A 144,179-nucleotide genomic window follows, 5' to 3' on the forward strand; every position below is an offset into this window, starting at 1 on the left:
ATATATAGATATGGTATACAGAGACATATTCAATATGTCAATCGTGGAAACCCCAAATGTTGTAGTGGGATTTGCTAATCAGGAGATAAAGAACAAGTTCTTGTGCCATAAGAGGGAGAATAGGCTGAGAACTGTAGAGATGCAACCCACATATCAGCTTTACCATCAGCATATTGGAATTGATGTTTTTTAAGGCTATGTAACTTTAGTTACGAGACCATCTCACCGTTTTGACCTAACAAGGATGAGACTTGGCCTCCTTCATCACCTAGTAAAATTCCCCATTATGAAACAGAGATCAGCCTCCCCGTGCCCTTGTGACGGGCACATTAAACAGAGCACATTGCACTTTTTACTTTTATGCGATTTGTTTTGGAACGTGAGAATTTGCTACCTCAAACCACTGTTTAAGAAATATAATGTAGTAGGTATTAATGCTGCTATGGGTCTATTGTTTACTTTAAGAGAGCCCGAGATCTGTTTTTATACTGCTACTTACATTCTAAAATCAATTACGCCCGGAAAAGTATGTTGTTTTAATGATATTATAATGTGATTGAATGTTCGATATTTTGTTGTGATTAACTTTCTAAGATCAATTTGTGCTCGAATTTATACATTGTTTTAATGTCAATATGTTTTGTGACTGTATTTTATGGTTTCTTCATTTGATTTTAACAATTGTGTATGTGTACCTGCTTTTATGGTGAACATTTCTTAACCGAATAAAGCTTATTGAACTGAATTGATATGCTGAAAATTGTTAGAAATGTAACCTTAAAATATAATCATAGACGTCAGTTTGTTCTGCTAGTTTTACCGTGGCATTTAAAACGGGGCTAACGAAAGAACGCAATGATACACCTCCTATAAGATTGTTTATAATTGTTAAATTCGTGTTTATTGTGGCCTTGTGACGTATGCAGCTTAGTGCAACAAAGACATTTTAGTTATTCAAACGAGCCTGCCTGTAGAGGGCTGTGCTTTTATTTTAGTGGCGCGCATCTGACACCGGTGCATTAAAGCGCTTTATAAGAGACCCGGACGCTACACCAAAGGCGCAATGAGAAGTGATTTGCGAACGTGGAGTGGAGGCCGGGATTCGAACCCGTCCCCTAGAGCCACAGTCTGTAATGGTAGCCGTCCTCATATAGGCAGTGGAGACACAGGAACCACGGCACCCAAGTGCATTTAGCCTTAATGTTTCAGTTACAAATGTAAAATAACGAAGTTTTACCTGCAACATTTTTTTCAAATATGACACACTACAAAGTATCCCAATTTAAAGAAACCTCTAATTCACTTTCCTTACATAGTTGCATTGTTTTGGTAGTTTCAGATAGCGCGAACTCAACACGAAGGTATCGGATCGCTTTAGATGAGCACTAGTCACATTACAATACGTCACATTTCACAAGGACACTTTATTTTTGTAAGGACGGGGAGATTAAGCGATGTGCCCAGAATCACAGTATATTGAGCCGGCGCCGAGACTAGGGCCCGGTTCCCCAGCTCCGACGTCTGCCGCTCTTTTAATATTTTAAAATAGACAGTTCACTGAACATGCGGCTAAATGTATGTGATAAAAAGCAGCGTTTCCTCGAGTGCTTGTGCGTGATCTGCCCACTCCGGGTGCTAAGTGATTCGTGCTCTGCGCATGCGCAGAGGGTTGACAGGGACAATACTGCTCCACTTCCGCCTCTGCCCAGGGAGTGGACTGTGTGATGTCCGGGCCCGGTGTCCGTGTTCTCCACAGCCCACCCGTGGGAGCAGCGTTCGGAGAAGCAAGGATGGCTTGGCCCTCCACCGAGGAGGTGAGTGTGACGCTGCCTGCCTTAGAATTCTTCCAAGTGGCCTCTCGTAGCCGGCCTTTATTTTCCGGTCATTATGGGGTTGCATTCTGGGATTTGTAGTCCGTGTTTCCCTACTAAAAGTATGAATTTAGCTGTCCCCGTGTGCAAAATCAGGTCGGTAAATAAGTCACCCATAGCAGGTGGTGTGGCTGACCGCGCTGTCCTTGTACGAGATGTGAATAAATGCATTAATGAAGGTGCCATTCTCTGTTATCGTGGCTCAATGTGTTTGATTCTGCCCTATTGACCCGTTGGGCCCATCTGCAGAGCCCTCAAGTGGCTCCATCTCTTCCGGTATCTTCAGCCAGTGGTGGCCTTTTATCCAGCATCATTAGGCATGCTGGGTTCCTGAGGCCCATTGTACAGTGTCAAGTTCCACAATGCAGTCATTTTTTGGAGAAAAAAAAGCTAGGCGTAAGGGAAGAGGCCACACATGCGTTGACACCTTGGGGCTTATTTACAAGCCTCTTGCGCCACCCGCACATCACTTTTTTCATGTTAAAAATGACCCAAAGTGGCGCAAGCCACTTGTAAATAATCCCCCTTGTCTTTGTCAGGGTCAGCCCACACGTGTATAATTCTAAGGCTGCTAAAATGACTAGCGTTGGAGCCAGCACCTGTGACGGACGCAAGACCATGAAGAGTTTGGGGCAGATTTACAAGAAGGTGCCGCAGTGAGGCACCGCAACCCCTTTGGCTTTTCCTCGCTATGGCACTTTCAAAGCACAGGAATGTGACATATTTACAATAATATGTTGCATCTCTGTGCTTCCCCCTGCGCTGGCACACAAACTGCAGCCATGCGCCGGCACAGGCACTCGTGCAACATGGTGCAAGGATGCCTGCGTCATTGTAGTGGTCACTTTAAGTAGCTTGTGCTATTCGCGCGGTGAGTCGCGCGAATAGCTAGTTCTTTTATTGTCATGTTTTGAATGCATGACCACGTGTGTTCTGGTCACGTGTCTTGTTATGTTTCGATATGGCATCCTCGTGCGATGCGGCCGTTCAGGTGGTTACTCTTAACGTGTGTCCAGTCACCGTTGGAGTCTGCTGCTGAACGGAGGCATCGCGCATAGGGTGGAGTTTACTTTGCATTAATCAAATAAACCAAATGCAATTACATCCTGCTTCGAGTGGATTATTCAACCTTTTAACAGTCGTGGGGAGATTGTTTTTGTGCAGGAAGGGGCACCTTCAGGCACGAAACCAATCACTACAGGCATTTTCCTCTTTCAATGCGTGCTGTAGAATGCAACATGCATTGAAAGAGGAAAAAACGAGGATAAATGAAAATATTTCTCCTCGCTACGCCACCCCTGGGGTGGGATAGTCTTCTAACGCATTTCCAGGTCTACGATTCCTTGTGAATCTGGGAATGTGTCTGGTTCCATGGGTGTTGCGTGGGAACACCCATGGAACGCACCTTTCACACAAAGGCGTGCGTGTAAAGGGGCCAAATTTACAAGGGCAGGGAAAGTCCTGCAGGGTGGCTTTTCCTGTCCTTGTAAATATGGGGCAGTTAAACGCGCCACCAGTGCATCACAAAAAGTGATGCACCGGTGGCGCGCGGGGTGTGTGTAAATCTGCCCCTTTGAGTGTGCCTTGTGCTGTCCTATATACTATGTGAGAAGACATGATCCTGTGACGTACATTATAAGGATATAGCAAGACGTTAAAGAATGCTTTCCTTTTTAGGTCATAGAACTTGAGGTAACTTGTAATATTCGGTAAGGTGAGGTGGCAGTATTTTATTTATTGTACCACAGTGTCACCCCTTCACTCAGACCCCCTTTGCCCTATGCGTTCCTTGGCCTCTTTAACTTCCCATGTTGAGAGCAGTTCCGGTTGCAGATAACCTGTAATGCACTTGTTGGATGTACTGTGGATATAAGCACACCAACTAGTAACGTGCTAGTTACTGTAAACACGTGTAAGCTGTCCAGTTCACTCAATAAAATGTCCTACTGGGAGCAGGTTCCTCTCTGTCCGCTGGCTCTGTGTGTATGTGGGATTGTAAAGCGCAGACCTAGACAGAGGGCATTATAGCGCTGCACAGAGTTAAAGGTGAAGATGCCACGAGCTGGTAAATGGAAGGGTAACTGGACTCAGGGGGTGGAAGTGACTACTGTACCCTGATATTGTCCTTTATAGAAGTGCGCCTCCAGGACTTTCCTGAAATGGAGCAAGGCGGAGACCGGTCTGATGGATACAGTTTGACCCTTCGGATCCCGGCTGCACTGACGGACACAGCCTCTTGTCTTGTGTGTTTTTAGTTCCTTATTTATTTATTTATTTATTTATGAGATTTGTAAAGTGCACAAATACACGTGGGTGTCTCGGCGCTGGGGACAACAGGCATATACCAAATAACAGAGGAACTTATTGGTTAAACAGCCAGGTTTTTGTCATTTTTTCTAAAAGCTAATAAAGACTGTCTGGCTCTGATCTCAATTGGAAGTTCCTTGCACTTGTTCTTCTCTGCTTGGTATGCACCGACTCTGCCGAGAGGCGCTTGTCAGATGGATAGTCAAGGGTGCAGTGCCTGATGGCCTTGTAGGTGACGCAGCTGGTTTTGAAGCTGGTGTGCGTCACCAGGAGTTCCGCTGAAGGGTGGGTGAGGTGCTCTGATGTCTTCTGTCTATGGCGCAGGCAGTATCTCTGTGTTTGTTAGTTACAGCTTGTGTGACATCACAGCACCTTGCTGTCAGATGTTGCAGTAAAGTATTACGGTGCAGTAGTCATGTCCTTTTCTTATTACAGATGACAAGGGATGTCACAGCTGCACTACCATGAACATTAGAGACTGTGGGGCTTATGTACAAGCTCCTTGCGCCGCCGGTGCGTCACTTTTAATATGGGAAAACGTGTAGGGTGATCAGAATTTTAAAGCCAAAAACCGGGACATTTCACAAAAATGGGAAAAGGGCTACAATTGTACTTCAAGACGGTGCACAGAATGACGGCGCTCATCAGCAGGAAATTATAGAACAGGCAGGAAGAACATGCATAAAATGCAATTTTAAGCCCAGTAGCTTGCCTGTTAATGAAATTGCTTTCTTGAAACAACTGCTAACTATCCCTGCTTTGTAAAACATCAAAAAGCACCTCATGCGATTTTCCGTCGTCCCACTTTAAAAACCGGCACATGAGCTAAATGTCTTGAAATCTGCAGGGACAGCTGGTGAAAAACAGGGACCGTCCTTGCAAATCTGGGACACCTGGCCGCTCTAAATAAGCGGCGTAAGGTGCTTGTAAATAAGCCCCAGTATTTTATAGGATTTGCAAGCCTAGCATCCATTGTTACTAAACATGATAAAAAATCATTATGCTGCAACTGTATCAATCAGCAGCCATTTGCAACTGGTGGGCTGGAATGTCCACCAATGTGTAATGGCATTAACCTTTTTAATGTGTTGATGTGTCTCTGTGACCCCTGACCTCTTTCTCCAGTCATCCTAAATACTCACTCCTATTTATTCTGAGGCGGTGGCTGTTCCGGTGCCAGGCCGCCCTCTTACCTGGTGCCCTGTGGGAAGTTGGGGTACATTAACATAAAATGGTGGACATCAAACTCAGTCACTCTGACAGAACATGCATTGTAGCTAAAGGACAGCGATGCTCACCAACTGGGAGCTGCAATGCTCACCATCACATCTCAGCCGGGTCAGGGGGCAAGTTGGGTTTGAAATCGTTTTATCCTACCTGTATTTATGGAAGCCATTTAAGAGGACCTCATACTCGGTCCCGCTTGGTTTTGGAGAAAGAGAAGGGACAGTAAGGAATACATTGTCTCTTCCTATTGACTGAATCCACCTGCCATGTGTCCACTGAATGAATGTTTCATTCTGAACTTCGATGACTTTATCATGGGCCTCTTCGTCTTCTAGGCACTAGCTCCGTTCCATGACGCCGCGCCCTATTCCTTTGAAGAAGAGACACAGCTTCTACATGAGTGGCAGAAGGAACTCTACAAGACCTTGATGAATGAAATCCACCTGGCCTTGGTCTCACTGGGTGAGTGTGCACTCTCTGGATCTGATGCTGTTGACAAACTGTAGTCCCAAACCATGACCACTGTACTTGATGTTATCGCTTTCGATCTCCACACCTGTATATGGTGTACCTGGAGACTCATGGTTGCGACCTGGCTCAATAACTTCTTATCTTATTTACCGGTGACTTGACTTCTTGATTTGTCTCATCCAGATATATTCCCTTTCAGTGCTGCAGGCTCTCTACTGAAGTCCTTATTTTCCTGGATTCTGTTACCATCTCTGCTTTTTTAATGCCATGTCTATTTATTACACCACCACACGTACAATTTTCAGTTCTTGTACATTCCCCTAAATTCATCATTCATGACCTGGTGTTGCCTGTTGTGGATCTGAGGGCTCTGGTGGTGATTCAAGTAATTGGACATGCATGTCTGCTCATGCCTGCTTTGAAATGACTTCCCAAATGAAGTGTGAGTTGATCTGAGATAGGACCGGAGTGCAATCCATGTGGAATATTCCTCCGAAGCGGAAGGAAATTAGTAGGTTCTACAGTGGCTGGTGATGTTCACTGGCTGCAGCCTGGGTTGTGTGGGGTGGAGCTATACTGTAAATCAGAGAGGTGGATGGTAATAAGACTGTGTCTGTAACTATGGTCGTGTTGTGTCCACGTTTTTTTTGTTTGATGGGAACGCTAGGTACAAGGCCGGCCATTTTAAGTGCATTGGGCGTGCACCACCTGGGTGAATCCTACACATACATTTTCTCGATAAGATTTGATGCTTGACTTTCCTCAGGCCTCCCAGCCCTACAGACGCCCAAGAGCCAGGGATCATGAGGGCAAAACAGAACTAGGAGACCACCAATGGGAGAAAGCATGTTTTTTACATTGCTTGTCCAGACATTTCTAGTTCTCGGTTGCGGGCAGTGTGTGTGTATGTGTAAATGTATATGTCCAAGTGTGCAGGTCTGGGTGTGTCCATTTCTATTGCTTTAACTACACAATCTAAATTTCATTTTGTTTCTATTCTTAAAACAGGCTGTAAGATTCAGAATGCCTTACTCCAAATAGACAAGGAGAAAGAGCCCCATGTCCCACAGACTTATGTTTCTGAGACTACCACCTACGAAGATGACTTCACCTCAAGTAAGTTGAGCTTTTTAGTTGTTCACTGTTACAGAGAAGACATCAGCAACACAGATCTTTTTAAAGTAAAGTAACTTATCTCAAACCTTGTAATCCACGTCTTTGAATGATTGTTGTGAAAGTATTCAACTAACTTTCTTGATAAACACTCATCAAACATTCTGATTTAGATGTAATGGGCATAATCCACCTAGACACAGTTTTCTGCTGTTGAAAAGCACCCCCTTCCCCTTTCTAAGCTTATTTACCAGGCAGACATTTCTGTCCATGTTGGCAGTCCTTTTCCCCATCATCAAATTAAATCTCTCTAGGCTGACAAATCAGCTTTTCATCCCCTGTGGCTTGCAGGGATATGTGGATTCATAAACCGAGCCAACGAGCATGGCGCGTGGGACTGACATTTTCGGAACATGCATTCACCCTAGTCCTTTACCTTAATGATGCACTGCACTTGTACTGCCCTGTGACCTACACATTTTACTGTACTTCAGGCAGATGCTGTCAGACGAATAACGTTTAACATGGCATAGACATTATACGTCATGGTCATTCCCTCCAGAACAAAACTCCAAGACTCCGATGAATCATTAGCTACCACTTACCTCTTAGTGATCAATTCCCACTGTCTCCCTGAACAAAACTCCTGAATGTCCTTATCTATTCCTATGACTATACTCTTGTCTTCTTGACTGTGACTCAACAGATCTTCCTCTCATGTTACTCCATATTCCTTCACCCCACCTCTGTCTGCTTCTCTTTCAGCCCTCCAGAATTGGGTGGCTTTAACTTTCTATCAGGCGACCCACTCAAATCAGACATGTGACCCATCTCCCTTCTAAGGGGTCTTCTCCCTACTTCCAAGCTAGTTTTTCAACCACCAACTATGATAAGCACTCCGAAACGTATTTCGAATATTTCACAGTACTTCTAAATGTATCCATGATCTTGATCTGTCATATCTTTCCCTCACCCCATGTTGAATCACACGAAGGCCGATAAGTATACATAGTGAGCTTCAAAACAGTTGGGGGACCTTGTTTCATTGTGACTGAGTCATTAGGCTTGCAAGTATCGCAAGTTAATGAATGTTACCATCAATGTGGCAAGTGGTGTGGGAGCCTGGGCCGCTCGCGTGTTCAGAGAAGTTGCTTCACCGCTTCTCTGACACGTCAATGGAGCCAATGATGCTCCTCGGATACGTCACTGGAGCCAATGATGCTCCTCGGATACGTCACTGGAGCCAATGATGCTCCTCGGATACGTCACTGGAGCCAATGATGCTCCTCGGATACGTCACTGGAGCCAATGATGCTCCTCTGACACGTCAATGGAGCCAATGATGCTCCTCTGACACGTCAATGGAGCCAATGATGCTCCTCGGATACGTCACTGGAGCCAATGATGCTCCTCGGATACGTCACTGGAGCGAATGATGCTTCTCTGACATGTCACTGGAGACAATGATGCTCCTCAGGCATGTCACTGGAGACAATGATGCTCCTCAGATACGTCACTGGAGCCAATGATGCTCCTCAGATATGTCACTGGAGCCAATGATGCTCCTCAGATATGTCACTAGAGCCAATGATGCTCCTCAGATATGTCACTGGAGCCAATGATGCTCCTCAGGCATGTCACTGGAGCCAATGATGCTCCTCAGGCATGTCACTGGAGACAATGATGCTCCTCAGGCATGTCACTGGAGCCAATGATGCTCCTCAGATATGTCACTGGAGCCAATGATGCTCCTCAGATATGTCATTGGAGCCAATGATGCTTCTCTGACACGTCACTGGAGCCAATGATGCTCCTCAGATACGTCACTGGAGACAATGATGCTCCTCAGGCATGTCACTGGAGACAATGATGCTCCTCAGGCATGTCACTGGAGCCAATGATGCTCCTCAGATATGTCACTGGAGCCAATGATGCTCCTCAGATACGTCACTGGAGCCAACGATGCTCCTCAGATACGTCACTGGAGCCAATGATGCTCCTCAGATATGTCACTGGAGCCAATGATGCTTCTCTGACACGTCACTGGAGCCAATGATGCTCCTCAGGCATGTCACTGGAGCCAATGATGCTCCTCAGGCATGTCACTGGAGCCAATGATGCTCCTCAGGCATGTCAATGGAGCCAATGATGCTCCTCAGATACGTCACTGGAGCCAATGATGCTCTTCAGGCATCTCACTGGAGCCAATGATGCTCCTCAGGCACGTCACTGGAGCCAATGATGCTCCTCAGATAAGTCACTGGAGCCAATGATGCTCCTCAGATACGTCGCTGGAGCCGATGATGCTTCTCTGACACGTCACTGGAGACAATGATGCTCCTCAGATACGTCACTGGAGCCAATAAAGCTTCTTCGGAAAAATAGTTATGTTTTTTGCTGGTGTTCATGGTCCAGATCATGGCGTGAGTTTGGGGAATGTCAAAGCAATTATACCGGTGTAAATCAGTTCATAAGGATAATTGCAGTCTGGCATAGGATTTGTATGTTTTCATTTCTTCCTTTCTTGTGACACATGCAACCAGCTATATAACTTTTTTAATTGATTTTGTTCTCTGTATGGATTGTTTGTTAAATTGGGTGAGATAATATGGTGTGTTGTAGTCCTGTCTTGTTGTTTCCTTTAAACCCTATTAAAAACAATAATATATATAGTGTTTTCCCATCATTATAAAAAAATACAGGTTAAAAAATGTTTGCAGCAGTTCAGATTTTGAACTATGGTTGAATATATATTTTTATTTGTGAGCTCCAGTCTGACTGTCAACAAATAAAACGTCTGCTGTTTGTCTTCTAATAGTGTTTGTGATACCTTGTTAAGGATATTAGAAAGTAAGCAAAACAGTGATAATTAGTTGAGATATCACTTAAAGTGCATTATTCATCTTAATGTGCAATGAACTGTGCCAGCTCACCTTTAAGGAGCTCACCTATAAGGAGCTCACCTCTGTTTAAAAGACAAAACATTCAAACAGCTATATAAAGCAGTGTCATACGCGATCGGGCTGCTTTGCGTTGACTCCTGTAATCCTGCATCACAAGTTTGAACAGAGAACCTCTGTCCCATTTACTGCTCCAAGAGAGAAGGTCTTCTCTGCTGCTTACAGGTCAGTGCCTGAAGCTGTTGTAGATTCACCTGACCCAAGGAAACTCTGAGAAGCATCAATGTCGTTTTTTTTTTAATGTGTGTCGCTGCGACTTCGGACTGCGCTTTCTGCGTTGTTTCTGGGTCAGGAGTCCCTTGATGTAGTTCTGCGTGGAGCTGTAGGGGGGTGCTGGATAGAATGTGGATGTCCGTGGGCGATGTTTGTTTTCTGCTCCATGTGTCTGTGAATGGACCTCCATGTTGTTGTTATGATACCACAGAATGTTTGTACTCTCCAATATTTAAAGACAAACTATGCCAAGTATAACTCTGTTTCCCCCTCTCAGCTGTCCAGCCAGCTGTCAGCCCAGTCGTCCTGGTGAGGATCAAGCATGAAGAAGATGTCTACTGTGATGATCAGGATGCCTCGGATCCTTTGGGACCTGGTATCAGTCCCAGCGAAGGTGAGCTGGACGTGCCCTGGATCAGGGCAACAGATATTCTTCTATTTTAACCTGAAGCATCTACACCACAGATTAAACAAGGTTCACTTGATGTAAAGAGCAGCAGATGATAGTCTGATCTTGTTAGGTCCAATTTTGCTGGCCGAGGATCTCTGCTAACCCAGTCTAACCCAGTCTTTCATCTTGGAGAGTATATAGTATACCAGGTATGCCCAGATGTGGGTTCTGGGCTCACTGTGCCACTGGAATCAAGCTATCCTGGCTGAAGAGGGGTGAAATCCCGAGACCGCTCCTAGGATGATTGTTTCCGGTCCAGGGAGGACTCGGCTTGGCTGTTCGGGCTGGACTGATTTCCATATGGCCAGGTCTAAACTGGGGTAGCATGGTGAGCAAAAGAATGATGGATTTAACCCAGATCTCTTGACTGGGGGGTTAATGTTTTGATTTGTTTTGCATTCCGTCCATTAATTGTGTATCTTTTGCCCCCTTATACACCAGCACTGCTGTCAGTGGTCATGTTTGTTAAAGAAGTGAATGTAAAAAAATCATTCATATCTTTTCCTTTCTTTGGTGACCCGACCATCGTACACTGCTTGGGCAGGTATGATGCAAAGATTTTCAGGGTCTTGGCCGGGAGAAGAGTATCAGTTGTCCAAAATATGGTAGGAATATTAAAGCCTTTGGAAAGGTCTTTCAGGAATAAGCAAATGAAGTGGAGTGAATATACACCATGTCAGTTGTGGTGCTCCAAGTACATGTACTACAGGAAGGGGGAATCACCCTGCCCCCTCAAAATGGGATCATCAAGATCAAGACAAAATCAATACCCAAAGCACACAGCATTCTATCACAAAATTACTATAAACAGTAAGTGCACAATGGTTCTCTTGTTCTTTGCGTGGTTTTTATTGAGTGGGGCTCGACGATTAGCCTTGTGACACTCCACATCTGAGCTGATCGACCTCCTACAGACAAGGCCCTTCCTTGACCTGAAAGCTTCTATTGTCCAGAAACTAGGTCAGCCATTTTAGTGCCCTTCCAGTGTACTTACAGCCTCCAGCCCATGTTAGAGGGTGGCACGGGAGACCGCATCGAAGGCTGCCTCAAATCAAGAAGAATGAGCGCAGCTGTCTCTCCCTGATCTGATGTTTTTAGATCCTCCGAAGCCAATAAAGGGCTGTCTCTGTACTGCACTCGGGTCGAAAGTCCATTTGCGTCTGACGCAGGAGATTGTGTGTGTCCAGGGAATCCGTTAAATAAACCTTTTCCATGTTTTCTATGATCTTGCTAATGCTTGGGAGCAATGATATTTCTCTGTAGTTCTCAATCTTATCAGGGTCCAGGGAGGATTTTTTTCAGCAACAGACTAATGACTGCATGCTTCCTGCGATCAAGGACCTCTTCACTTTTTGTAGATAGTTGTCAAGGCAGATATGATGCTGTCACCTCCTTGCAGCAATGTATCTGTAGGAGCCAGATCCAAAGGAGAGCAGACTCAACCGTGTTCGCTGCGGCCCCAATGATATTATTGTTCAGTTGAGGGAAGGTTGAAAAGTCAGTTGACCCCTTTTTAGCCAGACCGATCTCTTTAACCCCTTCTGTGCTGCGCAAATTTTGCTGCGGTGCTGAACGTTCCATTGGGCCTATGGAACCATGACGGAACGGTTCCGTCATAAGCACAGGCCAACCGACGCTCATGACGGAACCGTTCCGTCATGAGCCTGGAAGGGGTTAATATTAGGATGTAGATCTGAATCGCCTGACAAGGAGTCATATATGAGACAAACCTTTCTAACTAAGAAGTTAGCAAACTGCTCTCATCGTTCCTCAGAGGGAGAGGGACTGACTCCTTCAAGTTTAGGTTTTGGAAAGGAATTCACGATTGCGTAGAACTCCTAAGAGGGCTGCAGGGACTGAGTTATGTTCTCTGCAAAATCCACTAATTTGTCCTTATGAATTGCATGCTGGTATGTTTGCAAGATTTTGTCATGAGTAGCTTTCCCATGATCATCATATTGAAGTCTCCATTTTTTCCCACTTGATTTACATTCCTTCTTTAGCTAATCCCTGGAGAATTTCCTAATTTTCTTTGAATGAGTACCGCGATACAAAAGGGGATGATGGAGGGAGCGTTTGAGCAAATCAAACACTCACCCCCGGTCAGCTGATCTGGGTTTAATCCATCACCATTCTTTAGCTCACTCAGCCACCCGAGTTCAGACATGGCCACATGCAAATCAGTCTGACCCTGTGCCTGGCTGATGAGGATTATGACTTGGGGTGAGTGTTTGATTTGCTCAAACGCTCCTTCCATCATCCCCTTTTGTTTCGCTTTGAATGTGTACCTCCAGAGTCGACTCAATCCAGTCCCCAAAGGCCATATGGGCAGTGACAACCTCCCCATCCAGGCTCAGGACTGTGTCCTGCAGAGCATCTTTCCAATGTATGACGTCAAGTTTAGACCAATGTCTTGAAGGTTTTGTAAGGGGGACGCTGGAATAGGATGAGTCTGCTCTGGTGATTGAAAACTCCATTAGTAGGTGGTCTGACCATAAAACAGGTTGTGGGACATATGGCCCTCTGCATGCATAGGAAGCGTAACCAGTTGGGAAAATTGAATCGCTGATAAGTTTTGAATGAGATTTAGAGCCTGTGTGCAGGAGTTATCATCCAACTGCATGTTTAAGTGCCACAGTAGCATAAGATTGGCTGACAGGAGGCTATGTAGGTCAATAATCTCCGGAATGACCTGTACAATGTCTGAGGCAGGCCCTGATGGTTGGTACAGAAGCAAACCTGAGAATGTATATGTGTGCGAGAGTATTATTGAGAACAGCAGGTTTTCACAGCCTGCGGTATCCACTGAAGAGGATTTACATTCAAGATTGTTTTTTTTAAAAACAATTGCCATTCTTCTTACTTTCTTTCCGACCCGATCGTTTCTCGTGATCGCGTAACCTGGTGGAAGGGCCGTAGTAATATCTGGCCAGCTGTCTTCATTCAGCCACGCTGGCTGTAGGTTACCGGTCTTCCAACAGGATAAAACCGGTCCAGGGTGTGCTTGGGTAGTGACCTACAGTTCAAAAGGAGCACCTGCCAGGAGACAAATGGGTGATTGGGGGCTGCCCTGACCCCAGAATTTGCTGAGGTTTGAACCCTATTGGCGGTTATGAGCTCATGAGTGAAATTGTCATCCGGGATTTGTCAGATACTAGGGATAATATCCTTGTCCATAGAATGATAGCAAGCTTTCCTAAGAAATTGATTAAAGGTATTTTAAGGCCCCTGAAGTATATCAAATTCAGTCTGGATCAAAAGGACAAGGGCTCTGGCCCTGGATGGCCGTGGATGGCGCGACTGCTGCTTGTCCGCCCACCATGGCTCATTCAATGGAGAGGGTGTGAAAAAGCTGGCCCGCCAACCACCAACATGGCGACTGCTCCTGTGCTGTTAGGTCTGGCACTGAACATGGCCTGGAGAACCTATCTCTACCAGGGCCTCACAACAGCACCTAAAATGTGCGCTATGGCATAGAAATGCACCCGGGCAATGGGCAAATGCGCAAAATAGGCCAAGTAACATAAAACAACATTTTTATAACAGTTAAAATGATTCAGTTAGCCCTTCCCACCCCCCCCTATCATTCTCCCGCACTTGATTTATTAAAATCCTACGGTTCTGTGAATAAAAGCAACTCCCGCAGGTGAAATAAAATAGTTTCAGAGAAAATAAGTGCTACTCACTTCCCTGTATACAATACACATTACAATTTAATGCTAAAGAAAATGTAAAAATCTTAAATCTTGGCTGAATAAATCACTTTTATTTTGACAGGTGTTTCAGATGTCATATACACGATTAAAGGAGACGAACAGCAGAATTTGAAGAGCTCTACAGAGATAAACAGCACAACATGCACAAAGCCTTCAAATACAGGTAAGATGGAAATAATCCAATCTCTCCAAAATAAAAACCTACATAATGTAAATGTGGGTGTACTTGTAAAGCGCACTGCGACTCCATGGAGTATCCTGGCGCTGAAGACCCCTGGGGAACCCGTGCTGGTTTTCCCTGTGAGATGGTCCCTTTCTGGGTATCTCCAACGTGAAACCAGGCATCCCCGGCGTCAGTGGGGGGCCGTTGTAGAGATGAGGCCAGCTTAATGCCCAGAGTTGCCGAGTGTGTTCCCTGGTTAGAGTAGGCACCGAGGCGAGAATTATCGAGTCCATTTTGACCCTGGTCCACGACCCTGCCGCGTCGGGAATTGAATCCTGGTCCCGAGCCGTTCTTTGTAAAAATAAATAGTTGTTTTGAATACAGCAAAAACAACTTGCTTAAAGAATCGCAACATATTAATTTTTTTAATATTTCTTTTTTGGTTTCTCCACTTTTTAAACACAATTTTTTCGTGCATGGAAATACAAACAGTTTTTTTATGTACAAAATATATACAACAACTATTAACACAATAGAAAATGGCATTTACACACTTCTGGCATTCTTGGCCGTTCATTCATCCAAAAACCATTCACACAAACAAACAAACAAAAATTGACAAACAATAATTGGTCTCAATATCAGTGGAACTTTAGTTGTGAACTCAGGGAGGAAATCCTTTTGCGTTTTTTCAATGTCAAAGTCTTTGCAGTGAGCAAATCAAGAGTGTCCACATCTCTTACTATTCACTAACATCCGTTGTGAAAAAAGAGTTTTTAACAAGATACGAGACCAAATTGGTTACCAGTGAGCCACACACCACTCCACATACGATATAAACCCCCCAACCTTTAATTCTACCTCTATGATATTGTTTGTAAGTGAATTTTGAAAGGTGAAAGTATGCTCTCTTCTAAGTAGAAAGCTTAATGCCAGATAAATAGGCTTTTTATGCACTGTGCAAATAAATTGCAGCTATGGTAGTGAAATTGAGGTCTTAATTCACAGAATTAGAATTTGTGGTATTTTACGATCTTATGTTACACTTACCATGGTTGAAAAATCGATGGATATGGTAGATTTGCTACCATCAGAAATGTCTGGTTAGGGTAGGAAAGGCGGCATTACAGGCAGAACATTGACAAAAATGTTTAAGGGGGTTGTTATTCACAAACATTGTTTTCAAGTAAGCCTCCGATAATTTCAATACAAGTAAAATTTCTCCTGAGAAGCAGAAGTGAGGGTATTGTCAGAGTGGGAGATGGAAGTTCAAGTTAACTCTTACTCAGCACATATTTTACCTACTGAGAAAACGAGTAAAAAGTAAAATGTACCTGAGGCACGTTTGCTCCTGTCTTTCTCCTGCAGATTTGACTAAACATCGAAAAATGTCATAGAGTATCGAAGAACGTACAGGTTTATGTGATTAATGTCGTCCAAATGTAACCGTATGACAGTAGATTTACAAATTTGACAGCCCTGCTCTGGGAGTCAAGCTTTTGTATCATTTTTTGGATAGAGAGGTTAGCAATGACACAAACATGGCGACCTCCAGTCTGAGGAAGCAAATGAAATTAGGCTTCAGTTCAGATTTACAGTCGGGTTTTTTTTCTCTCTTCTTTTGAATGAAGGGAATGGGTGGCAGTTTGGTAGTACACCCCACACATTCTTTCATATAGAAAACACACGCATGCACACACACACACGTGTGCACGCTCTCTCCCTCTTCAATTTATACATTGCTGCACCTGCTAGTTATCGAGAGGGTTGGGGATTTGTGGATATTACTCTTTACCTACTTTATACCAAGCTGGAGCCAATTTGGGGCTTGTTGTAGTACCTAGGGACACTTTAACTTCCCCATTGCCATTGGATGCCAAAGAAAACATCTCTTTGCAGAATTTGATCTTTTATGTATGAGTTTGTGTGGTTTTATGATTTCTGTATTTTTTAACAGGTCACCCGGTGGTTGCATACTCTGTAGAAAAGGACACTATTGCCTATCAGAACTCTGGGAGAAGAGACACCATTAGTAGCACCACATGTGAGTACTGAGAGCTGTCTGAAACTGTGAGATTAGTGCATCAGTGAAAAGCTAACTGCAATATGATTCTTTACAGATAAAACCACTGCACTTTGATCATCTGTGGTGAATTGTTTCCTGTGTTTCACACTTATATCTTAGTTATATTTGTTATAAATGGTGTAGGAAGCTTACTCTTTATATAGTGGACGGATAAGAGGTAAACTGTGTAAAGAGTCCAGGCAAACCCCAGTTGGTTCACAAGGGCACACATGATAACCCAAATGCTCTCTCTTGTGGTGGAGTGGGTGAGCAGTTAGGCTTATCAGAGGGTAGTGCTAAGCATTTGTTGACACACACAGAGGCAATAAATGACACACACACACCCAAGAATAAATCTTAGACTAATTTAGAAAAAGAAGTAGTATTTTATATACATTTTGATACCAAGAACTTCATTATCAACTAAGTTTTTTTTATTTTTAAATATGGATTTTAAAGTGTTTACTCAAATGCATCTTTAATGCGTTGCTATGAGAGAAAAGGCATGTATATCATACCATTATTGGCGTTTGGTTTCTCTTCGGACTCCTTTGGGACTTAGGGTCGTAGGAGGCCAAGGTCCGAAGTACCACCAGCAGTTAGTCCTTACCTACCCTAGGGTGTCCGGTTGCTGAGGTGCTGGCCGGATGGGTAGCTGTGCACACTACACCTGTATAAAGAAGGGGCGAACCTAGAAACATGATGCAGAGGGGGATTTGGGGACGAGTTCAGGAGCTCCCAATAGGGGGCTCAGATAACAACGGTCTGGGGATCAAGGAAGCACAGTTGATTCGTCGGTACCCAGGCTAGGCCTCTGCAGTACAAAGTAGAAAGGTTGGTCCTAGAACCTTGTTGGCGTCGATCTTGCTGGTTGAGGATGCAAAAATCAGGACAACTGCACACACTGGAGGTGGGTATTTGTGCTGCAGATGTTCCTTGATGGCTGCTTCATCTCGGAGTCCCGACTGGACTCTCACAGTCTTGGTTTGCTGCAAGGAGTCTGGTACCCTGGGTATTGGTCCTGTGCGGCTCTATTTTTTCTGGTATCCCCTCAATAGGTGAGGGACAGCTTTGACTTTCAGGAGCACAGGTTCCTCTTCCTGTGTGGTTGCCGCGTCGGGCTGGCCAGGGAGCTGCCACTCAGTAGCCTGGACTTAGCAGTTTGGTACCTGTAGACTGCAGGGGAGTAGCTCCTCTACACCAAAGAAAATTTGCTGGAATTCTACAAAGTGCTGGCAGCCCACAAGAGTTCTTGGCAGGAGTTCAGCTGCAGGACGAGTCACTGGGGCGCAATTTCGAGACTTAGTGCGGCAGGCAGGGTTTGGTTCCAAAAGTCCACAGCAGTCATCAATTCTCACTTTTTCTTTTGGCTCTGGGTTTCCTCTTCTTCTTGATCCATTGAAACTAAGTTCCTGGTGTCAGGGATGCCACCTAAATACTCAATTTATGGGTGTTACAGGGAGCGACACGTAGAAGCCAATGGGCTACTTACCTTTAGGGTATCTCCACCCTATATAGGACCACTTCCTATTGGAAGTGGGCCTAACCCTGAACAACAGAGTCTAATTCTGCCAAAACTAAGGTGGTGGGATTCAGAAAATCTTAGGGGTGGTGCTAGCCTAGGAAGGGACTGAGCCTCCTGACTAGCTAATTTTCACACACGTTCCAGTACCAAAAGGGCCCAGGGAAGGGGGTGGCATTTACCCTGTCTGGGGAAGTCTTGGGTTGTATATCAAAGGCAGCAGAGGCCTTTGCAGCGTCCTGTCTTGATATGCTGATCACTTAGCCATCCTGCTTGAAGAAGGTGACAACACATCTGGCCAGAGGGGGCATTGTTTTTGCCCCCTGATATTGCGGGCTCCCACCTGCAGAGGGTCTGTGGTGGTAGGCAGGTCGACAGGTTCTCAGGGAGCACCTCTAGATGCCCTCTGGGGACATGTATTAATGAATCCATCACTGGAATCAGGGTGGGCTTATTAATACGAGATGTTTGATACCAAACCTCTCTAGTTTTGGTGAAGCCATTGTGTAGCTGGGGAACTCGTTTTCACCAGTGTCCAGAATATGTACTTGAAACGGTTTACATGTTCACTTGTAATATCCATGAACAACTTGGATATCACTGGGACATATCTGCTCATGCAGATATGTTAGGGCTGTAAGGCCTGCTGTACGGGTGTCTTGCCTACACTGCACGGGTGTCTTGCCTACACTGCATGCAGTGTCTGCAGGCATGGGTTTGCCATGTTGTGTCGTCACCTTTCTCTGCACCATGGCACGCAGCCTGCAGCGGGAGTTTGCATGGTGCTGCTTGGGGGTTCCTTAAGGCGGCACATTGCAAGTTGCAGTCCTTAGGGACTCTCTTTAGCCTCCTTTCTCAGGATTCCTGGGGTACCATTTACTAGGGACTTACAAGGGGTGCTAATGGTATTGCCAATTGGGGGAACAATTGTACAGTTCCGGGAAAAAATCTGTCACTAAGGACCTGGAAATCAGGAACCCAGTGCACTTTATTTCAAAATTGCATCAGATACCAGGACACATGTGGGTGTATGTAGGAGAGTAAGATCTGCTCTTATGGTTACCTCCACTTTTTGCTGATGTTTCAATGTTTTTCGACTTTAGTCTATCTGGGGCCCTGCTATCCAGGACCCCAGCCTAGCCGCACCCTCTCTAAATTGATTCCAAGTATTTTAGGTACACTCCAGTTTCGTTACTGGGGTACCCTTATGAGTCCCTAATATATGGTACCTAGGCCATAGGTATCCGAGAGGCCTACCAGGGGCTGCAGCATGTATTATGCCACCCCTGGAAAGCCTTCCAAAATGACACCACATGACCGCTACTGCAGCCTGGGTAAGGTGGTGCATGCACCCCTTACTTAGATATAGGTCACCGATATCTACCTTAAACCACTACACATATAAACCTCTCAGTCACCCCTATGGCAGGCCTTATCAATTCTGAAGGCAGGGTGCTGGGTTTTGTGTGAGAGGGTGCCCATGTATGAGCAGGGCCCCTCTGCAGCCTTCAGAACCTATTCTCTGGGGCTGTTCTGTGATGCAGCCAGACCATATACTCTTAAGTGCATTAGAACCTTGTGGTAAATGCTAACTTAGGAATGGCTGCACAGAAACATGTTGTGTTTGCTGTCAAACACTTTGGAATCATATCCCCCCGCCAGTCCTGGTGGCAGGGGTATGAATCCACCCTTCTAGAGGGAGAGACATGTCCACACCGGTACACGCGGTACCAGTTTAAAAGAGCCCTGGCATCACAAAATGGATGCTGCAGCCACAGACACGAGTCTGGCCTTCTGCTGCTGGACGAAACTCTGGCAGGGGAGACCTTGACAATAGGTTTCCTGTCACAGGTAGGTGTAACCACTACCCAGACAGGCTTTATTGTATTGGGGCCGGGTGGGGGCACTCCAAGAGTGCTTTAAAGTCTGCACTGGGGGCACATTTGGTGTCCTTGTGTATAGCCCAGTTCAAACCAGTTGCAGGGGCTACCCGCCCCTGCTCTGGCATGAAACTGGACATAAGAAATGGGTGTAACCACCCCTCTTTCCAAACCCTCCCATAGATGGGTCCTCAGAATATGGCCAACCCCTTTCTAGGGTATAAGAAAGAAACCCCTGGCTACAGGACTTTAGATTACACCCGAACGAAACTCTGATACTGAATCCTGGAACTTCGACGATCTGCACGATGCTGGATGACTGAAGAATCTCCCTTGGAGTATAGGAGTTAGTCCCTGCTTGGCACGCACCAAAAACGCATCTGACCGGTTTGCGTCTCCGAAGCTCCCGCCGTACTCCAAAGTATTTGCAACACAGGGGGTGAATTTCCATACTTCCCCGAGGCCAACCATGAGTCCTCAGCAAAGCTGAGACCCGTAGCCTTCGTGGGTAACGTAGAACCGGAACCCCTGGACAACCTGCACATTTGCAAGTGCATTAGCTTCTCAATGTACCTTGAGGCTGTGCATTGGGGTACTTGTAGCCCAGACACTGAGCACCTTTTCCACTGAAGATTGCTGGCCTACATTCCACACGTGTTCCGTGAGCCGGCCCTTTGTGTTTTCGCTTGAGGTACCTTCACGATCCCTGGTCCGTCGACTGGTGGGTCCCTGAGAAGGCAACTTTGACTTTCGTTGGGTTTCCCTGGTTGCTCGAGATGTGCCCTGACTCTCCACTACTTGGTGAGTCCCTCGGAACTTGCTGATCCGCATCAAAGCATTTCTTAACTTTCTGCGTGGGTTGCTATTGCCAAGGCTTTTTGGGTCCAATCCGGTCAACGACGCCGCATCACTCTACATCCTTAGGGGGACAGCTTGGATCTAGTTCCTGGTCATAGTCGACACCTCCTGGTCCTCGTGGCTGCAGAGTCTAGCTTCACCTCTTCAAACTGAAATTACCCGACATCGGTGGGCATTCGTCTATCGTGCCCCTGGTCACTGGCTTGTGACCCAGACTCTGTCCCCTCTGCTCTCATGTTCTTCTCATCTTTGACCCAGGCTTGGATCAACCTGGACACTTTCCACTTCGGCAGCAGCACTTTGCAGCAGATCACCATTGAAATCAATGACGATTCCCAACACCAAAAGACACCTATGCACCCAGCTTCACCCGGCTTGGGTGAGGTAACTCGAGTACTCCGGTGCTCCCGTGGGTGTTGGCCCTAGACCCCCTTAAGTCTGAAGGAGTTTGATCAAAGTCCTCTCCTAAGTGTCCTTAATCTTTAAATTTCCAACAACGACTTTCCCCATAGAAGCTAACGGTGATTTGCGGCTGTGTTCTCACACTGCACGCGTCCCCCATGAACTCCCTGTGTCACTACCTTGGGTGGTTCCTTGTGGTCCCAGTGATTCTACAGGCTCTAGGCCTTGTGTCTAGTCAAGTCGTTGTTCTTATACCACTTTCTTAATATATGGTTTGGTAGGCCCCTAGGGCTCAACATATATTGTGCTAATTTACTGTGATATATTAAGTGTAACATATGTGCTTTGACCTCTAGCCTCATAACGTCGGTTGTGTTTAGAATAAATACATATATTTTATATATTTACCTGTGTGGTTGTCCTTTCATTTAGCCATTCAAGAGATTTTAGACTGGTAAAACAAGCTGCTTTCCATTCCTTCAAGACTTAGCCTGAAGGCTGCTCTGCATAGCTACCACTAGGATAGGTTAAAGACAACCTTATTTGAAAGCTATCACCTCCAAGGGGTTGTTTGGACTGGTGCAAGGTGCCCACTATAACTAGTGGACAGCATACACAAGGCCAACTTCTCACAGGGTGACAATGTCAAAAAAGTCACTTTCCTACCAATGGTGTCTATTAATTACTTTTATCGCTCCTGCCATATCGATACACCTCGTCAACTCAGTCACTTTGTCTCTTATTTACAGCACCCGAAGGCCCCCCACTAAAAATATCTTATCAATATTTTTTTATTTCAATTCCTTATAGATCTGTAAATAATTCACTGTTGCATAACTATCTTCCCTCCCCGGGTTGCCTAATCTGTACTATCGGGTGTTCTAACCTTTCCAGATAAAATCACAAAACCGATTGCAGGTAGGAGGGTCACAGTGCGAAAACATTTATCAGACATTTCTAAGCACAACTAACCTGGGGCACCTCTACCGGTCTGTCACAAATGACCTGTAGAGCCCAGCGTTACCCTAAAGGGGCCTTCAGTCCAAGCTGCATTTTCAATCTAGGGCACAGAGGAGAGGTCATTAGTCCCATTATGAATGTTAGGTTGTATCCTGGGTTGTGAATAATTAGCACTCCACAGTATGGCTAAATAACCGCTTGCAGACAAATGTTAACACATTAATATTATTATTTCCATTTAGCTTACCTGTTTTTGAGCATCCCATCTCTTCCTAACTATCACATGATGTTTGCAGGGGTGTGCTTTTAAAAAATATATAATGTCCTATCTTCAGAAAGATTTCAGAGGAACTCTAGCCGTTTTTGGAAGGTTAAACAAATATACAAAGGACATCATCAAACTCACATTTTCTGTAATCTAGCATTTGTTGTGGTGCTATTGTAGTGGTCGGGAATAGATGTTATGTGGAGTGTTTTGTATTCTGGTGCGTGCTGACTAGAAAAAGCAGTGTAATGAGGTGTTGTGATGACCTGTATTTTTGTTATTAGGCATGGCAAGATGAGATTGTGTGCATGGTTTGGTATTTGGACATCTTGATCTGGAGAATGCCAGAGCATCTGGCAAGGTGCGCTTGTTGTTTGATACGGAGGGGCAGAGGGGTAGCACTTGACTCTTGATGCTACCGGCAAACAGTTTAAAACCAAATAAGTCAGTAAGGCAGAGGAGGTTAGCTCTCTTGGTTGGATGTGTAGTACCGGCCTGACTGTAGCATTTCTGGCCCTTTGGAGTTTTACTGTTAGAGGAGAGAAGATAAGAAGGGAGGAGAGAAGACTGGAGAAAGTAGGCAGGGGAGAGAGAAGATGTAGGAAAGGATATGATTGAAAATGAGACTAGAGGAAGAAGGGGAAAGGAGGGTGGGGAGAGTCTCAGAGAAAGGCAAGAGGGCAAGAAGGTAAAGAGTAAGAAGGAGTAAGAAGACTAGACATAGAGGAAAGAAGACATGCAAGATCAGGGAGACAAGAGAGTGGGTGAAGGGGCATTAGTGTGGTATAGGAGCTAATAATGGTGGGGAGCTTTAAGCTTTAGGAAGCTGTCAGCAGCAGCTGTTGAATCCAGATACTAAAACGTCACTACGGGGAAAGTGTCTCTATGGCTTACATTTTCAGAAGTATCTTCCAATAACCAAAGCCGGATGGAAACCCAGATGTAGGATCTGTTTGATTTAAATATCCTGTGATGGGGCTAACGAGGGTCCAAGATGGCTATTGATCTTGTCAGCTTTGCCATACCTCTATCCTAGGAGGTGCACCTGAATGGTGAGACTAAGAACTGCATCTAAGATGGGGGTCTCTGAGGGTGCCAAAGGATCAGTGTCCTGGTAAGGTGATCCTGTGGAGCCCAGGGAGGCCGGCATTCCTCTTTAAGACAATGTGAATACTCCCTCTAGATCAGCAGGATAGCAGAGCCTGTTTCAGTCAGCCTGTAATTCTGAGCCTGTGGCATGCATTTCAAAAATAGAAGAGGACATGGAACAACCGGTCCACAGGAACGTTGGAACAAAGAAGATGCTGAAGGAGAGTAAAGTGAAAGCCCAAAGAAGCCAACAATTCAAGAACTGTTGTATGGCCAAGATCCCCCCCTTAATATGAATGTAGAACAACATGAGAATAGGGCAAGGGGTACTAGAATCCTAATCCTGGCAGTTGAAACTGCTGAAAATGAGGTCTTCCTGACCGAGGAGCAGCTCTTTCTCCATATAATGATCTTGAGAGCATTGCTCCTAACTTCCAGAGGTTCCCTTTAGGAATGGCAGTAATGTAGGTTCTGTGCAGGCAGAACCTGAGTGATTCTCTGAAAGAGCAGATGAGTGAAGTTGGTACCCATGAAAAGGGACATGATGGTAGTTGTGATCCATTCAGTATTGGCACAAAGACAAGATGTGCAATTCCTGAAAAAAAAAATCTGGCTTTATTTTTCTGTACGGCTTCCTTTCCTTGATGGTGAGAAGATGTACATGTTTTTGAGTCCTGGTCCCGCCAGGAAATGCTTAGACTATAAAAGAAAGCTGAGGTCTGCACATCCGGTCTAGTTTGGCTGTAACAAATGCAAAGCTTGTATTCTTTGCTTTTATGCACGGATTTGAGGATGCTTCCCATTAAAAGATCCAAGAAAATGTAATATTTAAGCAGATTGTTTGGGCTGTGATTTCTTTTGCTTTGAATGAGTACCAAGCATGGAGGTTCCTTGATGAAAGCAATGCCCCCGATTTTGTTTGTTTAAAATTGGAGCACTCTCTCACTGAAGCTACAGTTTATTCATTGTGCTCCTGAGTGTGCACAAATCAAATGTTCAGTTTGTGGTATTTATTCAATTAAGGGGTTTTGTACATTAATAAAACTCCTCATCTCTTTTCAGCGCCTTCAGAGCATGTTGGTGAGAATTAAATATATATATATATATATATTTTCCCAATATTCTATTTCCTAACTATAACGTCCTCGTAACCATTGTTTTTTCCAGTGGAAAAAAAAAAAGATTACAGGGACGTTATAGTTAGGAAATAGAATTTTAGAAAAACAAAGGTTACAGGGACAAAATAGTTGGGCTCAGATTTCAAATCCATAGATATTCAGCAGTTCTAGTTGCCTGAGCTAACTATAACTTATGCCCCTGCAATGCTCTGCTTATGACCTCACATATTACATCATTCATGACAGGCTCAGTGACATCACTGATGCATCTCAAATTACATCACTGTTGACATCATCCAGTGAGTGTGTTTTTTACAAGTTTGAGTGTTAAACATATATACCAAGGTACTACCTAAGTTAAAATAATCTAATTTATGCACTACTAATGAATGATACTATTTCTAACATATATTGTGTGAGTGGGTATGTGTATCCATGTATGAGTGGCTGTGTGAGAGACTGTATTGCCAGTGAGTGGGCGAGTAAGTGGCTATATGGGGTTATAAGTAGATATGTGAGTGGGTATGTGAGTGTATTAGAGAGTGAGAGGCTGTGTGGGTGGCTGTATGGGTTTTTAAGTAGGTATGTGAGTAGCTGTATGGGTGAGGTACTGGCTGTGTGAGTGGCTGCATAAATGTGGGGGTGGCTGTATGGGTGGTTAAGTGGCTTTGTGGCTGTGTGAGTGGGTGTATTGAAGATTGAGTGGGTATGACAGTGGCTGTATAGGTGTATAAGTAGGTATGTGAGTAGCTGTGAGAGTGATGGTATTGGACAGTGAGTGAGTGGCTGGATGGGTATATTCATTGGTATGTGAGTAGATGTATGAATAAGTTAGTGGCTGTGTGAGTCGCTGCATAAGTGTGTGAGTAGCTGTATGGGTGACTGAGTGGCTGTGTGAGTGGCTGTATGGGGATGGTCCGAGTATGTGAGTAGCTGAATGGGTGAGTGAGTAGCTGTTTGAGTGTGTGTATAGGTGAGTGGGTGGGTGTGAGTGGCTGTATTGGAGAGTCATTGTCTGTGTGTGTGGCTGTAAGGGTGAGTGAGTTGGTGTGTGAGTGGTTGTATGGATGTGCGAATGGGTATATACGTGGTTCTGTGAGTGGATGTGTGTGGTGGTATGGGTGAATGAGTGGCTGTGTCATTGACTGTATGAGCAAGCAAGCAGGGGTGTGAGTAGCTGTATTGGTGAGTGAGTGGAAGTGTGAGTGGCTGTATGGGTGAGTCAGTGGCTGTGTGAGTTTCTGTATGGTTGCTTAATGGGTGTGTAAATAGCTATATGGGTGTATGAGTGGGTGTGTAAGTGTATGTCTGTTTGACTTGATGTGCGAGTATCTGTATTGGTAAGTGAGTGGGTGCATAAGTGGCTGTATGGGTGAGTTAGTAGGTGTTTGGCTGTCAGTGTGTGTGGATGTGCGAGAGGCTCTATGGATGAGTGATTGGTTGTGTGAGTACTGATATGGGTTGGTGAATGGGTATGTGAGGTTTGTGTGGTAGTGTGTGGTTGAGAGGTTCTATGGGATTTTGAGTGGGTGTATGAGTGGTTCTGTGGATGTCATCAGTGATGCCACTGACCATGTAATGAGTGATGTAATATGTGAGGTCATAAGCAGTGCATTTCAGGGGCATAGGTTTTATAGTAAGCTCATGTAACTATAACTGCTAAATTTCTATGGTTTTGTACGGGTGAAATCTGAGCCTAACTATTTCGTTCCTGTACCCTTTGTTTTATTTCACTAAATTTCTAAGGGGTTTCTAATTCTATTTCCTAACTATAACTTACACCCCCACAATGCACTGCTTCGTTGTCGATCTGTTTTCTCTCTCTCTGCTCGTTGCTGCCAACTATTTTGCCTCTTTCGGCTTGTTTCTGACTTCTATTTAGCCTCTTTCTGCTAGTTGCTGACCTTTATTTTCCCTCTTTCTGCTTGTTTCGGACCTTTATCTTGCCTCATTCTGTTCGGTGCTGATGTTTTTTCTACCTTTTGTTGCTCGTTTCTGACCTTTATTTTGCCTGGTTCCGCTGATTGCTGACCTTTCTTCTGCCGCTTTCAGTTTGTTTCGGACCTTTATTCTGCCTCTTTCTCCTCTTCCCCTGGGAAGGCGGGGTGCCTCAAGGCCCCCGATCCCAGCTGACCCCCAGCTCCTGCGGGAGCTGTCCTGGCATCCACAAGCAGGGAGCTGCTTTAAATAGCAGTTCACTGCTTGTGGGAACAATGTTATCGTCTGTTTCTGAGGCCACTGGGTGGTCTATGTTTCTGAGGCCACAAGGTAGTATCATTCTAATTGGATCTCCAGGTGGGTTCTCAATTTTTGGCCTTTAGCAGTTCTTCAAATACGTTGGCGAGAGCTGCTTGAAGGCATCAACAATCGTTTAACTGACTTAGAGGGTGCATCTTGAGTATAGAGAGAAGAGAGGTTGTTTACAAGGACTTTTGAGGCAAAGTGGTTGGCACAACATGTTTTGCTTATAGTTAGGAAAGGAGTCCTCTGGTTCTAAATGTTGTCACTTATTAATAGTTTTTTTTATATGAGGCAATATAACTGTGCTTTTTCACTAATGTAAGGTGCTTGTATTTCAGGTGTTGTCATAGTTCTGTTTTGTATATTTATTTTTCTTAGTCTACAATAGAAAGCAACATTATACTTAAGTACTTTTCAATATAGCCTTATAGTCCTCCAGAGCGGGCTATACCGGCTATTAAAGGCCGGCTGCAGCGATAAAGGCCCGAGCTAAAGGCGAGGGACTTTAACAAAGCAGGGGACTTTAATATACCCTTATAGCCCGCCGTAGCGGGCTATACCAGCTATTAAAGGCCTGCAGGCAGGGGACTGTAAAAGCCGCTATAGCCCAGCTGTTAAGGGCCATAAGACCATTAGAACATTCTGCCACTAGAGGGCAGAATGTTCTAACAAATAAAACAAAGCCTTCAGGAAGCATTAGGGGATTGAAATCCCCTCAGGCTCCCTGAAGCCTTAGTTCACAGCTAGAGCTGTGAAAGGAACATTGGAATATTGGAGCTCCGGGCTTATACCAGCCATTATAAGCCCGGAGCTAGTCCATTGTTTTCAATTGATTTTCCAACGTTCTAATGTTCTAATAGCCGGTATAGCCCTGCTACGAAGGGCTATAAGGCTATTATTCTGCCACTAGAGGGCAGAATGTTCTAACAAATAAAACAAAGCCTTTAGGGAGCGCGAGGGGATTGAAATTCCCTCAGGCTCACTGAAGCCTTTGTTCACAGCTCTGGCTGTGAACAAAGAAACATTGGAATGTTGGAGCTCAAGGCTTATACCAGCCATTTTAAGCCCGGAGCACTCCATTGTTGTCAATGGAGCTCCCAACATTCCAATGTTCTAATAGCTCCTTTTGAATTTGCCATTCATTTAAAAACAGCCACTTTTGTTATTATCTCACTGGATGATCTTATAATCTTGTTTTTGTAGATGTTCCAGCTCCTATACCAATATGCTCACTCAGCCCTGAGCTGCATACTGAAGCACAACCACAGGAGAGGCGTGAGGAAAGAAGCACTGGTAAGTAAAACCCCAGTAATCTCTAAAGAGCCAATATTAGTCTCCCTAATCAGAATAATAGAGTTTTGTTTTAGTTTTGTATATTTTTAGTTTTCATTTAGTTTTAGGAAATCAGTGAGTTCCTCAAGTCAGAGCACAAGTACATTTGAGAAAACATATTTTAAATGAAAAGTACCCAGACAAATGTTTCTGTGTTCTTTCTCAGGTTTAACAGGTTTTTTTTTCTCATGCACTTTTTTTGGAGCATTAGTGAGTTTTATGATCCGCCCTACTCGTGAACGATGTAATAATAACATTGTGTGTGAAACTGTTTTCATTAGGCATTTAGAAGTGTGTTTATTAACGTATTATAGTCGTGCCACATTATATGGACCTTCTATGTTAATTAATATGGTTGCTGATGGGATGTATTCTTCATCCTGCTCCTGCTTATTTTCCAATCACTGGCCTCCTGCATGCCTTCTCTGCCCACAGTCTTCAAAGAGCACAACACGCTGTGGCGCAGCTGGTTATGTGCCTTTGAGATTGTGTTTTATCAATAGAGCTTTCTTTATGTCCCAGACATTGCAAAGTGTCCTAGGACACTTTTGATTTAGTTCCACTGTAGACCTGGCAGAACTTACTAGTGTGTGTATTAACTGTTTGAAATTGTTTCCGTGGACAGAAACTCAGCAGAAGATGCTGGAGTCTTGCATGGAAAGGGGTTAGGAGCACTACCTTAAAAATTGGGATTTGGTAATTTGTAACTTGATAATGCTATGCTATCTGTGATCATTGTGTGCTGCATTTGTCATCTTAGCTCATTATCAATGCCTGAAATGTGTATACACCCCCCTTATTTTTGGGGTGAGTCAGAACTTTACCTTTTCCTTCAGGGGCTCTGTCCATTTCCCTTTCCTACTAGAAATGCCTTCTGCTTCCTTTCTCCTTTATGATTTCGCTATTCATTTGGGGATTAGAATTATTCCGATTTGACGATGTACTCCTCACATCTTTATTGACTCCTCATATGTTAGACATTTCATATCTATTCTGTACCGCTTAGTATTGACATTTTGTATAAAAACCCGTTAACTTTCCTCTGATCTGGAACTCAGTTATTGAGTGGTCCCAGTTACTTTTATAACGCTGCTCAATTTATGTTGGGCATGATGTCGAGGAATGTGGTGTTGCTATTGCAAGATCAAGGGTGCAGGACCAGAATTGACAAAGGTAATTTTGAGGTGATATAAATGTTGGGGTGCATTAATAATTTGGGCTTCAGCTCCTACACAGTCAATCAATCAAAGCATTTATATAGCGCACTACTCACCCGGAGGGTCTCAAGGCGCTAGGGGAGGGGGGGGGGGGGTCCGCTACTGCTCGAACAGCCAGGTCTTGAGCTGCTTCCTGAAGGCGAGGTGGTCCTGGGTCAGGCGGAGGTGGGTCGGGAGGGAGTTCCAAGTCTTGGCGGCCAGGTAGGAGAAGGACCTTCCCCCTCCGGTGGCTCTTCGGAAGCGGGGGCGGCGGCAAGGGCGTGGCCGGTCATCGAAGCTGGCGTGTGGGAGCGTAGAATTTGAGGCGGCTGTTGAGGTATCCTGGGCCTAGGTTGTGTAGGGCTTTGTGTGCGTGGGTGAGGAGACGGAAGGTGATTCTCTTGTTGACCGGGAGCTAGCGCAGGTCTCTCAGGTGTCCGGAGATGTGGCTGCGACGGGGGATGTCCAGGATGAGTCGTGCTGAGGCGTTCTGGATCCGTGGAGTCTCTTCTGGAGTTTGGCGATGGTACCGGCGTAGAGGGAGTTGCCGTAGTCCAGACGGCTGGTGACGAGGGCCTGGGTGACCGTCTTCCTGGTCTCGGTGGGGATTCACCAGAAGATCTTACGTAGCATGCGCAGGATGTTGAAGCACGACGAGGAGACGGCGTTGATTTGTGTGGTCATGGAGAGGGAGGAGTCCAGGATGAAGCCCAGGTTGCGTGCGTGGTCTGTTTGTTTGGGTGCGCTGCCCAGGGCGGGGGGCCACCAGGAGTCGTCCCAGGCGGAGGGTGAAGATCACAGGATGAGGACTTCGTCTTGTCCGAGTTCAGTTTCAGGCGGCTGTTCATCATCCACTTGGCTACGTCTGTCATCCCTTCGTGCAGGTTGGCTCTTGCGGTGGCAGGGTCGTTGGTGAGGGAGAGGATCAGCTGGGTGTCGTCGGCGTAGGAGATGATGTTGAGGTTGTGTTGGCGTGTGATGGCTGCGAGGGGGCTCATGTAGACGTTGAAGAGAGTTGGGCTGAGCGAGGAGCCTTGAGGAACGCCGCAGATGACTTCGGTGGCTTCTGATCTGAACGGGGGGAGGCGGACTCTCTGTGTCCTTCCGGCGAGGAAGGAGATGATCCATTCCAGTGCCTTCTCCTGGATTCCGACGTTGCTGAGGCGCTGCACTAGGGTAACGTGGCAGACAGTGTCGAAAGCCGCGGAGAGGTCTAGGAGGATGAGGGCCGCTGTTTCTCCGTTGTCGAGCAGGGCTCGGATGTCATCGGTGGCTGCGATCAGGGCGGTCTCGGTGCTGTGGTTGGCCCAGAAGCCAGACTGCGAGAGGTCGAGGGATCTGTTCGTCTCGAGGAACGTGGCCAGCTGCTTGTTGACGGTCTTCTCGATGACTTTTGCAGGAAACGGGAGCAGCGAGATGGGGCGGTAGTTCTTGCGGTCGGTGGGGTTGGCTGATGGCTTCTTTAGTAGAGCGCTGAGTTCGGCGTGCTTCCAGCTCTCCGGGAAGGTAGCGGTGTCGAAGGAGGTGTTGATTATGTCCCACAGGTGGGGTGCGATGACAGCGTCGGCCTTGTTGAAGACGTGGTGAGGGCAGGGGTCAGTCGGAGATCCGGAGTGGATGGAGTTCATCGTGCGGACGGTGTCTTCGGTGCTGATCGGGGCCCAGGCGCGGAGGGTGGTGGTGGGGGGCGGTGGTTCGGTCGTGGCGTGCGTCGGTTGAGTGCTGAAGCTGTTGTGTATGTCCGCGATCTTGTTGTAGAAGTAGGAGGCGAGGGAGTTGCAGAGGTCTTGTGAAGGGGTGATGTCGTTGTTTCCGGCGTTGGGGTTGGAGATCTCTTTAACGATGTTGAAGAGTTCCTTGCTGTTGTGTGCGTTGTTGTCCAGTCGTTCCTTGAATGCAGTTTTCTTGGTGGCGTGAATCAGTTGGTGGTGTTTTCGGGTGGCGAGCTTGAGGGCAGTCATGTTGTCCGGTGTTGGGTCTCTGCGCCAGGCTTTCTCGAGGGCTCGGCAGTTCCTCTTGAAGCTCTTGAGTTCGTCGGTGAACCATGGGGCTTTCTTGCTGCCGGGTCTGCTAGGCGGGGTCCTCAGAGGGGCGAGGTGGTCTGCGCAGTTTTTGATCCACTTTGTGAGGTTGGTGGCCGCCTGGCTGGGGTTCGTTGCGCCGGTGGGAGGGTTCTTGCTCAGGGAAGTCGCGAGCTGGTCGGCTGTGATCTTGTACCAGCTTCTGCGTGCAGCCTATTGCTGGTGGTGGTGGATCGTGGTCCTTCTGAAGCTGAAGTGGACGCAGCTGTGGTCCGTCCAGTGGAGTCCGGTGGCGTGGCTGAAGGTGATGTCTTTGCTGGATGAGAACACGGGGTCGAGTGTGTGTCCGGCGTAGTGGGTGGGGATGGTCACCAGCTGCTTGAGTCCGAGGTTTGCGAGGTTGTCCAGCAGGGTGGTGGTGTTGCGGTCGTTGTTGTTCTCCAGGTGGAAGTTGAGGTCCCCGAGGAGGATGTAGTCAGCGGAGGGGAGGGCGTGCGGGCTGATGAAGTCGGCGATGTCTTTGCTGAATTGTGTGCGTGGTCCCGGGGGTCTGTAGAAGAGGGTGCATCTGAGCGTGGTCTTGGGGTTGATGTGGATCTGGAAGTGCAGGTGTTCGGCGGGTGCGAGGGTGTCGTCGGTGTTGGTCGTGATGCGGATGGTGTTCCTGTGGATGATGGCGATGCCTCCTCCTGTCTGGTTGACGCGGTCCCTCCGGATGATCTCGTAGCCGTCCGGGATGGCGATGGCGATGTCGGGCGCTGAGGAGGCGTTCATCCAGGTTTCCGTGAGGAAGGTGACGTCAGGGGCTGTGGTATCGAGCAGGTTCCAGAGCTCGACGGCGTGTCTGTGGACGGAGCGGGTGTTGAGCAGGATGCACTTCAGGTGGCTGCTGCTCGTCTTGGTCGGTGCTGGTGTAGTGCAGGTCCGGATGCAGGTGAACTTGCACGAGTGGCAGCAGAAAGGTCCATGGGTGCGTCTCGGGGTGTCTCGGTAGCACCCCGGGATCCGGCCGGCGTGTAGTGCGTTGAGCTCGGTGGCGTCGTAGGTCCGGCGGGTGGGCTGGTGTCTGCAGGGGCCAGGGGTCCTGGCACTGGGCGCGGTCCAGGCGCGGACGGGTGCAGTCCTTTGTGCTAAGATGAATAGACAACGTGTGATTTTAGAATCTGTTAGCATTTCACAGAGCAGTCAGGCTACATTTTTTGAGGCAATTTATAAAGTATTTGTGCAACGCTTCATTACATTAACTCAGTGAAAATACCAAAAAAGACTCCACACCAGTTTAGAACAATAGAGAATAATTATCAGAGTAAAATAAGATCAAAACGACAAAAATCTAGGAAGTAGAGAGATAACATTTTGAACAATAGATGTGAAAACAGTGCTTAGAAATCACAAGCGGTGAAAAAGTTACTTGAGGTTGCGAGGTACCTCTGCAAATCCAAAGTTGAGGCGGACAGTGATCGAGGGCAGGCTGGCTACTGATCCCACACAGGTCCACTGAAAAATTACCTTGTATGGAGCAAATCTTCGAAGACTCAATGCATGGGTTCCGATTTACACAGTCGGGCCAAAGCGTTGTCATCGAGCCTCTCAGACTGTGTTGAATGTTCGGTGCTGCGTTGTCATTGAACTACGCAGGAATTTCCTCCGTTAGGAGGGGGCACTTCAGGCAAGGGTAAACACCCATATGGCAGAGTACAGCAGCCTCAGCAGAGTTGCAAGAAGTCATTTGCGTCCCTGAGACTTCAGAAAACCGGAGGCACGCCAGAAAACCCTTGGAGAATCTTGGGTTCATGGATGTAGAGAGCAGGTCCAGTTCTTGCCAGGCAAGAAGCAGCAGGCCAATTTAGCAAAGCATGTTGCAAAGTCGCAGTCCCACCTGTAGCATCAATCAGCAGGCAGCATGCTAATACAGTAGAGCAAATAGCAAAGTGGCAGTTCCTCCGACAGCAAAGCAGCTCTTCTTCCAGGTAGAATGCCCTTGCTTCCTGTAGAGTTACGATTTGGTGGTGTGTATGTGGGATTCTTGTAAAGCGCACTGTTACTCTACCCGAGTGTCCTGGCGCTGTAGACCGCTGGGGAACCCGTCCTGGTTTTCCCTGTGAGATGGTCCCTTTCTGGGTATCTCCAGGGTGAAACCAGGCATCCCCAGTGTCTGTGGGGGGCCGTTGTAGAGATGAGGCAAGCTTAATGCCCAGAGTTACCGAGTGTGTTCCCTGATTAGACTAGGCACTAAGGCGAGAATTATCGAGACCGTTGACCCCTGGTCCACGACCCTGCCGCGTTGGGAATTGAACCCTGGTCCTGGGCTGTTCTCTGCTTACAGGTCTGCCGCCTCTAACCAGTGAGCCACACCACTCTACGCAGGGTCAGCAGTCCAATACTTATACCCAAATGCGCCTTTGAAGTGGGCGAGACATCAGAGGCCTTTGAAGATCACAAAGTCCCTTCCTTTCCTGCCCTGGCTTTAGGCACACTCCACGGGGGGTAAGCAGCCCTTTGTGTGGGGATAGGCACAGCCCTATTCAAGTGCAAGTGTCAGCTCCTTCCTCCCAATCTACCTCAGGAAGGCCCATCAGCATGGTGATGGGGTACCAGGATGCCCAAGTGTTTCAGGCAATCCCAAAGTTAACTTATGGGAGAGATAGGTCTTTCAGTACTGACTAACAAATGTAAGAGACTTTCACAACCAGGGCATGTAAAACTTAAAAGTGCATGTCCTACTTTTTAAATGCACCTCACTCTGCCCGTGGGGCCATCTAGGGCCTACATTTGGAGTGACTTATAAGTATTAAAAAAGAAGGTTTGGGTCTGGCAAGTAGGTGCACTTGCCAGGTCAAAATGGGTTTAAAACTGCACACACAGGCTCTGCAGTGGCAGGCCTGAGCCATGTTTTAAGGGCTGTTGAGTGGGTGGCTCAATCAGTGCTGCAGGCCCACTAGTAGCATTTTATTTACAGGCCCTGGGCACATATAGTGCACGTTGCTAGGAACTTCTAAGTAATTAAATATTTGGATAAGACGATGTTACAATGTTAGAGTACAGAGCATATGCACTTTCGCACTGGTTAGCAGTGATAAGGTTCCCAGAATCCTAAAGACAGCAAAAAAGAAGTCAGCAGAACAGATGGTCAGAAGGCAAAAAGTCAGGGAAACGATGCCAGGTCTAACATGTGCCCCCCCTGCTGAAGGTGGGGAGAGCTACCCAACCCCTTGGGAGTTCTCGTCACTAAGGCAAAACAACTTGGAGAGACCATCAGCATTGGCGTTGTTTGTGCCAGGACGATGTTCCATCATAAAGTCCATTCCATGTAGGGAGATTGACCACCTCAACAGTTTGGGATTCTTACCCGGAAGTGAGTGGCAGACAGGTATGGCCTTAGCTTCTTCAACACCCAGACTACAGCAAAGACTTTCCTTTCAATGGTGCTCCACCTCTGTTCCCTGGGAAGTAGTCTCCTATAAATGAAGGCTAGAGGCTGAACCCGGCCCTCTTTATTTAGCTGTGAGAGGATGGCCCCTATGCCATGCTCTGAGGCGTCTGTCTGGACAACAAACTCTTGGGAGAAATGGGAGGCATTGAGCACTGGTGATGTGAACATGGGTTATTTCAGGGCATCAACACCTTTCTGGCAAGCTTCTGTCCAGCTCACCTGATGTGTCTGCTTCTTGGATCTGCCATGGACCATGTAGTCGGGCACAACCATTTGGGTGGCCTGAGCTCCACCTCCTTCCAGATGGTGTGCTTCAATTCATTAGCCAGTAGACAATCCACAGGCATGGACAGACTCACAGTTACCTTCAGCAGACTGAGACCCGCACACTACACTCAAAGGGAATTATAGCCACAGGGTAGTGGCTGTCACGGTTGTCTGCGTCAACAACTTGTGGACCGTGTTCGAGACTACCTTCTCTGAAGAAACCAGATGACACTTGACGGTAGTTATGCAACCTTCTGTTGATTGATTAATTTATTTATTTGTGCTCAGTGCTCCTGCATAGTGGTAAAATAATTTATTAATTTGCGCTTGTACTTTAGTTAGGCATTTTTGAAGGACGACTGTGCCCCTGCTTTGGCTCGCGCTACCCTACCGCCATTTTGCTGTTGTTGTTGTTTACCTTGTCCCCGTGTCTCCTCCCCGCTCCCGCCTCCCAGCTGACCCTCCCACGCTCCGCCCCCCTCCACTATCCATTTATGGACAGATGGACCTACGCGCAGCGTCCACGTCGAAGGTGCGCCAAAGGTAAGCCCGTCTACGCCTGGACCGCGCCCAGCGCCAGACCCCCTTGTCCCCGCCGCTCCCAACCCTCTAGAGTCACATATGATGCCGCTACTCTCCTCGCCCTCAACCCGGACGTACTCCACTATGCTGCGAAGCTACTCCAGGACGTATCCACGGCCCATTCGCCTGCCTCTCCTGCAAATTCAACTGCTTCAGAACCCTCACCAAATCCACGTCCTCCAAACACAACTCCGACTCTAACCGCCTAAATTGCATCCTGCTCAACACCCGCTCGGTCCACAGACACGCAACAGAACTCTGGGACCTAATCGACACTGCGTCACCTGACATCGCCTTCCTTACTGAAACATGGATGAACACATCATCTGCTCCCGGCATCGCCATAGCCATACCGGACGCTTACAAGATTATCCGAAAAGACCGCACCAATCAAACAGGAGGAGGCATCGCCATCGTCCACAGAAACACCATCAAAATCACAACCAGCTCCGACGACAATCTTGCAACCGCCGAACATCTCCACTTTCAGATCCACACCGACCCCAGGACCACACTTAGAGGCACCCTCATTTACAGGCCTCCAGGCACCCGCACTCAATTCAGCGATGACATCACGGACTTCGTCAGCCCACACGCCCTAGCCTCCGAGAACTACATTCTTCTAGGAGACCTCAACTACCACCTTGAAAACAAACACGACAGCCACACCAACTCCCTTCCGGACAACCTGGCCAATCTCGGACTCAAACAACTTGTTGACACCCCCACTCACACAGCCGGACACACCCTATCTTCACCTCCAGCAAGCACATCTCCTTCGATCGCACTACAGCTATCCACTGGACGGATCATAGTTGTGTTCACTTCAGCTACAAAACCATCATGACCCACAACCGTCCACAACCTATTCCTCGGAGAAACACGCCGAACTCAGCGCCCTCCTGAAGAAACCAACAGCAGACCCCTCAGAACTGAAAAACTACCGACCCATATCCCTCCTCCCTTTCCCGGCCAAAGTCATCGAGAAAGCCGTCAACAGCCAGCTCGCCGCCTTCATTGAATCCAACAACTCCCTTGATCCATCTCAATCCGGGTTTCGAGCCAAACACAGCACCGAAACCGCCCTCATTGCAGCGACCGACGACATCCGAGCACTCCTGGACAACGGAGAAACAGTGGCCCTCATCCTACTCGACCTTTCTGCCGCTTTCGACACAGTCTGCCACAGCACCCTTATACATCGCCTCAGCAACATTGGCATACAAGGAAAAGCCTTGGACTGGATCATCTCATTCCTCGCTGGGAGAACTCAGAGTCCGACTTCCCCCATTCTACTCAGAGGCCACCGAAGTCATCTGCGGCATACCTCAAGGATCCTCACTCAGTCCCACCCTCTTCAACGTCTACATGAGTCCTCTCGCCTCCATCGTGCGTCAACACAACCTCAACATCATCTCTTACGCCGACGACACCCAGCTAATCCTTTCCCTCACCAAAGACCCCAACACCGCCAAAACCAATCTTCACGAAGGCATGAAAGAAGTAGCCGAATGGATGAAACAGAGCCGCCTAAAACTCAACTCAGACAAAACGGAGGTGCTCATCCTAGGATCTTCCCCCTCAGCTTGGGACGACTCTTGGTGGCCTTCAGCTCTGGGCACAGCACCCACACCCACGGACCATGCACGCAACATTGGCTTCATCCTAGACTCCTCTCTCTCGATGTCCAGACAAGTCAACGCCGTCTCGTCCTCCTGCTTCAACGTACTTTGCATCCTCAAAAAGATCTTCCGCTGGATCCCCCTCGAGACAAGAAAGACTGTCACCCATGCACTGGTCACGAGTCGACTGGATTATGGTAACACACTTAAAGCCGGAATCACAACAAAATTACAGAAAAAACTCCAGCGCATCCAAAACGCGTCAGCGAGACTCATACTAGACATCCCGCGCCAAGATCACATCACCGGACATCTAAAAGACCTCCACTGGCTTCCCGTCAACAAAAGAATTACTTTCCGCCTCCTCACCCACGCACACAAGGCCCTCTACAATCTAGGACCCGAATGCCTCAACACTCGACTGTCCTTCTACAAACCCACCCGCCAACTAAGATTGTCCGATCAAGCCCTCGCCGCATTCCCGCGCATCCGGAAATCCACCATGGGTGGCAGATCCTTCTCATTCCTGGCTGCCAAGACCTGGAACTCACTCCCCACCCACCTCTGCCTTACTCAGAACCACATCTCCTTCAGAAAAGAACTGAAAACCTGGCTATTCGACAAATAATTGAACCCCTTCCCTAGCGCCTTGAGACCCTCTGGGTGAGTAGTGCGCTATATAAATGCCCGAACTTGAACTTCTCTCAGAGCCTCCACCTTCTGCCCATTAATGGATACCCACCGACTGTTTAGGGACACTAGGGTTAAATGTACACTCTCCCAAGCACAATCTCCTCCCCAAGCGCTACACTAGCCAAACACAGTGACTGCCTAACGGTGGGGGACTGTGCCCACTTGGGACACTTACCATCCCCTTTGTAGTGCCTCCCCTATCAAAATGGTGTTGGTGCAGATTTGGAAATCAAAGACTAAACACATACTCTGTTAAAAACAAATTATACAGCCTCTGATAATCGTTTGCCTCACTGACCTTCAGACAACCAGCCAGTGCCTTGCAAAAAGAATCCACACAATCCACCCAGGTCTGTTCGGAAATCTTCTGACTATACCTGCATTTCTGCCTATATTTCTCTGGGGTCAGACCAAACTTTCTGATTAGGACCTCCTTCATGAGAGGGATACCTCAGCCTGCTACTCTTTCGAGGGCCAGTAGTGTCCCTCCCCTCACTAGGGAAATGTCTCAAAAGACTAGCCCCCAATCTGCCTGAGGGAACTTGTGCATTTGGAGTGCAATTTCATAGGTCTCAAACCATCTGTCTATCTCTTCTCCCACCACAAAATCAGACACCAGACCTTTGGATGTCAGAGGGCATGGAAGAATTGCTGCCACCATCACTGCTGGACACCACCTGTCTGCTAATAATGCCCAGCTCTCTCAGGCTCATCTCCTGAGCCAACATGGTCTTCTTTTTCTCAATTACCAATCTTTTTCTCTTTCCCTCCCTCTCTATAGCCAGCCTTCTTTCTTCTAAGGCTCTCCCTTTTTCTAATATGAGCTTAGCCAGCTTCAATTTCTTCCCCTCACTCATGTCCACCAGCTCCTCTGGGGTCAGCCCTTTAGAGGACACACTGTTCCCTGGCACAGGAGGCACCACTGCTCCTTGCAAGGTGTTAGCCCCCTGGCCCACATGCAGTACCAAATTCTCCACTGAATCCTGGTCCTCATGACCATCATCCTCTTATCTCCTCATCGTCCTCCTCCTCAAAGTTCTTATGTGCTTAATCCCTAGCTTCTACCAAGGCACTCCGCACCTTTTGCAGCTCTACCTTTATTTATTTATTTGTGGATTTGTAGAGCGCAAGCGAATCATCCCCGAAAGGATCTCTCGGCGCTATGCAGGAGAAAGGTCAGGAGGGGGTGAGTTTAAAAGAGCCATGTCTTCAACAATTTTTTTAAATTGGTTAGGTCCCTGCAGGACCTGAGATTTTGTGGGAGAGTGATCCAGTAGTTGGCTGCCAGGTAGAAGGCCCTGCCTCCCATACGTGCCTTCCGTATTTTCTGGGTACACAGAAAGTTGGAGTTGCTGGATCTCAATTGTCTGACTGGCCTATACCATCTGATTTTGTTCCTGAAGTAGGCCGGTCCCTTTCCCAGTAAAGATCTGAAGGTTACGCACAGCATCTTAAAGATAGCTCTCTTCCTCACCGGGAGCCAGTGTAGCTGGTGCAACAGAGGAGCTGACGGAGTTCTTGCCGGTTTGTTGAGAGCAAGCGGGGCCGCGGTGTTCTGCACTACCTGGAGTCGAGATAGAAGGTCCTCCCTTACTCCTACCAGCAGCGAGTTCCATAATCCAGCCGGCTCACCAGGAGTGACTGGATGAGGGTCTTCCTAGCAGACAAAGGAATCCATGGAAAGACCTTTCTGAGCATTCTCATGGTGCCGAAGCAGGCCCCTGAAACCGACTTGACCTGTTCCTCCATGGATAGTCTATTGTCTATCTTGATGCCCAAGTTCTTCGCACAGCTCCTGGGTGCGGGGGCGTTCCCAAGTTCATTGGGCCACCATTCCGAGGACCAAATGTCCTCCGCCTTACCGAACAGCAGTATTTCGGTTTTAGATGAGTTTAGCAGTAGAAAATGTTTCCTCATCCAGGTTGCAATGCTAGGCATGCAGCTTCTGAACCTGGATTGGGTGGAGAGGACATCCTCCCCAATCGGGACAATTAGCTGCGTGTCGTCCACATATGATATGGTATGAACACCATGGCCCCTGATGATGTCGGCCAGTGGAGTTAAGTATGCATTGAACAGGGTCGGACTGAGCACCGATCCCTGTGGTACACCCTTGTCTACATTGACAGTTTGTGATATGAACGTATCTAGCTGGATGCTCTGGGTACACCCTGCAAGGAAGCTCTGGATCCACTTGAGTGCCCTACCCTGCACTCCTATCCTCCCCAGTCTGCCTAGCAGTGTCGTGTGTGAGATTGTGTCAAACGCTGCTGACAGATCGAGGAGGATTACGATATCTGGGGTCCCACTATCCAGGGTCATTCCGTGCTGTGTGATGCATGAAATCCTGATTGGGAGGGGTCCAGGAGGTTGTGCTGTAACAGATAGTTGGAAAGTTGTTGGTTCACCAGCGTTTCAAGAACCTTCGAGCAGCAAGGGAGGAGAGAGATTGGCCTATAGTTCTGTAGGTCATTTGGGTCTGCTGCCACTTTTTTCAGGAGTGTCTTTACCCGTGCACTCTTCCATTCATTGGGAACGACCGCCACCTCCAGTGAGGTGTTATATATTTTGGCCAGAGCCTCTGCCAGGACCGTACTGAGCGCAGCCATAACGGCTGGGGGGGCCGTATCTAATGGCGAACCCAATTTTGCACGGCTTAATAGGGGCGCCACTTGCTCTCTAGTTACCTTGGTAAAGGCATCCAACCCATAGGGCAGGGCCGGTTCTTGTGATCTATTTCCAGGCAGATATTCCTCCTCTGGGTCATGGGATGTCGTTCCAAAGGATTGGTAAATCAGATCAATCTTACTGGAAAAATACCTGGCAATGTCATCACACCTTTCCTGCCTGGGGGGGGGGGGGGGGGGGGAGGGGGGGAGGGGGGGGGCTTCGTTACTGGCCTTGGGATTTGTGAATTCCTTCAGGATCCTATAGAGTTCCCTGGAGGAGTTGTCCGCCTCCGTTATGCGTGCGCCCAGATATGTCCTTCTTGCTGTATTACAGATCTGTGGGAAGTCCGATATGTTAATCTATCTGACATTTCCTTAGTTTTCCTCCACCTCCTCTCTAAAGCCCTGCATAGAGACTTTTCCTTCCTGAGGGTATCCGAATACCAGGGGGAAGGGGCTGACCTCTCCTGCGTTGTGGCTCTTTTCAGCGGGAGAATCCTAAGTAGGAACCTCAAACTCCTTGCAAAAATCCTTGAGTTGCTGTACTGTGTCCTTCTCTAACTTGGAATATTCCAAATCCATGCTTGCAGGTGCAGGTGCAGTTATGGGACCTCCAGTCAGAGACATGATTTAGATTAAAATGGAAAAAATGCCTATGGAGAAGAAATGAAAAATAAAAAATGCCAATTGAAGAGAGCTGGAAGAAAATGCCAATGGGGATCAGAGACGATTGTTTAAATTGGTCTAGTTCAGAAAAATAGAGTATATTTATTTGAGTAAAAGAAGACCAAAACAACAAAAAGCCACTGAGTAGAAGCCAAGATATTAATTTTTAAAAATTAACTGACCTACATGAATTAAAAAGGAAGGACTGCCTGGCAAATAGGTTAACTTGCCAGTTCAAAATAGTGGTTTAAAACTGCACACACCAGCTCTGAAGTGGCAGGCTTGAGCCATGTTTAAAGGCCACAGAGTAAGTGGCGCAGTCAGTGCTAAAGGCCCACCAGTAGCATTTAATTTGCATGCCCTGGGTACATATTGTGTACTTTACTAGGGACTTACAACTAAATTAAATATGGCAATTGTGGATAAGCAAATGTTGCCATGTTTAGAGAACAGCCATTAACGATAATGGGGTGACACTGTGTCCCTCTGAACCTGGGTAAGTATACACTAGAAACAAAAGTGGTTCTGCCGGGTACGACAAATGATTTGTACATAGTATTCAATACACAGCGGGTGTTTTAAAAGAACACATTTCCATAAAGAATAATCTTTAGAAACTCACCAAGAGAACATTTTTGATTACACAGTAAATGTTATTCTTTACTATTCAATGTATATTGGGTTGGCTGTCGTGCAGTAAAATACACAAACAATAATAACTACATAAGATTCAAGTGTACAGTAAGTGACTAATTGTGATTAGCGACAATAGTGCTGTACAAGGGTGACATGGATGACATATGAATACACAGGGGGGAAAAAACATATATTTATAGTCGTCCCAAATGCTAACATAACCCTCTGACAGGGATTATATTTTCCCATTCGTTACAGGGGGATTGTGATTGTGTGGACTGAATAATGACTGTAAGGTCAACGTTTCGACCCTAGATGATGGAGCGTATTCTTGAGCATCCTGAGCGGGTCTTCTTCAGGACAAGCGTGGGGAGGACAGCCGGTTGGGTGAAAGCCAAACTAAAATCAGGATGGTGTGTACATGGTTTATAAGACGGCATCAAAGCTGGTGGCAGCCATAGGCTTACCGTCGTCAGTGAATCCTAATGAATCAGAATCCAACGGGAATCAAAGGAAAAACATAGGTGTCAGCCGACACCTATGACTCACGCCGGTAGGCCGTGGTCTGGGTAGACAGTCATGGGGGCCACGGAAGCTCGTGGTCTGGACGAGAAAGGAAGGGCAAGTAAGACCTGGGTGGCAAGGGAGGTTCCTATCTATAGAGCCCTAAATTGGTCCATCATACCTTAACTGATGCACACTTCACCGTCCGGTTGAAGTTGAATTAAAGAGACGGCCGCCAAGGCGATCCAATTCTCTAAAGGAGGAGGAGTTTAGAGAACTGAGCATATACACTTTAGCACTGGTTGGTTAGCAGTTGTAAAGTGGCCAGAATCCTAAAGCCAGCAAAAATAAAGTCCGGAAAACAGGAGGTCAGAATGCAAAATGTTTGGGAAAACCACACTAAGGATGCCAGGTCTATCAACTTTAAATAGAAAAAAAGTTGTTTGGATTGTGAGCCTAGCGAAAGTTAAGCATTTTAACCTAAGCCGTATTATCAGGGCATTTGGGTCCCAGCAAACCCTTTCTCATTGCTCAATAGTTTGTGACTGAGCTCAGAATTATAATCATAAGCAGAAGAGATGTAAATGTACTCATTGCCCCCTTTTGTGGTACAGGATCCGGCACAGACGATCACCCCATTACTGGTACCTTCAAAGTTGAGCTCTTGTTTCTTTTAAATGATCTGACATCAGAGCCTCGCAACACGTTAAGTCCAGCTGTAATTTGGGATGGATATAGTAAGGGTGGTGGCATAGTCTTATTAGTGGCATTGTTGCCTAGATTAGGATTAGCAAATAGAAAAAGCGTAGTACGAAGTCCAAATCTATGTGGAACTTGGAATGCCTTACAAAAATATCTTACATACAACTGAATAATTATTTTGCTCATACTGATGCTTATGAGCAACGTACAACATTATGTGGGTTCATTCCTATTCACTTTGAGTAAGCTGATGTATACTATTGAGATGTTTTGATAAGTTAGCCAATTTCTTTTTATGTTTGAAACATATAACTTATGTACTGCATGTGTATGCACTAGAGTACAAGTTTGTTCCACTTAAGCATAGGCTCCAGCCATGCTGAGCTTGTTGATGTGTGATTTTCACTGTTTTCAAATACCGGTTGGTCTCTTAGACAGAGCCATTATGTATATACGGAAGATATTGCAATTTTCATGGTAATAATCAATATTAACTAAAAGAGTAAAAATCAGTACTGTTTTACCTACTCATAGAAACCATTTGTGAATCAGCCCCAAAACATCTGGAATGGGTAGAAATATGAAAATTGAAGTCATATCCCTTTACAGTTATTCCAGATAGAAAGAGCAGCACCCTCTATGCATTTTTACCAGCTGTCGACTCTCCCAAATCTCCCAATCCTGGCATTGCAAATTTTAGAAAGGGACACCTGCTGTGTCAGATGTGCTTCGTGTGGGAGGAAGGATGAAAACTTAAGTCCTAAGTGATAATTGGCCCTGCTTGGGTGCCAGGGTTGATGTGATGTGTCCTTAAAATCTTTCTGTATCTTCCACTAAGGATGCAGAGCCTTGTATCTCTTTCCACCAGTGGCATCACTCAGTGACACCATAGTTAGAGAAGGATAATTGATTTTACTGCTCAAATATTCCTTTTGAACATGCAGAGAATACCTAATCCATGCTCTTTTTTGCTGATGTGCCTCTAACGTTTGATGCTTTGCACTGAACCACCATCTGGTTTGAGTCAAGCACGAAGTTCAAGTTCAGAAATTTATATAGCGCACTACTCACCCAGAGGGTCTCAAGGTGCTAGGGGAGGCGGGTGCTTTTACTTATCGAATATCCAAGTTTTAGTTGCTTTCTGAAGGAGAGGTGGTTCTGAGTAAGGCGGAGGTGGGTGGGGAGAGAATTCCAGGTCTTGGCCGCTAAGTAGGAGAAGGATCTTCCCCCCCCCCCCCCATGGTGGATGTGCGGAATTGCGGCGAGGGCTTGATTAAATGATCGTAGTTTGCGGGTGGGGGTGTAGAAGGACAGTCGCGTGTTGAGGCATTCGAGTCCTAGGTCGTAGAGGGCTTTGTGTGCGTGGGTGAGGAGACGGAACGTTATTCTCTTGTTGACGGGGAGCCAGTGGAGATCTTTCAGGTGACCGGAAATATGGGCTTGACGAGGGATGTCCAATATGAGTCTGGCTGAGGCGTTTTGGATGCGTTGAAGTTTTTTCTGTAATTTGGCTGTGGTTCCAGCGTAAAGGGTGTTTCCGTAATCCAGTCGACTGGTGACCAGTGCGTGGTTGACCGTCTTTCTTGTTTCGGTGGGGATCCAACATAAGACTTTTTTGAGCATGTGTAGGATGTTGAAGCAGGATGATGAGACGGCATTGGCTTGTCTGGTCATCGAGAGGGAGGAGTCCAGGATGAAGCCCAGGTTACGTGCGTGATCCGTAGGTATGGGTGCGGTTCCCAGGGCTGGTGGCCACCAAGAGTCATCCCAGGCAGAGGGGGATGAGCCTAAGATGAGGACTTCCGTTTTGTCAGAGTTCAGTTTTAAACGGCTGTTCTTCATCCACTCGGCTACTTCTTTCATTCCTTCGTGTAGGTTGGTTTTGGCGGTGTTTGGGTCTTTGGTGAGAGAGAGGATCAGCTGGGTGTCGTCTGCGTAGGAGATGATGTTGAGGTTGTGTTGGCGCGCGATGGATGCGAGGGGACTCATGTATACGTTGAAGAGGGTGGGACTGAGTGATGATCCTTGTGGTACGCCGCAGATGACTTCGGTGGCCTCTGATCTAAAAGGGGGGAGGCGGACTCTCTGGGTTCTTCCGGCGAGGAACGAGATGATCCAGTCCAATGCTTTTCCTTGTATTCCGATGTTGCTGAGGCATTGTATGAGGGTGCTATGACAGACTGTGTCGAAGGCTGCGGAGAGGTCGAGTAGGATTAGGGCAACTGTTTCATCATTGTCTAGTAGTGTTCGAATGTCGTCTGTTGCTGCGATGAGCGCGGTTTCGGTGCTGTGTTTGGCTCGGAAGCCGGACTGTGAGGGGTCGAGGGATTTGTTGGATTCAAGGAAGGCGGCGAGCTGGCTGTTGACGGCTTTCTCAATAACTTTGGCAGGGAATGGGAGGAGCGAGATGGGGAGGTAGTTCTTAAGTTCAGTGGGGTCTGCTGTGGGTTTCTTCAGAAGAGCGCTGAGTTCGGCATGTTTCCAGCTTTCCGGGAAGGTAGCGGAGTTGAAGGAACAGTTGATGACATCGCGGAGATGGGGTGCGATGATAGAGTCTGCTTTGTTGAAAATGTGGTGGGGACATGGGTCGGTTGGCGATCCTGAGTGGATGGAGTTGATCAGGCGGATGGTGTCTTCGGTGGTGATTGGGTTCCAGGCGTAAAGGTTGTTAGAGTGCGGTGTTGGTTCGGGGGTGGGTGGGGTGGGTTGGTCTTCGGACTGGTTTTTGAAGCTGTTATGTATGTCGGCAGTTTTGTTGTGGAAGAATGAGGATAGAGAGTCACAGAGGTCTTGGGAGGGAGTGATGTCGTTGGTGCCGGCGGTGGGGTTGGTAAATTCTTTGAATATGTTGAATAGTTCCTTGCTGTTTTGGGCGTTGTTGTCAAGTCGAGCCTTGAATGCTGATTTCTTGGTGGATCGGATGAGTTGGTGGTGTTTGCAGGTGGCGTTCTTGAAGGAGGCCAGGTTGTCAGTTGTTGAGTTTTTTCTCCAGGCTTTCTTGAGGGTACGACAGAGCTTCTTGGATTTCTTAAGGTCGTTGTTGAACCATGGGGCTTTTTTTGCTGCCTTGCTTGATTTGATGGTTTTTCAGTAAAGGTAGAGCGATTTAATAGACTCAGTTTTGAACATTACAAATGATAACACAACAATGTGCTAGACATCTAAGACACACAGCAGCTGTTATCACCCAGAAGTAGCCCTCTTCATAACGTAAACCTTTGATCAGTAGATGTGCATAGAGAATCCCTTCGTTACAGAATCTGTACTGCCCCGGTTTGGGACAGACCAGCATCTTCTATAGTTTCATGGCCAACTCAAACTGTCCTTTTCTGATGTACAAAGATGCTTTTTGCCTGCAGAAGAAAATGGTAGATACATTTTCTCTGCATGGTGCAGCACTGATTCTGAGTCATGTATCTAGTTATAGAGTACGTGCAACATAGATTGCGCTTTAGCCTGGTCAAAATCATTCTGTATTTTGCATTTAGCATCTGAAGCCGGGTGCCTGTTCTATCGCCTCAGGCTATCAATCAAATCCCTGTGACTCCTATTACCATTGTATTAAATTTGGTTAGTTGAGGAATTAAGTACCTACCCCATGTAATAATAACCATTGTCAGGGTGAAGCAATACATTTACTAAATGATCCTCAGCTCAAATCCCTGGTAGCTATGGCACAGAGTAGACATGCTTAACTTAAAGTCAATGTGTAAAGTATATTTGCAGTACTAAAGCAGTATTAAAGTCAACATTCAAAACAATACAAATCCCAAAGGAATTTAAAAAAAAGAATAACATTGAATTAAAAAAGAAATGGTATGAAAATGCAAATAATTTAATGTGAGGAATCGGAGATTGGATTGTTTCTAATGTTTTAAATGGTGCCACAGATAGTTAGTTGTCACTGTAGAAAATAACCTAGGCATAATTAGACACTAACCACGATGGAGCATGGGTCAGATACACCAGCCAGATATGTCCTGTGCAAAAGCTTTTACCTTCTGATATAGTCCTTTAAGTCCCAATCAAACAGTAATACATGTCTAAAGCCCCTATAAATTCAGGGGAGGCACTTAGAGACTCGCTGATGTTCTGAAGTGAGTGCCTGAAGATGCCACATGTATGCATGACACAAGCTAGTTTGTGGGAATGAACTCTGGGGCAACCCTAATCTTTGGGGTGAAGTTTCCAGTGGCTAACCCTAACCACTTTGGGCATTTTGAAGCTTGCGAACGTCTTTGGCCACACTAAAGATGAACTCTTAAGACTGGGAGTGTATGTGGTTAGTATGCTATGTATACTGCCCTCCCACATCTAATATTAACACCAAGTTTGAAGCAGCCACAGCCCCCCCCCCCCCCATGAACCCAGAATGCGAAAGTCTGGTACAAGAAAAAGTAGGGTTTTCAGCAACTAGGCTGTGCATACACGAGAATATATTTGGCATCTTGTTTCTTTCCTTTGAAGTGTACCCCAAGTGTTATATGCAAACCCCAGCAAACCTGCCAAGCAAGTTTTGACACTATAATGTCAAAAAGAGGTGGACTGTGATTGGAACCTCCATGGCAGGAGCGGTAGGCCTGGGTGCTAGCTACATCTGTTGGTGAAAGTGTTGGCCTCTTTGAAGTTAATAAAGTTCTTGGTCCCACCCCCAGAGGCCATCCTGTCAAGTACACAACACATCCCCACACCCAAGGCCTTTGACTCAACTCTGGGAGCAAGTTCACATCTCATCAAGGGGGCTATTAAAATGCTAGTTATTAGATTTCAGATGCGGGAAAGCAAAATGCAAAGTAGCATTAAGGGGTTTCACGCAAGGAAAAGATAACTTTCCAAAAGGTATTTTTTCTTAACATTTAAGAAAAATCTAAGTTAACCATAGAATTGGATTTTAAAACTATTAAATATAGTTGTTTAAATATTTTTCTTACTAGTCCCATTCCCAGTATTAGTATTTGATATCTCACCCCAGTGTTTTCCGTTGGTAAAGACATGTATAAAATTAAACTTTTAAATTTCCTACATTTAAAATACCACGCACGCCGCCTTATATGTAATACGGCCTCCTTAGGGGTGACGACTTAATAAATAAAATGAAGGTTTAGCCTTGTCAAAAAGGACTTATATTGAAAAATTTAATTTGCTAATTTAAAACTGCCCAGCCAGTGTAGGCCTGCATTCAAGTTTACACTGCCACTGTAGTGTGTGGTACAGTGGCTGCTGCAGTCCACTCGTGACAATTAACTTGCAGGCCTTGGGTACAATATAGTACAAAATATTAGGGACTTGTATGTAAGTTAACTGTTCCAATTGGGTGTATACCAATTTCATCATGTCCAAAGGGGGAGCACTGGTGCTTTACCACTGGTTAACAGGGGTAAAGCAGAAGTAAAGCTCACAGAGTTTTACAGCCAGCAAAAATCTGGGGACACACCATGCAAAAGGTGGTCATTTCCAACAACCACGACTAATTGTAATCTCTGATCACTACACAACATCTCTGGTAGAAATTAAATCAGTCTGTCATTTTTTGTGGAGTTTTTAAGCTGTAATATCTTAAATATAGAAGGAGAGCTTTTCCTAAAGAGTGACTCCCAAGTAAAAATGTACTAGATTTGGACATGCAACTCATGGCAGTGGAAGATAAGGATTTGGAGGTGTGAGTCTATGTGTGTGTGTGCGTGTGTGCGCATCATGTGTGTCCATTCTGCACATCAGTCATAGTTTACAAAATCTGACATTAGTCGCAAAACAAACTTCCCTACAGACACATCTTTCCTCTCCAGTTTTCTTTAAATTATGTGTTATTGAGACCTGTGCTCATAACCTCTTAGAGATGTTGGTACACCTTTCAGTACTCCAGGAAAACGGAGGGGGTTCTTGTCAATGAGACCCACCAGAGGCAGTTTTACCTCTTTGAACAGCTTTCTGAGGTTACGCAGAGTTACATCCTTATCCAGAAGTAAAGTAAGAGGCCAGCCATTGTATCATAAAACTACATACTCCCACACTTTTCTTACATGCACTACTTCTTGTTCTGGGTGTTTCTTTGGCAAGATAAATTGTCTCTAATAAGCATTGCTTTGCCCATAAGTAAGTTGCTGGTGTATACAAAATAGTAAACATTTATAAAAAATGGGGTTGAAGGGCTGTGAAAGTTCAAAGAGCTGAATTTTGAAGGTGAAATAGACTCTTCTGGGATACACAGGTCCCTGGAGAATCCAGCTTTCTGCAGACACCAGATTATTCATGAGAAGCAAGTGCACAGTAGACTCTGGAATCAATGTTAACATCTTCATACTTAGCAATACAGACATTGTTACAAGAATTAAAGTTTTATGTACAACACAGTAGACTCCCCTTTTAGTTGAGAGTAAAAATATGTAAGACATTAATGGGGAGACTTTAACCTAGAGGTGAAAGATCTTGGGTACTAATATTTTTTAATTAAATATCACAGTTTGTCAGTTTGAGAATTCCATATTTTATTTTAGAGTTACTTTTGTGTGTCTTTCTCCATTTCAAAATTGGAGGAGAGCTATTCTTGTCCTCTTGGTCCTTTTTCGTTCATTGATTTAACTGAAAACCTAAACCTCACACATTCCTACTCCTCCCTTTTCTGCAACCTTACCCCAAACCTATCTCTATCTTTCTGCCTTTTTGCCATCCTAATCCTACCGCTTAGTTTAAAGATAACCGTTAATTTAATATAACACTGCTACTCTACATCATCAATGTTGTTACTTTAATTATAACACTTTCATTACACCTTATCTAACCTTTAAACTAAATCCCTATTAACATAAACATGTCTCTCACTTGTGACCTTCTCAAAGTTTTTTGTCTATAATATTATTGCTTGGTCATTTTATTTTACTCAAGAATATTCACAATTGAGATGTTTCTTTTATTCTAAGCACTGCTTCCCACTGTCAATGAATGTGCATGTTCCCAAGAGCTTTTTAAGAATCACATTCTTGATGTAAATACTAATACCAAATATGTTGATTAATCTTGCAGGCAGTGGAATCACTACCAAGAAACAGATGGATGGGAATTATGTACAGTGTAATAACGGAGTACCATTCAAATCAATCGCAGGAAAATCTGAAGCCAAGATGCTCCAGTACTCCAAAAAGGCAATGCATATTGAAAGTCGGGTGTGTCCCCAAAGTAACCAGGAACTGGCAGGAAAGAACATTTCTCAAATTGAAGGAGGTTTTAGTAGCTCGATGCAAACGCACCACCGTTTGACAACAACCAGCATAAATCTATCAGACCAAGTCAAAGGATATGGTAGTACAATAAAAAATACTAACCATCCCATTTATCAAACTAACACACTGAAGAACAGTGTACCAAATACATGGACTGGAAGTGAAAAAATAAATTATCCTAAACATGGTGTGATGAGGCAACAAAGATCCCTACCCCAAAAGAGACCATACAGTTGCTTATTCTGTGAAAAAGGCTTTAGAACTAAGTCTGCCCTAATTACACACCAAAGAACCCACACAGGGGAGAAACCTTTTCATTGTACTGAATGTGGGAAAAGCTTCAGTCAAACTGGGGTGCTAATACGGCACAAACGAACACATACAGGAGAGAGACCGTTCCAGTGTGGTAGCTGTGAGAAAAGCTTCAATCGAAAGGAGCACCTTGTTATTCATCAAAGAACACACAAAAGGGAGAGATTTGGTGGAGTTTGTGGTGTCCGATTATTGCCAAGTGCCAACAAGACAAACACACTAGGATCATATCACCCTCCGTAGAAAAGAGCACATCATCACACTCTGAGGTAGGACAGGTGTATGGTGGTTGTAATAGCATCAGAATGCCTCATCACTGCAGTGATGGAAGACTATTTGGATCTCCATTCATGGCCTCGCAACAGTGGCCAAAGGATTGACCTCAAGCTGCAGCCTGCATGAAAGCCCAGTGATCTGCAAAGTCTGTGATCTAACCAATTGAAGACAAATGATATTGTGCGGTCACCAGTGTGTAGTCATAGATAGCACATAGTTTCTAAAGGAAGAACATTATTTGTTAAGCTGTTAACATTGACACCTTTTGACAAACCTTCACAAACTTGAATCATAAATGTTCATTTACATCAGCTCCTTCCTGTAAAGTTTTGTACTCATCTGTTAAATGGGTGGGTGGGGGGCAAAAACTTTGACTTCCTAAATTGCTTCCCATAGGAAATTTCTGTCACAGATAAAGAGAAAATGGCTAAATGGGATTGCAACAAATTTGGCAAAAAATAATTTTGCTTAAAAAATTATTTGGTGTATATCTGGTCAGCAGTTTGAGAATTTCGCATTTGAACATGGCCATGAAGAGTTTAAATAAGTATAGTTGAACTATTGGTGTCCATATATACTCTGATTTGCCTTTTTAAAGTGGACTAGTCAATCATGATTGGCTGTCCACAACATGAACAATGATGCAGCAGACATTACAGGACTCAGGCACACGATCTCTGCTTCTTGAAAATGAATAAATAATATATATATATATATATGGGAGAGGAGTGAACCTACCCAGGTGCCTGTGCTGGTGGGTCCCAAAAGAACCTACCTTTGATTTGATGGCCACAAAATGGACAACATGTTGTGGTAGGAATTATAGAACTCTGGGTCATGAGCCCCATTTAAATGCATTGTAATCAAATACTGTTTTTGTGGTTCTCGTATGAAGGGTGATAAAAAATTTTAGTCGCAATGTCAATCATTTGTTGGTGATGGTATACTTAGTTTAGGAATTTCTGTCAGTTCTCAGGTGATTTTACCTAGGGAAAAATGTTGTACCTCTGCTGGAATTTGATGAACCATGCTTAGGAGAAAACTCTTTCATGTTTTCTCATAGACGATATGTGCTCTAGAAACTGAAATAAGAGCACATTTCTATAAGTTCATGCTATCTTCCTCAGCAATGTGAGAATAATGTCTGATATTCTGCGTAGACATGTACTTCCAACAGCAGCCGCCGGTCAGCTGATTCCCCAGTGTTCTGGTGCAGCGTCCCCAAAATGTCTAACTTCTAATGAATGACTAAAGTGATACATTTCTGTATTTATGGCAGAGGTGTGATACATCTGAATACCGTTTTGATGGAATCAAAGCTGTAAAACTGCAAGCATTTCCTATAGAAATTAAAGATGTGAGGGGGTACATTTTGTCATAGAATTGATGGTTAGTGCTCTAGAAAGCTAAAATGAGGACACACTTTCTATCAGTTCTCAAACATCTTTTATATACATGTCAGAAAAAAACTGACATGATGACTAAAACATGTACTTTTAACAGCCACAGCAACCTTTCAGTTGACTCTTGAGTGTTGTACCGCGACTTCCTCATAGTGTTGGAATGAACAAATAAAGCACTAACATTCTGTACTCATGTCAGAAGTGTGGCACACCACAACTCTTTCTTGATGGAATCTGAGCTGTAAACCTGCATTTCCTACACAGGAAACTGCAGAAAATAACAAACCAAGGGGTTCTTTCTCTCATCGAAATTGTGTAGTCCTCAAGAAAGCTGAAATGGAGAAACATTTCATGAGAGTTCTCAGACATCTTTCTCAATCATGTCAGTAAGCCATTCTGACATGCACAGTTAAACATGTACTTCCAAGTCAGTAGTCCCCAATTAACTCCCTTTACATCAACTTCAGGGTCAACACAGAGTTCTAATGAACAACCAGATCACTAACACAGGCAACGGCGAGGTAGTTTTGAAAGTACATTTATTGGTGGAGGAGCTGTTGAATTTAAAGCCTTTCCTGAAGAGCAGACAGAAGGGAAGCAGCATTGGGATGTTAATGCAAGCATGAAACAAGTTTGTTAGAAATGGGAGGGGTGGCATGGGTGTTTAGTAATTTGAGGCATCACATTTTTAAAGGGGCTAAAAATAGAGAGATGTCTGCATAAGGACAGCACCCCCTTTCTACCTTTTGATTACTCAGCCTAGCCATCTTAGTTGCTTAACAGGGCCTAATTAACTGAATTCTGAAAAATAATCAAAGGTTAAAGTGATGTTATAGTTGGGTTTTGTAAGGAGACATGAGGTACTGCTAAAAGACCCCAAATACAATTAAATAAGCCTGTTATAATTTAATAAACTAACTATAACTTGTTTCTCCATCATACACTGCTTATGACGTTACATTTTACAATACTCATGACATGGCATAATTGATGCTGGTTACATTGTAGTATCTGGGTTGAGATGCTACCAGGATCCTGGTTACGTAGTCATCCAGCTTCAGATGCTACAGTGTAACTAGGATACTCGAACACGTCTACATCTGAGGAGCATCTCTGGTACGCTGTCTTATCACAGCCATGAAGATGATCACGCAATAATTGAATAAAAACGTAAGAATATGCTCCTAAAGAAATGGTTTCTGTTTTGCATATCAGGAAATTAAGCCCTGATGAACAAACAATGAATGCCACCATGTTTTCGTTAATTTTTGGAAGTTATGGGTGTCTTTGCACTTGAAGTCTATGGTGGGGTGGTTGCGACACTGGCAGATGTCTTCAACTTGGCACTAGAATTTTTATGGAAGGGCCTGCTGAAGGTGTTTCAAAGAAAAGAAGCATGCCATGAATTATGGTTGCAGTGTTGGAAACAAAGTGTGCACATTTAAAAACCAACATAAACCGCACATGAACTTATATACTTGAAATATGAGCTAGATAAGTATGTAACAGCATTAATACTTTTCAGTACTTAGAACCATTCACTTTGTGTTTTTGATGTAGATTTTATTTGCACAAAAAAAGAATTTCTTGAAAAATAAGAAATAACCAACATATGGCATTTATATAATTATTTACATCATACTTACAAGAGTTCATCATGTGGAAAGTGATGTTTTTAGTGATTGAAGACTCATTTTCAGAATGAAAAAAATCAAAATAAGGAGAATTCCTTTCTGAGTATTATCACTTTATATTTAACAAAACATTTTTTTAGGCTTCAATACAACAGCAAATACCCCAAGTAGTATAGTTCAACCAACACTAACAACTGTATGTATCAAAATATAGTTTTTATTTTGATATTATCAAAGCAACGAAAGTACCATCATAAAATTTGCTAAACACATTAAAATCCTAATGACATTATCATAGTTACATAGAATCATAAAAATCCTTTCATGTACAATACATTTTGGACAATACATTCAATTCTTAAAAAACCATAATTTTCAAGTATACAAAAAAAAAAAAACAATTAATAGTGCATATTCATTAAAAAGTTTGTCGACGCGTTTCGGTGATGTATTCTTTAGAACACCTTCTTCAGGACTTTCTAAAGGATCTTCTTAATCTAAAAATAGATACATAACAGTTTGTTAGATATTGAACTATCGGGGAGTTGTACCGCATCACTATTGATGAAGTCCTGCTTTATCTTACATTTTCAAGTGATCCTTTTATACATTGCCACATCGGAGTACTGGAATATTATAATTGGTGATGATATAATCCCTCGCGTTGCGTCAGGGAATCTGTGCATAAAAAGTACAGGTTTTATTTCAGACATGAATATATGCTAATAGTCCCTATGTGCAATTTTGCGATAAATTAATACCGGTGATACCATTATTCACCTACTTGTCTTTGCATCAATAGGTCAGCTAGTATAAACAGCTTATCCCGTTCACATTAAGGATCCTTGTATCTCTGTAAATTGATACTCGGGTGAATCTAGACTCTGCACTCCGTGGATCCGTTTGCCTGGCGTATGCACCTCTTTTTGTATTTAGGGTGCTGTCACCAACAATCTAGGTAGATAACATATATGGTATTTACTATCTAGAGTATTTATATAGTTTGTTCATTACACAGATGGTTCTCACTGACAAAAGCTCATTTCTTTCATTATAAGTGTGGATACATACAAGTTAGAAAATCTCTACAGGATGTGCTATGCAGACCCTACATTTTGATATTAATATTAGAGATTTTAAACATGACAGAAACCATCTATGCTGCAAGTAAATAGTGCAGTGTGTTTGGCCATAACACTGAACTATTGTTCTGGCACTCTTTGGGTAGTACAATACCATTTCATATCGGGTATTGCTCTTCATTTAGTGCTGGGTAAAAGGCTATCAATTTGCGCCCCTCTTCTGCACTTCATATTAATCTAGTCCCTAGGGCTTGGCAGCTACCTAAGCAGTATCGTATTATGATCAGGGTTATCTTGCCGCTAAGACTACACCGGCAATAAGAGGCTACCGCCCCTGCTTACCGCATCCTCGTGCTTTAGCCCCTGAGATTACCTAACTTTAAAAAGAGCCTCGACCGTATAAACCTAGTGACGGTCCCTCTTACCTCCTCTCTGGCGTCCAGTCGTCTTGGCCCTTCCGTGTGGTGTACGAGCCTGTACCCAAACAGTGCGTTTATATACACCCACGCGCCCGGTGTTACAAGGCTAATTCAAAACACCTGAGGCTCGGTGGTTACGGTTTTGGCGGCCATGTTGGTAGTTTTTTACCGTGCCATCAAGACGTACACATTCGAAGATGGACACAACAACCAAAGACACTCCTGTCCACTTCATAATGTTATATACGACACTAACAGCGGTTTTTATAGGAAAATCACACTAGTGTGCGAACACTGTTTCTAATGCGCATTGTTGTGAACATTTTAGCGATGTATGAAGAGTATTCACTCTTGTTGTGTTCTTCTATTTTAATAAAGGAATCACGTTGGTGTACAAAACGCTCTTACTGGTGCACATTATTATAGGCTTTTTTAGCGATATCTAAAGAATATTTTGGTGTTTAATGTTCGTGCACTAAGCAAAATGTTGTCGGCCATTTTGGTAGTTTTTAGTGAAAATTTCGTCTCGTGACACCAGTAACCCATTGTAACAAGGAGGTCCTTACACAAATATGGCATATTAATACATTTAGATTTTACACTTATATATACCTTCTGTATTATGAGTATATGTTCAACAAATAACAATACATAGGCTATAACCTGCTAACAATTGCAGAAGTCTTATTGAATTATCCACAAACCACGTTAACATATATCCACTTTTAGGCTCTGCACATGTTCACTCAGCAATGGGGGGTAGTGCTTAATCAGCTGGTCACATAAGGGTCCCCCCACTCCCCAAATGATGAAAAAATCGCAAAGACCCATTTTTTTAAAAACCTACAGGGTTTTACACGCAGAGTGAAGACGTCCATCCCCTTTACAATCCAGATTCATATGCCACTTAATTGGTATATACAGTTGGTTATGATCTTAATCTTACTGTTCTACCTCACTAGTCTTTCCCATTCCTCTCTATTGTTTAACCCTTCTGTATATGATTTAAATTTTGACATGAAGAACTGCTCTCTTTGTTTACGTCTTTTGTCAGTATTACCTCCCCTCACTGATATTTTAATTTTTTCCAGTATGAACCAGCGTAGTTCATCTTCTCTGTGGTTCATAGTAGTCCAGTGTTCAACAAGGGGGGCGTTCTTCTTTTTATTTTTTAAGGCTGATCTGTGTTCAGAAAGGCGCAAGCGCATTTCTCTGCCTGTCTCGCCAATATAGCATTTCCCGCAGGGGCACATAAGGAGATATACAACATTGGACGTTCTACAATTAACATGTTCATTCATCCAATGCGTTATACCTCCTAGGTCGATTTTATCTGATTTTATTATGGTTTTGCAGTGGGAACAGGTTCCACATGGCAGATTGCCACGGGTTGGTGCATTGTGGTCAATACTTAGTTGTTGGCTCTTTTTCGGTTCTCTATACGTTTGTACTAAGCAATTGCGGATGGTTCTGTTCCTTCTATATGCAAAAGTGGGCTTTGGTAGAATAGTCTGGCCCTTTTTATTAAAAATCGACCAATTCTTGGTAATTAGATTCCTCAATTTTATACTCATATTGTTGTAGTCTGAGACCATCACTATGCCATCCTTAGGCTGTAGTGGTGTTTCTTTTGGTTCAAACAGGGAATCTCTGTTTCGATACTTTGCCCTCTTGTAACTTTCCCTGATGAGTCTTTTGGGGGTAACCCCTCTCAGCGAGTTTCTTTTTTAGAATTTCAGCATGTTTTTCAAACATGGACCTATCCGTACAATTACGTCTAATTCTAATAAACTGGCTATATGGTATACCATCCTTTTGACATTTTGGGTGGTAGCTAGTATGGTGGAGCAGTGTATTTCTATCTGAGGGTTTGACATATAGTTCCACCCCTAGTTTACCTTCCTGCGCTTTTATTTTGATGTCCAAGAAGTCAACTGCCACTTGACTCTTGTTTGCAGTGAATCTCAGGTTTGCATCTCCACAGTTGAGCCAGTCCAAGAAAACATTCAGGTCTGACTCACTTCCGTCCCAAATAAAAAACACGTCGTCTATAAACCTAGACCAGTGTTTGATGTTTTCAAAAAAGGGACTAACCTCGTTGTAAATATGGATTTCTTCAAACTTTCCAACATATAAACACGCGAGGCTCGGAGCACATGTAGCTCCCATGCTGGTCCCCTTTATTTGACAGAAGAGGTCCTTATTAAAGAGAAAGATGTTGTTCAGTAGAATAATCTCTATGCAATCGACAATGAAGGTGTTTAATTCGTCCAGTTCTTCCTCTCCCCTGCATAGGATATTCCTCATCATAGTGATGGTATCTGCTTGGGGTATATTAGTATATAAGGACTCAATGTCCAAACATACTAGCCACTGTGCCTCATCATTAAAATCAATACCTTCAACTTTCGAGATCATGTCAGTCGTATCTTTTATGTAAGATGGTAGCATTTCCACAAGTGGACGGATGAAATGATCCACATATTTACTGAGTGGTTCGGTACTAGAATCAATCCCAGACACTATCGGACGCATTGGGGGATCCTTCATGTCCTTGTGGACTTTTGGGAGTCCATAAAGTGCTGGTATTTTTGGGTGCTCATTCACTAGGAACTTAAACTCTTCCTCACAAATTATTGAATCCTCTCTAGCTAAGTTGACTCGGTCTCTTATTTTCTTTTTAACATTATTCCATTCTGTCAAGCTAGAACCCCTGTAGTGTGATTTATTATTGAGGAGGGAATACATCTTGGAGTTGTAGTCTTTAGTGTTGAGAATCACTATACTCCCTCCCTTATCCCCAGGTTTTATTATTATCTGGTCAGACTCAGAGAGGTTTTTTTAAAGCCTCTCTTTCTTTTTTGGAGAAATTACTCTCAGTCCATGTTTTTTCTGACAGCAACTTCTCCATACCTATGGACACTACTTTCTCAAATGTGTCTATCTCCTGGCCAACCATGGTAATGTTAGGGGTCCATGTCAATGGGGGTTTTAAACCTGATTTGTTGTTGCGGGGAGCTGCTTCCTTATCCTCAAAAAATCTTTTCAATCTCACCTTACGGAAAAAATCGCGTACATCTCTTTCCAAAGAGAACCTGCAACCGGAGGTACTGGGTGCAAAGCCTAAACCCTTTTCCAAAACCTCTATTTCAATCCTTGTTAATATTCTATCTGAGAGGTTTATGATTGGTGCTTTTTGTGTCTGATTGTTTAATCCCAGTCCTTCTGACTGCGTGTCCTCATATAGGGTCTTCTCATGATTCCCTCCTTCTGTCTGAAGCCCTGACGGCCCCTCCCCCGCGTTCTGAAACCACGCGTCTGTCTTCTCTGTTGGCCTAAAAAAACCTGATAGTCATGGTAACCATCCATGTTTTCCTCTCTTGTTTCCTGACGCTTGGGATTATCAGGGACTTTCTCAGCTTCAGAATCACTTGTATTATATGAGGTATCCGAAAAAGTTACATTTTTCTTATAGAACTTATTCTTATTGTATTTATATGGACGATTGTTGTATTCAGGGGGAGCTGGTTGATCATAATAATCTTTACGGAGGTATGGGTATACCACCTCCAACTGGAAGTTTGCTATATCCTTCCTCAGTTTGTTACTCTTTTTATTTATCATATATTCCTGATATCCCATAATGTCCTCTTTTATTTCCGCTAGTTTTTTTATAGCGTCCTCCAAGGCAGTAGATTCATTCAGATCTTTTTCAAGTTTTTCTATTTCCTCACGTTCTATTATTAGTAGTCCCTGAGCTGTATCTATGATGAGAAGCATCCAATCGCGGCTGCATCTATTTGCGATTAGTGTCCAATTATCTTTAAACTTCTCATCCTTTACAAACAATCCTGGTTCATTTGTTATTTGTAAACCTTTTGGAATTACCCCTTTTTTGCAGTACTGAATAATAAATTCTGCATGGAGCTCTGTTCGGATCAATTTTTTCTTTAGATTCCATAATTTATTCCACCTATCGTCCTCACTTTTAGATAGGGTTACTGCATTAATGCTTTTTGAAGAACCACCCAATAGTTTTACACATTGATCTTCAGAGAACCCAAAGGTTCGTAATGTATCCATAATGTTAATCAAACACTCTCTGGCTCTAGGAGCCGAGTTACAACTGAAAAAGGGGAGAGCTTTCCCTATACAACCCAGAAAGGACCGGGAAATAAATCAAAAAAAGGAGAATTCCTTTCTGAGTATTATCACTTTATATTTAACAAAACATTTTTTTAGGCTTCAATACAACAGCAAATACCCCAAGTAGTATAGTTCAACCAACACTAACAACTGTATGTATCAAAATATAGTTTTTATTTTGATATTATCAAAGCAACGAAAGTACCATCATAAAATTTGCTAAACACATTAAAATCCTAATGACATTATCATAGTTACATAGAATCATAAAAATCCTTTCATGTACAATACATTTTGGACAATACATTCAATTCTTAAAAAACCATAATTTTCAAGTATACAAAAAAAAAAAAAAAACAATTAATAGTGCATATTCATTAAAAAGTTTGTCGACGCGTTTCGGTGATGTATTCTTTAGAACACCTTCTTCAGGACATTCTAAAGGATCTTCTTAATCTAAAAATAGATACATAACAGTTTGTTAGATATTGAACTATCGGGGAGTTGTACCGCATCACTATTGATGAAGTCCTGCTTTATCTTACATTTTCAAGTGATCCTTTTATACATTGCCACATCGGAGTACTGGAATATTATAATTGGTGATGATATAATTCCTAGCGTTGCGTCAGGGAATCTGTGCATAAAAAGTACAGGTTTTATTTCAGACATGAATATATGCTAATAGTCCCTATGTGCAATTATGTGACCAGCTGATTAAGCACTACCCCCCATTGCTGAGTGAACATGTGCAGAGCCTAAAAGTGGATATATGTTAACGTGGTTTGTGGATAATTCAATAAGACTTCTGCAATTGTTAGCAGGTTATAGCCTATGTATTGTTATTTGTTGAACATATACTCATAATACAGAAGGTATATATAAGTGTAAAATCTAAATGTATTAATATGCCATATTTGTGTAAGGACCTCCTTGTTACAATGGGTTACTGGTGTCACGAGACGAAATTTTCACTAAAAACTACCAAAATGGCCGACAACATTTTGCTTAGTGCACGAACATTAAACACCAAAACATTCTTTAGATATCGCTAAAAAAGCCTATAATAATGTGCACCAGTAAGAGCGTTTTGTACACCAACGTGATTCCTTTATTAAAATAGAAGAACACAACAAGAGTGAATACTCTTCATACATCGCTAAAATGTTCACAACAATGCGCATTAGAAACAGTGTTCGCACACTAGTGTGATTTTCCTATAAAAACCGCTGTTAGTGTCGTATATAACATTATGAAGTGGACAGGAGTGTCTTTGGTTGCTGTGTCCATCTTCGAATGTGTACGTCTTGATGGCACGGTAAAAAACTACCAACATGGCCGCCAAAACCGTAACCACCGAGCCTCAGGTGTTTTGAATTAGCCTTGTAACACCGGGCGCGTGGGTGTATATAAACGCACTGTTTGGGTACAGGCTCGTACACCACACGGAAGGGCCAAGACGACTGGACGCCAGAGAGGAGGTAAGAGGGACCGTCACTAGGTTTATACGGTCGAGGCTCTTTTTAAAGTTAGGTAATCTCAGGGGCTAAAGCACGAGGATGCGGTAAGCAGGGGCGGTAGCCTCTTATTGCCGGTGTAGTCTTAGCGGCAAGATAACCCTGATCATAATACGATACTGCTTAGGTAGCTGCCAAGCCCTAGGGACTAGATTAATATGAAGTGCAGAAGAGGGGCGCAAATTGATAGCCTTTTACCCAGCACTAAATGAAGAGCAATACCCGATATGAAATGGTATTGTACTACCCAAAGAGTGCCAGAACAATAGTTCAGTGTTATGGCCAAACACACTGCACTATTTACTTGCAGCATAGATGGTTTCTGTCATGTTTAAAATCTCTAATATTAATATCAAAATGTAGGGTCTGCATAGCACATCCTGTAGAGATTTTCTAACTTGTATGTATCCACACTTATAATGAAAGAAATGAGCTTTTGTCAGTGAGAACCATCTGTGTAATGAACAAACTATATAAATACTCTAGATAGTAAATACCATATATGTTATCTACCTAGATTGTTGGTGACAGCACCCTAAATACAAAAAGAGGTGCATACGCCAGGCAAACGGATCCACGGAGTGCAGAGTCTAGATTCACCCGAGTATCAATTTACAGAGATACAAGGATCCTTATTGAGTGAAGAATGTATTAAATAAAATGATTTTTTACACATGTATATGTATGATATGCATTTGAATGGATGTTGTGGTTAAGCTTTTAAGGATGATCTTATCCAAATAAACTTTGCTATTGTTGAAAGAATGTAAAGACAAAATAAAACATACAAACTTAAATTAAGATTTAAATGGGACAAATAATTCTTACTCGCCGGGTTAGAACATACTTTCTTCAATAGCATCAGGTAAAAATTGGTTTCACCCCAAATTAATAATTTTCGATATTTACTCCCTGGAAAATCGAGATTTAATTAAGACCTTGGAGGTAGCAGACATTTCTGTTAGGCTTGATTTGGGAATATTAGAGCTTTCTTTTTTTATCACATTGTCGGCAAGTGGACTACTTTGTGAAAAGGGATACAGCTGAAAAGGTTTCCTTTTTTGGACTCTGAATTGTTAATCTAAGTCTGTGTTACTGACGTCACAGGTGTTGCTTGTCTTTCCATTCAGAGGTGATGTGATGGAGCATTCTGAATTGATCTGGCTGGTTTAAAGTGGGTGATTTGCATGTGGTTGGTCCGAGTTGTTTGTGGCACAAATTACCTCAAAGAGCAATGACTCCAGATGTTTTGTAACCAACACTGCTGTATCACTGTTGCCTCTTTGAAATCCACGTCTCTGTTGATGCTAGACGTGGGGGCCCTTGTAACAAAGCTGGGGAACCGGGTTCGAGTCTCGGCAAAGACTCTCAACATCCTGTGATTCTGGGCAAATCACTTAATTGCCCTGTGCCTAACAAAAATGAATGTGTCCTCAGTCCTTCTGTAACGAAACTGGTGGAATGTAAAGCGCTTTAATACCCGATGTATCGGATCTAGTTTGCGCTATATAAAACTCTTAATAAAATAAAAGGGCCTTGTATAAATCGTCTAAGTTGATTTGAGAGCTGACTAATCCTTCACCAACTTTCTGTGAAGCAGTCATCTCCAAAGAGATCCCATGTTTCCCACCTTATTGTCTTGAATAGAAAAAACTAAATTATATGGCCCTAAATGCAAAACGTTTGTGAGTTAACACCGGCTGGTGCTACATGCAGCATCTCAACCATTACCCTTCCAGTGGTAACAGTCCTTTTACCATCTCTCACTTGCTCCTTCACACTTTGTCTAAGAATGATGAGTGACACAGTGATGAATTGTAACGCCTTCAGGGCCAAAGTTATCAAATATTAATGCCGCGCTATGCTGCGTTACAGGGAATGTGCTGCATTTTTTTTTATAATCAATTTTATTGTTTTACAAAAAAGGAAAAACATGCACCAGCAATACGACATTAGGTAGTACCAGTAGTGTTGCGAGACACGTAAAGAGCAAATACATCACTGTTAACCCACCATGCAGCAGTAGATACAAACGTCCTGTACAAAGTGCAAGCTATACCACGGCTCCCTGCCAATTTGCCCCAGACCCTCCGGTACTTCTTAGGGTCCCCCGTGCCTCATACAAGGGTTTCTCCTGCGCCGCACACCAGTCCACCCCCTTCGCCATTTCTCAGAACGTGGTGGTGTGGGAAGCTTCCAGGAGGTGGCTATGTCCCGCTTGGCCACCACCATGGCTGTGGTGTAGAATAATTTCTCATTTCTAGACCCGTCTAGCCCGTCTGTAATCCCGAGAAGTGAGTGACGTGGATCATGAGGGACCTCCCACCCCAGGACCTCGGTCAGCTCACCTTCAATCTCACCCCAGAATTGATCCATGTGCCGTATTTATCACAATATGGTGCATTCCTGCTATTTCCCATTGTTAGTGCACAATGTGCTGTCTCTCACCAATGCAGGCACTCTTGCACGTAGGTGCAACGGTGCCTGTGTTGCAAGCAGGATTGTTTCTGTGCAGGAAGGGGCACCTTCCTGCACAAAAACAATCCTCTGAGGCATATTCTTCTATATATGTGTGCTGCAGTAACAAGGAGAAACCAAGATATTTCTCCTTGTTATTCCTCCCCTGGTAAGTTTTACCAGTTATTGTAAATCTGGGAATGCATCGACATCCATGAGTGTTGCCTGGGAACACCCACACAATACCCACGGCACTCTTCCGTGGGACAGAGTAACGCAATGCAGCGAAGTGTGCTACGATGCGTTTCTCTGGATTTATCAAGCCACTCAGGCCACACAAGGAGGCCTTCCATTGCGTGATAAATCGCATCTTACGGATTGCGTCACTTTTGCACAAAGTTGCATGGTGCAAAAGTAAAGCAATCTCCTTGATAAATATGACCCCATGTTTTTAAACTCGTTGAAGGGGAGTCTGGTTGTATGATGGTTTGTCTCAGTAGAGTAATTTGATTCCTGACTATTGCAGAACATTTTTCTTCTGCATCGATGTATACTTTCCTGGTACCTGAAAAGAAGATGTGTTTCTTTCAGACTGTGGTAAGTGCCCGAATGGGTGAAAACAGTCAAATCTTCCTGGCACAAAAAGTGTCTTATAGAATACAGCTAGATAAAAAACTAATGCTACTCACATGAATGAAGATTGTGGCATACATAGAGTTCTGCTTTTTCTCTTAATCTAAAGAGTGCATTAACGTCACCATTTGAATTACTCTGTATAGGATGGACACCTCATCTAAAGATTGTGATTTACACATGCTGTGTAATGTTAGCCACTTAGGGCCAAAATTATGAGGCCAGTTGCATTGCATTTGCACCACGCAACATGATGTATGTGCGACACAACTCCGAAATGTAATTTATGAAGCCATACAAGGCTACTTTACATGGCCCTGAATAGCTTCATTAATCTGGACTAATGCAACACGCAAATTGCTCCATGCATTACTCTGCCCTGGGAAGGCATTACGTAGGAGTTGTGTGGGTGTTTGCACACAACTCCCACACATTTTTGATGCATTCCTAGATTTACCAAATGTTGTAAACCTGGGAATACATCGCAAAGATGCATCTTCTCAGGGGCGGTGTAACAAGGAGAAATATCTTCTTATTACTTCCTCTTTCTGTGTGTGCAGCAGAAAGAATATGTCTGATGATTATTTTGTGCAGGAAGGTGTCCCTTCCTGCATAAAAACAATCCTGCCTGCAACACAGGCACTCTCGAACCATGGTGCAAGGGTGCCTGCGTTGGCGCTAGGCGCCAAAACCGTGCCAGCGCAGGGTAAAATAAAGGAATGCGTCATATTCTTTTAAATGCGGTGCATTCCTGCTCTTTTCCGGTCACACAGCACAGCAAGGTGACCTGCTGCACTGAGTGACTTCCTCATAAATATGCCCTTTAGTTGAGATGGGCATTTCTGTAGTCATGATATCTATTCCCATAGGGCAGGCCAGTAGTTTGAAACCTTGCTGTGAGATCTCTTCATACCCTGTGGGGCGAGGGATCACAGGTTTAAAACACCTTTTGGCCTCCTCCATCCTTCCTCCATCTGAGATCAAGAAGATGAAGCCTGTTCCTGGTGATTTGTAAAAGGATTAAGAGATGGATGGTCATATCTTGGACATACATTTAACATGTTCTTCCTTCTCAGAGTTGGGGCCTTACACACCTCATAGGATGCTATGATGAGAAAAAAACCAACTGTTACATGAACAATTATGAGCTATTTCAGACATGTTTCAATGTGGTCTCCCTGGCAGATTACTTACAAACCTCACGCATGCAATGATTTCAGATTCATTTACATGTTTAAACACGATTCTTTTATTTAAAATCTCTACTTTTGATGAATCCATGTTTGCCGACCTTACATTTCGAAAAGCAGAAAACCAGACAAGTTTGCAGGATTTCAGATATATTTTGGCTGAATAACAAATGTTTAAATGCAGTTTCTAGTAAAATTGCACAAAAGGTGTATATTTACAAAAACCCATTAACAAATAACAAGGTTTTGGATGCAGTGCTTGAATTAAACGTTGCCACTTTCGATTGCTCAGGTGGCATCCCAGTTCATTGATGCATGGGAATGGCCTATCCCCAAATGACCATCCAAGCCCCATCCAGACACCCTAAGTGGACAAGCTAACCCTCACTGATTGGACCTTATAAGGCCTGCTCCATTCTGGCTGCTTTGGTTCCCTTCTATAAGGGCCTTTCCTGGCAGTTTAGGATGGACTGTTTCAAGGGTCAGCACTGATTTGCATAAGGCGGGACTCTGTCTAGAGTGGCTCGGTGGGCAAGAAACAAGAGGTAGGTATGCTACCCAGAGCGAGTGCCAGTGGTTTAGACTATTTACAAGCATGCTTCCCACCACTCCTTGTTAGAAAAAGGCCTTTGGCTGCACAGTTTGGAAAAGAAGTAGTAGTTTTACTAAATTCACTGCATTAGTGTATGGTCTCCCGAGTTCCCTTTATGGTGGAATATTCCGCTGCAGGGACTGGCTGCCAGCTGGAGTGTTTTCCTTGCAACCACTCAGGGCTGTTCTTACTCCTGGGTGTCAAGAGCTGGAAGTGGTTGTAGGCCACTGTTCGCATGGAGTATCACCTGTCACTCAAAATCATGTTTTACAGACTGAGCTTTCTACAGCCAGACAGCACCAGTGCACACCTAGCAATGCACAGATGGGCACTACAACCATTCTTTATTATTACAATATACATTAGAAATGGCTAATACTTTAGTTTGGGGGCCTTGAATTATCTGAATTGTCACACTTGTAGGAGTGTGATGGTTTGTAGTTGTGTTGACACTGCCATTGGCAGTGACCATAGGAGTAATGGGTGCTGCACGCTGCCGCGGCCAGGGACCTGGCACTTATCTATCTTTTTGTTTCAACAAATTAAGCAGTCAAGACTATACACATGTCCAGCTACACTACTTCCACCTTTCTATGTTTGGAAGAGCCTTATACCAATTGGAAGCAAGCACTTCGACTTAAAGTTCCGGAGAATGCGCAAGGCATAGCTGAGCCCAGGTCCCTCTTCTCAACAGACAAATCACCCAGAACAGGCACGTGAGGGCCGGAGCAGGCTGCTAGTCTGAGCAGAAACACAGACTAGAGTGCCTGATGCTTTCTTGAATGTACCACTGTGATGAGAATGGAACAAAAGTGGAAACATTGGATTTCATTGCAGCCTGCTGAGGTCTCCTTGCCCTGCGAGTCTTGGTGTCACAGGCCACCTTTTAGTGTAGTGTCCAGGCGGTTCTGTGTACCCTACAGCTATAACCGATTCCTGTTTTGCTGTTGCTGCTGAGCTGGGTACTTTTCTGAGGTCTCATTACGTTTTAATACTGATATGACCACTGCTACGCCGGTATTTGTATGTATGTTGGTTGGTGTAATGTCCATGTACCTGCTTTGATTGTGTGCATCAGTTACAGGGCTGTAAAGATCTCGTGTGGCCTTTGTCATAGTAAGCAAGACACAATCGAGGAAGGGGGCGGGGCATCTGCTTGAGAACGGGACACTTTTGTGTTTGCTGTGATTCATGAGAAATAGTTGTCAAAGCCAATAGGTTCGATTTTTAATTGTGCTCATACGTGAAAAATGGCAAATGTGCACAGAGTTCTTGTCCTGTGTCTCCTATAGCTGTGCTGTGTTTTGTTAGTTAGATCTGGTGTTAGCGAAGACCTTTGGATTTTACTATATTTGTATGTATAGTATTTTTACAATGGCTTCCAGCCAGACCCTTTTGTCTATTGGTCTGATGTTGTGTCACTCACATTTTTCTTCCACCCACTGTGGCACAAAGCATGGGGCAGCCCACTTTAGCCATTGGTTAACTTCACTGTGAGTGACAGCATACTGCCCTTCGACGAGGATATCCATACTCAAAGTAATTCACTAGCGTGCCAGGGACTATTCTGGCAATGTGCACTTTTGAGACTTAAAAAAATCATTTTGCTAAATACTAAACAGGTAACAGATGCGGAAGATATAAATCAAAAGGGCAGCCTGCACACAGACCAGGACGAATAGTCGTAGTACGTTTGCGCAAGCATTAGCATCAGCCGCGGTCCCTGCAGGTAACATCAATGGGGCCATGTTAGGGGAGGGATTTCGGGGGCAAATGCCAATTTATTCAATTTTCCCTCGGCATCTTCCCTCGGAATCCCCCCACCCCCACCACCACTGCTACCTGTAAAGACCTCCACTGATCAGCACTGTAGACAATGCTCGTTTTACAAGGTGTGGCGCAGCAGCCAAGGTGGCTGACTCTGTAACACAGGGCTCACGGTTCAATCCCTGGCAGCAGGTTAGGCCAGCACCATGTGACTCTGAGCAATAGCTCACATAGTCTTCCCGACGGGCCCCAGCGCCTTGAGACCCTTAGGGGTGATTAGTTTTTGCTTTACAAATAATGGAAAAGTTGTTCACTTTACAATACATTCAACGTTTTTAAAATTTTGTCACACAGAAGCAAATGGAACAAGCATTAGAAATGCAATAGGTCTCGCAGCATTAGAGTTAGTGCTTTTAGAATTGTTTATGGTTTTTTTTGTAAATCTTTAGCATGAGGTTGAGGGTGAGTGAGGGTGAGGGGTTGAGGGTGAGTGAGGGTGAGGCTGAGGGGTTGAGGGTGAGGGTGAGTGAGGGGTTGAGGGTGAGGGGTTGAGGGTGAGTGAGGGTGAGGGGTTGAGGGTGGGTGAGGGGTTGAGGGTGGGTGAGGGGTTGAGGGTGGGTGAGGGGTTGAGGGTGAGTGAGGGTGAGGGTGAGTGAGGGTGAGTGAGGGTGGGTGAGGGTGAGGGTGAGTGAGGGTGGGTGAGGGTGAGTGGGGGTGAGTGGGGGTGAGTGTGGGTGAGGGTGAGGGATTGAGGGTGAGGGGTTGAGGGTGAGTGAGGGTGAGGGGTTGAGGGTGAGTGAGGGTGAGGGGTTGAGGGTGAGTGAGGGTGAGGGAGGGTGAGGGGTTGAGGTTGAGGGTGAGTGGGGGTGAGTGAGGGTGAGGGGTTGAGGGTGAGTGAGGGTGAAGGTGAGTGAGGGTGAGTGAGGGTGGGTGAGTGTGAGTGAGGGTGAGGGTGGGTGAGTGAGTGTGAGTGTGGGTGAGGGATTGAGGGTGAGGGGTTGAGGGTGAGGGGTTGAGGGTGAGGGGTTGAGGGTGAGGGGTTGAGGGTGGGTGAGGGGTTGAGGGTGGGTGAGGGGTTGAGGGTGGGTGAGGGGTTGAGGGTGGGTGAGGGGTTGAGGGTGGGTGAGGGGTTGAGGGTGGGTGAGGGTGAGTGAGGGTGAGGGGTTGACGGTGAGTGGGGGTGAGTGAGGGTGAGTGAGGGTGAGGGGTTGAGGGTGAGTGAGGGTGAGGGGTTGAGGGTGAGTGAGGATGAGGGGTTGAGGGTGGGTGAGGGTGAGTGTGAGTGAGGGTGAGTGAAGGTGGGTGAGGGTGAGGGGTTGAGGGTGATTGAGGGTGAGGGGTTGAGGGTGAGTGAGGGTGAGTGAGGGTGAGGGGGTGAGGGTGAGTGAGGGTGAGGGGTTCACGCTCTTTTTTTCTGTTTGGGGGCTTGGCACCTCGAGCCGCTGTGGGGGCACACTGTCCATGCATGAAAGGCATAAGTGGTATCATTCTATTTTCTTTCAGCCATGAGCTCCAGTGAGAGACACCTCTATGAATTACTCCCAAACAGAGTCAACAATTTCACTGAATACTTTAGTTTTCTTGAAGCTCAGTCACCCTAAATTACATATGCAAAACCGCCAGCAAATGTTTCAATACGTGCTCAGAACCAAGATGAGGGGCTCCCAAATGTTCTTTTCTTGCAGCCTACAAGTACTCTTTAGTGCAAAAAGGATTCCACCTTAGATACACTGATTATGGAGGAAAACATCTCCCATTTTAGTAAAGAGCAAGAAGACCCAGGTCAAACTTGTGAGGAGACCGAAGGCAGGAGCGGGATCTGGTGCAAATCTGGTGCAAATTGACATGAAAGTAAAATATACATAATTGCTCATTCAGATGTTCATCAGCAGCCAAACAATGACTATATGTTCAAAGTGTATGATCAGACTTTGTACTCCCTTCAACCAGAGGGTGAGTAGGTTTTGAGGACACAATATTGTGGCAGGAATAACGTGAATGCGTTGGTGTTCGAGTGGCTTCCCGGACATGGGGGAAAGGGCGTGATTGTGAAGCACTGTCTAGGTGTTTCTCCTGTGAGCAGTTGTAGAGTGTTGGCACTGCCCATCCGAGCACAAAGTCGAAAAATATGACTATAGGTGCACCTTGTTTTTCTAAGTCTGGACAATGTACAGCAGTTACTTTATTTTATGGAGGGAAGAGAGGGGAGGGGGGAGGAGAAATGCGACACGGCGCGAGGGGAGGGGGGAGGAGAGACGCGACACGGCTGCTTCCTAGGCGGCGGGTTTGGGGAATGTGAAATTTGGGGATTGTGGGGCTGTCTTCTCGTTCGGCAGCTGTGAGGCGCGCGTGGCATGTCTCAGGGGGTGGGCTGTCCCAGAGGTGAGTGTGAGAAGCAAATAGCCTGTCTCGGGGACGGACTGTCTCTTTGTGAGTGAGGAGCCCATGGCCGGCCTCAGGGCGGGATGCTGGGTTCAGGGAAAGCTTGTCTCTTCGGATGCGAGTGTGAGGAGCAGGGACGGACTGTCTCTTGAAAGGTGACTGTGCAGAGCACATGGCCGGCCTCAGTTGCGGGCGTCTCTTTGGAGGTGAGTGTGAAGCGCAGGGACGGACTGTCTCTTGAAAGGTGATTGTGCAGAGCACATGGCTGATCTCGGAATCGCGCACTCTCTTCAGGAGTGGACGTGAGGCACATGAAACCGGCCTCAGAGGCAGTCCGTCTCTTCAGCTGAGGGTGTGAGAAACACATGACCCGGGGGTGACAAGCCTGGCTTGTCGGAGGTGGGGGTGAGGCACAGACCAGTCTGTCTCTTTGGAGGTGCTATGAGGTGGGTGTGAGACGCACATGGCTTGTCTCATGGACGGCTCTGCTCAGCGGTGGGAGTGAGACGCCCCCTGCAGATCTCAGAGACCTCTTTGGAGGCGCCACGAGGCAGGCGCGAGACGCACATCGACAGTCTCGGCTCGGAGAGGAGAAATGCGACACGGAGGGAAGGGGGCGGAGCGGGGAGGGGGCGGAGAGGGGAGAGGTGCGACACGGGGTTAGATGGAAGGAAGAGAGGGGAGGGGGAGGAGAAAGAGAAATGCGACACGGCGGGAGGGGGCGGAGAGGTGCGACACGGGGTTAGATGGAAGGAAGAGAGGGGAGGGGGAGGAGAAAGAGAAATGCGACACGGCGGGAGGGGGCGGAGCGGGGGAGAGGGTGTGTGTGTGTTGTTAGGAGACGGACGTGCACGCGCACGCGCTTTTAAGGTCAATGCGCATGCGCATAAGCTTAATGCGCATGCGCATTGACCTTAAATTTATCGTGCACTGCAAGGAATCGCCACGATTCCTTGCAGTGTGGATAAAGAGTGGATAACTCGCAATAGTCTCGCTTTGCTCGATGCGCATGCGCATCGACAAAAGGCGAGACCTAAAAATTAGCAGCGCTGAACTTGGAAGACTGGACAGATAAATAGGACAATGGAAATGAAAGAAGTCCATACAACACACACATTACAATCAAAAGGACAACATAGCGTGAAGTGAACTCATCAACAGGACCAGCTTTAGGGCAGTGCAACTGTTCATCCAGCTTTCCCTTGTGCTTAATGTTCCTGCTAGAGAGAGATCAGAGTTTTGTTCAGGTGCAGTTTTGACTGCTGCTGCTTCCAAGAACAGAGCTGTATTTTTCATGGCTAGCTGAGTGCATTAGTAAAACCAGCCTTTACTAGCAATTCAATACAATCAAAATGTATGCTTGCTTGCTTAATCTCCACAACGGCCCCTCGCGGCGGGATGCCTGGCTTTCACCTTGTGGATACCCTGCCGGGGTTATCTCACAGGGGAATACCAGGACGGGTTCCCTAAGCAAGCGCCGGGAAACCCTTTGTGGGTAGCTGTGCACTATATAAGCTTAAATACATTTACATTTACACATACATTTACATGTGAGTGGAGAGATGATGGGCTCTGTTGCAGGGTGGTAGTGAGGAAATTCGAAGAGATGGTCGAGGAGGGGTGGCGCCAAAGAAGATTGTTGTGGTGGGCACCACCATCGACAACAAACAGTCTCTGCGCCAGGAACGGTCCATCATCAAACGCATCATTTTCAAGAAGTAACAGTAATTTGCTGGTCTTTAGGTCAATCCAGCTGTAAACATGTTCCCTTTTCGTAGTACAAATAAGCGACAGAAAGTGCAAAAAGGAGGATGTTTTCATCGTATCAGAGAGCCGAGACAATGGCAGAGTAGTGTCCATTCTCCATGTAGTGTCCTCGCGCTCATACGTCATCTTCATGTTGTCCTAAACATTTATCATCATCACCTCCTACTTCAGCCCAATGCAGGAATCCCTGGGGGGAAAGAAGTGAAGTTGTGGTTAGCACAAATACTTTTTGCTCGAGATCTCCATGACACAGCGGTGCAGAGTCCCTGCAGTAGTGAGATGAAGAGAGTGTTAGGATGGCAGATAAACCAGGCATTAGGTGGAAACAAGACAAGGCAGCCTTGGTAATCACCAAATCTGGCACTGGGCAGTGCCCGCAGCAAACTGCTAAGAAAAAAACCTTGAAATTTTTTTTAACACAAATTTAGAAGGGTAAGTCTCCTTCTCCAACAGAAGTCTAAGCTACTGATGCCCTTTTATATGGCTGCAGAGGTAATCTGCTTTTTGGGGGGTTTATTAGGAATGAGCATATTAGGCTCGTGGATGATTTTCAAGGAGTAGCGATTGCTTGGGGATATCCGCCAATCAGAATTTTTTTGGGGAAAAATCAATATTATAAATGAAAAATCTACGCTCAGGGTTCATTACTCAAAACATTTTCAATGCCAAGCGGCAATTTCTTACCCATCAGTTGGCTCAGTGAGCTTTGAAAATGTTGAGCGCATGTAGCCCAGGAGAAGCATAGATTTCCATTACGATGTGGCTGGCGCAAAGAGCATGGAATGGGGAAAACATTTGGAATGTCACAGCCACTAGGTGAGAGCACTGACTGTTACCCCCGTCAAGGAACTAGCAGGGGGCTAACGCAATGGGGATGTTTTAGGACCTGTGTGAAGATAGAAGAGACTATTTTAACATAATATAACCACCAGGAGGATCCAGATGGATAGGAAGTTGACGTCTCTACGTCTGAATTTCTATTTTATCATCTGTCTCTTTATCACATTCTCTACCTGCGGATCACTGGGTTTCTCAGATGGACCACTGGATGTAAAATTAAAGTGATGGGGAAGGGACTGGCCTTGAGGACAGATAGCCATGCCTGCTCTGTGGCTCGTTTCTAGTACAATACGTGACCACCCACACTTTTCTTGACGCAGAACACTGGAATAACATACGGACAGGTGTGTCTTTGAACATCAATGAACCATTTTAATGTTTGAATAATTGCATTGGGATTGTGCTTCTGTACTCCCTTTCAGGGTTGTGCCCTGGTTCATGATCATATAGCGAGCAGAAACATTGCATAGTGTGCCTAGCCTGGTAACCTGGGTTCACCACTCTGTTATTTTGCATTACTGTTATTGGGTTTGCACTGTTACTGTGGGTTTGTTCTTTGTATGCCTTCTGTTCTTCTAATCCCACTTCTCCATTTACTTTTTCGTAGATTTTGATATATTGAAGGGTTGTGTGTCCACGATTCTTGCCTGACATTCAGCTCCTTATGTGCAACTAACATTTGTGTTGAAATGAACCTAGCTTCCACCCTCTGAACCTAGGCTTCCACCCTCTGAACCTAGCCTTCCACACTCTGAACCTAGCCTTCCACACTCTGAACCTAGCCTTCCACACTCTGAACCTAGCCTTCCACACTCTGAACCTAGCCTTCCACACTCTGAACCTAGCCTTCCACACTCTGAACCTAGCCTTCCACACTCTGAACCTAGCCTTCCACACTCTGAACCTAGGCTTCCACACTCTGAACCTAGGCGTCCACACTCTGAACCTAGGCTTCCACACTCTGAACCTAGGCTTCCACACTCTGAACCTAGGCTTCCACACTCTGAACCTAGGCTTCCACACTCTGAACCTAGGCTTCCACACTCTGAACCTAGGCTTCCACACTCTGAACCTAGGCTTCACCCTCTGAACCAAGGCTTCACCCCCTGAACCTAGACTTCACCCCCTGAACCTAGGCTTCACCCTCTGAACCTAGGCTTCACCCTCTGAACCTAGGCTTCACCCTCTGAACCTAGGCTTCCACCCTCTGAACCTAGGCTTCCACCCTCTGAATCACCTAGGCTTCCACCCTCTGAATCACCTAGGCTTCCACCCTCTGAACCTCCTAGTCTTCCACCCTCTGAACCTCCTAGTCTTCACCCTCGGAACCTAGGCTTCACCCTCGGAACCTAGGCTTTACCCTCTGAACCTAGGCTTCCACCCTCTGAACCTAGGCTTCCACCCTCTGAACCTAGGCTTCCACCCTCTGAACCTAGGCTTCCACCCTCTGAACCTAGGCTTCCACCCTCTGAACCTAGGCTTCACCCTCTGAACCTAGGCTTCCACCCTCTGAATCACCTAGGCTTCCACCCTCGGAACCTAGGCTTCACCCTCGGAACCTAGGCTTCACCCTCGGAACCTAGGCTTCACCCTCTGAACCTCCTAGGCTCCACCCTCTGAACCTCCTAGGCTCCACCCTCTGAACCTCCTAGACTCACCCTCTGAACCTAGGATTCCACCCTCTGAACCTAGGATTCCACCCTCTGAACCTAGGATTCCACCCTCTGAACCTAGGATTCACCCTCTGAAACTAGGATTCACCCTCTGAAACTAGGCTTCACCCTCTGAACCTAGACTCCACCCTCTGAACCTAGACTCCACCCTCTGAACCTAGACTCCACCCTCTGAACCTAGACTCCACCCTCTGAACCTAGGATTCACCCTCTGAACCTAGGATTCACCCTCTGAACCTAGACTCCACCTTCTTTGAGCTAGGCCTCGAGGGCTTGTTCAAGGCTACCCGAATACTTAAGGAGGCCTCGTAAAGCAACTTTCCGCCTCCGGCTCAATAAATCAGGGAATTATAAGCTTGCTACTCACCCGTTAGGTTCACATCGCGCCGAAGATGGTTAGGGGGGGAGGGAGGAGGGGTGCGGGTGCGCACGGTATCTATAATCCTAGTAGCCAGGAACACCAGCACTCTAACCTTTGACCTTGATTAGTCTGGGACATTTAGTTGTGCTTTGTGGATTACAATTTGCCAGCTCCAAAGTCTCAGAGTGTGCATTGTTGTTGGCTCCCAAGCCAGGCCGGGCTGTGGGTATTACACTTGACATAGGTTACCTAGCAGGTATGTGAAAGTCTGCTAGCCTACATGACCATCCTTTCAAAAGGATACTGAGAGGCAGTCACCTGTGCATAAAATACAGATTAGCTTGTAAGTAAGAGTGCTCATGGATGAACTGCTTAGGTATATCACATATAATTAAAATTATACACAAATTATAAATTTCAGAATTGTACTTCCATGCTTTCATCCATGAGCTAATCTCAATTTCTTATCAGCAAATAGAGAGCACAATAAGACATAAAAATGTTAGGAGCGAGTCACTGAAAGCTTGCACCGAAATACTCTAGGGGCGCAACAGGCATTTGCGCCTGCTTTGCGCGCCCCTGGGTACTTTGGTATTATAGAAGGAGGCGCAGACGCCTGTGCATCTCCTTTCATAAAACCAATAGCGCTGGTGGACTTAAAGCACCAGCGATACCTTCAGAGGGGGTTCCCTCATTGCATAGGGGCGTGCGGGAATGAGGGAATGAGGGAATTCCTTTGACTCTGACCCTGCGCCATATTACAGAAGTGGGCACAGGGTCTAAGAAGCCCTCAGGAGGCACACTGACAGTGCTCCATTTAAAAGGTGGCACACTTTTAGTGCGCCTCCAGAGAACAGCCCTCTGCAGGGGGTCCCATGGACCCCCCCAGTCATACCCTTACAGGTGGGTGCAGTAACTGACTGCTCCTGCCTACAAGGGGATCTCTATTGACCCCCTAAAAGAAAAGTGCAGGTGGGTGCTGCCTGCGCTGTGAATACATGGAGCAGCTGCTCATAATGGGGTGCATCGTGATTGTTTGAGCTCGGGGCACCTTTTAACCCCTCCCCTGCTGGTGACAGAACCACTCCGTCATCAGCCGCGGTTGCGCTGTGCTGATGACGGAGCAGTTCCGTCACGGCCCGCTTGGCACGCCTGCGTGGCGCGGATTCCGCGCCTGCGCTGAGCGTTCCATTGAGCGGGCGGGGCCGTGACGGAACCGCTCCGTCATGAGCACAGCGCAACCGCGGCTGGTGACGGAGCGGTTCCGTCACCAGCATGCGCCCACCACGTGGCCGCCCCGCCCCTTAGCACTGCGGCGGAATAGGCACCGCAGCCAAGGGGTTAAAAGGCGAGCCGGGCACAAACAATCACAATGCAGAATACGGCCGAAGGTCTACAGAATTTCTTCTAGTTTAAAGGGGCACTGTCATAATCACAGTACTTAATTTATCCCTTGGAACTAAAACCGAGGTCGACTCTAGTAAACAGTGGCCACCAATGCGAGTCGAGGATACTACAGAAGATGTACAAAATATGATTTTTGGGGAGGCGAGTCAAAATTACTGTTTTACTTTGCTAAAAATGTTGAAAGAAGCTTGCCTATCTGTCTGTTTATAAAAATTATACTCGACTCTTAATGCATAATGCATAAAGCACAGGGCTATGAAGAAATAGGAATGTCTTGGGAGCCTTTTTGACCTTACGTGAACTCATACGTTGAAGTCTGAATTGTGACATGGCTTGATTAATAACTTTTAGGGACTTCGTGTGATTGGAGTCGCCCCAAGATTGAAGGCATTTTTAGTAGCTTCTCGTGTATTCTGAAAAGACATAAACCTAATTCTTTTTCACTGTCTACTATGATGTTGATGGTCTGTTGCAATTCACATGTCAGCCCTTGCCACACAGAACAATTACAAAAACCATCATGAAAGAAATCTGAAGGAGTTATGTGCATCTGGGAGATGCTACAGAGTGAGTTGCATGTCGAAATGGCACCTGGTCAAAAGAGGGTGAGGACTGTACCTGCCACAGGAAAGGAGCTCTAAATGGTGCAGATAAAGTGGCGCTCTGTGGTGCACTCCAATACTCCGAATTCTTTTTCATTCAAGTAGGCGCAATCTAGGCCGGGTACATCCTGGGCGGGGGCCAAAGGCAGTCTGTGGAGAAAGGACAAAAGACAGACAGCCATGAAGCAGATGTGTCAGAGGATTTGCACTGCATAAATATTTCATTAATTAATAAGACCAGCTCTGAACCAAGACTACATTCTGATATTGGAATCTGATTATTAAAGTGTTTTAGATGATGGCCTTATAGTAAGTAAGTTATCTTAAAGAATTACCATATGTAAACAGACATGTAGGCTGGGGCAGTAGGCTACACAGGCTAATAAATTCCCCATCCAACTTTCAGCTCAGGCCCATAATAATAGAGAAGGGCTTGACAAATTGCTATTAGACCACTGAGATATTGAGCTCTCTATTGAAGGCAATGAAAGGCCTCTGGGTAAACAATGTCTTTCTGTTTATCCCTGTTTAACCCCTTCGCTGCAGCGGCAATTCCGCCGCAGCGCTGGGGGCGCGGGGGGGCCGAGCGGCGCTCGCATGCTCGTGACGGAGCCGCTCCGTCACAAGCCGCGGTTGAGCTGTGCTCATGACGGAGCGGTTCCGTCATGACCCCGCCCGCTCAATAGAACGCGCCGCACAGGCGCAAAATCAGCGCCGCGCAGGCGCGGCGGCAGGGCCATGACGGAACCGCTCCGTCATGAGCACAGCTCAGCCGATGCTCATGACGGAGCGGCTCCGTCATGAGCATGGGAGGGGTTAATATAGAACATTAAATGGAAAGAATGTTCTAATAGCTTTATCGGCCTTAGGCTATATTGGTTGTTAATGGCCCTAACCCTTGCTCTATGGTTGAGGACCTTTAGCAACTGGTACATCCCGCAGCAGCGAGGTATAGGGTTACTGTGACCTACAGGGTCATTAAAAAATAATCCTCCAGGAGATCAGAATTTCCAAATTATGAAGAACAATTATTCCAGGAGAGAGAGCGGGTTAAAGACCCAGAGGCTTTCAGTATCTCCCCCGCACCACGCACAGCCATCACTGAATACCTCTGAGGCCACCCATCAGTGCGCACAGCCTTAGCAGCAGATGTCTTGCATGGACAGTGGGAGCCACAGAAAAAGAAGAGTCTCCAAAGTGTGCCTAATTCTATTGTTCTGTTTGACATGGCAGAGGCAGGGACCATGGGGTCTCTCATTTCCCTTATGCATCTCCGCTTGTTCACTGCACAACAGCGACAGCAGGAGCTGTGCAAGGATTGGAGGCAAAGCTTCTCCTCTTGTTAGTTGGACTATGATCTCGTGTCTTCCCAGTACCCTTCAAAACGACCTATGTTCAGAGGACAGGGAGAGGAAGAGGATATGTTCTGCTTCATCAAACTATTGATGGGAGTGGGTCTCTGACAGCTTGCAAACACCATTGTCTCTCTATCACTCACAACTGAGCTCTCAACTTTCCAATGTCCTAATTCACACTCTAGTACCAATTTCTTAAATTATCATCAATATAGGATGGATCACGCCACAGCATTTTCTGTGTTCCCCACTTATTGAACTGCACACTAGCAACATCTACTAGGAATTCTGATGCACTCTCAAAACCGATATCTTTTCAAATATATCTATATAGCATGAGTTGCAGGCTGTGACATGTCCTTTGATCATGCACACAATATGTGCACGGAGTTTCTTCTCCAAAGGTATCCCCAGGCCTGAAGAAGCTCTTCGGCAGCCTGACTAGTAAGGATTCTCACTCATTCCTGATTTTAATAATATGTAAAGTGCTACATGCTTGCTGGGAATGTAATAGCACAAAGGAAACTAAGCAGGATCAGACTTTTGTCTTTAGAGGATAATGTTAATAACAGTGCTTGCACTACAACAATGATTTGGATGGAGCAACAATGTGGCATCGCTTTGAATCTGCTGGCCCCTCAAGAAATTCTTAGGTTTGTCCCCTCTGCTTGCTGCAGAACCCCTGCTATTCAACTATTTGCAAAAACAACAAGGGGATAGGAGGAATGCTGAATTAATCTCTGCTGCTGGCAATCGCTCTGGGCTGCATCCCAATCCATTGTTTTTTGCCCACTACGCCACCTCAGCTCAGGCACGGCCATATCAGTCTAGGCCCTGCTGCTCATGGGAACAGTCCAGCCCGAACTGCCAGGCCAGGTTCTCCATGAACTGGAACACCAGCAACCTATCACCGGTTTCACCCTAATTAGGGCTCTTCAGCCAGGTACACTTTGGTTCCAGTGGCACAGTGAGCATGGGACCCACGTCGGGGCATACCCGCCGCACCTAGGACGGCAAATGCAAAAACAATACGTTGATGGATGGACTGCTCGAATTAATCCTATCCATTGTTCAGTATTCCATCCATAAATTGTTCTTTTTGAATTTGTCACTTATTGCAAGACGCCTTTTATCCAAGACTAGCAGCCCGTCTCGACGTTTCCGGGTATGAATTGCTGCCAGCCAGTAGTATATTGTTTTGTAGAATTTCGTTTTGATAGCATTTCTTATCTGTGACCGGCCTGTGAAACGCTCCGATTCACAGTGCACTGCTGATGCACTTAAGATTGCGCATTCAGTAATGTGTGAACTCGAGTTTCCCTACTTTATTTTTCCTTGCAATATTATATAGCGCAAACTCAACAACATGGCATGAGCACAATTTACATTACAGAAGAACACATTCATTTGTGGTAGACACGGGAAGACAAAGCGATTTGCCTCGAATCACAGAATGTTAAGCTGATGCCGAAATTCGAACGTAGCTCCCCAGCTCTAAAGTTCGCAATTCTAGAACTAGTGGCGGAAGGTTTGTCTAAAAGTGTATGTCGGTGCTGGCCATTAATGAGAGAAACCTGTGCATTTTTCAAATGGGTGGTGAAAAAATATGAGTATGTTTTCTGGAGATGTGGGCCGCCGTGCCACCAATGTCCTTACTTGGGGAGGGAAAACACCCATTATTCCGCAACTTTCTTTCCGCATACCATCACTCCGCATACTTTCATTACGAAAGTACAATGACTCTGCAATGCCATTATAACGCATGGCATTACATTTTATATGCTTTTACCAAGCCGAAAAAATAATGAAATATTGGGCACAACGCTCACTTTTTTTTCTGTAATCGCGCCCCGCACACGCCCACGCCCCCAGCACACGCCCACAGCACACAATATGAGACATGGCATGAAGGGTGGAACGTACCACACGCCCCCAGCATTTGTCACGCCCACAGCACACGCCCACAGCACAACGCAGACACGCCCACAAGGGACTACTTTGCTGGCACGGTTCTTTTACCTTTTAAATGTATAAGGTGGGCGTCTGCATAGCCTATGTTCTTCTGCTGCAACTGCCCTTTCCAACGCTGTATTGGGTGTATGATTGGTGCTATGGTTCCTGAGATTACCCGCCTCAAAGGTTTGGGCTCTCTCTTTATTATATTAGTATAGAAGATAATACTCTTTCTGAGCACCAGGACATGCTTATGCAGATAGATCAACGCCAGTCTTTGGATTGCAGAGGTTCCATCACAGCTCCCAGCCTTCACACATTTCTTCTCTGTAATTCTATATCAAAGGTCTTGCAACCCTGATGCCTGTAGCAGTCACTGGTTTGGAAGCATTAACAAAATAAAATTTCTCTGAAAATTAGTGAACTGGTAAAATTACTGTCAAGTCCTGTGTCTTGTGGCGCAGGCCCACTGCTTAATCCTATTTATAAAGGTCTATCCTACCACATGCATTGCGTGTCTCCCACCCACTAGGAAAGCAAGATATATCAAATTTACCTTAGTCGTCTCCCAGCAATTTTTTTATCATTCTGTTTTACTTGAATTTCTAATATTTCAATGTTTTGACTGTTTGTAAAGGTTTTTATTAACCATACAATACAGTTAACGTGTCTTACTGTGAATTCATTGTCACAGATATCTGAAGGTGTTGCCGCACCAGCAACTCACCATTATATCTTAAATAAATAAAATTAGTTTACATTAAAACTAACATTTTAAAATACAGGACATGGTACACAAAGTTTGACAGCTGACAACCAGCAGAAAACTAACAACCGTTTGTGCTTGAGAAAAAATAAAAATTATACAGAGACACACCTGCCCTTCATGAATTCTGCTGCTGTATGGAACAGATAGTGCTGTCAGCAGCAACTTGGTCCACATTTTAAATTTAATTTCCATATAAATTTTAACTGCCAAAAATAACTATTTTCTAAATCCTTTGGGGCAATCCTAAAACTTGACACACCGGAAGAAGCCAATGCCCAAAGCGGCCTCATTGAAACAAGCCGATAGCTTAGGGGGCTGACCCAAAGATTCTAGAAGTTGATTTTCTTTTATGTTTTTTTATCTCTTGTCAAGTGTCGTGTGTCGTGTTAACATGAGTTAGGCAGACAGCAAGTTGCCAAGCCAGACTTAAAAAGAGCAGTTGTGACTGTGCCAGAGTGAAGGTTCTGAACACTACTCTTTACTGTCACCATGCAAGCATGGAGCACTAACGGCTACTCCACGGCTAAGTCATTTTACTCCACCAGTTATACATTTGTTGTGGGCCAAATGTTGAGGATCCAGCTAATATGTGCAATTTTCTGCACAGAAGTATTAGGTGTCCACATGAGATACTCACAATGAATTTGAAAAGGGAATGCCATTGAGCCACTCCCAAATCTTATTGATTTTCCACAGTCCAATCCAAGGATCGTCAATGATTTTGTACCGTCTTATTGTATCCTGAAATTAGAAACAGGCAAATTAATATCACAAGCAAGAGTAGAAGGAGGTGTTCCAGGGTTAACCCTGAGGCCCACTATCATTAGACACAGAGACATTAGACCATGAAGAAGGGAGCAGGTTCAGCAGTGGGAAAATAATGTAACGAATGACAACACACCAGAATGGATGGTCAACTGAATACCTTGAGGGTCAGGACAGCGCTAGGATCGAAGGAGGCTGCTACGGCCACTTACCTGATGGACCAAATCTTCTTGAGCTAGGCACGCGCAAGTCTGACTTGCATCCTCATTACAAATAATACCTCCACTGTCCAGGTGTAGAAAGATGCATCAAGTAAGTTTATTTAACCAGCTCCAAAGTATATGATGTCTTCTGTAGATGAACTCAAATCCCTCCAGGAGCAGTGTTGACTTTGTTAAACCCCTCTTCAAGTGAGCCCCCCAACTCAACACTGGCTAACCCTCAGACTCACATCATGCAGTCTGCAAGACTGAATAGAGAGATCAGAACACACGGGCACCAAACCCCGAAAACAAATATAAAGGCCAAACACAAGATGTAAAGAAGGTGTAGAATGCAATGCCTACCCCTTCCTAATTTCATGTTTCCATGTTTATTTGGGGGTCATTGAGGAGCAACGAGGTAGAGTCAAAATCAAATGGAAATGAGCTATGGAATTCAGGACTAGAAAGAATTAGGGTACAGAAGACAAGAATCAAGGGACTGATATACAAAGCTCTTTTGTGGTTGCACACCCTGTGCTTTCAAATTCACTCGATGTACAATCGCAAAAGTGTTTTTTTAACGTTCCACAGTCTTTTTAAGTGTCAGACAAATCTATCCAACTCAAAAAACGGGATTCAGGCACTCTTTCTGAATCAGAAAAAAAGGAGGGGAGCAGAAAAAGTTCCCCTCCCATTTCTGATGCCTTTCTCCCAGTTTACCAACAGCGTAATGGCTCAATGTTTTTGATCGATGTTTGTTTCTTCATGGAATACTTTATACCATCATTTCTGAGATACATCCACTATATCTTTCAAGGTTCTGGAGTACCCTTCCTCCTGAGGCAGTGGGAGTCATATAAACTCTTTCTCCTGGATCACAACAGTCAGATAGGTCAGGAGAGCAAACTGACCAGGTTGGAGAAAATTATACGATTCTGCTGTAATGCAACTCAAGATAACTGGGGTGGCCATGTACCACCCGTGGACATCTCTTATGATGATGCAACTTGTAGAGCCACCAAGGTGTCACCCTTTTTTGTATGCAAGGAATGAATCCACTAGTTTTTCCTTCTTCCTCTCGCAGAGATTCTCTGGCTTCAGAAGTTAATGATTATATGAATTATTTCCAGAAGCTTAGGCAACTTATTTCTGAAAGTATAAATCACTCTAAGCCAAGATGAAGGAATATGTGAATAAATCAGGATAACGTTTTTTTTTTTCTTTTTTAGCAGTCGTTTTCTATTTGTCATGCTTATACACTGCAGGGTAAATTTAGGCCATTCATCCTGATATACTTGTTATAACTCGTACTTGGAAGATTACGTCTATCTTTCCCAACTGATGTTATACGCCCTAGAGCCTTATCATCGTTGTGTGTGTGTAAACTCTGCCCCTTATGGTGCAAAGGTAACCAGGGTGTGAGTGCAAAGAAATGTGCTATTCTCTGATGTTTCAAAGTTGTCTCCAGTTTCTAATAGATTGGAAATATTATCCTTCTATACCAGAGGTCTTCAAACTTTTTTGTTCTGAGCCCCCCCAAGCAAAATGTTTTGGTGCTGGGGCCCCCCTCCAAAAATGTATGGCAAGAATAGGAAGAGTGGGAGAAGGGGTGATCTCCAGGACAGCGCTTAGGAGATAATTTCAAGGGTATTTTTCTTTAGTTTTTAATCCACGCTATATGTGAGATTTATAAAAGTACAAATATATTAAACCAAAACAGATATTGACCATACCTGAGGTGTTGTGAGCCTGGGTCCCAATGGAACTACACCTGTTGCACAAGAAAGCTCTATAAAAGGCCATAAAAACTCCTCACCTTCCTCAAGGCATCTCTCTGAGGAAGCGGTCTCTATCATTTGTAATCTAAAACAATATCCCCGGACCCCCCATATAGCAGCACTTCCTTTGGGCTCTCTCTTTGAGGTTACCCAAACATCTCACTACTTTCCTCTTTCTCCTGACCGTTACTCTGAGACCCAAGGGATCTGGACGATCAGAGCGCTTAGTCTGAACATGACCCTGCTGGCCGCCTCCATGTCACCCACTTCCTTCACCTTGAATGACATGTGCATGTTATCATAGGTCGAAGTGGACGGGATCTATGGGGATCCATATGCCCCATGGTTTTTTCATTTTACAAAATCAGTGCCCAACAACCCTCCCTGAACAGTTATTGTGGCCCTTTAAGGGCCTCTGCGTAAAGATGAAGGGAGGGAAGGGTTGAGGTGTGGGGGAGTTTTCCTGTGCTACTAAGCTCACGGAGGAACACAGAGCTAAGGATGAAACAAGCATTCTCACCAGGGCGTCTGCTACCTGAAAGAATGTAAATGTGTGCAATAGGATAATCACAAATGTAAAGGCTGCTTGAAGCCAGTTTAGGATTTAATTGATGGAATCACCTGAGGCTACAAAGAGTTCTTCCTTTTGATACTTAATGTCAGGGTGTTATAAGACGAGCTCTAGAAAGTGTACTTTTATCTGACAAATGTTTGCACTAGGTATGATTTACCTATTACTAAAATATATAAGTTTAAACCACTTAGTTTATCGTAAAACATCAAATCATTTTGCAGCAGTCTAACTTACACTGTGTATAATACATTTTTAGGTCGAGCCTGGGCAGCGCATTCACTGTTGTGCGGCATGCTATATTGGAGTTTGCACTTGAAACCCTGCCCACTCTCCACCCATATTTGTCATTGGCTTATGTAATTGCCCTTCGTAAATGCTGGCTTCTGATTCGTACATAGGTTTGAGAGTCCTTCCTTAGTACCACCTTGTCTTTAGTTGTAATCTTCCATGAGAACTGGCCCTTTTACTTTGGTTGTTACACGGTCTGCGTTATAAGTTGGTGAGCACTATTTTCTTTAATGATCTTCCCCTATTCCACTCACGACGTTGCAGCACCCGCCCGCTTTTATTTTAATAGTGATGTATTTTTATTCAAATTACAGTACGGTCCGCGTCATGGCTTTCGCGCTTATTTAATTATTTTATATATAGCGCGATCCGCCTTCACTTTAGCGGGCGCGCCTATTTAATTACCAACGCAGACTGCTTTCACTTTAGGGGCCACGCTTAATGATTTAATTACCAGTGTGGCCGCTTTCACTTCAGCGAACACGCTACTGAACCTTTTGAATTAACTTTTTTTTTTACTTTGGGTGAAAGCGCCATACGCGCATCCATACGGCAACCATGAGCCAATTTCACCCAAGCCCAACTGGAGAGCGAAAGTCTCAGCCGCCCTCTCCATTGAGAGCAAGAAGATGATTTGGATGTCGTCCGCGTAAGAGAACAAAGACAACCCAGCTTCTTCTGCAACATCCGACAAAGGTCTAACATAAAGAATGAATAATGGGGGGCTGAGAATGGAGCCCTGAGGTACTCCATAAGGCGAAAGATGGATATCGGAGCTAGCTACTGGAGAAAAGACTTGGAAGGTCTGATTAGCAAGAAAGGAGATAAGCCAGTTAAGAGTTGAGCCACAAATACCCAATGATTTTAAAGTTTTCACTAACACGGTATGAGACACAGTGTCAAATGCTGAGCTTAAGTCAAGCAATATAAGAGCCACCGTATTTCCAGAATCTAGGTGGAGACGCAATCTATCCGTGACTCCGAGAAGAGTTGTTTCAGTAGAAAACTCGGCTCGAAAGCCCGATTGGGATGGGTGAATACATTTTTGTGACTCTGCAAAATCAGACAGCTGTGAGTATATATGCTTCTCTAAGATCTTACAAAAAGCCGGTAACAGAGAAATAGTCCGGTAATTCGAGGGCAAATCCAGGTCAGCATTAGCCTTCTTCAGCACCATAGCATGCTTCCACTCTGATGGAACTATTGCTTGCTCTAAGGAAGCATGAAGAAGGTCCAGGATTACCAGCAAAGATGACGGCTCAAGCTGTATAAGCACAGAGATAGGGAGAGGGTCCCTGGGAGAGCCTGATTTAACACTGTCTAAAAGACATTTAAAAGAATCCATGTCTAATAGAGGCCATGTGTCCAGTCTGTTAGTGGATGCAAAAGGCACCCTATCTTGAGCCAGACAGGCATTGTCATTTAAAGGCAGCGTAAATGCTGGTTCGGGAGAATATCAGTTTGTAATGAAGGTATGCTACTAAGCTGCAGCCTCAATATTTCAGAGTATATTTTGGCTACTTTCTGGAGGAAGAAATCGGCCAAATCTTCACATTGCTGATTGTTAAGCGAAGGGGGGCCTAGAACACGTTTCAGAGCCAGAAAGCTCCTTGACCATTTTAAATAATGTTTTTGAAGAGTTCAAGGCACCAAAAATGGTTGCTGCAACGTACTCCGCTCGAGTAGACCCTCTTTTGGCAATTTTGGAGTCAGGCGTGTAGATCCTCCTCCAACATCTTTACAGCGTCTTGCATTTGGTTTTCTCTATTTTTTGTTTTTTAGTAAACCAAGGCGCTGGAGGACAAGGATTGTTAGTCGTATTTATGGAAGGAGGGAGACGGGTGTCAATAGCATTAAGAAGCTATTTTTATACGGTGTCCGAAAGAGTACTCCGTGTGTGTTTAGAGATGGGAGTATTGGAAGACAAGATTTTATTACGGATTGCCATATCTATTTTTTTCCAGTTCGTAGTATCTTTCCTGAGAATAGGATTAGCAGAAGAAAGACAAGCGGAGGTTTCCAAATGGAAGCCTGTGGCAAAATGGTCAGACCAGGATAGCAGGATAGTCGTAGAGCAATGAATATTGGATATACTAGAAAAGATAGGGTCTAGTAGATGGCCAGCTGCATGAGTGGGGCCGGAGTTATGTAATACAATGTTCATAGCTGCCAAATCAGAGATAAAAGTAGCGCTGATATTGCATGCGGGATCCTCCAGGTGCAAATTACGATCGCCCAGAATGGAGAAATTAGCAGTGTTCTTAAGAAAATGCATGGGTATGAATGCATGGGTGTTAGTGAGTGTGTATGTGTTAGTGTGTGGCCCCCTGCTCATTCCTTGCTATATTTACTTGCCGCCACTGAAAGATGGGACCTCAAAGCCCCTGGGGGTTGGGAAAGTTGAAGGAGGAAGGAGTGGTTGACTGAAGGTAGTTGACCCCATAGACAATTAAGAGGGTAAAAGAAAGGGGTGTAGGGCTTAAAAGGCATAAGGAAGTAAGAATGATAAACAAAATATGGCAAGTTTTGAGTTGGAATGCCAACCCACCTTCATTAAAACAAAATGAAAAAAAAAACCACAGGAGTAGATGGGGAAAAAATCGAAATTAATATTTACCAAGTAGGGCAATCTCCACGTTCACTTTTGTTATAATAGCCTGGTGAAAGGCATCTTAGGTTAAAAAATGTTTTTAAAAGAGGTCCGAAGAAAATGGTTTATCTGAGCTGGTTCAGTCAGTTTTTTTGTCGGAACACAAATACAACTGATGATTCACAACGTAAAATAAAGTAGGATGCAAATAGACCTCATCAGCTTATGCTGCACTTGTAAATAATCCTTAAACAAACTCCACAGATAATCATATTTTGCAAAAATATCGACTACCCTTAAAAACAATCCAACCCCCATGAGATGCAGACTATAGAAGTAATATTTCCCCACTACTTCTTACCAGAATGTCTTGATCCAAGATATTGGGCAGTGTGCCATTATGGGATTCACAAAACTTTTTACTTTCGTGCCAAGTCTTCTTTTCTTTTGAGACGAAGTAACATGTTCCATTAATCAACTTCACGTCCATTGAGAAAGGAAGAAGTGAAGCACCTGTTGAAAGAGGGGTATTCAGAAAGCTCAGTACCTTTCAACTACATCTCACACTTTTAAACAGCTTCCTATACTGAAGGCTTGGATGAACATCTGTTCACACATCTGAAGTAGAGTTTGGAGCAAGCTCTTCCCGGACCTTAGGAAAGTGCATAATGACAGAATTAAGGTAACAAGTTAAAAAATACATACTAGAACAGTAGTATAAATAGTGAATACATAATAACGGCTCGTGATCTAAAACAATGCAAGCTTCCCCAAATGGAAGATAGGGGCTCTCCCAGAAGGCCAACTTAGCAAGTTATAGATGCACCATGCTTTTAATTGATTGATATTTATATATTGTGGTCCATTCTTACCTGTCGGGGTGTACATATTTCCAATATAGGGGCTTCTTTTTTTTCCTTTTAAATCCTCTTTGACAATTATTTTCATGGGAGGGGCGTGGCTTAGATGCCACAAAGGACTGCCGCTTAGCCCCAGGGCTTCGCAACACACCAGTACCTCTGTCGCTTTTCCTATCGGCTCCCGCTATACTGTGTCCCTAAAACGGCTGGTTCATTGCAGGTAAACGTCAAGAGACCAGCTTTCTGACTTTCTGGTATTTCGGCATAGCAGTTTGGCGTTGGAACCTCCAGTCTGAGTATCCTGCACAGTTGTGGCTGCCATTTTGAATTTTTTTACTGAGTTACAACATTTCCCCTCAGACTTTCATTGAGTTGAAGTAGTTTTAATAAATACTTTAAAAAATGCTCAACTTGTTCATTCTGAGTGATGGCTCCAGCAACACTGTTTGAACTTTTTGTTTATAATCTTTGAGCCATCTTCAGGAGTGGAGTCACTACTACTTTTGTAGATCAGTCTTTTTTTATGCTTTGCCTTTATTCACATTTAGGGGTTTCTTATTGGTCTCAGTGGTCCAATTTAATTCATACATACCTTCCCTACTTTTCTGGTGGTGCATTTGTTATTTATGGGCAGAGCTAAGAAACTCCTACATTCCAGAAAGGTGTCTTAGAACAATAGAGAAGACTCTGCTTGTTCATTTACAGCGGTTTTTGGCTGAAGGTTCATGTGCATCTACTGAAATGGCTCAACCTGGCTATGCTCATGTGGTCGCCTGTGCACTTCCACTGTTAATACTACAGTCACCTTCTTCCGCCAATAAAAGATTCAAACAGGATCCTCCTTCTCCTCTGAAGTCATCTTCTCCTGTCTCTCTTCATACTATGTTGGAGAAAATTTGTGCCTTACGACCCTTCATTGAGCAAACAAATAGCCGGATACAGAATATCGACGATAAGTGGTCATCTGCGGAGTCTAGAATACCTTTGGTGGGGAAATGTGTTGATGATGTTCTTCTGAAATTACTGCTTCGGTGAAGGATGTTCTATTAATAAAAAGCACTCTGAGGACCTAGGAAATAGAAATAGGTGTAATAACCTAAGTTTATGAGGTTTTCCAAAATGTATTGACGGCGGAGACCCCGTCTCCTTTTTCACATCATTTTTGTTGAAGCTTGTGGATTTACCTTCAACTACCAACTTAAATATTCAGCATGCCCATCGCTTAGGTCCTCGCTTGTCTTCGTCATCTGCTCCAACAAGGCCATATGGTGTCATCATAATATCTTTGAAGTTTACTGACCATTTACAAGTTTTCTTAGCAGCTATGACTAAGAAGCAACTTATGTGGTCTGATGCAAAACTGTTTCTCTCACAAGATATTTCAACTACTACTTTAAGTGTAGAAAAGACATTCTAGATTTGCATTCTACATTACGTTCTAAGGTTGCACGGTACAGATTGGTTTATCCTTGCATGTTCAAAGTTACATTTCAAAACCCTACTTCAAATTTTGAAGATCCAGCAGATCTCAGAAAATGTATTCAGTCTAACTCGATGATGTCTATGGACGCTGCTGGTACTTTCTTCTAAACTGCTTTTGCAAATTGCTACTGTGTTGTTTTTACTGACTCCTTCATAGGTTGTTCATGGTTAACTTTTATTGTTTGTTTGAACTAACTCTTCTCAATGTTCTTGTAGATCTCCAAGAGTATTCTGTTATCCGTTTCATAATGGTTCCTTATGATGTGCTGGTGTGGTGCGTTCTCCCTTGTTGGTCGCGCCGTCTCGTGTGTCAACACTCTCTGTTCCTTTTTGGTTCCTGTAAGGTACATACTTCTGTCGTCAGTTTTGACATGTACTATCTTCTTCTGCTCTATTTGTTCTTCCTCCCAGTTGTTTCTTCAGCTCCCTTTTCTTTACTTCTTCTCTCTATCAGATTGTTGAGTGTTGGAAATTGCCCTTTTTGCAGGTTTATCCCCAAATCTTTTGCTTTTTCCTCCTATTTTCCCCTGACCTGTTTGTTTTGGTTTTAGGACTCTGGGCACTTTGCCACTGCTTATCAGTTCTAAAGTGCATATGCTCTCTGTGTAAATTGTGTTATAGATGGCGTTTCCATGATTGGATACTTGATTTACCTATTAGCCTCTAGTAAAGTGCACTGCGTGTGCCAGGGCCGGTGAATCAAATGCTACCCGGGGGCCTGCAGCACTGGTTGTGCCACCCCCGTGAGTAGCCCTGAAAACGGTACCTCAGACCAGCCATTGCAGAGTCTGCAGACAGTTTGTAACTGCCATGTCGACTTGGCCAGTGCACACACTGGCCGGTCCCTAACCTTCCCTTTTCATACATGTCAGACATCCCTCAGGTAGGCCCATGGTACCCCTGCAGGCAGGTTGCAGTGTATGTGAAAGGTAGGACATGCCCTGGTGTGTGTGGCATGTCCTAATAGTGAATTGCAGCCAATTTCATTTTTCACTATTGCAAGGCTACCAGTTCCCCATATGACAGAATGGGAGGGTTGTTTACAACATCTTAAAAACATAACTGGCCCAGGGATTCGGTAAGAAAATAAAATTTAGTATGCCTGAACTCAGAATCAGATGCATCTTTTAGTGAAGGTGATTTTTACATTCTGCGTTTGAAAATACCACTTTTAGAAAGTGGGCATTTTCTTGCTCAGTCACCCCGTGTGCCTCTGTTGGAAAGTGGATTGCCTATCTAGGTTTTTATAACATACAATCACAAGTCAATGCTGACTATACACATTCTTGAAAAACACACTCTCCTGAAATGCAACACTTACCGCTAACATCAAAGGCAATGCTCATGATCTCACCCTTGATGTGAGATATATTTACAAGCGTCACAAATGATATCACAAGCCAGATTAGACATCACAGTACCATTAACAATAACAATGAGATGATTATGAATATAATATTATTCATTGGTTTTAACATGTGCTATCATTTAATGATGTTACGCTTTTAAGTGTTGTTACTCATTGTTATAAATAGTAAGAAGGCATTAGCATTGCATATGCTGTGTAGGGTATGGTTTGTATGGCTATTGTGCGAGTTATTTCTTAGGGAGGTAACCATGACTGGCGAATTTCATTGACTTATAGGTTCTGTTTCAGAACCATAACTTCACTCTAACTGTGTTTTTAAGTGAATTATAAACGTTTAAAGAAAAATGTGTTCTGGTATTTGGACCAACCCTAAACATAGCTTCCCTTTACATTTAGTTTACTCAGTCAATGTGTTGTTTTTATGATATACTAAATTGAACTTCTATCAAAGTATTCTCTACCCCACTGCACATGGAACATCATTTCACTACTTCTTCTGTGTGTCAATCTTTCCCTCACTATGTTAAGAGCCAACTAATAATTCACTTTCTCAACACATTTCTATGCTCCGTTATCCCATTTTTCTGGATCTTTTAGTAGTGGTAAGAGTTAGTTTACCTATCTCATAGTCACATAGTAACCAGCCCCAGAAAACAGTGACATGCATATCCATCGCTATTTGTAAGTGATTCCAGATCCAAAGTTGGAGAAATTTTGTTTCGGTCAAGACTGTGATTTATGTTTTTTCAAGATGTCCAGTAAGTCAACAATACTTACATAATTGGAGTTTTGGGGTTTCCGGGCTCATCTTAGGTTTCATATCATTGTCTCTACATTTGTTGTACAAACTCACTGGGCAAAAAAACATAAACACAAGGTAATTATTAGAGTCCACAATTCAAATCTGAATATTTTTTAAAGGATCAAGACTGAAAGCTTTTAAAGAAAGTAAATGTAGCTGGAAAGGTTTGTTTAAACTCAAAAAGAGAATGCATGAATTTGAGCAATGATTTCCTTGATGCAGTGGGATTAGGTTTATGAAAAGACAAGCAAGAAAAAAAACTTCATATTTTTCATCTTTCTGACATTGATATTGCTGTGGAGTTTCAACCTATCACAAGAATTGTGAACAGCTCATTGTTTTTAATGGGAAAGATCAGTAAGAGTGTGGGATGTTTTGTATTATTGGGGTTTTATATACATAACACTTGAGCATAGTAATCAATAGACTACCAATAGAAACTGGGACAATTTCCTTTGAAATAGATATCCCCCAAAAAATTCCTTAAAGGTTTTTTAAAGTGAAAGGAGAATGAATAAATGAGTGGAATTCAAAACATTACTGCAATTTCCACCCTAAAATCCCCAGTTATTGATTTGTTTCTCTGTTCACTTCATCCTGTAATGGTAAAACACACAAAAGGTGATGGAGGAATGCTTGTAATTTGTCTAACTATTGATGATCGCTCGGGTTGCATCCCAACCACTGATTAGAAAAATATGGAACACTGGAATCCCCAAGCACACTTAATAAATTACAGGCATTCTGTTTGTTTTCCCAAATTCTTGGGGAGAAGCTCAAAGGCAGAGCCTGCTCAAATCCTGTAAGATCTTTAGAAAGACCTGATTACTACAGGACACTTCCAAACACAGGACAACAAACAGGATTTATTGATAAAACATGTTCAAAGTCAGGGAGTATTTAAATACATAGTCTACAATTTTGTGCGGACTACACAGATTGCCCAAAAATGACATTTATGTACTGCCACAAAGAAGCACACTGTTCCAATAGAGAAGGTTTTCACAGCAGTGCACTTGGTTGTCATTAAAAATAGGTCTAATGTGGAAAGCATATGTGCTGGGTGCAATTGGCTATAAAATAGACCATTTGGATCTCCACTTTGAGTCTGATTCAGGATTAAGAACACAGGAATGTCTAAATTTACCAAAGTGCCGTACAGGTATAAAATGCCTTGTACCAGGGCATTTTCAAGGTGGCAAATTGTGTGTGTTGGAGTCTCATAGGGAACCACTAGTATTCTCCCACATCTATCACTAAACTCCAGCCTGAAACAGGCCATGTATTCACAACAAATCAGGAGAGAGAAGTGTAATAGGACAAAAGCAGTGTCCTAAAACACCCAGGCAGGGGATACACAAGAATTGTCCCGGCATCGGGTTTTCTCCCTTTCAAGCACGCTAACGTTTTAGATGTGTGTCAGACAGACCTGCCAGGCAAGATTTGACACTGCTGTTCCAACAAGATGCCCTTAGTCCCCGCACTTAATATTCAGCTGAGCTCAGAGGAATCATTCCTGCACATTCAGGTTGACCAGTCAATTAAAACAACCTATTTAACTCCCGGGAGGAATTCCATGCCTTGTTCACACCTCATTTATGCCACATACAGGCTGTGAGTAGTCAAAGGCTAATGCCAATTAACCTTCTGAAAGCTCTGGCAGGTAAAGGGCCAGATCCTAAATGTTACCTTTCCAATATATTTATTTAAAATTCAGATTTGCCATAAGATTGGATTTGTATTAAATGTAAAAATACATCTTTGAAAAGTTTCTTTATTTGGAGCATGTTAAAATTTATAAATTAAAGTTTATATGCTATACTATGATTTTTTCTGTGTGCCAGTTACAGTATGACCAGTGACAATGTCATTGGGCATAGTCACTGGGAGGACACATGTTTGACTCTTAAATAACATGCACCTTACCTTGTGGGCAGAAAAGTGCACAAAGTGGTGTCTTACTTCATATTTTAAAATCAGTGTTTCCTACCTGTCAAAAGGGTGATTCTGACAGGTCTATGCAGCATGGTTCAAGTTGCTGCCATCAGACTACACAGGGTAGGTTTGAAGCCATGTTTTCACTGCCACTGTAGTGTGTGGTACATTAGATGCTGCAGTACCACAAGTGGTATTTGGGTGTATTTCAACACCATATTCTATGGCCTTCAGTGTTAAGAACACTAATTGTGCCAATCAAGGTTACACCGATTTAACCATGTTTAAAGCGGAAGCACATGCACTTTACTTCTGTTTAGCAGGGGTAAGAGTAAACAGAAGTCTAAGTTCAGCGAAAGAAGAGTCCATAAAAATTTTGGGTGATCAGCAGAAAAGCCAGATTTCCTACACTTCAGTATCAGAAGGCATTTTAACGTACTCTTTCACTAAAACACACCGATTATAAAACAGTTCTTTTGTAATACAGATGCGTCAGCACAGACTTCAGAAGGCACAAAACAATGATAATCTGCTGATCCTTTAGTGGATTCAACTCCTATGATTTCAGAATTAAATGCAATCCACTTGGCACTGCAAAAGTAAACACTTCACTCCTGACAATGATGGTCTTAGACTCCTCATTATGTGCACAGGGCTGCAACGTAGATTTAAAGCATTAGAAATTCAATGATAATAGAGCCGTCTCGTACCCCTGCTTCCACACCCTCCGCCTCCTATGTAAGACCTTCAAATGGATCCCCCTCGAACACAGAAAGACCATCACGCACGCCCTGGTTACCAACAGACTCCACTACAGCAACACACTCTACGCCAGAATAAACAAAAACCTCCCCCGCAAGCTACAGAACATCCAGAACGCTGCCGCAAGAGTGGTCCTCAACCTGCCAAGACACTGCCACATCTCCCAGCACCTGCGCACACTCCAAGCGTAAAATGTAGTGTCCTTAGCAATAGGTTGTCGAAGGACCTTCTTGGATTGGATGTTGAGTTTATTGGATTTAGTTTTTTCAAGGAAGAAACTGGCAATCTGATCGCAGTTAGGAATAGCCAGATTGTTTAGTTCCACAGATTTAGGCGTATTGGCGCTTGCTGGTTGACTATTTCAAATAGTTTCTTGTGTCGGTTAATGGCTTGGTTCAGCTGAGTTTTGAAAAAGTCAGCCTTAGCCTTTAGGATCTTCCTGTTGTATGCATTCCTCAGCACTCTAAGGTGATATAGGTGATCAGTGGAGGGTGCCGATTTCCATAGTCTCGCGGCTGATCTTAGCTTTCGTCGGTCAGATTCTGGTTGAACCATGGTTTGGAGATTTGGAGGATACATTTTTTTCTTGGAGGGGAGCTGTACAGTGAAGAATTTCAAGCATAGTGGAATTGTAAAAGACCGTGAGGTCATGGACGTCAACCATGTCTGCCTTGGCGGTTAGGGTGGAGATGCATTGGTTTACTAGGTTGTGGGGTTAATATTTTGAATATTCCCTTTCCACTGTTTTGTTTTTGGGGGTTGGGCCCTTTTTGTAGCTACCTCAATATTGATGAAGAAGAGAATGCTGTAATGGTCCATCCAATCACATGGGGTGATGGATTCTAGTGATAGTGTTCGTTTTCGTTATGATGAGGTCTAATGTCTCTGCCTTGTTGTGGGTTGGACTGTCACAGAATGGAGAAAGATCCTGATCTGACAGAAAATATTTGAGACAGCTTACAACAAGATCCTTTGAGTTATTCCAGTGGAGATTGAAGTCACCCAGGAAAATCTGTGGTACATGCGAGTTGTCGTTGGATGTAAAGACTTCCATTAGCTCATCGATGAACATCAGATTGTCACCAGGGGGGTGGTAATTCATGTGAAGTTTGCTGGCGATGCGCTTGTCATCGGAGATGTTGATAGAGATATTCACAGGCGGATAGAGCCATGGGGTCTGCTTGATTGACTGTGATTGTGTTACGATAAATGCAGGTTAGTCCACCGCCAGGGTTCACGTTTCTATCCAGACGGATTATATTGTGACTAGGAAGTTCCAGTAGATCTAGGATGGGCGAGGAGGAGTTGCACTAGGTTGATATTAGTGAGGTTTTCTCTATTAATGGATCTGAAGTTGTGAGGGGGTTCTCTGAAGGGGTTGGTTTGTATGGATTAGATAACGCAACATCGGGGCTTGCTGTTGGCATTCGTACCGTCATAGGATAGAAGGAGGTTATCGAAGTCATTTTCAGATAGTTCAGCAGTTGCCCTCCTGGGACGGGATGGGTTGTTAGGGGAGGGTATCTTACTCTGCCTAGTGTACTCACGGTGTGATTTCTTGGCGATGTATCTTCTAGTTTGGTAACTAATATGGTTTACTGTGGAACTAGTGGATCTGTGTGTGTTTAGGATTTCCTCGATGATGCTTGAAAGGTTTTGGAACTCGACCTTGAGATGAGATAGACCAGTGACTAGCTCATTGAAATGTGCAATCCAATCAGAATTGGGATAATTAGTTGCGTGTATATGTGTGTGGTCCATTATATAAATAACAAAGGCAAGCATTGGTTTAATACACATGTGGGGGGTTGGCGTTTTGGTCTGTCAATCTAATGATGGTAAGAATTCCCTCAATTGGCTCTTCACATAATGATTGGAAGGAGACTGTAAACTTTAACCAGACGAGGGTTGCTGCCCGCCTTTTGGCTAATATTTGTGGGTTACATCATTTTGCCCCGTGTATTAAGACTTTACCTTTAATCACATTTTAACCCTCCCTTTTGCCTGTTATTTGTCTTTCCTTACCATGGGCATATGCTGCTGCTACTCCGAATTCACAATTTCTGATCCCTAGAATATCCAAACCTTACATAATATTGAGCCACTGAGCATGCTGGAGAATGTGGAGTGACAACAGAATGAATGGTCATCGCCTTTTTCACCTGCAAATGTTCTCCCCAATAATCAATGTTTTATCTGACAGATTTAAATCTGATTTAAATTTCTCGAGTTCCCATTTTGCGGGTCTAAGTTGTAAAAAAGCAGCCCGAGTGGCAACATTTTATTTCTAGGTATGACTTCATTGTCTTTCAAGAACCATGGGATTCCAGCAATTCTTTCCTAGTGGAAGGTTTTCTAAGTTTTTGGTTCCTGTGATTGATTCATCATTGGGGAGACCCAAAGGCAGGCTGTTAATATTGATATATCTACCTATGTCTTGTAAATAATCCACATTTGTAAAGCGTGAACAATCACCCGTCAGGGTCTCTAGGCGCTGGGGGCCGTTGGGAAGATTAAGCAAACTATTGCCCAGAGTCACATGGTGCTGGGCTAACCTGCCGCTGGAGCCGGCGCCACACCTCTTCCACGTAGGTGGTAAGTCTCATGCTCTTCAAACTGGGTCTCCCAGCTTGCAGGCAGCAGGAACTGTTAATGGTACATTTTTATAATGCCATTTCTGGCTCTCATTCCTCAGAGCATTTGGCTGCATTAGGCATGTACTTTGGGAATCAGAGGGTTAGAGGCTTTTCTCATTGCTAGACAATATTGATGGGGAACTTTAACTTCTATCCTGGTCTGGGGCCTTGTGACATCTTTGACCTCCCTCCAGCCTTTCTCTATTCATGAAAACAAATTCCATTTTGAACATTCAGGTGCAGAGCTCTTAAATGATTTTATCTGTGAATTTAAGATGATCTGTTCTTTTTAAGCGCTTGATTTACAGAAGTGAAGATAATCCTTTCCCCCAACTTTGATGGGTAGGGTTGTACAACAGTGGCTCACTTCATCTTAGTATCATGTAAACTGTTTAATGACGTAGATAAGATTATGGTGCATACTATGAGTTTTAGTGATCATAACCTAACTCTCTGAAGATGAGGTTGGCCTCCATGGGTAAGAACTCTTAGTAAGTTTATTGCCCCAGGAATAACATCTAGCAATAAAGGTAGAAGACTAAGGTGGAAGACAGTAGTACCGGAGACCTTTCTCTCTCTCAATTGAGTAAGACCTGTGCCCTGGAACTAGAACTGTTGCTAGGGGAAGACAGAAGTGGCGGTGGGGTAGTGACCACAAATTTATTGGCAGTCCTCAGGGCTTTTACATTGATCATGATAGTGGTTCAGTTTTTCCTTCCTAATCGTGTTGGTCCCCTTATTGCCCACAGACGCTTTGATAAAAGTTGCTCTAGGATGTCCAGAATTATTTTCAAGGCCCTGCAGAGAAACCAAAGCGGGTAGAAGCGGTATGTAGAAGGTATAATAAAGCAGAGATTTATAGCAGGAATAAGGAGAAAAAAAGATAAGAGATTGAGGATGAGGCATGGGAGGAATTAGTTTTAACTTCCAAGGTAAAAAACTGTTGCACATTTTGAGAAGTAGTCAACCACCCATTTTTTATTAACTCAGATAAGGGATTCGGTCATTTCTCATATTCCACAGAGATGTGGATATACCACTTTGAAGGGTTACATAATATGGGTTATGTGGCTCCTTCTGTCGAGGCTTCAATCCCAGCAGGTTCTCCACGCTGTCTGTTGGTTTGGAGGAGGAAAAAAATGCCATTTTGCATCTATCTCACATAAACCAAGGACATTATTGATTGCAACATGTATTAATTTGCTTTCTTAATCTTTTCTAACTGGCATGAATTAGAGTAATTGAATGTTAATCTAAATGTGCTGTTTTAAATGTTTTATGGACCTTTCATGGCGTTGATTCTTTTATCTGAATAAAAGAAATTGACCTTGAAATTGATAACAAAACCCCATGAAGAAATTATATAAGAGGAAAGAAGCTATGGGCATAGATTGATGACTTTAAAAGACAGCTTCTATTGGTGGAAGCTCAGCATACTCTTCACTCTAAATGGGATTTGCCCATTGAGTCAGCTGTAAACCCTGCAATACAGGTACCTAAAGTAGCATTGATCACTCAATCACAAACCAAAAACGACCCACCCATAGGGTCAGCAATACAATCATCACACAATAAAACAGCCCCTCCACCAGGCCTCCTGGCTTCTCAGAAAAAAAGTGGTTTGTGGGCCTAGAAACTATTAGCCCTTTATACATCTAACACATTCTGCATGCTAAGGGTCACATAGAAGATGATAGGAGGGAGGTTTTCACAGCACACTATAGACCTCTACGCTTGATATACCTGCATCACATTTATTACACTAGGACAAGACTGTGGTGTATGAAGTGGGATTTATTCTCCTCGGTTTTAGATGTCGAGTTTGGGAATGAGACTTCTAACATATGGTCTGGAATTGCAAAGTCATTCAAAGGTATTTGGCGGTGACGGAGCACCACGTCACATTGAAACTCCAAACCCTCAAATAGCACTCTTAAACATATTCCAAGACTTGGAAACGACCACATGTGAAAAAGACTTCCTTTAGATTGATATAATAAATGTCAGAATTGGAGTGGAGGGTGGTGAAGGCCTAGAGAGTGTCTAAAATGAAGAAGGGGCAGATGCAGAATATTAGAGCTAAAAAAACAAACTATGAAGTTGCCCAAACAGACATGAGAAAATATGGAAGACATGGACACTATTGGTGCTATGCTGTTTATTTGTTGATTGATCTTGAGTGCTAACAGTCATGTCTTGATTTGGTACCGGGACCAATTTGCTTGTCAACAATGAGGATAGGGGTGTGGGGGGGACAGTGGGGGGGACAGTAATTGTCCCCCCCACACCCCTACCCCCACACCTACCCCCATTCCGGAAGCTCCCGGCGTGCAACAGGCCCGCGGTTACGCCCATCCGGAAGGCGAGGCCTTGGCACGTGCAGAGCAGGGCCTGGCTGGCCGCCGTCGAAGGGGGAGACTGTGGGGCGGACGGCCCGGAGGTCGTGATGGTCTCCCCATTCCCTTCCCTCCTTCTGCCCTGTGGACCCCGGGGGGGGGGGGATGTCTTGCCTCAGCCACCGACCCCCCCCCTTCTTTTGCTTGCCCGATCCGGCCAACATCAAAGTCCGAAGCCAAGGCGAGGTCGGCAGTGCTTCTTTCAGCTATAATGGCTGCAACAACACTCCTTTCTTTTCAATTATGTCCTGAACGGCCCTGGATAGTTGCAGGTAGTCCCGCCACATGACAAGGGGGGGATGTCTTGCCTCAGCCACCGAACCCCCCCCCCCCATCTTCATTGCCTGGCACGGCTGTACCAAAGCGCTGGAGCCGAAGAACGGCGCGGGGTCGCTGGAAGGGGGAGGCGGCGCGAACGAGCCTCCCCCACCTCCCTCCAGGTGGAGGCTTCCAGCGACACCCCAACGCTCCTGCTTGAAGAAAGGGTCCATATCAAAAAGCGGGTTTCCTTGCCCGGGACGGGCACACGCCCTGTACTCCTCAACCTTGAAGATTCTAAAAGAGCCGGGGGGGGCGACCTCTCCACGAGGTGCCCCCCGCCCCGTCCTCCGATGGAGCCACGAGATGTCGGCGCACTCCTGCCGGCGCCAGCCTCAGTTTGGAAATGACTAAAATCCTGCAAAGATACAGATTTGTTCAGTTCTGGTGGAACACCAGAATGACCCGGTAGGAAAGATTATTGCCTCCCTCCCCACTTTTTGACTGATGGTTCATATCGCTAGTCTGTTACCCCCTTGCGAAAAACTTTTTGAACTGCCAAAAGAGGTTCTGATCCAACCACGAGTCAGTGGAGGCATTCTGACTATACTGGGACCTGCCTGACCTCGCCCAAAATGGCGCCGATACAAAATGAAACTTTCAAACTCCCTGTTCACCCTGATTGCTCAAACCGTGATGCTCCGAGATATGTATGCAGTTTTGGACAATGAAAGTAGATAAGATGGATATTGATTATGTGCTTAGAAAAGAAAGCGATGTAAGATGGGTATTGATTATGTGTTGGGACAGTGAACTGATTTAGGGTGGGTACTAATTATGTTTGGAAGCAATGAATTGGTATGAAATAAGCACCGATTGAGTATTTGGACAATGAATTGATAAACGTTAGGTCTTGAGTAAATAGTTGGACAATGAGGTAATATTATTGAAAGCTTGAATTCTTGACATGCATCATACTCGCCCTGTAAGAAAGTTCGATACGATTTTATTACACTGCTGCACTTTATGAAATGAATGGCCACCGACTTCATTCCTCTTATGCACAGTTCCAGTCTGCTCTGTAGCCGGCCCACTGGGTTGTAGGCCCGTATTTGTGCGCCAACATTTTTAATTAAAGGTATTTTGAAAAGGAAAGTATAATTGTAGCGATTGCATTAATGAGTTTTTGAATGTTACTACTGTCTCCAATATAAGTGAAAAATGAGCAGCTTTATTAAAGTTGAAGGGTAAAAAGGCCCGATATTTAGCAGCTACATTTTGTGTCACAGGCAGCCGGAAAAGTGTTTTAGACGCCCTTAAGCGTCACCACAGAAATACCACCTGACCACCACCCTTGCACACGACCTAAAAGGTCACGATCAAGTGATTCATGTAGATACGCAGACCATCGATGATTATCTAACACTACTGGTCCCTCTGGGCTTAAACGCCGAGATGGTAGAGAATGCACTACGTGGAGATAGGTCGAGTGTGTGGTAGGTAAAAACATTTTCGGACTATTGCGTGCTGATGTGCTTTGAATGCTGCCCCCACCCCCTTCTTTCTCCTCCCTTCTGCAGGTCACGTCGGAACGTCGGTTGAAGTATGGAAGAGCGATGGTCGAACGACCGACAGAAGGAGAAAAAGGGGATTCGAGCATAGTACTTACGCTAACGGATTTTGAAAGACGTAGACTTAGGTATGACTGTTCCTCCTTAGAACGTAGCGACTGGGAGGATGGACTGACATAGAAACTTGACAGGTTAGTACTGTATGACAGAATTTGACTCTAACCAGCACGCCAGATAGTGCAACTATGACGTTTTACTAGATAGGGAAAGGACAAGGGAAAGTTCCGGGGTAAGGTTTACCTAGGCACCACCCGTCTGGAAAAGTAGGAATGATGTTGATGTTCAAAAATGTACCACCTTCTTCTCGCACTTTTATAGATATAGCTAAGCTGTCCGACTGTTCTCCCGATTAATGCCCTCCGTTGCCTCAGCCTGGAGAACCCTTCCGCCAAAGGGAGAAAAGGAAAAATGACTCAAAGATCCCACCGTGAGTAGTAGCACAACCAGGTTAATTCCTGACCAACTGGCCAAGGTGTAAGTATTAGCAACCGAGAACATTCGCAAAGATAGTAAACAAGAGGAAAAGGAGGAAAGGTAAAAAGAGCTCAGCACATAGATAAAAAGGATATTAAAGATACGCAGGATGCAAAAATAGATCTTTTTGGCCAATAATTGTTATATGTTTTATCGTGAATCTATTTGTATGTAATACATGTACTGTCTTCCTTCGTCTGAGTTTGTGCGTATGTACTGTACGGGTTTATGTCTCCCCTCTGCTCGCGTCTCTTTGTTACCTGACCCTTGCTGTTCTGTGTTGTGAGCGCACTAAATGACCAATTTTCGTACACGTCCCTCTATCTCTCTCTCTCTCTCTCTCCCCCCCCCCCTATCTATCTCTCTCTCTCTCTCTCTCCACATGTCATACGTGTACCGAATGGCTCGTTTAGATTGCGGACGACTCTCACTCTCTATGAGAGTCTCCCTATTCCCTCTTCCTTTTTAATGGTAAAATTGTGCCTTGCTGGCACCAGTCTGATTGGATACTTATTAAACGCGAAGGTGTTCAGGGAAATTGACAGAAACTAAAATTATTGTATCTCGCCATATTACTACCTCTCCTTTCTGCAAAATGAATGAACTCGAATTGGCTAAGAAAGGAAGGACAGGTAAGACGACTAAGGTCCCCCAATCTGGCCTTTTATAGGGGAACTATATGTCAATGGCACCCTATTTTTCAGTTCATCAGAGACAAGCACCAACGTCTAGATTGACCCCCAATGCCCAGATTGCCCCACCTCTTTGCACCCAAGCGCGAATGCCCAAAGCGTCCCCGCCCCACTTGATTGACCCCAGCTGCTGTCCCCGATATATACATGATGACCATGAGTAACTGTCGTCCCTCGAGAAAAACCTGTTTTACCCTGACTCTCGATGATAGCCCTGTTTGAAAGGGTTGACCAGCTTTTGGAGGGAAATGTTAGACTGTTAAGGCTCGGGTTTGAAAGACAAGTCTCCGCTGGAGGTTCCGAAATGTTTAATTTGATGAAATGCGCAGTTGATAGGAGTCTGATTTCTCTCCATTTGTGTCATGAATAGACGATGAATAAACTTGGCATGAACTCAGTAGGAATGGCGACATATGCACTGCTTGGTAATAAACTTCTGACTGTAACCGATGAACGTATCTCCCAAGTGCGAAGGATTAAGGGAGGAATTCACATGCATAAATGTCTTCTCCCGCCAGTTCTCTAAAAGCTTGTTTTGTACCTATTCAAAGATATACGATCGCCGGAGGAGAAGGGTTGGACGTGACGTACAGCCTGGTTGCAGATCTTGAGACATATGTGACCTCGACCAAAGGTGGAGCTGCAGAGCAACAAGATACGGGACGAGACAGCAATTTCAAACGTGGAAAATGAAACTTGACGGGCTGCCCTGAAGCCCTCAGTCTGCTAACCCACGTGTGCCTGAAGTCTTCGCCCCCTTTTCGGGCCCGATTGATGGGCCTGCCTGCTCGTTATCCTTTGCTCCCTTGGTCCCTTGGAAGTGTCCGAAAAGATCTGACCCCACTCGGCCCTCTCTTCCCTCGACTATCCGACACCCCCTCTTTCCCACATGACTTTTTGACTCAGAAAAGAAGAAACAGCATTTACGTGGAAATGAGGTTTGCAAACGGAAGTAAACGGAAATATAGGTGCCGAGCATAAGGTACCACCAAAGGGATTGGTTAGGGAACAGGACTGTGGTCTAACAGCGGAGGACTGACCGCACCCTGCAACGCGTAAGGATAGATCCGAGCAGGACCTATAGCTCCACCGCCGGTGCTCAACAGCGCCAACGAAAAGATACGGACGAGAGCCTACCAGTGATGGCTCACTGCTAAAAAGACACTGTGACGAAGAGATCTTATGTATCGGACTGAATTCCTCCCTCAACTACCTGGTCAAAATGTTCATTTGTCACATTTCTTTTTGAGAAAAGTCAGAAGCATTTATGCTATGTAGTGCGTTTGAATGTTAGGAACTCAATAAATGCAATTTCCTATGTGCTGCATTCTGCCAATCACATCAACTGTCCATGATTATATGCCATATGTTAGTATTGACAACTGTTAACTCTTCAACCACATCTGTTTATATGTACATCCATCAATTAGAAAATGAACTTTGTTATGTAAAAAGCGGCGACTGTGGAAAATCACGAAATTGATCTACATAAGCGACGTTCATTTGTCTTTTCCCATTCCCTTCCCTGTACGTTAACCGCACCACTCCGCCAGTAAAAGCCCGTGCCCCCATGTACCTGACAGCCATTTTAGGCACCATGGCCTTTTTTTGCCCGTTCATTGGAATCACCGGCTTCCCTTCTACGCTATTTGAACCCCCCCCATTTCCTCTTGAAGAGGCATCCTTCGCCTCAGCTGACATAGCCCTCCCCAGCTGTACCTGACTGCCCCCGCTCTCTCATGCACGAGTCAATAAGACCTCTCTCTCTCTCCGTGCGACTCTGTCCTTGGGAGTCACGGCCGCACCTGACCAACACCTCCCTTCCTTTCATGAATAACCCCTCTGTTGGTAAACCCTCCCTCCGCGATTGACTGTCCACACATGTCCGAGGTCATCGCCTAAGCCACATGATACTGTTTACTGCCCCTTATTGTATGGAGTCACTCCTCTTCAAAGGACCCACTATTGATCCTGGCCTCCCCACCCCCTGGGCTACGATCAGGCGCACATATCCTAAAAATCGGCGGAACACTCAGCTGTGTGATTACCCCCTCCTCTTATCGGCAGGTCAAGGGTCTCTATTGTGGATATATGTGGGGTAGGATTGGCACGAGGATTACGGGAATGTCTTTCCCTTGTTTCACAATGTCATTATTGTAATAAGGAGTGTCTTGTAAGGTATAAAAGGCGATGTCTCAGAACACTTGTTAGAGCACCTCCCGAAAGACACTGTGTTTCGTGTCCGAAATGACAGGCTCTCCTCATGAGTAATAAATCCTGTTCTTGTGATTCCTGCTCCCAGCGCCCGTCTCTTTATTTGGTAACTAGTCAGAATGGGAACTAAGAGGCGACTTGCGCCAGCAGCCCGGGCATCGATAGTAATATGGGCTCCTGTTCCACAGAACTGCCAATTATTTAGAATAATTAAAGAAATATGTTTGTTATTCTGGGGTCCTTGGTAACTTTTTTCTATGCAAGGGGGGGAGGTGGAGGGCGCTGCATTGAAAAGTTTGAAGAGCATTCTTCTATGCAGTAGCAAAGAATGACTATAGGTGTGTGCTTGGAAAGCTTACCTGCAAGCGACCATCCACATATGGCAACGATCGCCAATAATACAGAAACTGAGATCAATGCTGCAAATAAAAACAAAGAAGGTTTGGTGATTTGTAAAGTTCAAGAAAAAAATATATCTTTTCCATTTCTGAAATATTTTGACAAATCATTAAATAGACACCACAGGCTGTGATATTAGCAGTTGCACTGGCTGAGCTCCTGTGTAGGCTTTTGCAGTGATGAAAGCTCACACCGAGAAATGAAAACATATCCAAGCCAGGGCATGAGCTGCAGACAGCACAACTGGGAAACAGTGAGTAGGCAATGCCTCCATTTCTGAGCTGTGGTGGAAACATTATGAGTTACATGTATGAGCTTCAGGCAATGTACACATACAACTTGCATTGCCAAAGTGGATGCTTTTTGCCTTTCTAATGTCAGTGCCCAGCTATTGCCCTTGCCAATACTGGTCTGTTTAGCATTGTTTAAAAAAACAGAGTTAAACACTTTTCAAAATACTGGAAACAAAGCAAATGCATTACAAGGTATCTAAAAGCCGTACATTTAATTCAAGATTTTCAGTCTTTAAAAAAGATTGGTTTCCTTATCAAATATGTTTCATTCAGGAAACTTTAAACATAATCAAAAAAGGGTGTCAGAGTTGAAGGGAAAAGGATTGCCAAGGCCTTATTTACTTTCTACAGCACTCTGAACTAAAGTAATTGCTGCAGCCATTTGGTGCCCTGCAGTAGCACGGGGGACAGATTGATGGTCCTCCAGAAAAAGAGACATTTTCTTTTTAGTCATGCTAAGTATACCTTCTGCCTCAAAGCCATCTGAATGGCCGAAGCAGCCAGACCCTCCCCCAGCTCTCTAAAAGCCTTTCAATGCTGGGGACTCTGTAATTATGCAATATGTAGAATGCAGGAGATAAACACAAAAACCTCTCCTGTTTTATCTCCTGCATTCCACGCATTGCATAATTACAAATTCTGCTCTTTAGTCAGGAAACAGCAGAAATTGAACAGGTGCTCAGCTTTTACAGACAAGCTGGGAGGGGAGAGGAGTAGCAATGAGAACACAGAAGCCAGGACATTGAGGGAGTAGGCAGCACACTATGAAATGAGCAAGAAAACGCATGCATTCTCGTGGAGTGGTGAATGAAAAAAGTACAAGCATTGGTAAATGCATTAGGTTTCGCTCATTTGATTTATAATAAGCTGCTATTTCAAATTGAAACAGAAATTAGCGCTGGAGGAAAAAAAAAAAAGACAAGGGAGCAGCTATGCTTTAAGTCTTGCGTTTGTGCTTCTCCAGACCACACCCTCTTAAAACATGCTGCCCACCAGTATGGATGACATGTGATACCGACACCTTGTAATCCTCATTGCCTTATGTGACATTTCCTATAGACTGATGTACATACTTGTATGATTCATTGTCTCTGCATGCTGCAAGTACTTTGACACCCTACACTATGAGTAGCGCTATACAACAAATGAAATTGAATATGAGAGAGGGGCTACAGAGAGATGAAGGACACTGTTGGAAGGGGGCAATTAGGGAATCCGAGGAGGAGGTCATGGGGGGGCTACAAAAAGATGAAGTGCACTGCTGGAGGGTGGTAGTGAGGGAGTCGTAGGAGGAGGTGATGAGGGGGAGAGGCTATGGAGCGATGCGGGGCACCGGTGGAGGGTGGCAATTAGGGAATTCAAGGAGGAGGTCATGGGGGGAGGGTGGGACATACGGAGAGATGAGCGGCACTGGTGGAGGGTAGTAGTGAGGGAGTCTGAGGAGGAGGGTATGAGGGAGAGGGGCTATGGAGAGATAGTGAGGGGCACTGTTGGAGGGTGGCAGTGAGGGAATACAAGAAGGAGGTAATTGAGGGAGGGGCTACGGAGGGATTAGGGGCACTGTTGGAGGGTGGCAATGAGGGAACCTGCGGAGGAGGTCAATAGGGGGAGAGGCTATTGGGCGATGAGGTGCACTGGTGGCGGGTGGCAATGAGGGAATCCAAGGAGGAGGTCATAAGGGGGAGAGCCTTTGGAGAGAGGAGGGGCACTGGTGGAGGGTGGCAGTGAGGGAATCCGAGGAGGAGGTCATTGGGGGAGAGTGGGAGATACGAAGAGGTGAGGGGTACTGGTGGAGGCTGGTAGTGAAGGAGTCTGAGGAGGAGGTCATGAGGGGGAGGGGCTACAGAGAGATGGAGTGCACTGTTGGAGGATGGTAGTAAAGGTATCTACAGAGAAAGAGGTCAGTGATGGGGCACCAATAAATAACTCTCTGCATGCTCTGTATACACATAGAAGCAATCCTTGTATCTTGGTGACTGTTTGCAAGTAGATATGATGTAATCTAAGACTCGTAGACTACCTCCAGAAGCAACAAATTAGGCCGGTAGTCAGGGGCGTAACAAACGCCCCCGCAGACCCCACAGTGCGGGGGGGCCTCACTCTCTACAGTTAATGAAGGGGGCCCCCAGGGGGCCCGGCCCCCTCAGCTCTTCTGAGGGCTGTGAGAGAGGCCTGCGCTAAAGCAAGCCTCTCTCCCTCTGTGTCTGAAGCAGGTGCAGCCTGCTCCGTTCCCCTCACCCCCTCCCTCTGACTAAAGAGAAACAAAGTATCAACATTGTTTCTCTTCAGTCAGAACACCGGAGGCAGGCCCGGGACAAGGACGGGCCCCAGGGACAGCAGTCCACTGCTCCTCTGAGGCAGCACAGAGCCCGGCCCCCCACGCTCTCCTCTCGATAAGCAAAGCCCACCCCACAAGAGAAGAGACAGGGACGCGGGGTGGGGGTGGGGGTGGGGGCCCCACCCCACAAGAGAAGAGAAGAGACAAGGATTGGGTGGGGGCCCCACCCCACAAGAGAAGAGAAGAGACAGGGACAAGGATGGGGTGGGTGCCCCATCCCACTAGAGAAGAGACTGGGACAGGCCCCACCCGAGAAGAGACAGGGACAAGGATGGGCTGGGGGCCCCATCCCACAAGAGAAGAGACAGGGACAAGATGGGGTGGGTGCCCCATCCCACAAGAGAAGAGACAGGGACAGGCCCCCACCGAGAAGAGACCGGGACAAGGATTGGGTGGGGGCCCCACCGCACAAGAGAAGAGAAGAGACAGGGACAAGGATGGGGTGGGGGCCCCATCCCACAAGAGAAGAGACAGGGACAGGCCCCACCGAGAGGAGACAGGGACAAGGATTGGGTGGGGGCCCCACCCCACAAGAGAAGAGAAGAGACAGGGACAAGGATGGGGTGGGTGCCCCATCCCACTAGAGAAGAGACAGGGACAGGCCCCACCCGAGAAGAGACAGGGACAAGGATTGGGTGGGGGCCCCATCCCACAAGAGAAGAGAAGAGACAGGGACAAGGATGGGGTGGGGGCCCCATCCCACAAGAGAAGAGACAGGGACAGGCCCCACCGAGAAGAGACAGGGACAAGGATTGGGTGGGGGCCCCACCCCACAAGAGAAGAGAAGAGACAGGGACAAGGATGGGGTGGGTGCCCCATCCCACTAGAGAAGAGAGAGGGACAGGCCCCACCCGAGAAGAGACAGGGACAAGGATGGGCTGGGGGCCCCATCCCACAAGAGAAGAGACAGGGACAGGCCCCACCCGAGAAGAGACAGGGACAAGGATTGGGTGGGGGCCCCATCCCACAAGAGAAGAGAAGAGACAGGGACAAGGATGGGGTGGGGGCCCCATCCCACAAGAGAAGAGACAGGGACAGGCCCCACCGAGAAGAGACAGGGACAAGGATTGGGTGGGGGCCCCACCCCACAAGAGAAGAGAAGAGACAGGGACAAGGATGGGGTGGGTGCTCCATCCCACAAGAGAAGAGACAGGGGCAGGCCCCACCCGAGAAGAGACAGGGACAAAGATTGGGTGGGGGCCCCACCCCACAAGAGAAGAGACAGGGACAGGCCCCACCCGAGAAGAGACAGGGACAAGGATGGGCTGGGGGCCCCATCCCACAAGTGAAGAGAAGAGACAGGGACAAGGATGGGGTGGGGTGGGGGCCCCAGAGACAGCGCTCTCCACTGCTCCTCTGAGGCAGCTCAGAGCCCGGCCCCAACGCTCTCCCCTCCATAAGCAAAGCCCACCCCACAAGAGAAGAGAAGAGACAGGGTGGGACAAGGATGGGGTGGGGGCCTCAGAGAGCAAGAGCAGGAGACAGCACAGAGCAGTGCTCGGGACCCTGACAAGGGTGGGAGTGGGGGCCCCCAGAGAGAGCATTCTCCAGGGCAAAGCTCACATGAGAAGTGACGAGGCAGCAAAATGGTGCCCTCAGGTAATCCCTTTTGTTAGAACACACCATGGGCATCCGCAGGAGGGGTGGAGGGGGGCCGAGAAGGGTGCAAGGCAGAGGGGGAAAAGGGTGCAAGGCAGAGGGGGAGAGGGATGCAAGGTAGAGAAGGGTGCAAGGCGGAGGGGAGAAGGGTGTAAGGCAGAGGGGAAAAGGGTGCAAGGCAGAGGGGAGAAGGGTGCAAGGCAGAGGGGAGAAGGGTGCAAGGTGGAGGGGAGAAGGGTGCAAGGCGGAGGGGTGAAGTGTGCAAGGCAGAGAAGAGAAGGGTGCAAGGCAAAGAGGAGAAGGGTGCAAGGAAGAGAGGAGAAGGGTGCAAGGTAGAGAAGGGTGCAAGGCGGAGGGGGAGAAGGGTGCAGGGTAGAGGGGAGAAGGGTGCAAGGCGGAGGGGAGAAGGGTGCAAGGCGGAGGGGAGAAGGGTGCAAGGCAGAGGGGAGAAGGGTGCAAGGCAGAGGGGAGAAGGGTGCAAGGCAGAGAGGAGAAGGGTGCAAGGCAGAGAGGAGAAGGGTGCAAGGAAGAGAGGAGAAGGGTGCAAGATAGAGAAGGGTGCAAGGCGGAGGGGGAGAAGGGTGCAAGGTGGAGGGGGAGAAGGGTGCAAGGCAGAGGGGAGAAGGGTGCAAGGCAGAGGGGAGAAGGGTGCAAGGAAGAGCGGAGAAGGGGGAGAAGAGTGCATGGCAGAGGGGAGAAGGGTGCAAGGCAGAGGGGAGAAGGGTGCAAGGCAGAGGGGAGAAGGATGCAAGGCAGAGGGGAGAAGGATGCAAGGAAGAGAGAAGGGTGCAAGGCGGAGGGTGAGACGGGTGCAAGGCAGAGGGGAGACGGGTGCAAGGCAGAGGGGAGACGGGTGCAAGGCAGAGGGGAGACGGGTGCAAGGCAGAGGGGAGACGGGTGCAAGGCAAAGGAGAGAAGGGTGCAAGGCAAAGGGGAGAAGGGTGCAAGGCAGAGGGGAGAAGGGTGCAAGACAGAGGGGAGAAGGGTGCAAGACAGAGGGGAGAAGGGTGCAAGGCAGAGAGGAGAAGGGTGCAAGGCGGAGGGGGAGAAGGGTGCAAGGCAGAGAGGAAAAGGATGCAAGGTAGAGAAGGGTGCAAGGCGGAGGGGGAGAAGGGTGCAAGGTGGAGGGGGAGAAGGGTGCAAGGCAGAGGGAGAATGGTGCAAGGTAGAGGGAGAATGGTGCAAGGTAGAAAAGGGTTCAAGGTGGAGGTGGACTAGGGTACAAGGGGAGGGGGAGAAGGATACAAGGGGGAGGGGGAAAAGGTGCAAGAGGGAGGGCAAGAAGGGTGCAAGGCAGAGGAGAGAAGGGTGCAAGGGGGATGGTGATGAAGTTAAAAATGTGCCCCCCCTGGAAACATTTCTGTGGACACCCATGGAACGCACACTACTTTGTGAGGGAGAGTGGGAGAGAGTGGAGAGAGAGAGAGAGTGGAGAGAAACAGTGGAGAGAGAGAGTGGCTAGAGAGAGGAGAGAGACAGTGGAGAGAGAGTAGACAGTGGGGAGAGAGTGGAGATAGACAGTGGAGAGAAAGAGAGTGGAGAGAGAATGGAGAGACACTGGAGAGAGTGGAGAGAGAGAGTGGAGAGAGTGGAGAGAGAGAGAGAGAGAGTGGAGAGAGAGAGAGAGAGAGGAGAGAAAGAGAGAGTGGAGAGAAAGAGAGAGTGGAGAGAAAGAGAGAGTGGAGAGAAAGAGAGAGTGGAGAGAAAGATAGAGTGGAGAGAAAGATAGAGTGGAGAGAGAGAGTGAGTGTAGAGAGTGTAGAGAGAGTGTAGAGAGAGTGTAGAGAGAGTGTAGAGAGAGAGAAGGGGGAGAGGGTGGAGAGAGAGGGAGTAGAGGGAGACAGTGGAAGGAGACAGTGGAGGGAGACAGTGGAGAGAGAGATAGTGAGAGAGTGGAGAGACCGTGGAGAGAGAGACAGTAGAGATAGAGTGGACAGAGTTGAGAGAGAGAATGGAGAGAAAGTAGAGACTGACTGACTGAGAAACTGACTGAGAGAGAGAGTGACTGACTGACAGAGACTGACTAAGGTAGAGAGAAACTGACTGAGAAAGAGAGACTGAAAGAGAGAGGCAGAGACTGACTGACAGAGAGATAGACTGATTGTCAGAGAGACTGACTTGGAGAGAGACTGACTTGGAGAGAGACTGACTGAGAGAGAGACTGACTGAGAGAGAGACTGACTGAGAGAGAGACTGACTGAGTGAGAGAGTCTGACTGACAGAGACTGACAGAGCGAGAGAGAGACTGACTGACTGGGGTAAAGAGAGAATGACTGACTGAGAGAGACTGACTGACTGGGAGAGAGAGAGACTGACTGGGAGAGAGAGAGACTGGCTGACTGAGAGAGAGATTGACTGACAGAGAGGGAGACTGACTGACAAAGACTGACAGAGAGAGAAAGAGACTGAGAGACTGACAGAGAAAGAGAGACTGACTGACTGACAGAGAGACTGACTGACTGACAGAGAGAGAGACTGACTAAGAGAGAGAAACTGACAGACTGAGAGAGACTGATTGAGAGAGACTGACTAAGAGAGAGAGGCTGACTGACAGAGAGAGAGACTGAGACTGACAGAGAGAGAGAGACTGACTGACAGAGAGAGAGACTGACTAAGAGAGACTGACAGAGAGAGGCTGACAGAGAGAGACTGACAGAGAGAGACTGACAGAGAGAGACTGACAGAGAGACTGACTGACAGAGAGTGATAGACTGACTGACAGAGAGAGAGACTGACTGACAGAGAGGGACTGACTGACAGACTGACAGAGAGAGACAGAGAGAGAGAGAGAGAGAGAGAGAGAGACTGACTAAGAGGGACTGACTGAGAGAGACTGACAGAGAGAGACTGACTGAGAGTGACTGACTAAGAGAGACTGAATGACAGAGAGAGATAGACTGACTGACTGAAAGAGAGATACTGACTGACAGAGAGAGAGAGACTGTGATGGAATTGGGGTCAAAGTGTGTATGAAGCTATGCAATGCCTCTTAAGATTGCTATTGTCTAATAAAAATAAAAATGTATTATCAAAATGTGCTCTTTGTAGTTATATCTGCTTTTGAAATACTGCATTGTCGCTTTGTCCAATGTTTTAAAACGGAAACGGGAAGGAGCAGTGAATGCACTTTTGGCAAAACTAAACGATGAGTGGGCCCGATGTTGTATATCAAGACAGGAGTCTGCATCAGGAAACCCACCTAAAATTGGGCAAACTTCCTACTGATGGCAGGGACCCTGTAATGAATGGACCACCACCTATGATAGCCTGCTGGCAGACTAAGCCCAACCTTTAACTCCACCATCCAGTGTTACTATTAACGGCTGCATTGGTGACAGTGGCGTAACAATCACCCGCATCCCCTGCAGTATGGCGGGTCGCTGGCCTGAGAGCTCTAGACTGGCATGGAGGATGGGAGGGGGGCCCCCCTCCATGTAGTTTGCAAAGGGGCCCCCTCATGTTTCGTTACGCCACTGCCGGTAGTGGCCCACCCGAAAGCACCCTTGGCCCACCCAAATAAAAATTCCTGAAGTCGGGCCTGCGGGGCACACACTCAGAAAAACACCTTCCTCTGTATGGGGTATCGACAGTAGATCCTAAAAGAGCCACTGGTGTGTCTGGACTACCCCCACCCCTCCCCCATCTCAGAGCCACGGGAGGTGTGTGTGTGAGAAAGAGGCTACATTGTGTCCCAGGCTCGATATATTCTATCTCGGGGGCGTGTGTCGGCGCAGCTGCCCCCGTTGCTCACCTATAAGCACTCGTCCATCTTTCGTCCATGCCCACTTGTCCCTGCTTGGTCCGGCTTGGCTCGGATCTGTCTCCTCCGAGCTCCGCAGCCGCTCCTCTGTGTTTACCCCGATGTTTAAGACGGTATCGGGCTCGAATTCCAGCCTCTTCCTGGTAGGTGGCACGCCATTGCGGTGCGTCTGGACCTGTTCGGGTGAAGAGGGCGTCCGGCCCCACGGGGTCTGACCCGGAGAAAAGGCGAAGCCGGAATCATCGTGGCCTGGGGCACTTTTCAGGGGGGTCATCGGCGTAATCTCACCCTCCATGCTATCCTCGTCTCCGAATTGAAGACGAAACTGAGGTATAAATAACAATGAAATCACTGAACTTAAAAAGAGTTAGACTAGCTGCAATGGTGTGATCCTGGGCAAATCGTGACAGGTCTCGCAAAGGGGACACATTTATTATTAAAAGCGATAGCAAAATGTCGGATTTACGGGACGGGGCAAATTCTGCCAATGGGTACTCGCGGGGGCCCTCCCTCAGTGCCAGGTGCCGGCCAGACCCGGGGGTCCTCCGATCTCGCCTCTGCCCGCTGTCCAGGGAGGGCTGGAGGGGGCTGAGGGTTAGAAGCTGCCGCCCGCACGGTCTCTTCCGCCTTTCAGCAGCAGTGCGCAGCTATTGCTTTGGCGATTTCAAAATGCCCGCCACGAATTTTTAAAGGTGAGTCATTTGGCGCGTGATATGTATGCGTATGTTTCGTGTCACCTGGAGCACGCGCATGCGCAGAGTGCACGCCCATCCCTTCAAGCTGCAGCTATTCAGTTTCATTGCTTGTTCATTTCTATGAAAATAGCAACACTTTAAGTCCTGCTGTTGTTACTTTATTAAGTGTGAGTATATTTGTGATGAGTTTTAAAGAAATGTAGTCACAGTACAAGTAGACAAGAACGATATTGAGGCAAATGTACAAATGACACGAACAGAATGACGTAAATCGCCAAGCATATTCATTGTATAATTATATTACCTATATAACTTAAGCTGGGGGGCATCGTTGGACAACTCAAATATGTAAACATTAAAATTAGGATAAAAATGCAGAGGCTTCATGCTAGAGGAAAGGTGTCAGACAGTCCGAGTGAGGCTCGGGCCTGAGAGGACTGACCGAGGGACAGTGGGAGTCAGGTAATGTCCTCTCATGATGGGCTGGAGGCGTGAAAAGGACTGATAGGGACCGTGAAGGCCAGGAGAGGGTAGCATGGCTTGCTTTCTAAGCCTGGGTCTTAGCCAATGACATTTTAGGGCAGTTTGAGGGAGCGTTATGGCCAGCTGAGCTGCTTGAGGGCTGACACATGACTGAGGGTGGGTTTGGTGTTTCTCTGAGTCTGCTAAGGTCCCCCAAGAGGCTAATAAGGTGTCCAGAAGCTGGGTAAAGGGCTTTTAGGGTCACTCAGAGTTAACGAGGATAATATGGTGCTGACTGAAGGTGTCAATGGACTCAGGCCCAGATCTCTGAGCTGGGGTGAATGTTTGACATGGCTCAGCATTCTGTCCATCAATTGTTTCTTTTTGTATGGGTCACCCTCTTACCCATAAACTTCATTTGCGTCCTCAAAGTCTGGGTATAATAACGTCAATGGACCTTCTTCCATACCCACCTGTTTTTCTAGACCAGCTATACTAATTCCAAGGCCTTTCAAAATTAGCACCTCTGCACACCTGCCCAAGAAATTAGCCATACTTTTGGAGCAAAGCAACACTAGAAGACATAGAAAGTGAGAACAAGGAAATGTAGGAAGGAAAAAAGTAGGAAACACACCTTCCCAGTTTACGTACATAGGATCTGGAGTGGGATCTACATTGACTTCAGAACTGAGCCTTCCCTTCTTCAATCCAGAAACAAACTGAAGATGAATCTCTTCACAGAACCCATAGAATAGTTTCCAACAGCCTTAGGCGTGATGCAGTGGACAATTTTCAGACTCTTGATGACACATGCTGCAGTGTATATGATGCCTTTTAATGGTCTTAAAGTGGTATTTGGGATGCAGTGATGTGTGTCACCGCCCTCAAAGTCGTTCCAGGCAGGAGGCTGGCAACACTCCCTGCGTTAACCGCTCAAAAACCCAAAGTTAATAACATAATTCACATACAAATGTGAAGGGCACACCAAAATACATCATCAATGTGACCATATATCCATAAAGCAATTGCTGGTGAAATTCTGATAAGTAGAACCAAAAATCCAAAAGTCAGATACCCATATTTAGCTTAGACATTATTCTTTATTTCACTCTTGTAATACAACGGTAAAGACTGCAAACACATTTCGTCCCTAAAAACAATGAGTCTTCTTCAGGGCTAAATGAACTTCCTCAAAGTTTTTCATTGTCCATCATTCCAAATTTGTAAATATTTCATCATTACTCCAGTAGTTCCCAGTATCAAACAGCATATATCCAAACATCATCATAGCGAGACATGAAAGCGCAACCTTAAAAGTCACTTTTACATGTACCTGTATGAGTTGAGAAAAACGTGTATCAGCTCATCATACTACATATGGTTAACTGAATTTTGGATTTCTTGTTCAACTTATCAGACATTCAGGACCAGGACTTGTACTGTTATTCTAAAACCAGCTTCTGGAAGAAATTATTTCACTTTCTTCAAGAGGAGAGCGGAGACCATGCTGGCCTCTGGGAATCTTATCTGTAAATGTGTGTTCTGATGCAAGGGTAAATCCAATGGATTTTGTAATATCTGACAGTCAGCTGAGGAGTGAAGCAATTTAGGTGTATGTCAGAGAGCCAGGCTTCAGTCTGTAGTTGTATGGAACTTTTGGAGGGCAGGAGGAATTCAATTTGTGTTGGTTTGATCTTCAATTTAGTACTTTATATCCAATTCTGGTTGAGGGGAGGGATGGTTAAGTTACCTGGGCGAAGTGGGAAAAGCAAGATCTTCAGGGATTGGGTGGCTGTTCCTCTTTGGAGGCTGATGGGGCACACTGTCATGGGCTCTGGAGTATTCATTGGGCTATACAGGCTTGCCAGCAGTCAGGGAAGTCAGGTGCTCGATAGAATTAGCTGCCTCTATCTAAGAAGTGAAGAATAAGTGTTCGGTGTGATCCCAGGGTGGATCAGAGTAGAAAAGTACCTGAAAGCAGAGGGGACAGAGTCTGGGTCACTCAGCAGTGACCAGGGTGGAACCAGGACGGAACCAGGCAATGTCGGGCACAATCAGGTGGTTGTCGAGGAGCTTCTCTCCGCTGCCACGTGGGTTCTGGGGCATCTGCGACGTCCAGAAGCGGGTCACAAGCTGTCCCACGCGGGCTCTCACCGTCGGCGCTGTCGGCTTCAAGATCGGAGCAAACAACACTTGGCAAGAGCAATCCATGCAGGACTGGAAGATTGCTTCTCACTCGGACCAGGAGGGTCAGCGAGGGTGCTCCTTTTCAGCGGAGCTGGTGCAAGTGTGGAGCAACCAGAATCGCAAGTCGTATTTAGGTTTTCGCCGGCACAGGGGCCACAAGCCAGCTGGCAAGTGACCGGGCCAATGCGTCGAGCCAAAGAAAGCAGAAGGGCCCCACGCAGCACTCGTCGAGTGTAGAGGGGTGAGCTTCGGTGCAAGAGTGGCTCAGGGTTGGGGCTTCTCAGATCCCGGTGTACAGCTTCGAGGGTCACTCATGGACTGTACGGTCAGCGTCTCATGGTCTTTTCAAGATGGCATGCCCCCACGCTTCCGGTCGCCTCTACGGGTCTCAGCTCTGCAGGGACTGTGGATCGGGCTGTAAGAAGGCAGGCAAGCTTGATCTCGTTGATCCCTGTTGCTCGAGTTCTGGCAGGAACTGCAACAAAGCAGACGTCGAGGTGCTGGATGGTGCCTGTTTGCAAAGGGTGGTCACTCCTTGACCACAAGGGAGATTCTTCAGTCTTCTACGTTGAGTAGGATGTCGAAGGGTCCAGAGTTTCGTTTCAAATGTTTCATCAGGATAATCTGAGTGTGTTGGCACTGCTCCCATTCTTATACCAATCCAGGGGGCTGGATTACCTACTAGGTCCCCTCCTATGGGTGGGACCCAGGAAGGGGGTGGATACACCCCTTTCCTTTGATCCAGGCCCCGCTGGGACAGGGGCTGGTGTGCCCCAGAACCGGTTTGGCCCGATTATGCAAGGGGCAGCCTTGTGCTCCCCAGGCAGTGTCTGGTTTCTTTCAAACCTCCCTGCTACAATCCACTATCTCCTGTCTGGGGTGGTGTAACACCTCCCTGTGACAGGAAACCCTTTGTCCAGGCCTCCTTGGCTGAGTTTCGGTCAGCTGCAGGAGGTCAGACTCGTGTCTGTGGCAGAAGTATCCATTTTGTCAATCAATCAATCAATCAATCAATCAATCAATCAATCAATCACGTCATTTGTATAGCGCACTACTCACCCGGAAGGGTCTCAAGGCGCTGGGTGAGGGGAAAGTTACTGCTTGACAGCCAGGTCTTGAGCTGCTTCCTGAAGGCGAGATGGTCTTGGGTTCGCCAAAGGTGGGTGGGGAGGGAGTTCCACGTCTAGGCTGCCAGGTAGGAGAAGGATCTTCCTCGGGCGGTGGCTCTGCGGATGCATGGTACGGTGGCGAGTGCGTGGCCGGTCGATCGTAGCTGGCGGGTGGGCGTGTAGAAGGTCATGCGGTTGTTGAGGTACTTGGGGCCCAGGTCGTGGAGAGCCTTGTGTGCGTGGGTGAGGAGTCTGAACGTGATTCTCTTGCTGACGGGGAGCCAGTGCAGGTCTCTCAGGTGTCCGGTGATGTGGCTGTGTCGGGGGATGTCAAGGATGAGTCGGGCAGAGGTGTTCTGGATGCGTTGGAGTCTTTTTTGAAGTTTCGCTGTGGTTCCGGCATAGAGGGTGTTCCCGTAGTCCAGTCGGCTGGTGACGAGTGCTTGGGTGACGGTCTTCCTGGTTTCCGTGGGGATCCATCTGAAGATCTTGCGGAGCATGCGCAGGGTGTTGTAGCACGAGGATGAGACGGCGTTGACTTGTCTGGTCATTGACAGGGAGGAGTCCAGGATGAAGCCCAGGTTGCGTGCGTGGTCCGTCGGTTTGGGAGCTGTGCCCAGGGCCCGGGGCCACCAGGAGTCGTCCCAGGCGGAGGGTGATGATCCCAGGATGAGGACTTCTGTCTTGTCCGAGTTCAGTTTAAGGCGGCTGTTCCTCATCCAGTCGGCGACGTTTTTCATCCCTTCGTGTAGATTGGCTCTGGCGGTGGTGGGGTCGCTGGTGAGGGAGAGGATGAGCTGGGTGTCGTCGGCGTAGGAGATGATGTTGAGGTTGTGCTGGCGTGCGATGGCTGCGAGGGGGCTCATGTAGATGTTGAAGAGGGTTGGGCTGAGTGAAGATCCTTGTGGTACGCCGCAGATGACTTCGGTGGCCTCGGATCTGAACTGAGGGAGGCGGACTCTCTGGGTTCTTCCGGTGAGGAACGAGATGATCCATTCCAGCGCTTTTTCTCGAATTCCTATGCTGCTGAGGCGCTTCACTAGAGTTCGGTGGCAGACGGTGTCGAATGCCGCAGAGAGGTCCAGGAGGATGAGGGCCGCTGTTTCCCCATTGTCGATCAGGGTTCCGATGTCGTCGGTGGCTGCGATCAGGGCGGTCTCGGTGCTGTGGTTGGCCCGAAACCCGGACTGCGAGGGATCGAGGGATCCGTTCGTCTCGAGGAAGGCGGCCAGCTGTTTGTTGACGGTCTTCTCGATGACTTTGGCCGGAAAAGGAAGGAGCGAGATGGGACGGTAGTTCTTGAGGTCGGTGGGGTCCGCCGTTGTTTTCTTCAGGAGGGCGGTCAGCTCGGCGTGCTTCCAGCTCTCCGGGAAGGTGGCTGTGTGGAAGGAGGAGTTGATGGTGTCTCGGAGATGGGGTGCAATGGTGGCGTCAGCTTTGTTGAAGACGTGGTGTGGGCACGGGTCGGTTGTTGATCCGGAGTGGATGGAGTTCATCGTGCGGGTGGTGTCTTCGGTGCTGATCGGGGTCCAGTTGCAGAGGGTGGTGGTGGCGGGCGTTGGTTGGGTGGTAGGGTGCGTGGTCTGTACGTCGAAGCTGTTGTGTATGTCGGCGATCTTGCGGTGGAAGAACGAGGCAAGTGAGTTGCAGAGGTCTTGCGAGGGAGTGATGTCGTTGTTTCCGGCGCTGGGGTTGGAGAACTCTTTGACGATGCTGAAGAGTTCCTTGCTGTCGTGGGTGTTGTTGTCCAGTCGTTCTTTGAGTGCCGTCTTCTTGGTGGCGCGGATCAGCTGATGGTGTTTGCGGATGGCGTGCTTGAGGGCGGTCCTGTTGTCTGTGGTGTGGTCGAGCCGCCAGACTTTCTCGAGGGTGCGGCAGTTCTTCTTGGATTCCTTGAGTTCGTCGGTGAACCAGGGGGTTTTCTTGCTGCTGTGTCTGCTGGGAGGGTTCTTTAGTGGTGCGAGGTCATCGGCGCAGGCGGTCAGCCACTTGGTGAGGTTGCTGGCTGCTTCGTTGGGGTCCGTTGTGCTGGTGGGAGTGTTCTGGCTGAGGGAGGCGGTGAGCTGCTCGGCGGTGATCTTGCTCCAGCATCGGCGGGGGACCTGTTGCGGGTGGTGGTGGGTCGTGGTTTTTTTGAAGCTGAAGTGGACGCAGCTGTGGTCGGTCCAGTGGAGTCCGGTGGCGTGGCTGAAGGAGATGTGCTTGCTGGAAGTGAAGACTGGGTTGAGCGTGTGGCCGGCGTAGTGGGTGGGGGTGTTCACTAGTGGCTTGAGTCCGAGGTTGTCCAGCAGGGCGGTGGTGTTTCTGTCGTTGTTGTTCTCCAGGTGAAAGTTGAGGTCTCCTAGGAGGATGTAGTTGGCGGAGGGAAGGGCGTGTGGGCTGATGAAGTCTGCTATGTCTTCTCTGAATTGAGTGCGTGGTCCCGGTGGTCTGTAGATGAGGGTGCCGCGGAGGGTGGTCTTGGGGTCAGTGTATATCTGGAAGTGCAGGTGTTCAGCGGCGGTGAAGGTTTCGTCGGAGTTAGTTGAGATGCGGATGGTGTTCTTGTGTACGATGGCGATGCCTCCTCCCGTCTGGTTGACGCGGTCCTTCCGGGTGATCTTGTATCCGTCCGGGATGGCTATGGCGATGTCGGGCGCTGAGGAGGCGTTCATCCTGGTTTCGGTGAGGAAGGCGACGTCCAGTGCTGTCGTGTCGAGCAGGTCCCAGAGTTCCACGGAGTGCCTGTGGATGGAGCGGGTGTTGAGCAGGATGCACTTCAGGTGGTTGCTGCTGTTGCAGGGCTTGGCGGGGGCCGTGCAGGTCCGATAGCAGGAGAAACGGCAGGCTTGGCAGGTGAAGGGTCCGTGGGTGCGTCTCGGGGTGGCTCAGTAGCAGGCAGGGTTCCGGCCAGTGTTGAGTGCGTTGAGTGTTGTGGCATTGTAGGTCCGTCGGGTCGTCTTGCTTCGGCGGGTGCCAGGGGTCCTGGCACTGGGCGCGGTCCAGGCGCGGACGGGCGCAGACGGGCTTACCTTTGGCGCACCTTCGGCGCTCAATCGGTGCTCCCGCTGCGCGCGTCCACTGCGCGGTCGCTCAGGGGGCATCATAAGTAAGGAGCTGGGAGGGAGGAGCAGCTGGGTGGCGGGAGCGGGGCGGCGAATGGAATCGCAGGGGGGCGGGGCCGCAGGGAGGCAGCGGCAGGAAATCCAAGGGTCTGCGGGCAGCGGGGATCCCAGGAGCTGCGGGCGGCGCTCGAGGGAAACTGCAGGCAGGAGGCGGCAAGGCAAGGCAGGCAGGAGCGGCAGCAGAGGGTGGAGTGACCAAGCCCTGAGGAGAGCTATGGATCTGAGGCTCTTTTAAAATCAACCGCGTTTTAGCAAAGTAACATGTCGTCTCCCTCTAGAGGGGTGGAATGCTACCCCCGTCGCCAGGACTGGCGAGGGGGTAGTATTCCAAATCGTATGACACCTTACACGACATGTTTTGATAAAGCCAAACCAAAGTTAACATATAACCGAGAGGATTATAATGCACTGAATAGTATATGGTATGGCATTATCCCGGAACAGCTTAGGGAATTGGTCCCGACAGCTGCAGACAGGCTCAGCTCATGCTAGAGCACCATCTCACATAAAACCAAGCACTCTGCCTCCAATATTGTTAAGGCCTGCCATAGAAGTGACTGATAGGCATGTATGTGTCCAGTTAGGTTTAGATATAGGCATACTATATCTAAGCAAGGGGTGATTACACCACCTTGCCCCAGCTGAGTGATCAGCCAGTTGTGTCAATTTTAGATAGCCAGCCAGGGGTGGCAAAAGATATGCTGCAGCCCCTGGTAGGACTTGGATGCGCCTGCCTATTTAATTAAAAAATTTGTATAGTCCTGATTTTAAACTGCACGCATTTCAGTTTATTTGCGCCGTATATCTGGACTAGTGTGACCCCTCTCAGCCTATTTGGTAGCTGAGTGGTGTTGGGACGCGGTGGCGGCCATATTGGGTGGAGGCAGGTCAGCGTTCTAGGGTGGGGAAGGAGGTAGGCTGAATCGTATAAATTAAGATGGCTACTTCTCCGCGCAGCGGACGCGAGCAGCGGATGTGCCAGTCCTGCGCCGAAGGAGCGCCTAAGGAAAGCCCGTCTGTGCCCGTACGTGACAGGACGGGACCAGGGGCTAGGGGGACTGACATCAGGAGAGAAGAAGATCTGTTATACGGTAGGGACCAACTGTTGGCACTTAGTGGGGCAGGGGTCAGTCCTGCCCACTTATAACCCCATCTATTTTTCCTCTGATTCCCTGTCCGCACTGTGGAGACAAGCAGGAGGATCCCCCCCCTCATCCACCTGCAATCCATATATATACTCCCTAATGCTCCTGAACTGTCGTTCCCTACTGAAACATAGCGTCGAAATCCATCTGCTGCTAGAGGAACATAGTCCTGATGTTCTATTTCTTACTGAGACTTGGCTCTCAGAGGTCTCAGGCCCAGATATTGTCAGGGCCTTGCCCCGTGGTTACGTGATAAGCAGGCTCGATCGTCCTAAGGGCCGGGGCGGAGGTATAGCAATTATTTGTAAGGACTCATTTAAGTGTCGTACTTTAGACAACCCGCTCTCAGACTGCAAAAGTCTGGAATGTGCTATTTCCTTCTTCCCAACCTGTACACTTTCGGGTATCCTATTGTATCGTCCACCAGGATCCTACAATAGCTTTTGTAATGCCCTCCTTGATAAAATTACTCACCTTAGCAGTACTTCCTCTAATTTCTCTATTATCGGGGATTTTAACATTCATATTGATGATTCTGAAGCTCTGATCTCTCAAAATCTTTTAGAGGGATTGGGGACCTTAGCACTGAAACAAATTGTGGAGGGAGCCACTCACTCTGCTGGCCATTTGATTTACCATTTTTTCACCAATCTTACTGACATGCAGTGGAAGGAGTCGCAATTTATTCCATGGTCAGATCATGCACTACTTTCATTTGCATGGACGCCTGCTGATGTTTTTCAGCCTTCTATAACAACTAATAAGATAGGTCGGATCTGGTCAAAACTGTCGGTGGCGGAATTGGCATCCTCCTTAAAGGATTCTCTTCCATTAATTAGGGAGGATAACCCGATTGAAGCCTACAGTTCCTTTAACAAGTGGCTAGAGTCCTCTCTTGATCTTACCCTTCCTAAACGCAAAATAGTGCACCGCGGAGGTTCCAATAAAATGCCTTGGTACACGGCAGAATTGAAATGTCTTAAACGGAACTGTAAGAGGCTAGAGAGGAAATGGAGAAAGAATTTCACCCTGGAGGATAAAATGGAATATAGAGCAACACTTAGGATATATAAGACCCAATTAAAATCAGCTCAAGCTTCATTTTGCCAGCTGGAGATCTCTAAAGCTGCTAACTCCCCCAGGGAAATGTGCAAGATCTTCAAGTCATTGGTTACTCCGCCTAGTCCCATGAATGAAGTGGCCGATCCTCTAAAACGGTGCAAAGAGTTAGCCAACTTTTTTAGCTCAAAGGTTGCTACCATCTACTCCTCCTTCTGTGTGAAGGAAGCTACAAATGATCCTGGACACCCCATTGAGCTCACTCCTCGATTGGTCTCTTCACCAACTTTGGATGCTCTGCCCCTGATAGATCACTCCACAGTAGAAAAACTTTTGGAGAATCTTAAGTCAGGCTCTCCATCGGATATGGCTCCGCCCTCTGTCCTGGAACAAGTCTCCGAGGTGGTGGTACCAATCATGAGGGATTTGATTAACTCCTCCCTTTCCACCGGAGTGGTCCCCCCACTGTGGAAACATACCAGTGTTAAAGCGCTATTAAAAAAAGCTAATCTAGACCCTGACGATTGGTTAAACTACCGCCCTATCTCCCTGTTGCCAGGGAGGAGTAAAATCACAGAGAAGCATGTAAATCTAGCCGTATCCGCCTTTATTGAAAATGAGGCAGTGCTTCACCCTACTCAAACGGGTTTTAGAACCAAACAGAGCACTGAGACCGCCCTGGTTGTCGTAGTGGAGGAAGCGAGGAAGATTGTAGATGCAGGAGGCTGCGCTGCGGTCGTCCTTTTGGACCTCAGCGCAGCCTTCGATACGGTTAATCACTCCTTGTTGATCCGCCGCCTCTGCGAGGCTGGTATCTCCGGGGTGGCCCTTAAATGGCTTCAATCTTTCCTAGCAGAAAGAACATTCTCTGTTTTTGAAGGGGAGTTTACATCAAGACAGCTCCCCCTTCATTACGGCGTTCCCCAGGGATTACTTATTAAGTCCCACCTTATTTAATATCTATATGAGGCCTCTGGCCGAGGTGGTGCTTCCCTGGGGAATTAAATTGGTCACATACGCCGATGACACTCAGTTGGTGGTCTCACTAATGAGGTCTGAGGATGGGACCTCTGGACCAAACAATCTGTCCCCCTGTCTCACTAGGGTTTGTGACTGGATGGAAGCCTCATTTCTGAAACTAAATGGGGCAAAAACCGAGATCATGATCATGGGGTACAAGGCCCCCGTGAACCTCAATCCATGGTGGCCGAGCTGCCTGGCCCCCCCCCGACCCCCCAAAAAAAATCAAGAGTCTGGGAGTCTGGCTTGACCCCTCCCTCGGTTTTCAAGTGCAGGCAAGGAAGGTAGCCGCAACATGTTTTGGCCTGATTAGGGTACTAAGGAAGGTTTTGAACCTCCTCCCACCGGATACCAGACGGCTCCTGGTCAAGTCCTTGATCATCTCTCGATTGGACTATTCTAATGCACTCTATCTTGGCGCTCCGATGGGCACTATCAAAATTCTGCAGTGAGTCCAGAACTGCGCTGCTCGATTATTGGTCAAAGTACCCATACACAGCTCGATTAAGCCTGCTCTGCGTGCTCTACACTGGCTACCGATTCAGGAGAGGATAGGTTTCAAGGCCATGTGCATGGTCCTCAAATCCATCACAAATAACGGTCCTGATATTCTGTGCCCACTCTTTTGCCCATACCGACCCCCTAGAACCCTTAGGTCTAGTAAACTCAATCTTCTGACAGTCCCAAGGATCAAAAGATCCCGAATGGGGGGACGGCGGTTCTCTTTGCAAACTGCTAAATTCTGGAACAATCTTCCTGAGAGCATCCGACTTCAACCGAACCATCTCATGTTTCGGAAACAACTTAAGAGCTTCCTTTTCCGATGAGTGATGGTGATGTGCCTTGGGTCAAAGCGCTGGGATGCCTTAGGCTAGCTATGCGCTATACCAAGTATATTATTCATTCATTCATTCATTCATTCAAATGTACCAATAGCTGAAGATTTTATACCACATCAACCTCCTATTTGTTTTTTGCTGATTTCCACTACTACCTCTTGCGCTTTCATCACTATACCCTGAAGGGCCCCTCAGGCCAGTTCCACTCCTGTTTCCTCCATCTCTGTTCTCCTCACTGCTAATGCTGCCTAATTAGGAGTGGAAAGTCTCAGTAATTTGAAGGATACGACAATCTCTACAAAACTGTTTGCCACTATTTATCTTTAATGTGAACCTCTGACTATCCCACAGGACACAGTCCATATAGATAAAGCCTACATCAAAATCAATCAATCAATCAATCAATCAATCAATGCATTTATATAGCGCACTACTCACCCAGAGGGTCTCAAGGCGCTAGGGGAGGGGGGTCCGCTACTGCTCGAAAAACCACTTCAGACACGCTTGCGATGTCCCTGCATAGGTCTTTCACATCTTCAAAAGGGCCTGGAGCTCAAAATCAACTGTATAGAAAATGAAAGAAGGTACCCTGCCTAGTGTTTATAAAGGTCCTAGTTAGAGGATCCAAACATGATGCAAAACGGGGGGGTGATTAGCCAAAGGGCTGACGCTGCACAGGACAAACACCAGGTCAATCAAAGCAGACTAAACAAGATATATTAGAAAAATACATACTTTTTATTTTTCTTCTTTTTAAATATATTATTAGTGATTTTCAGAAGACAGACATATGCAAATTAAATAGTCACATTGATATATCACAAAATACATAGCAAAAAGTTTTTGTTAAAGATTAAGAGCTACCCAGTACTGACCACACTTCAGACACACTTGCACACTCATTCATACAGGGATTGTCTCTAACTCTAGTTTAAGCATTCAACTACCATTCATCCATTCATATAGTCCTGGCTTAGGCAACAATAGATATTCAATAAGTTGCCTAGATCGGGAGGTTCATCCAGGTAGGTAGTATTAATACGGGTCCTGATGTAGTTAGGACAGAATTCCGTATTCCTGGGACAACATGCCGACGCGCGTTTCGGTGAAAAGCCAATATGGCAACACCTTCATCAGGGCCAGGTTAGTATGCTGGGTAGGGGGAGAGAAGTCCGTCTTGACCAACAGGACGTCTCTGAAGAGATAGGATAACATTCGAAAGTTTCTTACATCATAGTAGGTATTTGCCTATTAGTTTGTCTCTCTAGAGGGGCGTTTGAGTGTCTCCTGAATTATTAAAAACAGAGTTATAATGACCTATCTTTTTTATATTTAGAAAATTTTACACCTCTGGTTACCTCTCCCTTGTTAACTAACTGGTGGAGCAACGAACCACATAAGCCCGACTAAACGAACCACAAACCCAGATCAAATAGCCTGGTAAATTGACTGCCTCGGCCTATAACTGTTACATCAAGTATTAAAAAGGAGATCTTTGATCAAAGATAATAATCAATTATACCTTTTCATTAAGGTTACAATTGGAACCCATCTCCCGTTGCAGTCGTGACGGTGGCCCTCTAATCGCACGCCACCTTAAACAAAATTAACAGGTAATACTAAAAAAAGTGAAACCACCAATGTTACAGGAGTTTAGAAGAACATATAAGTTGTTGTGGCAAATCAGGATAATTGGGTCATGCAATTTACCATCTGCTCCTTCCTGTATTAAAAACACCAATATTGAATATCCTAGCTAAAACCTTGGGGTCCTAGGTCTATGACAATGAGTGTGTGATTATTAAATGCGTGTTTTGTGTTGTGAAGTAGATTCTATTGTTCATTTAGCTTAGGCCATCAGTTTGCCTTTTTTTAGATTCCACTGAACAGGGAATCTTTTATGGGAGTGTCTCCAACTGGTCTGTTGCTGCACAGTGTCAAAAAATTGTCAACTTTAAATGTACTATATAGAGAAGGTCTATACATGTTTCCTCTTTTCTAAATGCCAATAATACCATGAAAATGAAATGTTTATGTATTTATATATTGGAAATACGGGACTAAGACAAAGTTTCTTTACTTCCAGATTTTACTTCTCTCCCCCTACCCAGCATACTAACCTGGCCCTGATGAAGGTGTTGCCATATTGGCTTTTCACCGAAACGCGCGTCGGCATGTTGTCCCAGGAATACGGAATTCTGTCCTAACTACATCAGGACCCGTATTAATACTACCTACCTGGATGAACCTCCCGATCTAGGCAACTTATTGAATATCTATTGTTGCCTAAGCCAGGACTATATGAATGGATGAATGGTAGTTGAATGCTTAAACTAGAGTTAGAGACAATCCCTGTATGAATGAGTGTGCAAGTGTGTCTGAAGTGTGGTCAGTACTGGGTAGCTCTTAATCTTTAACAAAAACTTTTTGCTATGTATTTTGTGATATATCAATGTGACTATTTAATTTGCATATGTCTGTCTTCTGAAAATCACTAATAATATATTTAAAAAGAAGAAAAATAAAAAGTATGTATTTTTCTAATATATCTTGTTTAGTCTGCTTTGATTGACCTGGTGTTTGTCCTGTGCAGCGTCAGCCCTTTGGCTAATCACCCCCCCGTTTTGCATCATGTTTGGATCCTCTAACTAGGACCTTTATAAACACTAGGCAGGGTACCTTCTTTCATTTTCTATACAGTTGTTTTTTTCCCCCTTGGCCTGCCTATATTATCAAACAAAACCCTCGGGAAGCCCCCTTCTTTTGTCCTGGAGCTCAAAATGTCCACGGACTCGATAATTCTCGCCTCGGTGCCTACTTGAATCGTGGGTTCACACTCTGCAACTCTGGGCAATAGCTTGCTTAATCTCCACTACGGCCCCACCGCGATGGGATGCCTGGTCTCCACCTTGGAGATGCCCAGTAGGGGTAATCTCGCAGGGAAAGGCCAGGACGGTTTCCCAAAGCAAGCGCCTTGAGACCTTATGGGGAAAGGCGCTATATAAGAACGTATGATTTATTTATTTATTTATTTATTCAATGCTATCATGTAAGCTTGACAAACTAATTAAATTGCACTTCTGTGAACCTGGAATTGCTGGAAATTGACCTTATTTATGAGTAGGCCCTCTTTAATTTCTTTATGAATTTGTGACTGTCATCTCCCACTTGTGCCTCCCTACCTTATCAGCCACCCGTGATGTATACAGATTCGCAGCAGCAACCCCTGAACTAAATTCGGCATTATTGACAAAGTGTGTGTGACCTGAGTGTGGTCTGGAATCTAACCCAGATCTCTCTTGCCATTTGTGCACGCGTACTATAGCACAGGAACTGCACAGACACCTCTCAGAAGCACTCCTGAGCCCAAGGAAATGTAATGCATTTGTCATTAAGTTACAAGTCTCCCATGTTTTTGCAGCCCCCTTCTCTCCTCTAAACTACCACAATCTATAGGCTGATTTCCTTTAAGTGCTGTAAAGTCACTAGGTCCAATTTCTGGGACAAACTGCAGCCACCTCATTCTTTTCCTCATCACATTTTTCCAAATGTATTCCTCCTGCCTGAACACCTATGGCCATTGTAAGAAATCAGATTACTATTTGTGGTGGGTGACAGCCCTCCTAAAGGAATAAACACAGCTCTTGTCCGGTTGATCCCTTGAAATCACTAAATTAATCCTGTTAGAACTGGCTATTTCTGGTTGGCTAAGGCTGACGCCAAAGCTAGGCAGAAACCACCATTCTAGTCAGGGCAAGGGAGTCACACGCCAAGATAACCCCTGCTCACCCCCTGGTAGCTTGGCACGAGCAGTAAGGCTAAACTCGGAGGCAATGTGTAAAGCATTTGCGCCAGCACACAACAGCAACAACATCCTAGGCACACCACAAAAGGAACTCCACGCAAGGTTATTATAAAATAACTTTTGTATTGTAAAAACACACCAGATAGAAGTCACACATGTACATTGTGCCAACTGGCACGGGCAATATTCACAAGGGATTATTTACAGGACAGGGCCACTTGGGCCACTGTCAGAATCAACACTTTTAGAAATTAGAATAAGTATAGCACAAAATAACAGTTATAAATCACAACCAGTAACTACTGGTAAAGGTAGGTACACACTACGCAATACTAATAACCATAGGCCTAGATCACTCATGGACACATAACCTCTCTAGTATAACTATACTAGGCAAAACTCCACCACCCAAGAATAAAATACATTTAGGGGTATCGGTAAGTACACATTACACATGATGCATCACAACATTCAGAGGTGTAAGGAAAGAAAACACATGATGCATAAAAACACATTTAGCGGTGTAAGGAAAGAAAACACATGATGCCTAAAACATTCAGAGGTGTAGGGAAGGAAGAACACATGATGCATAAACCAACACATTCAGAGGTGTAAAATCAAGGAAGACACATGATGCATAAAACCATTCATAGGTGCCAGAACATAACTCAATAGCGCAAAAACACATTAGGCAAGTACCATCACATAGATAATCATATTGCGCCTAGATAAAATCACATACCAGCCCCCATCTAATAAAGGGACTAAAGAGCCCTGTGTCCAGAATGTCAGGGCGCGCTGCCTTGCAGCGCCAGTCAGGGGTGCACCACTGGCGCAAAACCTAAACGTTGCAGATGCCCACTACTTGCTGGGCACCTGGGGACCATCACAAGACCTAAATGGTGCAGCTGCCCACTAATTGCTGGGCATCTGGAAATCAACAAAACTGTGCCAGGGCCCTCACTGGCCCTAGAACCAAAGCTGCATCGAGCCTGGAGTCACCGGCAGCATGGTATGCACTGTAGAAAGAATTGAAAGCAGTTTGAGTAGTAAGCTCTATGGTCCCACTCTGAAACTGGGCACCCTGGGCCCTGCTCACCATGCCAAAATCCAGCCTAGGGAGGTTACATTTTCGAATTAGGTTGAAGGTTAGGTTTAGGGCAAAGGCTATTCTTAAACACAGCTTTAGAGTTAGGTTTAGAACTAATGGAAGGGTTTCTTTACACATTGGGGTTTGTCTTAATGATAAGAATATGTATAGGATTTAGCCTAGGCTCATGGTTTGGGTCAGGGTTAGGTTTATGGTTAGATTTAGGGTTACGTTTAGGACTGTTAGGTGAGGTGTGTTGTAAGTTAACAGAAGGATCATGTGCAGGCTGGGAATGTCCTAAAATACCCTTTTAATTTATGAGGTGATAAATAGCCCAATGTTGTGTATTCATCTAGGAGGAGGGGTTGTAGATGTCCACTGTGGAAGGCCAATCAAAGAAGATCACTCAATGGATTCAAAGAAAAGATGGCAAAATCTTTGTTGTTGCTGTGTTTTAGCGCAGCATCTTTTTACAATCAACTCTTACACTTTTAAAGACAGTGGGAGACAACTTGATGTGATAGATGATTTTTTAATCTTGACATTGACCTGTCACCACTGGTCTATAGACTGTATCTAATGACATGCTTGTGGAGAATGGGTGTGAAGGGAGTTATATAATCAATGACCAGTACTGAAGACATGGTAGATCCTCGGGCTATGCCAAAAGTTACACTGATGGATTTAAGGGAAAGAGTTCCTAGTTTTCCTGATGAATACAATTTGATAGGAATGAACAGAACCAAGTGGTTAGAGCGGCAGACCCTGATGCAGAGGTCTAGCCCGAGACCATGGTTCAATTCCCTGCCTCGGCGGGTTTTGGGCTCAAAAAAATTTCAACGGACCTGATAATTGTCGCCTCGGTGCCAATTCCAATCATGGAGTCCCACTCTGCAACTCTGGCCAATAGCTTGCTTAATCTCCACAACGGCCCCCACAACGCTAAGGATGCCTGGCCTCCACCTTGGGGGTGCCCAGGAGTGGACGCCTCACAGGGAAAGCCAGGATGGGTTCCACAGCGGTATTCGTACAAGCGCCTTGAGACCCTTGCGGGTGAGTAGTGCGCTATACAAGTATCAATTTACAACCACTGATCTTTCAGTACTTTAGGACATTTTCAAGCAGGTAAGTGAGATATTGTGATGCACCGTGTGTAACGCTTCAGAGATGTTGGGGAGTGTTACTGACCCTGAGCACTGGCAAGAATCAGCTCTTCTTCAGATGTTAATTAAGCCAGTTTTGGTCCCTTATAGAGCGTGACAAGCGGTGGAAATCATTCAGGAGAGAAGGGGATCATCAGCAAAGGCAGCATCTTATTTAGTGGCCTCTAGGACTTCACCACAAAGATAAACCTACACATTTGTGTAAATGTACTCTTTTTCGGCCGTCACAAAACTGCAATTTCATCATAACTTTACAACTTTAGCCAGTCCTCTTTTGGGGTGGAGAACTCCACACATAAAAAGATAGGATTTTATGTACGGAACTCTCCGCCCCATCTGCGAAGACTCCGCAGTCGTAAAGTTACTATTAAATTGCAGTTTAGTGAATACTGAAAAAGAGTACATTTACACAAATGTAAGTTAATAATTGTGAATCAGACCCTCACCTTTTTAATTGACACATTTCAAGAAACGGAATTATTGATTACCAGTGAACATGCTCAACTACATCACTCTAGCACTAATTGAAATCCTGGGGTTCACTTTATCCAACACACATTTTATTTAAGTCACTCTGCTTCATTTAGAAGGCACTTAACAAGTCTTACTACTGAACCGAAACACTATTGTTCTATATTGGTACTGCACCATCTACAGAACAAACTATTGGTATTTGAAACCCTAAAGTCAAGAAAGAAAGGCTAAAAACTATTATGAACCTGCCCGTTTCGATTAAACTGACCCTGTCTCTTTAGACCCTCAAAAAAGCAGCCCTTACCCTTCTCCTCTCCAAACATCTTCCTCTCCTCCTTACACACCCCCTGTTAGAAACGGGATCCCTGGCTGGCCAGGGCTCACGCCAAAGTCAGTCAGAGACCACCACTCCTATGTCAGGGCAAGGGAGTTACACGCCAAGAATACCCCTGCTCACCCTCTAGGTAACGTGGCGCGAGCAGCAAGGCTAATCTCGGAGGCGATGTGAGCTAAGTATTTGCGCACGCACCCCAGCAACAACACCCAAGGCCCACCACAAAGGAAACTCCACACAAGGTTATATAAGAAAATAGCCTTTGTATTATAGTAAAAACACATTAGATAACACACAACTTTACAATGTGCCAACAGGCACAGGCAGAATTTACAAGGGATTATGTACAGGACAGGGCCACATGGACCACTGTCAGGGGTAGGCACTTGTTAGAAATAATACTTGTAGGTATAACACTTAGCACATAAACATATAATGACTGGCACCAAAATAGTAAATGCAGCACACAACCAGTAATCACTGGTAAAGAGTAAATACATCCTACGCAACCCTAAAACACTGTAGGAAAATCACGCAGGGAACTAGGACCTTATCATCAGGAAAACCATCACCTAAGCAGGTCACTTTTAGCAAAGGTAAGGAAACCTAAACAATCACCTAAGCAGGTCACATTTAGCAAAGGTAATAACATAAACAATCCTCTAAGCAGGTCACTTTTAGCAAAGGGGATAAAACATAGAATACCTTAGCAGGTCACTTTTAGCAAAGGTAATGGGACATAAACAATCCTCTAAGCAGGTCACTCTTAGCAAAGGGGATAAAACATAAAATACCTAAGCAAGTCACTTTTAGCAAAGGTAATGGGACATAAACAATCCTCTAAGCAGGTCACTCTTAGCAAAGGGGATAAAACATAAAAACCTAAACAGGTCACTTTTAGCAAAGGTAATGGGACATCAACAATCCTCTAAGCAGGTCACTTTTAGCAAAGGGGATAAAACATAAACACATTGCACATGAGGCATTAAAACACATTCAGAGGTGCAGGTAGAACATTTGCGCAGGAATCACATACATCAGTAAATTACAATGCGCAGGGTGCACATAGCACAACACTAGAACTGTCCCTCAGGCCAACTGGCCTCGCAAGGGGCTGAAATGCCCTGAGTCTCAATGTCAGGCAGGCTGCGCAGGCAGCCAGGAACACAAGCCTAAACGTAGCAACTTGTCCACTAAGTGCTGGACAGTTGGTGCAGGAAAAGTTAGGGCAACGTTGGAGCCTCGTGGACTCAAAAACAAGAACTGGCACCCTGAGCCTCTCTCAGGCTCGCAAAGCAAATGTGCACTTTTACAGCTCCTGCGCTCTACAACAATGATGGGCGCTCAGGAGCCTCTCAGGCACTCCAACAATAAGGGGGGCGGGAACCTCTCGTAGCTCAATAAACCAAATATGCCCCCAGAGCCTCTTCGGGCTCTAAATCAAACTGGTCGGCTTCGTTGGAGTCCCTCAGGGGGACTCAGGATCAAATAATGCCCGGAGCCCCTCGGGCTCGAAGAAATGCCCCCCAGGAGCCTCGGGGCTCCACACACCAAGAATGCAGGTGTCGTTGGAGCGGCCCTCTGCCAACTGGGGCCGCTCGGGAAACAAAAAGAAACGCCCCCGCACTCACCGGGTCTCCTGGGCCGGATGCGTCTCCTCTCCTGGTCGGCGCGGGCTCCTCTCGGCAGTGCGGGGCTCTCCTCGTGCTGCGGCGCCGAGGGCGGGACTTCCGGGTGACCCCTTCTGCTTCCGGGTCGTCGCAGGCAGCGCGGCGGCCCGGCGGGTCTCGGCACACTCCTGGGCTGCGGCGGTGAAGTCGCTACTCACAATTCCTTAGGGCAATGCCGGGTGGGCACCGGCCTCTAATTAAATATAAGGCGAGGTAGGCACTCGCTCCGCCGCAATTTCGGGCAAAGGCCGGCTCGGGAACAAGAGTGCTCGTAATTTACGAAGCGAGCACAATAAATCCAGCAAATGCCGGGTGGGCACCGGCTGGGCAACCAAAGCGCTCCCAAGCGCTCTAAAGGCAAAGTTAAGCGCTCCCAGCGCCAGAGGCCAGAATACAGTGCTCACAGTGCTAAGGGCAAGAGAGCAGCGCTCTCAGAAGTATAGGCACAGCAAAAGCTCCAGCAGGGTCTGGAGGCAGGCAGGGGGGCAAGGCTGGGCCCAGAGCCAGCACACTGGGTCTCCAGGCAGGGAGACAAGCCAAGTGGCGGTCCTCCTGGCCCCAGCAGCAGCAGCAGCCCCCTCTGGCAAGGATCCTGGAAGAGAACAACTTCTGTGGGGACACAGCCCCATTTTTATACAGTAAAATCCCTTTGTCTGTAGGTGCAGGGTGGGGGAAAACCAGTCGCAGCTGGTTTTGAAGTACCCTTGATTGCTCAACCACCCATTTCATTCACTGGCAGGGCTAGGGACATCAGTCGCACTACAGGGGGTGGAGCCAGCATTGTGTGGGGAAAGTCCAGGCCCATCAGGGACCAGGTGCACTCCTCCCAAGCCATCAACATGCTAATCTCACACTCACCACTGGGCAGACCCATCCAGCCTTCCTGGAGCCAGGCTCACCAGCCAGCTCCAGCCAATCACACGCCAGGCATATTTTACATTAATATGCCAAGTCCTAGAAGTGGCATTTCTACACATAACACACACATGCCACATACACCATTGCGAAGCATTCATTCTCACGAGCTCGCACATACCAAATTCGAGCATGCACTCCCCACGCATCAGGAACTACCAGGGACACAGACATTCCCCATGCATTCCTATGGGAGAGCAGGCCAGCCTAACTACATGCACGCACTTTACTCTGGGACACAGGGAAAAAGTGTGCACAGACCAGAAAATCATTACCACAGATCACAGATCTAAAGCAAAAAGATTAGGGGTGAACCTGCCAGAAGGGCCAAGTCCAACACAACCCCCTTCCAGCCAAAACGCAGGGCAGACCAATCACCACCGTGATGGGCTTCCCTGCTTGGGGCGATAAAACACGGACGCGGGCCCGCAACTGCAGGGGCACCCTCCTGTTTTACGCCACAGTGAACACCTGGGGTTCTTTCTAAAACTATGGTAGGGACTAACTGGGCTACCCCACTGGTACTCTCCAGCTGCCCTCGGCCAGGACCAGGCCCTAGGCCACCCAGGTGCCACTGGTTCCTGCCTACTCACAAAGTGGGGGGTAGTAACCCCTGGCACATAACAGCCATTTTCCACTCTTCCTGTCTGCAAGACAGGGCTAGACTGCCACTGGTTCTCCAGCCTAGGGTCTACAACCTTAGGTGGACCAGGAGTCTCAGGGAAGGCTCTCCTCCCCTTACCTCTTCTCCTAGGGTTCCTCCTCCTCCTGCGAGGGGTACCCTCTAAACACCATTCTCCCAACCTAGGGTTTAACCCCTCAGTTGGTACCGGGGTCAGAGGTGGGGTCTCCCACCCTCTGCACCCCCTTCCAGAGTCCTGCTCCCTCCCAACCAGGGCGGTACCTCTGGAGAAAGAACTGGTCAGGACACTGATTACAGTATCCCCACCCTTCAGGTCAGGCAAACCCTGAACCTGGACCTTCAACCTCCGGTCTAGAACCTTTGGTGGAATCACTGCCTGACACTCCAGGACTTCTGGGGACTCACATCCTATCCCCCAATCACTCTTTTCACTGGACTTCTGAACTCTCCACACTGGAGCAGTACTGCCAGACTCTATAACCATAGAAGCTCCGCTAACAGATGCTCCAGGTCCTCCACACACTAGGAGATCTCCCTCAAGTGAACTAACAGGTAAGCTTAGGTCCCCACCCTGGTGTTCCCTAAAGAAACCATCCAGGCTCTGAGGCAGGGCTTCGGGCGTCTGGGGACTCTCGGTCTCACACTCACTCCCGCTCCACTGAGACAGGCAGTAAGCCCCTACACCCTCCTCACTATACTGGGACCTAGCTGGGCTACTTTCACCCTCCTCCACCACGCTGGGTTGGAGAAAACCTGACCCACTATTGTTGGAATCACTCACTAGCGACGCTAAGGAACCTCTTGCACTTTTCCAGCGTTCTGCTTCCCTTGCAAGCTCACAAGGCTTAATCAATCCACACCCTAACAGGTGTTGGCGCAACTCCGGCGCAATACAATTGAGCAGCTGCTCCCTGACAACTAGGTTGAACAGCCTATAATACTCAGGTTCCCCGTGAACCCTTAACCAATCAATCAGTGCATCCTCACAAGCATCGGAATACTCCTCCCACTCCTGGTGAGGTTGTTTCCTAAGGTTCCTGAATGTCAACCGATACTCCTCTTCTAGGGGAACAGGTACCATACTCGGGAAACTGGGAGTGGGACTGTCTACACTGACACATAAAAAAATCGCTGCCACCACTGGACTCCACCCTCCCTGGGGAATCCAGACAATTACAACTGTGGGCAGGGGAGAGTCTATCCTCTAGGGCTGTTCTCTCACGGATGATGGCCCTTCTCTCCACCTCTATCCTCTCCCACGCTAGGGCTCTCTCGACCTCTAGTTGTTGTTTCTTGACACCCAGCTGCGCCATTGCCTGGGCATGCTCTAACATGAGCTGTTCCATCGCTAGCTGATGCTCCCTCTCTTCCTTCCTATCTAACCAATCCTCTGGGGACAGGGAAAGGGATGGGGCGCTGGTACTGACACTGGACCCAGCAAGGGACTCCCTACCTATGGGGTCCTCACTATCTGCTGGTGCCCATTCACTGTCATCATCATCCAACTCACATTCTTCATCAGAATCTTCAGGGCTCCCCACCGACTCACCACCCTCATGGTGTGCGGCCCGGGCCCTATCTCTCTCACTGTGCTCAAGATCCCACTGACCCTTTTGCCATAGGATCAGGCTGCTCGTAAGTTCGGACTGAGTATCAGACTCATCCACCCCTATGTCTCTCTCTTCACAGAATCTGACCAACTCCAACATACTGTATCTAAACAGATCACAGAAATCAAAAGTAGGCTCCATTTTGGCGGACGTTCTCAAGAAGAGTTTGACACAGGGAACCTGGGGGTCTGAGCTAAACAGGAGAATACAATTAACAAAATTCAGCAAGATTCCTATCTCAGAGAACTTGCACTCCTCTGTCCAGTGTAACACACACTCATTCACACACACCCTCCCCTCGGACTGGTAAGGCAGTTTCTACCACCCCTGATTTTCTCAACCTGACCACAAGTGACACAGGTACCAAACTCTGGGAGCAGGGCGGGGAACAAGGTACTGGACAAAATACAAAATGACACCTTTCAGGAGAAGCAATACTGATCTTCACCTAAAAACAATAATCCCCAAAATGTGGTTATCTAAAAATGTAGAGTTTTGTAGTGCGGCCTGTCGCTACTGTGGTACAGCGCAAACACAAATCCTTATCCCACCGCTTGCGCCAATGTTAGAAACGAGATCCCTGGCTGGCCAGGGCTCACGCCAAAGTCAGTCAGAGACCACCACTCCTAAGTCAGGGCAAGGGAGTTACACGCCAAGATAACCCCTGCTCACCCTCTAGGTAACGTGGCGCGAGCAGCAAGGCTAATCTCGGAGGCGATGTGAGCTAAGTATTTGCGCACGCACCCCAGCAACAACACCCAAGGCCCACCACAAAGGAAACTCCACACAAGGTTATATAAAAAAATAGCCTTTGTATTATAGTAAAAACACATTAGATAACACACAACTTTACAATGTGCCAACAGGCACGGGCAAAATTTACAAGGGATTATGTACAGGACAGGGCCACATGGACCACTGTCAGGGGTAGGCACTTGTTAGAAATAATACTTGTAGGTATAACACTTAGCACATAAACATATAATGACTGACACCAAAATAGTAAATGCAGCACACAACCAGTAATCACTGGTAAAGAGTAAATACCTCCTACGCAACCCTAAAACACTGTAGGAAAATCACGCAGGGAACTAGGACCTTATCATCAGGACCTATAAAAGGAAAACCATCACCTAAGCAGGTCACTTTTAGCAAAGGGGATAAAACATAGAATACCTAAGCAGGTCACTTTTAGCAAAGGTAATGGGACATAAACAATCCTCTAAGCAGGTCACTCTTAGCAAAGGGGATAAAACATAAAATACCTAAGCAGGTCACTTTTAGCAAAGGTAATGGGACATAAACAATCCTCTAAGCAGGTCACTCTTAGCAAAGGGGATAAAACATAAAATACCTAAGCAGGTCACTTTTAGCAAAGGTAATGGGACATCAACAATCCTCTAAGCAGGTCACTTTTAGCAAAGGGGATAAAACATAAACACATTGCACACGAGGCATTAAAACACATTCAGAGGTGCAGGTAGAACATTTGCGCAGGAATCACATACATCAGTAAATTACAATGCGCAGGGTGCACATAGCACAACACTAGAACTGTCCCTCAGGCCAACTGGCCTCGCAAGGGGCTGAAATGCCCTGAGTCTCAATGTCAGGCAGGCTGCGCAGGCAGCCAGGAACACAAGCCTAAACGTAGCAACTTGTCCACTAAGTGCTGGACAGTTGGTGCAGGAAAAGTTAGGGCAACGTTGGAGCCTCGTGGGCTCAAGAACAAGAACTGGCGCCCTGAGCCTCTCTCAGGCTCGCAAAGCAAATGTGCACTTTTAGAGCTCCTGCGCTCTACAACAATGATGGGCGCTCAGGAGCCTCTCAGGCACTCCAACAATAAGGGGGGCGGGAGCCTCTCGTAGCTCAATAAACCAAATATGCCCCCAGAGCCTCTTCGGGCTCTAAATCAAACTGGTCGGCTTCGTTGGAGTCCCTCAGGGGGACTCAGGATCAGATAATGCCCGGAGCCTCTCGGGCTCAAAGAAATGCCCCCCAGGAGCCTCGGGGCTCCACACACCAAGAATGCGGGCGTCGTTGGAGCGTCCCTCTGCCAACTGGGGCCGCTCGGGAAACAAAGAGAAACGCCCCCGCACTCTACGGGTCTCCTGGGCCGGATGCGTCTCCTCTCCTGGTCGGCACGGGCTCCTCTCGGCAGTGCGGGGCTCTCCTCGCGCTGCGGCGCCGAGGGCGGGACTTCCGGGTGACCCTTCTGCTTCCGGGTCGTCGCAGGCAGCGCGGCGGCCCGGCGGGTCTCGGCACACTCCTGGGCTGCGGCGGTGAAGTCGCTACTCACAATTCCTTAGGGCAATGCCGGGTGGTCACCGGCCTCTAATTAAATATAAGGCGAGGTAGGCACTCGCTCCGCCGCAATTTCGGGCAAAGGCCGGCTCGGGAACAAGAGTGCTCGTAATTTACGAAGCGAGCACAATAAATCCAGCAAATGCCGGGTGGGCACCGGCTGGGCAACCAAAGCGCTCCCAAGCGCTCTAAAGGCAAAGTTAAGCGCTCCCAGCGCCAGAGGCCAGAATACAGCGCTCACAGCGCTAAGGGCAAGAGAGCAGCGCTCTCAGAAGTATAGGCACAGCAAAAGCTCCAGCAGGGTCTGGAGGCAGGCAGGGGGGCAAGGCTGGGCCCAGAGCCAGCACACTGGGTCTCCAGGCAGGGAGACAAGCCAAGTGGCAGTCCTCCTGGCCCCAGCAGCAGCAGCAGCCCCCTCTGGCAAGGATCCTGGAAGAGAACAACTTCTGTGGGGACACAGCCCCATTTTTATACAGTAAAATCCCTTTGTCTGTAGGTGCAGGGTGGGGGAAAACCAGTCGCAGCTGGTTTTGAAGTACCCTTGATAGCTCAACCACCCATTTCATTCACTGGCAGGGCTAGGGACATCAGTCGCACTACAGGGGGTGGAGCCAGCATTGTGTGGGGAAAGTCCAGGCCCATCAGGGACCAGGAGCACTCCTCCCAAGCCATCAACATGCTAATCTCACACTCACCACCGGGCAGACCCATCCAGCCTTCCTGGAGCCAGGCTCACCAGCCAGCTCCAGCCAATCACGCGCCAGGCATATTTTACATTAATATGCCAACTCCTAGAAGTGGCATTTCTACACATGACACACACATGCCACATACACCATTGCGAAGCATTCATTCTCACGAGCTCGCACATACCAAATTCGAGCATGCACTCCCCACGCATCAGGAACGACCAGGGACACAGACATTCCCTATGCATTCCTATGGGAGAGCAGGCCAGCCTAACTACATGCACGCACTTTACTCTGGGACACAGGGAAAAAGTGCGCACAGACCAGAAAATCATTACCACAGATCACAGATCTAAAGCAAAAAGATTAGGGGTGAACCTGCCAGAAGGGCCAAGTCCAACACCCCCTCTAACTCCTCCTTTCCTCTAGACCCGCTTCTATACATGAACATGTGCTTTACCTGTACCAGGTTCTCCCGCCACCCATATGTAATTGCATACCTCCATTATTGACGCTCTGACCACAATAAGGTAATATGTCTCCCTTAACTTAAGTAAAAATCTAATCTGTCAATAACAATTCTTGACATATAATCCCCAGTCCTTTGGAAAGAATAACACTGCCCTTCATGGCTAGTTCACAGTATATAAATACTCTTTCCCTCCCCCACCCCCCAAAAAGCCTGACAGTTCTTTACTGAGAGTTTCGATTTCCGATAACCCTCGTAATCTTGTGGCCTCCCCCACAGGCCGCTACCTCACGTATCATTTTGTAACTGGAGCATTCTGCGGTTCCTGTGGTTGCCCTTCCTGTGAGTGCACAAAGGATGTTTTCTTGTCTGCAGAACTCCCCTGCAGCACCAGGCCTCCCCCAGCAGAGCCTTCCCCGCTCCCCAGGACAGCAGCACAGATGGCAGCAGAGAGAGGCGGGTACCACGCAGGGCATCCGTGTGGATGCCAGGCTGAGCGGCCCGGAAATTGAGGAACACCTATACAAACTGGGTCAAATGATTCGGTTGTGGCTTTGTGAATTGCCACTTTAATGAGAGGCGTTTTTTAATTTCTGTAATTTTTTATTGAGTAAAAAAAGAAAAAAAATATATATATATATATATTTACATGGAGCATGAGATATACATGAGTGGACGAACAATGAAGCGCCGCAAAGGAGGAGGCATAAAACAAAGACCAACAGAACATGGACAATGAGAGGCGTTTTAAGACACTAGAGTAACTACTGAAACATTTGTCAGACTGTTAACTCATTGCTTTCCCAGTGATATGTTTTAGTCCATTCACAAAGTGCACAGTAGAGGCTGACATATCTCTTCTGCTCAGATCACAGGTGTTGTCAGCACCTTGCTCTGTGGCGCTGATGTCATTCCATTGCACAGATGAAATGCTGCTTTGCCTTAGCAGGATTTTTGGCAGGAGGCTGCAGCCTTAGCTGATATACTTTAAAGAGATGTCTCTAGTTTGACCTTTTAGCTGAAGCTGATGTGACCTCCCCCCTGTCTGAAATGTGACATGGACTATACATTTCGATATTGGGACCTGAATGATTTATATCTCTTTTTGCTCAATGTTCTCTTCTTTCTCAAAATCTCTTTTTTTCTCTGCTTTCCGTCTTTTTCTGTCTCCTGTCAATTTAGTTCAGATGAGTTCATTTTATCCATGGCTTTTTAAAAGTTGCATGAAAATGCAAGCTTTAGAAAGGCCAACGAGTAAATTACATGACCAAATATTTTACAGTATTGCACTCAGATGAAGCCTTCCACTATATTCCAATCAGAACAGTTGCTCTTTCAAAATTCAGATATTTCAGAAAAGAAATCAGCGTTTGTGGTATTATTTTTGAAATCCTTATGTTTCCTTTCTTCTTAATAACATTCTCCAAGAGTTGGTCTATCCCCTCATTTCTTAAGGGTTTTTTACTGTCTGTAGGATTAGTCTGTCTCCTATGGATTTGCCTGAAGATTCCAGGGTATTTAAAGTGTGTCTTCTTGTTATCACTCCTAGGTTTACAAATTCTTCTCGGGGCATTCTCTGATGATACTCGGTAAAGAGCCCAGTACTTGCAGTGCACACAGTGATTACAGTGGGGAAGGAGTCATGTGGTCAGGTTTGAAACACCACCATTTTTATGACCAGATTTCTTATTATGCTTTCTCTCTGCAGCACAGTGACGTTTGACATACATTTGCCTGCGTGTCATGCAGGATAACATTCTCTGAAACTGCATTTGCTTAAATTTCCACTTCTTTGACAAACTATCACTACATCTTGAACATTTAGTACAAGGGATAAAGTTCACTGCGCAAATGTTGTTATCTTTTTATTTTCCATGCCACAACAGAGCTATCATAATGGAATAAACAATAGTGGCCTAACTAGGGTTTTTACATGGCATCATGGGTGTGGTTTATGATATAAATGGCACAACTGCATTGTTTGGTGCAGGAGCACTCAGCTGACACGGTGGGGTCAATGCATGCCGGAAATCCAGCTCAGCTGATTCCCGCCTTCCCACACGAGGGATGTCCAGCGTCAGACCAGGACGGCCAGCCTGATGACAATTACCCACAGGTAATGGGGAGTTAGATCGTCCAGCAGGGATTCTCGGCAGATCACCCATCCTAAGCCAAACTAGGTTAGGAAGCGCTACGTAGGAGCACACTATATTACAGCACATATATGTCAACATACATTCACTGATACAGCACAATGGTGTAATTGTATCTTTGTCACTGTTCTTGTATTGCTAATTATGCTACTTTGTTTCCTTCTACCTATTATAGTAGTGCACTTATGTTACTCAAGAATCACTATGCTTCAATAAAAATTTAAACTGCAGATCGTGTATATCTTGTACATTTCTTTGGGTATGCATGAGGGTCCAAACAAAAAGGTTCTAAATCTGTTACCACAATTTCCGTGGAAGTCCGTATCTTGCCTAAGCTGGTAGAAGTTCTTCGACCGGAAATCCAGAACTTGGTTAATCTTTCCCTTTGTACAGGGCAGGTCCCCATGGACTGGAAGAGGGCGCTAGTAAGACCACTGAGGAAAAACACTGCCATTCCCTGGACGGTGTTGGCGAATCTAAGGCCTATTTCTCTTCTTCCCTTTTTGGGGAAAATTATAGAGAAACATGTAAATCGCCATTTATCCAGCTATACTGAGCTAGTAGGCGGTCTGGATCCATCCCAGTCGGGCTTTAGGCCAAGACACAGCACTGAGACCACCTTGCTGTCAGTCGCAGACGATCTACGCATGTTCCAGGATAAAGGTCATTCTATTATCCTGGTTCTGCTGGATCTGTCTGCGGCGTTTGACACCGTGTCATATGACATCATGACCACCAGGCTAGTTAACATCGGCCTGGAAGGCAAGGCGCTGTCATGGCTGAGGAGATTCCTGACAGGTCCCACCCAAAGGGTTACTCTGGGGGCTTACCGGTCAGAGGAGTTGGAGATCTCTAAGGGGGTGCCACAGGGCTCCTGTCTGAGCCCTACTCTTTTTAACATCTATGTGGCCCCCCTAGCTAACATCATGAGATCTTATGGATTTATTCCTGTGTCATATGCAGATGACACCCAACTCCTCTTTCCTTTTGAAACCCTTACGGTGGAGGTCAGGAACTCCTTTGCTCAGGGGATGAAGGTGGTGGCACACTGGATGGCATCCAACTTCCTGCAGTGCAATGTTGCAAAGACGGAGGTGATGCTGTTCGGTGAGGCCAAACTTCTGTGGACTCCAGACTGGTGGCCTCAAGATCTTGGCCCGGCTCCAGAGCCTAAGCAGGTAGTGAAAAACCTCGGCGTCCGACTCGATCAGGAGCTTTCCTTAAAACATCATGGTAATCAAGTGGTGGGCTCCTGCTTTCATATCATCGGGATGCTATGAAAGGTATTTCCCCTACTACCAGACTCTACTAGGAGAACTTTGGTGCAGGCCCTAGTATTGAGTCGCTTGGACTACTGCAATGGATTGCTGCTGTCAACAAATGAAGCAGTAATCTCTAGGCTCCAGGTGGTCCAGAATACGGCTGCCTGTCTGGTTTTGAACCAGCCCTCTCGCACCCCCTCTAAACCCCTTCTGAAAAAGCTGCATTGGCTATCCATAAAACAGAGGGTGAAGTTTAAGATCTGCTGTATAATGCATAAGTGTCTACAGGGGAAGGGCCCAGCATATTTGACTAATAAATTCTCCTGGTATATACCGACACGCTCTTTGAGATCCAGTGAGCAGGCCTTGCTACAGGTCCCAAGATTTAAAAAAGTAAGACAAGGGGGAAGAGCTCTCGCTGTTGCTGGTCCAACCTTGTGAAACAGCCTCCCACTGTTTTTGAGACTGTGCAAGGACCACTTTCCTTTTAGGAAACAATTAAAAACCTTCCTTTTTCAAAATTGATCCATGCCTATGGCCAAGCTCCGCTAGTTGTTTTCTTAGCTGCCATAGGCGCGGAGATACTCCTTTGGGAGGTGATCCTAGCGCGGTATAAACATGCAAATAAATAAATAAATAAATAAAGGTTGTCATGCTCTGAAGTTCAACACACATTTGTTACCCTGTGAGTTTAGGGGTGCAGATGGTGCACTGCGAGCTACCAGGATTACAAGCCAACATATCCTGAGGGAATGCATGGAATCAGTCTGGCAAAATCCTAACATTTATGTTGTCCAACAAATGCACAGTTTTACCAGTGAGGTGCAAGCCCTATGACAAAGGGCTCTCTGCCACTTAATATCGGGCCACAGAACCACAATTATCAGAAATGAGGTGTCCCACAGAAACAG

The 144,179-nt window shown here is 46.1% G+C and overlaps 2 protein-coding genes across 2 annotated transcripts; one reads left to right on the plus strand and one right to left on the minus strand.

Moving 5' to 3' along the window:
- The first annotated feature begins 1,567 nt into the window (after positions 1 to 1,567).
- On the plus strand, positions 1,568 to 54,127 carry LOC147700723 (uncharacterized). The gene is made up of 8 exons (XM_086929732.1): positions 1,568 to 1,814; positions 5,741 to 5,867; positions 6,885 to 6,992; positions 10,440 to 10,556; positions 14,391 to 14,492; positions 16,450 to 16,536; positions 28,096 to 28,185; positions 50,236 to 54,127. The coding sequence occupies exons 1-8, from the start codon at positions 1,725 to 1,727 to the stop codon at positions 50,985 to 50,987; spliced, it is 1,473 nt and encodes a 490-aa protein (XP_086785858.1). The 5' UTR covers positions 1,568 to 1,724; the 3' UTR covers positions 50,988 to 54,127.
- A 17,144-nt stretch (positions 54,128 to 71,271) lies between these two features.
- Positions 71,272 to 113,636, minus strand: LOC147700724 (C-type lectin domain family 2 member H-like). Its single transcript, XM_086928469.1, has 7 exons — positions 113,059 to 113,636; positions 105,038 to 105,097; positions 91,656 to 91,730; positions 87,529 to 87,680; positions 81,607 to 81,710; positions 76,909 to 77,042; positions 71,272 to 72,196 (listed from the first exon to the last, which is right to left on the minus strand). The coding sequence occupies exons 1-6, from the start codon at positions 113,360 to 113,362 to the stop codon at positions 76,928 to 76,930; spliced, it is 810 nt and encodes a 269-aa protein (XP_086784595.1). The 5' UTR covers positions 113,363 to 113,636; the 3' UTR covers positions 71,272 to 72,196; positions 76,909 to 76,927.
- Between the last annotated feature and the right edge of the window lie 30,543 nt (positions 113,637 to 144,179).

This window comes from Lissotriton vulgaris, chromosome 7 (genome assembly GCF_964263255.1).
Source record: "Lissotriton vulgaris chromosome 7, aLisVul1.2, whole genome shotgun sequence".
Classification (NCBI taxonomy): domain Eukaryota; kingdom Metazoa; phylum Chordata; class Amphibia; order Caudata; family Salamandridae; genus Lissotriton; species Lissotriton vulgaris.

Coding starts and splice junctions, on each gene's coding strand:
- LOC147700723 (XM_086929732.1), top strand. CDS start 1,725: ATGTCCGGGCCCGGTGTCCGTGTTCTCCACAGCCCACCCGTGGGAGCA. Junction 1,815..5,740: donor CTTGGCCCTCCACCGAGGAG/GTGAGTGTGACG, acceptor TTCGTCTTCTAG/GCACTAGCTCCGTTCCATGA. Junction 6,993..10,439: donor CGAAGATGACTTCACCTCAA/GTAAGTTGAGCT, acceptor TCCCCCTCTCAG/CTGTCCAGCCAGCTGTCAGC.
- LOC147700724 (XM_086928469.1), bottom strand. CDS start 113,362: ATGGAGGGTGAGATTACGCCGATGACCCCCCTGAAAAGTGCCCCAGGC. Junction 87,681..91,655: donor AACCCCAAAACTCCAATTAT/GTAAGTATTGTT, acceptor CTCTTTCAACAG/GTGCTTCACTTCTTCCTTTC. Junction 81,711..87,528: donor TCTTGGATCAAGACATTCTG/GTAAGAAGTAGT, acceptor TTCTAATTTCAG/GATACAATAAGACGGTACAA.